The sequence below is a fragment of the Cyrtonyx montezumae genome, unplaced genomic scaffold, assembly GCF_038088225.1.
Source record: "Cyrtonyx montezumae isolate F1298 unplaced genomic scaffold, pur_monq_1.0 scaffold_23, whole genome shotgun sequence".
NCBI lineage: Eukaryota > Metazoa > Chordata > Aves > Galliformes > Odontophoridae > Cyrtonyx > Cyrtonyx montezumae.
In genome coordinates this window covers 10771189-10910167 of record NW_027071970.1, presented here as the reverse complement: position 1 = coordinate 10910167, position 138979 = coordinate 10771189, and the positions used below count along the sequence as shown (strand labels likewise).

The following is a 138979-nucleotide window of genomic DNA, read 5'->3' as shown; positions in this document are numbered from 1 at the left end:
TTCCGACTGAGCAGTACTAAGGAAATATATCTGTTTAATTCTCCTTATTCCTGCTCTCTCTTCCCATGTAAAAAGGAATATTTAGGATGTCTTGCAGAATGCTATTTGAAACTACTTGTTTGGAGTCTATAAAAAGCACTGTGCATGTATATGCTTACTTAGACACAATGCTGTGCTTGTACATGATGAGTGCTGCAGTCAGGTATTGGAACTGGAGGACTAGAATTGATGTGAGGTGTTTTTTGTTCTTTTTTATAGTTTATAGGAAAAAAACACTAATTTTTCTTTCAATATTACACATAGACACGTTGGAATCCTAAAGTATGGGCTCAGTTATACAGCTTATAACACTGGTACTTGCCAAAGAGATACTGGGTTTACATCCATTGTATATGGCAGTTTCTTTTCTTGTGGAGCATTTCCCATGATAAATGCACCAAAAAGGCATCTAAGGAACATCTAGACTAAAAGCAGGAGTGGAGCATGGCTGTAGTAGTGGCTTTCTGAGAGAGCTCTTCTGTATGCCTGTTCTCAGTGGCAGTGGAAGAGATGCCCTCCATCCCATAACGCAGGCTCATGCTTTTGAAGACAGGAGGTTGGCTTTTCCCCCGAGGAACCTAACCTGCTTTGAGATACTGAGGATGAGTAACTACAGATCTAGCAAGTTTCTAAATCCTTTTGGCTGCTGCTAGGAGTAATGCATGAGCTTCTTCATCCTGATGAGCCTTTGGAGATGATTAACCTGAGTCCCAGACGTGTGGGCTCAGCCACTGACTCATGATGCATCTGAGTAGTGATGTGATAAGAGAATGCTGTCATCCTAAGCAGCCAGTGGGAGCTCTGCTCCCCACTCCCACATGTTTTCTTAAATTATTTCAGAATCTTTGAGGCAACCTTTTATTTTCAGAAAGAGTTGTAACTTGAAAAGGAGTCAGCGACATCGGTCAGATCTTTCTGCTATCCTAAATAGCCAGAACTGATAGTCAGAAAGTCCCTGAAGGAAGGGGCCCTCCAGCCCACGAGGTGAATGCAGTCTCACTGTGGCCTCACGTAGTTTCCAGGTGAACTCGCAGAGCAGTCCTGGTGTCTGCATCCTGTCTGCCTGTGGGTCTGTCAGCAGGGATCCTATCTCAGTGCCAGGTCTGTGAAGCACAGAGAGCCAATCACCTTGCAAACTGGGATATTCTCAGTTCCCTTTCACCATGACCTTTTCTGTCCATGAGCAGATGGCTGCCATAACTAACGCTTGGATAGTCTGCTAGAGCTTGAGAAACAGTCTGTTTACCTCCAATCTTACAATGTGGACTTCGGGAATGTGGGAGTGCTGTTGCATTTCTGAAATGTAATGTTTGATCCAGTGAACTGTCTGGCCTCTTAGCAGTCTGGGAGAGGCCTTGGTTGTTCGAGGGAATTCTGCATGGCAAAAGGAACAGATGCAGACTGGTGTCGTGCAGAGTGCATTTTCCATTCCGGTGTTACACAGTGAACTCAGTATTGTTCAGTTCTTACTGATACGTATGTATCTGCCCAGAGCTGTTTTATATCTCTTGGCTCCTTGAATGGGAGATATACATCCTCCTAGAGAGCATTCTGTGTCCACCCAGAGCACATAAAGTACTAACCAGTGCTGCCTGATGGAGACCTGCTGTTACCCTTGGGAATGCAACTTCTTTTCATGTTCCCTTTGGATCTTACCTAACCCTAAACTTAAAGCCAACTTGTTCTGCCTCTCTCAGGTTAATGTAGTCACACGGATTCCCACAGCACTTTTATTCTGAATGAACACAGTCTTTAGGCACCGAGTTACAGCACTGTTGGGACTTCCTTGCTTCATGCTGTCTGTGGGGACTGAAAGAATGCTGCTATGCAGAACTGCTCAGTTGGGTTTAAGAGAATGAGTGCTGATGCTAGGAAAGAAGAGGTCTTAGAGCAGCATTGTTTGTGGAGCTGCATTTCATACAGTAGATGCTGAAAAACTGGACAGTAGGGAGGAAAGCACAAAATGTAGCAGGGCTTCCGTATTAAAATGCAGTAAGAAAGACAGCAGGCATATGTTTTAAGTATTTTGAGCAGTCACTATGGTAACTATAAATTCTAAGTGTGCTGCTAGTCAGTTGGGTTAGTGAATCTGTGGCTGCATGTGACACACTTTGCAAAATTAATGAATACTCTTTCATGAATGATTTATCCTGACATCTAAAGGTTAAAGTGCCTAAAGATGCTGAGGGGTGGTTTTTTATATCGATTCATAAATAATTAGCTGTGTGTAATTAGTTAAAGATTCCTAGTCAGATAGATGCTGAGCTTGGGGAGCTTGTCTGGCTTCGGAGTATTTGCTGTGGCATTTTGGAAGCTTCAGGCTAGCCCAGGCATTTTAATTTCATTGGAAAACTGCAGAAACATCTATCAGCTGAGCTGCACCATCATTTGTTAAAGCTACATGAGAAGTCTGCTCCGAGGCAAGTGAGAGAGCAGACTTAGCATCTTGCTGTCCTTTACTTGTCTCTGTTATCCTCTTCTGCCTTGTTCTACACAAAAATCTCTCATCTCTCCACAGCCAACCAGAAAGATAAAAAGGATGAGGGATGCAAGGTTTGTGCTCCGAGTCTTGGAGCATCTCACAAGTGCTGAAGGCTGTTCTGAGGTGCATGGGCAGTGAGTGAGCAGAAAGGAGAGAAAAGAGGTGGAGTGGTGGGGAAAAAAAAAATTGGCCTTAAAAATACTTAATTCAAACATTCTCAGAAGTTCTCAGTTACTTCAGTGTCTTCTGTGTTGGGGTGTTGTGGTTGTGATGTGGTTGCTACAGTTGGTTGGTGGTCTTTCGTTTATTTGCTTGCTGTGTGTGCTCGTCTGTTCGGACCCCACCCCTGGGACACTGTTTTCAGTGGAAGCTGCTCGTTGTGGGGGCCCTGCAGAGTCACAGGTTTGGGATGCAGTAATAGACACCACCAGCAGCTTTAGGGATGAATAATTCATCTCATTATAGTGGTACAGCAACCAACTCAGATCAGTAGTACAGTTTTCCAGGTTGTTACAGTAGCAGATACGGGGATTCAGTAGTACAGTAGCCAGGTCAAAACAACAGGAAATCCAGTAATTCATGAATACTGGGTGAAACTTGACAGCTGGGAATGCAAATACTCACAGTTCTGTGGTGTGCGTGGGGCCAAGAGGCACTCTGTTGCTGTACTTCACACTTCTTGTGTGCATAGGGCCTCACAACACCTGAAAGCAGTAATAGCCCCATACCAGCTAACATTGGTCACCGAATGATCTGTGCCTGCATTGTCCTAGAAGAAAATCAGTCTCTTCAAGGATGTGTGCACTGTAGCCTCTCCCATGTCTGTTTTATGAATGTGATGTTCTGATACATTGTAAGGAAATAACCCTTTGTGTATTAACTGTGGGCTTTTTGTGTTTGTGTTTTAGCTGGAAGAGGAGAGATCAGTACTCAATAACCAGTTACTAGAGATGAAAAAGAGGTAAGGTGTTTTTTTTCTGACACTTCTAACTATAACAGTCCTACAGAAAAGTTGGCAAAACAATAATACAGAAAGAAAAGCCAAAAAGGAGCAATTTTTTCTACTATATGGTGTTTAAAGGAATTGAGGTTTTTATGCAGTCTGGGCTTACAGAAGGTATCTTCCACATTTCTGTATAAACAGGGAGATGAAAATGTAATTATTAATAGCAGAAAAAATAAGAAAAGAAGTGGTAGAGAGTCCATTTCCTCTTCAGTTTGTTCATTTTCAGTCCTCTTCAGACTGTTCATCAGTCTGATAAATGTCACAGATGCAGATCCTCACCGGTCGGTTTCCTAAGGAGGAAAAAATAGAGAGATGATAAGGATTGATATTAAAATAAATAAATAAAGGCTGTTATTCAGCCTTTGTTGGATCATTTTGAGATACGAATTTCACCGTATCCGTAGTTATTGCAGTTCATTCAGCACTGCCATTAAATACCAGGAGATTTGTCCTGGGTGTCTGGGGCATCCATTTGTAAACTGCAGTTCAGTAAAAGGTCCCAAGTCACAAAACGTGCCGTGCTGCTGCTGTTCTCAGGAATTGGCTGTGCACCACTGTGTGCTCAGACAAGTGTCACCTTTTCAAAAGTAATTATGCAAATTCTTAGAAAAAGGGGCAGATCTCCGTGACACCAAATGTGCCCCAAGAAAAAACAAACAAGACCGTGTTATCATTTCCAGCAGTAACAGCACTCAGTGTCCATGTACATCCTTGGCTACTCAGAATATACAGAGTCTGTTTTTATTCCCCAATATCTGTTATTTGGTGGAAGGTGATGCATGCTCTGTTACGTCTCACCCTTCTCTTGAAGGACAGGATGCACATAGGATATTACACAAGCTAAAGCCTTCTTAGAGAATGCAGCAGTTTTATTAGGCATTATACAGACAGAAAAGTCAGCAGCTGCAGTTCCAGCTTTAATTGGCCTCATGAATTGGATCGCAGGGTCTTTAGCTGTGCATAATAGCATAAGCACTATTTGTACACGTTAGAATACAAATTCTATAGTTAGATATTAAGGGCAAGATGTGTGGCTCTGATTTTCCTTCTCCTGAGTTAGATCTGCCACGTCTGCATCACGCATGCACTTAGCAGTTAATTTTGTACCTGTTTTTACTCTGTGTGAACTGCTCGAAATAGCTGACATGGATATGAAATGGTTAAAGTGAATGTTAACGTTGCTTTCAGGCTGGCAGGTCCATCTGCCTTCACTTCTGGTTACAATGAGATGCCCAAATTTCTGGCTGACTTTAATGACATTTCTTTTTGGTGTTGAATAAACTCCAATACAAAAGATAAAACAAAGCAGGTCAGAGTCATTGAAGCAAACCATGAGGGGTTAAAAATGGAAGCCTATGGTTATTTGCCAACAAAAGCAGGCTGAATGAGGAACTAATTAAACAAAAAGTGTCTGTCTAAATTCCTGAATTCCACTAAAGATGGTGTTGAGTGGTGGTTTCTTCCTTTTGTCTTAAGAATGTGAAATAGTGAAACAGTCATCTGCTTATTTGAGTTAGGTCAGGCCTCCAGCAGTAGCTCTCCCACCTTCCTTCCATTCCACCACAGGAGTGTAGCAACTGTGTGTGAAACAGTTGAGCTAGCAGTGATGGGAGATCAGTAGCTATGGATCTGATGGGGTTCTGTGTTACTTCAGCTCATGAGGTTCGTTGTGGGTTGCTAACTGTCTGACTGTCTTTGAGCTTGCGCTATTTATCGATACTCATTTCATTCCTCTCTCTTCCCTTTCCTACCCTTGCTTCCTTTGCTATATCTGTGTGTCTTTAATGGTAAGACTCAAGAAAGTCTATCCACGTTATAATAAATAACTATTGATTTTTTTAAGTATAGCTGTTGTACATATTTTGGCTGCCTTTGTCCCTTGGTGTCTTGCTTTTGTTTTGTAAAATACTCAGCTATATATATATATACACATATATATAAAGTCTATATTTTTTACAAAAAAAAAAAGCCCATGGGTGTGCAAATTTAGTTCTTCCTTATGGTACTTGGCATTTCTACTCCATGTTTCTAACGTTTGGTTCTTGTTATCTTGCATTCTTAAAGCTTGCCCAGTAACACTTTAAGGTACCTGCTTCGTTCTTAGAATGTCTGGTTTTTGTGGTAAGGGAAGAATCTGGGTGATGGGTTTTTTTCCAGTTACAAAAAAAAAACAACCCCATCCATCTCCACTCAAAATATGGCTTTTCCTCCCCTGGAGAGTGGGATTTTAAATTGGCATGTGAAGTGACAGTTTTTTCAAGATCCCTACTGGCAAGCAGATGTTTGGATGTGAACTTCCAGGGGAGAAGTTTAAGTTCCCTCCCTCTGTTTCCCTTGCACTGGATGTGTTCCTCGCATTCAAATCACAGCACTGCCACTGCTGAAGCTGAGAGCATCAGTGGGGCAGGCTCTGTGCTGATGCTGGAAGTGAACTGTGATCCCCACTTAAGTAATTAGTGAAATATACCTGCTGTATTTGTAGGTTATCCAGTGTGTGCATTTTAGAGGCTCTCTAACTGGAGCTGTGAAGGATTGCTTCTGCAGTCTGCTCTGTAAAAGAAAAAGACAATGCTGTAATACAAGCTCCTTCCCCCCTGCCTGGCAACCCTTCTCGTTTTCTCTCCTCTTTCCCTCTCTTATTTCTTTCCCCTTGTGTTACAATATTCTCAACTCCTATATATAAACATATACTGTATGTTTGCAACCTGTTTACCTTTTTGAACCTTTGAATTCTTGTGCTTCCTTTTTACAAGGCCAACAAATGTCAATCCACTGTATTTGTACAGAAAGCATATGTCTGGCCTTCATCTCTAAGATGAGGATCTGACCAAACAGTGGAAACAGTGGCTTAATAACAACTTCCTGAGCATGAGCTGAGTCACTGGAGTTTCCATCTGCCTTTTAATGCTGTGTGCAGAGCAGAAGGAAAACCTGGGCAAAGTCTCAGGTAGGAGAGAGCTCATGAGGAGCATCCTGCAAAAGTTCTTGCCCATTGCAGCTCTGTGGGTTGCAGAGTGCAGCAGTGTCCTGTACATTTGCAGGGCGTTGTTTTCTCACACTCCTGGCATTTAAAAACATGGGTTGGGCTAGAGAGTGTGAGTAATGCTATTAAGAACGCTGAGATTGTCATGCTTCAGTGTTGTGTTGAATCAGACTTGATAAAGGATCATGAGGAGGTCTGCTAAATGCCACTGCCCTTTTTGTTGACAGGAGTATAACTCATATTCAAGGCGAGATCATGCAGTCTGCAGTTTGTTTCTCCTTAGATCAATTCTGTCATTGCAAAAATCACCCTTTGGGTTCTTTTTTGGTAACGGCATCAGCTTTTCTAAACCCCAGATTCTCCACTTGCTGCTGCTTTTCTGAGTATCATCTGAACAGTGGAAGAGTTTCATTAACTGTGCTCTCCTTGTTGGGTTCCCGTTTATCGAGTCACTGAGGCTCACTGTATTTCATGCTCTGGGTATCATGGCTCTCACTAACTGTAGATACCGTGGATATAAAGGATTGCAGTTTGGACCTGTTAGCTGCCCCTGCCTGTGGCATTCTGTCCCACAGGGATGTGTTCTGCTCTTAGTCCCTTGAGCACAGAGAGTTCTGTATGTTACTGAAACGAAATCTGTGTCGTGTGCTCTCTGTGGATGTGCATTCCACCAGCTTAGTTCTCATCAGCTCTCAGAGCTCGGAGGAAGGAAACTTCTGAGCTGTGAGACCATGGTCGTCTGACCAGAGATGTCTGGAGTCATGTAGAGACCTGGCTTTGTCTTCAGGGGCCTGGAGAGTTGGCAGTCAGCTGCCAGGCACTGGTGGTGCTGTCAGAAGCAGATTTCTCCTTTAAATGAGTAAACACAGATTGTGGAATAGCAGGAAGTGGGTTTTTGTATGTGTGCCCTTTTTTGTTTTGATTTTGTTTTTTTTAAACAAAAGCCTTTTTAGTTTTACAGAATTTCTGTAGCAGAAGTCCTTCCACCAGAGGACAGCTGCTCAGCAGTGTGTCTCCTGTGACCCTCAGGGAGATCTGTGAGCAGTCGTGTGAGGATGTCACTGTGGTGATGCCTTAAGGACGCTAGCAGGGCAGGGAATGTGGGCAGAAGTCATCTCTCCTTTTCATTAGATAACTGAAAAAGCTGGGAAGCCAGGGCATGCATACACAGAAAGGGTTTGTGCCTGCTTGGGAGGATTTCTTTTTGAAACCTTTCATGAATTAAAACAAATCCCACACGGAATTCTGTGAAACGGGAGTTGTTAAAGCCTAGAAACACTTGAAGTATCTGTTTCAGGAAATAATGTTACTGAAATTAGTGAGGACCATCTGATATTTCCAGCATCATCAGTGCTTTGCATGACAACTCGTAGAGTGAGCTTTGCATGTATGTTTTGTTGCTTGTTAATAATTTTCCAGAAGTAACAAAACTCTGATGTTAGGCTTGGTGGAACATTGTGCGACGTGTTTGCTTACCCCGTATCTCCCCTGTCTGATAACTTGTTTCTTTAAATTCAAACGGATACGATGATATGCAGATTCTGGCATGTGCTCCCTAGGTAAACTTCTTGCTTTGTTTCCAAAGTTGTGACATCTGACGTGTTTATACAGATACAAAATCTCAGTTACGTACAGAACCGAGCTTTCTTTTTAAGAACAACTTCTTATGGTGTCCTCATATGTGAAATAAAATTTCTGTAGGCAGCGACATTAACGCATTCTTGAGATGATTCCTGGTTGTGTTTGGTTTTCTTCTAGAGAATCGACATTAAAAAAAGAAATTGATGAAGAGAGAGCGTCTTTACAAAAATCCATCAGTGATACCAGTGCCTTGATCACACAGAAAGATGAAGAACTGGAAAAACTCAGAAATGAGGTAAACGAGGAAAAGCAGGACACGTCTTAATCCCATGGCTAGCAGAGTCTGACTTGGAGCTGAAGGGTTGGCTGATTTATTTTGTCAGTTTAGCATTAAACCTTAGAATTAAATCTTCAGGTGTCTGTGTATGCCCAGTTAGGTGAGTGCTGGTCTGTGTTTGCAGTGGCAGTTCAGTTCATAGCACATTGCCTTTGTGCTTCCATTTCATTCTGGAAGACCTAAACATTCTCAAATAACTGTTACAGATCACGGTGCTCCGTGGAGAAAATGCTTCTGCAAAAACCTTACAGTCAGTGGTTAAGTCACTGGAGTCTGATAAGCTGAAACTTGAGGAAAAGGTGAAGAACTTGGAGCAAAAACTGAAAGAGAACAGTGAACAGCCATTACCTGTAACCAGCCCCTCAGGTAAAAGAGAGAGCTGCTTTATTTCTCTGTGCTTTCAGCTTTAATGGTGCACATTTTGCAGCTGTTAGATGCATAGTTAAAATGAGATAGTCCACTGTTTCCAGTCTGTGACTAATAAGCCATTGGATGTTTCATCCTTTAAATTACCGGTTGTTTATGCCTTGCTTTTTTGTTTCTCTTTAAAGGTGACATTGCTGCTAATTTACTTCAGGATGACAGTACAGAAGATAAGCAGGTATTTGATCTGAAACATCAGCGAGCTAAAACAGCAGTGTGTCTGTAGGCAGAGTGAATTCATACTGTTCCTTAGCAGGTTTTGGAAGTCGGGACTGTAGGAGACAGCTTTTTGTTTTCACCTTCTGCTTCTGAAGGGAATTGTCAATGGCTAGAATGACACGAGGAAGCAAGCAGGAGAACTGGGGGTAAAGCAGCTGCTGTGTTACCATGTGCTTGGTAACAGATCTAGGAAAAATATGTATCAAAGAGTATGATAATGGTAAAAGACAGCAGTGCAACAGGCTGCCTGCGACAAGAAGGCATGGGTAGAATAGAAGTGACCACGACAGAAGTTCTTGTTAAATATCTGGAGCTGATCATACTGATTAAAACAGTCCTTCCTCGTGCCATAGACTGTACAGAGGTCAGAAGCAGTGCAATTAACCACTTCAGTAACCACCAATTTCTTTTTTTTCTCCTCCCTGAATCCACCTGCTGATGGCAATGCTTTCTTCTGATCAGCAAGAGGTTTGTTCCACTTCTTGCCTTACTTTTTATTTTACTCACAGTGATAATTTGCCAGCCATTTCTTGATTGCTGTCAGCAGTACTTGTGTGGTACTGTCTGCTTGGAGTGGCTCAGGAAGTGCTGTGTGGGTGCACTGTGCTGTCCCTCTGCCACCACTGGGGTTGCTCAGGGCGTGACCTGGCAGCCCCTGGTGCACTCACTTGAGCAACAGGTCCAGAGGGACAGAGATGCACTTCATATCAGTATTACACTGTTGGGGCATTAATGCTGAAACAGTAACATTAGAAAAAGAGCTTCATCTGTTGGTGGTGGGCTGAGACCCATTAACTCCTGTGGGAGTTTGAGGGCCACTCCTGTGGTGTTTGCTTTCTGTGGGCACGCAGTTCTCCACCTTCTGACTGTTCTTGTTCTTCATTGTCACAGATTGACTTCCTGAATTCAGTGATAGTAGATCTGCAAAGGAGAAATGAAGAATTAAACTTGAAAATACAAAGAATGTGTGAAGCAGCCCTCAATGGCAATGAAGAGGAGACAGTCAACTACGACAGGTATAAGTCCTAATGGGAAATCTTGGCTTTGTGCTGGGAGGTGCTGGCAGGAGTCAGTTCTGTCAGCTGCACAACACATCAGCCTGCTTTCAGCTGCTTCACAAACACGTCGTTTCCTCCTGAGTTTAGGAAGACTGAGTCTATTGAAGTCTATTACTGCAGTGTACTGGGTGGTGCAGAATGATCTGCTGTACTTAACTGCCACAAGTGCTGGTGTCTGTAATGGATCTGTTGTCAGTCTTGGCTGAGGTCAGCCCTTTCCAAGTTACAAAGAAGAGTATTTGCTCTTAAGATGCCATTATCTACGCTGAGTTGGGGATATCCAGTCAAAGAGACGGAATGCAGACCTAATTTGTAAATTGTGAGTCTTCTGTCAGGAGGATAAACTAGCTTCCCTGTGTTTCTTTTCAGACAGTGCCTGTGTGTGTGTGCATATGTTTACACAGAGCAGTTTGTTTAGTAAATACTGTAGTGTAAGGGCAGGTGGTTTTCAGCAGAGTTTCTCTAACAGTTTTTTTAATGACCACTGTGGTATTCCATAGTTTCAGTAATTGTGAGGTATCTTTGTGGGAGGGCAGGGGGGCAGCACTCCTTTCGGAGAGAGAACTGCTCTGCTTGACATGCTGTGGTCTTGCAGTGAGGACGAAGGCCTGTCCAAGAAGACGCCTCGCCTCTTCTGCGACATCTGCGGCTGCTTTGACCTCCACGACACCGAGGACTGCCCGACCCAGGCGCAGATGCTGGAGGAGCCTCCGCACTCAGCGCACCACGGCAGCCGGCGGGAGGAGCGGCCCTACTGCGACACCTGCGAGATGTTTGGGCACTGGACAGCTGACTGCAACGACGACGAGACCTTCTGACCTTCTGACCTTCTGACACGGCGCGGCCGCGGCCCACGGACACTTCACACAGCCAGCATTTCTGTGTGCTGAATGTCAGGACAAGGGATGGTGTTTCTTGACCCCTCGCTCCCTTTCCCTTTTCCCATCCACTTTAGAGTCAGTAAATGGATAAATATTTTCCTCTTCCACTAATAAGTGCCCGTTTCCCTTTATTAAACTTAAGTGATATATAAATGAATGATTTAATGGATGACTTTATGCTGTTTCTTCCCAGGGTCTGGGTTTGTTTCAGCTCTAACACGTTGTGCCCCCGTGCTGTTGGATCTGTTGATGGGAAAACATGTATAGGAACAAAGCACTATAGTTATATTAAAGCTTATTTAAATACTTTAAAATTATGCTGTTAATTTTCATATTTGCACTAAACCATTTTAAGGCTGCGTTTGTACATTTAGATTTTTAAGCTTTTTTTGACACTGGACTGGGTTGAGAACTATGTTGTGTTCATTTTCATCTACCCGTTTGCTTGCCGTTGGGCCCTGTGCCGCGGCCGTGCAGCACTGCCGGGTGAGGCTGCCGTGGGCTTTTTAGGAGCCCATCAGCTGTGCGCAGCTGGAGCAGTTGGAGGCATGCCTTTTGGTTTTGGGGTTTTGCATTCTTTCACCTTCTATACAGTGAGCGCGCGCGTGTGTGTATATATACATATATATATTAAAGTTATATTTTGAGAAAAAAAAGCGTTAGCTCTGCTCTGTTCCGTGGCGTCGTCCCGCTGCGCCTCCTCCGTCGCCCACCAGGGGGCGCCGCGCGACCGGGCCGCCCGCACCCGCCCCGGCTGTCACGTGACGCGTCAGCTGACCGCCGCCGCCGGGCGGGAGCGATGGCGGCGCACCTGAGCTCGGGGCGCGTGAACCTGACGGCGCTGCGCGAGGCGGGGCGCAGGGAGCTGCGCGAGTTCCTCGATAAGTGCGCGGGCTCCAAGGTGCGCGGGGCGGCAGCGGGGGGCGGCAGCCGGGACGGGAGGGCGCGGCCCAGCGCCTGTCTGCGTCTGTCTGTCCGTCTGTCCCTCGCAGGCCATCGTGTGGGACGAGTACCTGACCGGGCCGTTCGGGCTGATCGCGCAGTACTCGCTGCTCAAGGTGAGCGTCTTTCTTTTGATCGCTGTTGGCTTTGGACGCGGCGGCGGCTTACGCGCCGTCTCCCGGCAGGAGCATGAGGTGGAGAAGATGTTCACGCTGAAGCCGGGCCGCCTGCCCCAGGCTGACGTCAGGAACGTCATCTTCTTCGTGAGGCCCAGGCTGGAGCTGATGGACATCATCACGGACAACGTGCGCAGGTACGGCCGCGCGGTGCGCACCGAGGCCCAGGTAAAACTGCTGGGGAGGTTAGCGATGCGGGCTGCCTCAGCTCGGTGCCCGCAGCCCGCGCCGTGCCGGCTCCTGTGCTGCCCAGTGACCGCTTGCTGTGCCCCTGCCCTGGTTCTTCCAGGGAAGACCGAGCCCGTTCTCCCCAGAGGGACTTCCACATCCTCTTCGTGCCGCGCCGCAGCCTGCTGTGCGAGCAGTGGCTGAAGGAGCAGGGCGTGCTGGGGTCCTTCGTCCACCGGGAGCAGTACAGCCTGGACCTGATTCCCTTCGATGGGGACCTGCTGTCCATGGAGTCCGAGAGCGCCTTCAAGGTATGTGCTCGGCTTAACACAATCAGACATTACAAAGACGCAGCACGGTTCGTGTCCGCGTGCAGCAGAGCTGTGTGCAGTGCTGTGTGGTGCAAATGATGTGTGTTTTCTGCGAATGCTGCACCTTAGGACAGAAACTTTTGAGAGAGTTTCTTTGCTGTCTTGGCCTTGTGAAGCACAGCCTTGCAGCTAGCTCTGCTGAGCTGCTGTTCTCAGCTGGGCCCTGGTGGAGGCTCACTGCAGTTCAGCTCTGGCTGTCTTCCTCCCATCAAACCAGGAGTGGCACATTTTACAGTGATTGGTATCCAATGATTTGTGTGACAGCACAGGTGAGGTCTGTGCTTGCCAATGGCCTTGGATTTTTCCCTAGCCTCCATCTCTTCTGAATTGTTTGCACGGACCGTGTTGTGCAGAAGCGGCCGTGTCGGATGGACAGCTTCCATCGGGAACCCTTCTTGTTTAGGAATGTTACCTGGAGAGTGACCAGACAAGCCTGTACCACGCGGCGAAGGGGCTGATGACTCTGCAGGCTCTGTATGGAACCATCCCCCAGATCTTTGGGAAGGGCGAGTGTGCCCGGGTAAGGAAAACTGCTGCTTAAGAGAATACATCTCATTGTTTGGAGTGTTTGGTTAAATGCCATCCATGGAGTTTGTTTTTGAATCCAAACATGTATTCTTGTTATTGGAATTTCAGGATCACAGCCATCAGGTTGTCACTACCTCTGGTCAGCAGGATAATTACTGCTTTTTGTAAGGCTTCTTGTCAGGAAGCTCGATGTGATTTTAGGTTTTGCTCGTCAGTGCACTGCCTCGTGCTTTCAGCAGTTCCTTCTATGGAGTTCCTTCTATGAACACTTAGGCACCCTGTTATCGGAAGGGGTGTATAAAGCTGGAAATGTACAGCCTACTGCTCGTGCACTGTCTTTTCCCTCTCTCCCTTTGACTGTCGTGCCCTTTTTTTCCCTCTCTGATTAACCTATAGTTTAACTGGTACCTTTTGTAATGAGGGAGTGGCTTGAGAAGAAGCCAGTGCTTTGGTCACCACTTCTGTCCTGCTAAACTAGAGAGAGAAGCAGCAAAGGGCTTTGATTTTCTTGCCTTGTCCTGCCCCATCTGACAGTTTGTACCTCTTGGCCTTTTCCTTTATGAAGGACTGTGCCTCCATATGTGCCTGTACAGCCTGGAAGTATGTCACGGCTTGCAGCACAACCAGACCAATGTGTTTTCCTTTCAGCACGTGGCTAATATGATGATCAGAATGAAGCGTGAGTTCCCTGGCAGCCAGAACTCCATATTCCCAGTCTTTGATACCCTGCTGTTGCTGGACCGCAATGTCGACCTGCTGACGCCGTTAGCCACGCAGCTGACATACGAAGGGCTGATAGATGAAATCTATGGGATTCAGAACAGTGAGTACTGCGGGTCAAGGCGGGGTCCCTGCTGGATGGAAATGGTAGTGCGTGCCCTCACCGTCCAGTCAGGGTGTTCCCCTTCTCTTTGGGCGGTAGGCAGAATAACTCGAAGGCATTTACCGGAGTTATGCTGTCCTGGTGTCTGGCTGGAAGGCTGCCTCCAAACCTCTTTGGAAGCTGGGTACCTGGTGCTTGGGTTTTGACACATGTATAGGTCTCTGGGTCCCTCTGTGAGTACCGAGAGACTCTCTTTTAATTAACACGTGCACATTAAAAATTTGGGTATCTCTAATAGTTTTGCTGACAAGAACTCCTTTCAGCTCAGGATACAGGTTTCACAGCATGCTTTGCTTTGCCTAAGGTGAAGTCCTTATCAGGGTTATTTCTCTGCATTTGATAGCGTATGTGAAACTCCCTCCTGAGAAGTTCGCCCCGAAGAAGCAAGGTGAAGGTGGCAAAGATCTCCCTACAGAGCCCAAGAAGCTCCAGCTGAACTCAGCTGAGGAGCTGTACGCTGAAATCCGAGACAAGAACTTCAATGCTGTGGGGTCAGTGCTGAGCAAGAAGGCCAAGATCATCTCAGCAGCCTTTGAGGTGAGGCCTGTATCTGACGGCGCATCCCTCAGGCATTCCTGACATCACATACAGACAGGTCTGTGCTAAGTGGGGCTGTGGCTAGCAGCTTGAGCTGCTGCCAGGACTAATCCCCAGCCAGAGATCACACACACACACAGTCCTCAGAAGCCCCTCCAGTCTTCTTCCCTCCTCGCAGAACAGGAGTTGGTCAAACTTCTTCACCAGAAACCTGCAGTGACTTAGATTGTCTCTCCTCCATAGACATCTGTGCTGGGGGTGTTCCTGTTCTTACCATTTAAAGCTGCTCTCAGATCTAGCCTACATGACCCCATCATTTCCATAATAGGAATTGATTATTTTATTTCAGTCTGCAGAAGTCCAGTGCTGCATCCCTCTGCAAGCAGCTGAATGTTCATTTTAGCATACTGGTCAATTTCACTTTGTTGCTGTTAATCTTTCAGTTAATAGGCAACAGTCTTAGTCTCTCTGTGTTCCCTGAAATAAAACACCAGAATGCACAGTCATACAATATTATTATGGCAGACATAATGAGAACAAGAACATGGAAAGCTCAGCTGTCTTACCAGAGCCTTGACCTGTAAACTCATGCTCCTGTCACCTGGGACAAAATTGGAGAGTGCTGTGGTGTGTGTTTGTGGTTTTGTTTGAAAATATCTCGTTGATGATTCATAGAGAGGTTGAGATCCCATATCTGTGCTTTCAAACTTCACTGTGATCCTGCAGAGAACTGGTTGTGTTGTTTGTATTTCTGGTATTTTGACCTTGCTTCTTCATTTCTGCCACATTTACCAAGAGGTAGTGGTACCTTAACTGAAATAGCCTGTGCTTAGCCTCATCTACAAGATGTCTGTTACTGCAGTATCAGTGCTGATGGTGCTGAAGATGGATTATTCATACTGCTGCCTTTTAATTTACTTATTTATTTTAATGAGAAAAAAAAATTGTCAGAGGTAATTAATAGGTGATAATGAAACAGCAGTATATTGGCAGGAGCAGGCTTCTTAAATTTCAGGCTTCTCATTATCACTGCCATGCCTGCACTTGCCCACTTACTTAAATTCTTTACACGTGTCAATTTATTTATATTCTAAGTTAAGTTGCAGCAAGAGGTGTGTAGCCCACATGAAGTACAGACCTCTTGGCTGCTCTGAGAGCTGTCTGCATTGTGCTTCATCTGACCACTGCTCCAAACCAGGTGCAGTGAATGGCAGGGGTCTCCGTGAGGGGAAATGTCCCCCATCTCTGACTGCATTTACCTAGAGCTGGCTGTGTGATGGCAGCTGGTAAAATAATTCATCTTAGAATGAAAAAAAAAGGCAGTTCTTGCTGGAAGGGAACCTGAGGAACAAATAGTGACAGCTGGGCAGAGAAAGGCAACTGGCAGCACTGGTATAATGGAGAAAAAGCAGCCTACATTCCTCTTGTAGTATGACTCCTCTTCTATCGAAGTGCTGTTACAGGTGATGCTGTGATTTTAGTATAAATGTGCAACTTTTTCAGCACTACATCTCTAACAGTATCTGCTGTTTCACTGTTCCATAAAAGACTGGTCTAGTTGGTGGGTGGCTAATTGATCTGAACAAGACCTAACCTTAGTGATGGATTTCTTTAGGAAAGACACCACGCAAAAACTGTTGGGGAGATAAAGCAGTTTGTCTCGCAGCTGCCACACATGCAGGCTGCAAGGAGTTCTCTGGCAAACCACACCTCCATTGCAGAGCTCATCAAAGACATCACCAGTGAGTATTCATTCACTGAACAATCTGACCAAGGGGCACGTGGTAAGATGTGAGACACTGATTGACATCGTTCAGCTTGACAAAATTGCCTTTGTTCCATTCAGTGCATCTCTGCTAATGTGAAATTAGAAAATAAGCTGTCAGTTGCTATTGTATTGGTTTTTATTCTTTTCCCACAGCATCCGAAGATTTTTTTGATAATTTAACAGTAGAACAGGAGTTCATGTCTGGAATAGACACAGATAAGGTAAGCAGATAATGACAGCTAGTAGCTGTCCAAAAAAAAAATCTGTCTGTCTATACATGTCTCTTTGTTTTTTCCTTTTTTTTTTTTTTTTCCCCTGAGAAAGAGAGAAAACATTTGGTCTGGATAATGTCTGGCTCCATCCATGTGTTTGCAGCAGACTTTTCCAAGTGACACATATCACTGATGAGTGAGATGCTCCTGCACTGTGCTCTTCCATGCTCTGCCCCCCTTTGCCTGCAGTGCAGCTGACCACAGCTGCAGCACTGTGTGAAGAGGCACCGTGTGCTGGGAGGAAGATGCTCGGCAGAATCAGTGCTGGATCACTGTTTTGTGGGTGGTTTTGAGCTGCCTGGAAGCAGCTGCATCCCCTCCCTTGCTGTTCTGCAGACACTAGTCAAAGCTAGATCTTCCTTTCCGGGGCTGCTAGGCACTTCTCACAGGGCTTTGGCTAACAGCTTATGTTTTGTTTTATTTTAATAGGTTAACAATTATATTGAAGACTGCATTGCTCAAAAACATTCATTAATCAAGATCCTACGTCTTGTTTGCTTGCAATCTGTATGCAATAATGGACTGAAACAGAAGGTTCTGGACCATTATAAAAGAGAGATCCTCCAGGTTGGGCTGTAACTTTTGGATTGATAAATTTCTAAGAAAATCCACCTCAAAGCCTCCACTCTACAGCATGTGTGTTGTATGTGGATGCAGCTTGCAGAGGGGTGGTGTTAGGACTTCAGGTGTGCACAGTCAGGCTGAGTCTTGTTGGGCGGGCAGCTGGGATACAGACAGTGATGTTACACAGGAACACAGTGTAGGTACAGAGAGGGTTATATCGTTATGTTTTGTGATCATGATTTAAATGCTTTGAATGGGATACATGCTAGAGAGATCTTGAACATTTTTTAGGTTAACATTTTTGCCTTTTTTTTTTTTTAATAGTATTGGCATGGCATTAAAAATGACTTCTTCACATTACAGACTTACGGCTACGAGCATATACTGACCTTAAACAACTTAGAAAAGGCTGGGCTCCTGAAGCTGCAGACAGGTGGTAGGAATAACTACCCAACAATCAGAAAAACCCTGCGCTTGTGGATGGATGATGTTAATGAACAGGTAAACAGATTCTTCAGCAGTGACAGCTACAGCTGACAACACAGGACATGAAGGACTTTCCAGCATGAAGTCACACGCTGCTCACACTCTGCTCTCTCTTGCAGAACCCCAACGACATCTCCTACGTGTACAGTGGCTACGCGCCGCTGAGCGTGCGTCTGGCACAGCTGCTGGCAAGGCCTGGGTGGCGGAGCATAGAGGAGGTGTTAAAAATGCTGCCAGGGCCCCACTTTGAGGAGCGGCAGCAGTTACCCACTGGCCTTCAGAAAAAGCGTAAGTTCTGTTTTCACCCTGCTTAAAGTCATACGTATCTCAGTTGGCCTGGAATGAGACAAATGGAAACCTCTTCCTGTCTCACCCCTCTTTATTTATCTGTCCGTTACGGATAGCTCTTTGACCTCTTTAGAACTTCCACTCACATACTCAGCCCGCTATTAATGAACAGCACCACTTGTGTTGAGAATACTACAAGGCTGTACCTTTGTTTAACTTCTCATCAGTGCATTGAACCCTTCTATTGCAATGTGATTTTAATAAGTAAAATTACAAAGGTCAGCGTCACTCTGTTAGTACTAAGCATGGCCAGACAGAGGCACCTTCTGTAAAGAGACTGCAGAGCTGGTGGTGGAGTCTGCATCTCTCCAGTCTGCTGCTGTGCCCAGTAGGTTTCTCTTCTAAATCAGCTCCTAAATTTATTTTAGTTTGAGGACATTCTGAGTTGGACTGACAGTTGATAGATAGGAGATATTAAATAGAAGTGAGACAACCTCTGTCTTTCTCTGTATGTGCAGGTCAGCATGGTGAGAACCGAGTCACGCTGGTGTTCTTCCTGGGAGGTGTGACATATGCAGAAATAGCTGCACTGAGATTTCTATCTCAAATGGAAGATGGAGGCACAGAGTACGTCATTGCCACCACCAAACTCATCAATGGAACAACCTGGATCAAATCCTTGATGGAAAAATTAGAGCCTGCCCCTTTCTAGATTCTATGGCTAGAGAGAATGAAACTGAGCAGCCCTGTGTGATACAGGTCCATCACCCACTGGCGGGGCTCCTTGACTAGGAGGAAACGTGCCCCTGGAAGAATGGCATGCTCCCGAGACCAGTCCATTATGCAATTCCCCTCATCCCTCTCTGCACTTGTATTCCCACGGTTTTTGTGGAACTTGTAGGGGCTGAGCAGTGCTGAAAGGCATTAACTGTGAAATAAACAACAGGAGAAAGAGATGTACCTGCTTGCAGTATGAATCAACAGTGAAGTGCTGTGGAAGGGGAATTTGCCCTGCTCCAACCACTTCCATTTTTCTTTCAGTTCAGTTCTTCCTAACAAGCTCAGAAAGCAGTGTCCCATCTGTTCCCAATTTCACGTCACTAGCTTCTGTGGCTTGCAGGTCAGAGCAGCTGAGTTTTCTCTCATCCTTGAACGCTGATTGTACAAGGGAAAGATAACTGCAGTAGAGAGGAAGCATTCACTTTTTTTGCTGCTTACATTTAGGTACAGTTAGAGGACAAAAAAAGCAATGACGTAATTCACAAAATGAATGAGAAAGCATTAGATAACAGGCTCCTTTTGGACCCAGCTGCTCAAGTTTTTCTGCCATTCAGCTGCTGCGTATCCTCAGTGCCCCTTCAGAACCTACCTGGCTCTCAAGTAGCCAGCGATGCTCCCAAGAGACCCATAAAGGGCTGTCTCTTAGGGTTAGCTACATCTAGGCCAAATTCAAGTCCACTGCCCAGTGCACTGCTTGGCCAAGACACTGACAGGACCTGGCTTCCTCTAGCATAGGCAGCAGCTGAATCTTGAACTGCTCACATGCACATCAGCAGCACTGCCTGCAGCCACATCTGACTGCACCCAGGTGACGAGGGAAATGCAGTCTTCTACTTCAACCATTCTCAAAGGGGCTCAGTGGGAGGCGGGTTGTTTGTCCTAGGTACACCTCACCTGACTGAAAAGCAACTCCTGAGTATGAATTACATCATTGTGCCATGTTTGGAGGTACACATACACAGGCACTCCTCACATGGGATGCAGTCCAAAAATAGCTGTGTCAGTAAACCAGCAAGCAGCAGGCTTACAACAGACACCTTTTTTGTTGTCCTCTGTTCAGTTTATAAATTGTGGTACTTGCTGTTGCAGAGTCCAAAATTAGACAACGGAATTTTCCATGGGGGCTGGGGCACTGGTGCTGGCAGCTGGGAAGGCAGAGCAGGCCCTGTTGTCTGCTCTTTCCTCTGGTCACTGACACTATATTCACACTCTCCACAGCAAACACTGAGGACTCTGTTTCACACAGAATTTCATTTTTAAGCAGTTATAAAAAAACTTAGATCACACTAAATCACTCTTAGCAAACATCTGCTCTGTCATCCTGCATGATGTGTAATATGCTGCAAAGAAACAAACAAACAAAAAGCTTCATTTTTTCCTCATTTCAGTCTTAAAAAATTAATCACAGGGAAATGACTAGCACTGAGGAGGCTGTTGTGTGACCCAACACAAGCAAATTAAGGAACACAAAGCACAAATTCAGCAGTGTGCTTACATTCTCACTTGGGCTCGTAAACACTAGAGGCAAAACTTCCTTACATTAAAAAAAATTATGCCAAATACTTGGTAAACTTTAACTTACCAACAACACTACTGCACATTTTTTGCAGGCTGTTGCCTGCCCCACCAGCAAACAAGAGCCACGTGGCTACACAAACTAGACAAAATCTCCTGCAACTATTCAACAACAACAAGAAACCATCCTGACGTTGATCGATTCTCTGGAGGAGCAATTACTACTTAACAGGCTTCCTGAGCAGCTTGATTATGTTCTGCTTCTGTCCAAGGCCTTGCTGACCACGCGGGTAATAATTTGATAACAAGAGAGCTTAATTAAATTAAGGGGCCATTTTGTACATCATAATATCTTTGTAGGTAAGAGATTTGATTTGCAGTACATACTCTTCCTTCTCTCTGCTGTCTGCATTTGTCTGGTTTACAAGCAAAAGAAGAAAACACTACCCAACCTCCACTCGAAAAGACCTTCACGTTTCATACAGCATTATCAAAAAACAGCTTTGCTAAAAATAAACGCACATCTTACTTCTCTCCTTCCCCCCTTACCACACATGAGTTGTAGCTCTTGCTCTCTCAAAGGCAGGAAGGACTTTTTGGGTGTGCAAGGGTGAGGACAGGGCAGTGAAGCAGTGATCATGTATAGATCAGACTCTTCAGCGCTCACTTTCTTTTGATAAAAGGGTGCAATTCAGTCTGCACAGTTCTGACCTGTGTTGCTACCTTGGGCAATCCCCAGCTACGTGCTAGCACCCTGCTCCTGCTGTGGCCCACAAGCACTGGGCCCCCAGAGAACAGGAGCCCTCCAGATAACCGAGCTGCAGCATAAAAAGCACTAGATGACATAATACTTCATTACAGGAAAAAAAAACAGACAAACAAATGCAGGCTCTGACCAGTAACATGAGGAAAGCCATGGTGCTTCAACTCACAGAATCCTGTCGACAAAAGCTCTCTGGGGAAGGGGGGCAATTCAGAGAGCTCTGTGCTGCTGTGCCGCACAGCGCAAAGGCGCTCTCTCATATCATAATTGGTCCTGACCACACCTAGTGCATTAGTCCTCATGTGGGCTGCAAATACAACCTCATCACTCCCGCCTCCTGGACGAGCAGATCAGAAGGGGATCAAACTACAGCACAAACCAGAAGCCAGAAATTCAAGGGACAGCGGCACGACAAAACCAGAGAGAAACAGGAACTTCACGGAGCAGATCCCATCATCTTCCTGGGTAAGCAGATTACATCTTTGTCAGTATTTCTTTAGACAATTAAAAGTCACGTAGAGCCTATACATAGGAAAGTTTGATACTCTGAACAACTGGGAATCCACAGCTGGTTTTAAAAAGCAATACCTCCTATAACATGCATACACCTGAGCTTAGAATCAAATACCTGATACTCTTCAATAAGACAAAAAGCGTGACTTAATTTTAATCAAAATGTGGATTTTTCATCACAAGTACTTTTTAAAAAGATACACCAAATTGGCAGGACAGGAATTCAATTTGCTTTCGCTGGCTACAGACTGTTAGAAAGAGAAACTTCTTAGGTTAGCTCTATCTGAAATCTGGTTTTACATTCCCTTTATGTGCTTGACTAAGAGAGTGGATCTCTAAGATCAGGCATGGCTCTGATCAAAATAACACGTGACTCAGCGAGAAAGGAGAATTTTTTAGACAGGTTTTCACAGCATTAAGTCTAAGGAGCATTTATATGAAACATTCCGATTTTATATTAAAGTAACAAACAAGCAACTTCCAAATGAGTGCGTACTATGACTTTAAAACACAGAAGATGAATTCTATTATTTCTTACCCTGCGTCTCCCATTTGAAGGTTATTTTTAAGCTGAGATGGATAGAAATATTTGCCTGTTCAAAGTTGCATTTAAACCCTTTTTCTTCACTCTTAAGCAAAAGGCTCTGTTTGTGCCAGTACCTCCATTAAGATGCAATTATATCATTAAATATTAATGGTGGCTTCCTTGAAGGCATTGACCACTTTGATCAGAACACACTGTTGGTAATGCTGTGCATGTGAAGCTTCCTGGATGCACAGCCACTGACACAGGGGAGAGATACTGAGATCTAGCTTGAGCTGGGGCTACTGCTCCGTACCTGCACAACTAATTTGCTTAGTTACCAGCCCCGATTTAGAGACTCTAAACTCTGATCAGAACCCAAACTCCTTTCCAACATTACACAGCTTGGTAACCCTGCAACGACCTGAACAAGCTTGCACAAGTCCACCGTGACACTTAAACTACAGTCATTAACAACTTTCCGAGAAGGATGGGTGGCCAGCAACACTCCTGAGCACAACCACTTCTCCCTACAGCAGAGCTGGGGGGAAAGACTCGTTCTATCCTTTCGCTTCTCCTTCATACAGGGCAGGAAGGAGCAGGGCTGCAGCCATCCCCGGTCACCCTACCTGCATCGCGGTGCTGTGGGGAACGATGCCGGACTCCTTTGCCATCCACGTCCTCAAGGTGCTGCGGGAGCTGCTGGCGTTTGTGCTGTTCAGCTACACCGTGCTGGTGGGAGCACTGCTGCTCGCCGGCTGGACCACGTATTTCTTGGTGCTCAAATGACGACTCCTCCCTTGCTCCTGCAGTCCTGGGCTGGCCAGAAGCACCCAGCTCCAGCGCACAGCTCGTCCCACAGGCCCGCTCAGCATGCAGGATGGCAGCCCCTTCCTCCTGCACCGACTCTGCAAGCGTTCTGTTTCACGACCACCTCGCCAAAATCGTATTTTCTTATGTAAAAAAGAAAGATTAAAGCAAACACTGCCCACGTGCATGCACCGTTCTGCGTGGCTCTCACTCGTCCTGCTGCCTTCCTAGCAGCTTTGCCCAGCGATTCCCACCCCAGGGAGCAGCAGGGAAGGGCAGGAGGGATGCAACCATCCTCCTGTTGGGTGGGAAGGCAGCAGTGCACAGACTACTTGCCATTTTTCTACAAATCTCACAAAAACATTTTGAATCAGCCCAAGGTTTCCCACAATCTTGCGAGGTACACGTGGGGGGTGGGGTGGGGAAGCAAAACCACGTATGCATAGGGCTGTTCTCAGGTGCAGTGATTTTCAAGACACAGTTAAAATTCAGGGAAGCAGAAAGACGTGGCAGAGCTACAGCTCTACAGACACTAAGCTACGTCAGCTGAGCCTCGCAGAGAACAGACGGGAACTTTTGGTGTACGCGGTGCTAACAGAATTAATTAGTCTGAAAAGACGTTTCACATGTGACTGCACAGGAAAGCTCAGCTGGGGATTACCACAGCTTCTGAGCTAGCCAGAACCGAAGCAGCAGCACACGCTCTGGAAAAGTAAAGACGAAGGAGATCAGGGCGGGAAGGTGCAGAGCCCGCGTGAGGCGCGGGGCTGAGGGCGGCGGAACGTTCCCGCGCAGCCCTCACAGCGACCGTTACCCAACGGCCGCGCCTCGCGCCCTCCCCACGTGCCCCCCTTTTTGCGCGTGCGCCGTTCCGGACCACACCCTCGCGTATGACGTCACTTCCGACGCCCGTGCCCACTCCCAAGATGGCGGCAGGCGGCCGGTGGCTGCGGGGTTGGTGGTCTCTGTTCAGGTACCGCGGTCGCGCGGGCCGGGGCGGGGCGGGGCGGCGGTGCACACCTGAGTTAGGAGCGTGCGGTGTAGGAGGAGGAAAACCGAGCGGTTATTTTCATTTAAATTGATGTCCAGCAAGGAAGAGCTCCTGAAGGAGGGGGCGCGCGTTGTTTCGCGCCAGTATTTCAGGGGGAGGCCCCAGCCCCACACGCACCTCCACAGCACCGACTGCTCACGGAGCTGAGCACAGCAGCCCCCGAGTGCCACGGGGTTGCAAGCGGCAGTTACATCGTACCACCTTTGTGTGCTGTTTAGGCACGCTTTAGCCCTTGATTGTCAGTGATACCGAGTATTAACAAAAAAATCAAAATGCATGCCCTCAGTTTGCCAGTTACTGTGCCCAGCTGTTGTTTCTTTATACCTAAACAACATAATGGGAGTTAAAAGCCAATATGCCCGCTCGGTGTTATTACAGAGCGTTGCTGGTCCTAGGTCATGTACCCCAGCTGCAGCAGATTTCTGCGCTGTTATTTCTGTGCTCACTGTGTTTCTCGCTTGCCCAGGCACAGCCTCCCCGCGCTGCCCAGCAGCGGCAGACGCTGCCTTCCCAGCGGGAACGGGCGGTGGCACCACGTGGTGGGTGCAGGGCTGGGAGCGGCCCTGTGTGCAGTCCCGGTCGTAGAGGTAAGGGATCACCAGGGCCGGATGCACAGCCCTGCGTGTTAGAAACCATTCCTTGTACGTTCCAGTACTCAAAAACCCGTGCTTAGCATTTTACAAGCTGATACTTATCCTTGGTACTTACCCTTTCCTTTGCACCGTCTTGATTCTTCCTTAGGGACCACAGTTGTTGAAGCCATGTAGTTGTTTGAAGGAAAACAAATGAGAAAGACAGTGTTTACCTTCAGTAACATCTTGAAAAAAGAAAAGGAAAATGGCCTTCTTTTACAGATAAATTGGAACTAGTATTTTGCTGTAGGCTGTCCAACCTTGTAATTACCAGTGGTGCTTTTTCTTATCATTATTACTTGCCAATAATATATATATATGAAAGTCACTGTCACGATAGTGCAAATTTGTTGTATTTCAGAAACAGAACTCAGCTGCTCTCAGTAATGATGCCTTGATTAAAAGAGCTGTCTCTTTGGTAACAGACAGTACTTCCACTCTCCTCTCTCAAACAACATATGCATTGATTGAAGCACTGACAGAGTATACAAAGGTAAGATGAGACATTATGCACTTTGCTTCAGAACCCTGGGTAGCTGTGGAGTAGTGCTCACCATTCTCTTACTATGCTAAACGTGGAAGTTATTTTTAGGTATATTAGACCTTTCCCCTGATCTTGAACTTAAGTTGTAGGGACTTGTGTTTCAGAACTGAGGCTGAAGAAACTCAGAGCATTTACTCATAGCAGAAACTGAAGGGCAGTTATCAGATTCCTGCACAATGAGTATGTAGGATATGCTGCCCTGTATTTTTATTTACTCCCTGTGCCTATTTCTAAGACCACAAATTTGAGTTTCATCAGAAGAACGGAATAAGCCTTATTTAAACTTGAAACAGCAAGGTGCAATTTTGATTTTACAAAGAAGTGCTAATTTGAATAGAGTATTTGCCTGCCTTCCTTATCTATACAAGTATTATTGCCTCATTGCCATGACAAGTATATGAAGGATACTACTATGGCCCTGTGGTAGGCAGACAGCAAATTCTTTTGGTACCTCCCACGTTGCCATGGACTAATGCAATATTAAATTTTTCTGCCTTTCCTGTGCACTACAAGTATATTTCTGTGATACTGTGAGGAACTGCTGTAGCACAGGTAGGAAAGCAGTGGGCTTTCAGAGTAGGAAGTCAGAGTGGTGGTTGCACGCTCTGAATTCTGAGAAGCCCAGAGTGACGTGCACTCTTGGAGGATCAAAGTTCTGGTGCTCGAGTCAGTATACTCCCTTCCTTTTTTCTACACGTTTCATGGCAAACTTAAAAGCAAAGCACCTTGGGAAGCATTCAACGATTTTGTTACCCACTGCATATTCTGGAGATCAAATACAGGCAGGTTGATTCTTTTCTTGCTTTGTGTGTCTCATTAACACCAGTTAACAATGAGCCAGCATCTATTGAGTTTCATGTAACTGTGTGAAACAATTCCTTTGCAGGCAGTTTATACATTGGTGTCTCTCTACAAGCAATACACAAATCTTCTTGGGAAGATGAACTCGGATGAAGTGGATGCTGTCTGGCAGGTGGTAATAGGAGCCAGAGTTGATGTAAGCCATCGCCTCCCTTTGGTTGTTACCATAAAGCAGTCAATCAAGTATCTCCCTAAGACTCAAGTTGGAGAGTTAGGAAGTAGAAACTTTAATAACAGCGCTGGGTGTGTGGTGGATACTCCCCTCCTATCACACATACCTTGCACAAAAAGGCCTTCTGTTTATATGCACCCAGTGGTCTTCCCAGAGGTACATCTGTATTCTGTGCGGAGTCCTGGAACCTCCCTTATCTATTTGATACAAAGTCTCCTGGAACAAAGTCTCCTTTTCAATACAAAGACACAGACCTTTCCCATTTTCTAAACGATCTGCGAGTTGTCCATTAAGGAACTTAACTAGCTGCAACTTGTATCACAGTCAGCAGTTTGCCTCTTCTGCTTTCCTCAGAAAGCTCAAGTCCCGCTCACCTTTTCACAGGGGTACTGTTTGCACAGCATTCAGATATTCTCATATTAAATCGAATAATACTTCATTTTACTCCTAGATGACAACAAAACAGCAAGAATGTCTAAGGCTAGAATCCAGCTGGATGACAGCATTACGTCTTTCAGAGATGGCAGCAGAAGCTGCATATCAGTCAGGTATGCTCAAGCAGAAATACTGAGTATCTTTCACTTAATATTTAGGCGTTATTTATTCTTCGAGAATGGAATTGAGAGAGATAGGGAGTATAAATTCAGATAATGTACCAATTTAAAATTCCTGTTTTTTTTAGCAGTGCTGAGAACTTATTGGCTGCAGCTGCTAGTGAAGACATCCTGGAAACTTCATACACTGTTTATATCGATAGCAGCCATGCCAGAAAAAGGTTGACAAAGTGTTATTTTCAAATGCATTGTTCAAATATAGTTCTGGGACCCACAAGAATAACGATGCCAAGAGTCCAGCACATGCCCCCAGCTGGACTCATTTTTACTGAAGAGTAAAAATTTTCCTCTTTGCCTTTCACTCAGGGATGGTACAAATTTTGTTTTCTCCTACATTCATGCTTTCACAAAGTGTGTAGAGATTTAATAACTCTAAGGTTATGGGCAGATCAGCAAAAATATTGAGCTGGAGCAAAAGGAGGAAAATGGTAAGTACACAGGAACCTACCTGTGCAGGTGTGGTTTCCTGATGAAACTGTTTGAGACGTGGAATCTGTAGGAATGCATGTCCAGGTTCAGCAGTGCCATAGATGTCCCAGATGACAGTAGGTTCAATCACTGGAGGACCGAATACCTGTGGTGATGAGTGGGCTGGGCTTATTTCTGGAGCCCAGCTGCACAAGCTGATCAGTCTGACTGGATCGTGGCTGGGTGGGAAGAATTAAGAGGTAGGCATACTGTTTAAGGTAGATGAACAGTCAATGCGTTTAGCATTCATATAGCCCAAGAACCATCAAAACACTTAGCATAGCAGGTGATAATGACAGACATTTCCTTCCTTAATTGAAGGTTTGCTGAGTGCTCTTTTAACCCCATATATTTTAATGATTGCTTTTCAGGTGCAGATCAAGCCTCAGTGACAGCTCGCAGCCACATTCAGCTAATCAAATCACAGGTGCAAGAAGTGCGGCAGCTGTCCCAGAAGGCAGAGACCAAGCTAGCTGAAGCTCAAACAGAGGAGCTCCTAAAAGCTCAAGGAGAGGAATCTTCATTACCTCAGGGTATTTCAGGAAGTACAGATGCAGGTGAGGACCCTTATCTTCGAGAAGACTGAAACAAACGTCAGTGTCACACTTTGGAACATGTGAGAATCAATCAAATATTGAAGGTTCCCAAACTTTTAAGTGTTGGATAGCAGGAAACCTCTGAAATAAGCCTGTGATGCCGTTTCTCCTCTCCCTCTAAATAGGCTTGCTTTACAGATCAAGTCAGCTCCAAGAACCTGAAAGGCCTTGACCTTGTTTATAATTATGGATTCAGTTATTTAAATGTTTAACTATGCAAATATGAAAATTGATGTCAGTGATAGCTTGTTGTTAATTGTCTCTGCTGGTAAGAGCCTACCAGTGGTTTGGTATGTCTGTGAGAGCTCTCTGATACAGAGACCAAGTAGGTATCAACCAAAGAAGTGTATTTAAAAGTTGTTACTTTTAACCTGTGGAGTAAATGATGTCTGTTAGTGGATATCTTTATTAAACTGGGTACATTCATTTCATTCCAAGTATGCCCACTTAGATAAAAGATTAAGTGCTGTTTTCTGTTTTGATTTAAAAGCTTGTAACAGAGTTGAGTCTGACAGCTGTATCTAATTGCACTTAATTGCAATCAAGGGAAATGTTTGCTGTAGAGCTGATAACCTGCTATGGAGTTACCTAAGTTCCTCTTAGGGAAGTTTTGCACAGTACACTATGGCAGCCTTTTTCACCCAGGAGTCAGTGCTTGTAATGCATCTGCCTTGCCCAGGAAGCAAAAGATTTGATTTTCAGGATACTGTGGTTACAGAGTAGTTGTGGAAACTGGTGCAGATTTTATAAATCAGTAAACAGAAGTGAGTTTTACATATTCGAATGCTTTCGAGCAAGCTTCATGAAAATAATTTTCATTCTCTCTTTCTGTAATGTTAATGTTTCACTACAGTCTTCAAAACCACAGGTGTCTTCCGTTGTGTTCATTTTCTAACTTAACAGCTTCAAGTGAAATTTGCAGTGTTAACTGTATAAACAGTAAAACTTCAGCTGAGATTGCTCTGTAGAATGGCACTGATGAGAGAGAACTTTACCAGTGCTGATCTGAGTCAGTTCATCCCCATTCATCAGTTTTTGTAAGAAGGCACACCATCATAAGATTTTGCACTACACATTAACATCAGGTGCACTACATCTGTTGCTGTTACTAAACTGAGTTCTGCTTGACAAGGTGCTTTTCCAGCTGTAACATGAGCCTTTGTCTGTCTCACTTTGCCTGCCTTTGAACAGCTGCAGTCTCAGCTGCACACCTTTTTATGTTTTAATCTACAAATGTACAAGAGTTTTTAAAAACAAACAAACAAAACAACCATCCTTTCTTTGTTCCTGCTCCTCAGTGGATGCTGATGGATCTGAGGAGGATGGTAGCCTTTGGAATCAAAGCTCCTAGGAAAGTGCTATCATCTGCTGTGTCAGAGGGTCCCAAACAAGGCTCTGGGCTGGAGCATTTGGAAGATCCCTAATACCCTGAGACTATTAGTTGTAATGTGTGACACAACCACACCCTTAAGAGTTAAATGCAACTTCAGGTCAGCCTTCTTACCACAGCTGCTCTTATTTGCTCCATGCAAATAGTTTAGGAACTTCTGCCAAACCACTAACTGAAATGTGTGTGCAGGTTGTGTGGCTGTCAGGATGCTGCAATAACTCCAGTACTTGCATAGCTGGGGTATGGCTTAAGACAGATGAGCATCGACCCAGGAGCTGGGAATATTCCCACCCATTCCTCCCCTTGCAGGGCCTTCCCCACCCCCTCTTACCACTTCTTGTTATACAGCATGACCCAGACACGACAGGAAGCTGCAAGTCAGCTCAAGTCAAAAAGGGAAACAGATTCATGAGTAGCTCAGCATTACCACCAGAATGGAGTGGAAAGAAGCCCCAAACCTTCACTGAGAAGTGAGAGTTGCCTGTCAGGAATTAACCAGCACACTTAAGCTCAGAAGAGCCACGACATCATTCACTACATGACATTACTGAGTTTGCATTTGGAGTCATCTCAGAGAACAAAAGAGTGCTGCCACAGTGGTTCACATCATACCAAACTGCTCTGTCCCATCCCTTCTCTGGAACAGTGCTGAGGAACCAGGTTTTGCTGCCTGATACTCAACCTTTTTTACAAAGCCAATTAATCTGAAACTACTTGTATTCAATATCTCAGGTGTAGATAATACTGCTAGGGCTGCAGTGAGAAATGTACTGAGAAATGCAGCTCGTACAAGAGCATGAGGATGGACACAGTAGAGCTAAATTAGAACTACACCTGGTGCTTTAAGAAGTGAAGGCAGCAAAGAAAACACAGTGTGAAGCAGAACTGACAGTGCTGCACCCCACGCTGGCAGCCAGCCTCCCCAGGATGCCTGTCACATCTCAGGGCTAGGGATGCCCTCAAGTCCCTGAGGAGCATAAACAAGGAATTCCTCTTTGTAGCACTACCCAGGCACCTCTGAAAACTGAACACTGATGTGAGCTGGAGCAGGAGACAGCAGTGAGCAGCACAACACAAAACACCCCACCCTGATTTCTGTAACTGTACACTTCCTCTTTTCCCTTAGATTTTTCTAAAGCTTCCAGGTCACTGCCAGCACACACACAGCACATCTAGCAGCAAGACACCCTGGAGCTGAGAAGCTTTGTAGAAGTATCAGCAAATCTTAGCTTCACATTTAATTGTTTCTCAGATGAGTTACTCAGAGCATGCAGCTGAATTGCTGATTCCACGTTGGTACATCATGTCTGGACTGGGGAGGGGGGAAGGGGACAGCAGAGGATGTGGCAAGTTTCCATTTCCACATAACCCCATCCTCTTTTAATATCAGTGGCTCCTTCATGCACATCCAGCTCCAGATCTCAGCCTCTTTGCTTGCAGTTCTTTCAGCTTTCAGGAGGAATAGTCCCATGAAAACATTTTCAAAACTGTATTTTATTTATACCCAACATTACAAAAACCAAACAAACCAAATAAATCCCAAACACCTCCCACACAGCCTGAAAACCTGCAGCCACTGTGCTTTACTACTGCTTAGGACATACTTCTCTGAAACCCAATCAGAAAGTGTTCGTGCAAAAGCTTCCAGTGCAAGTCAGCCTGTAATAAACGTGTAAAATCCAAATGGCTCGAGTTGGAGCCCAGTCCCTCACATCACTGGGAGGTCACTGTGCTGTGTTAAGGCAGTACGTTTCCAAGCCTTGCTTTCCTCACTCCCCTTTCTCCTGCTGTCCTGAAGGACGTGCAGGATTGCTGATCTGGGACAGCAGATTTGCATCACAGTGCACCCAGCCGCATACACTGGCTTTTGTTCTACCCTCACCTCGACTTCAAAAGGTTAGAAGTCATTTCAAGTACAGTCCATTAGTCATCACCAGCTTTCCTACAAGACAACAAATGAGACACCAGTCTCAGTGTCTCGAGCCTCCAACGGAGGTGACACTTCATTCACGTCCAGCAGTGACTCTCCCGGGCTCCAGCATGGCCAGGAGGAAGGGAGCCAAGTCCCCGTGCTGCGTCTCCATCCAAGCTACCAGCCCTTCCCGTGACAATTCAACCACCTCAGTAACCCACCGACAGAAAAAGACCGACTGCAAAACAAAACCCCGTGGCTCAACTATAACCTGTTAGTAGAAAACGTTTCTACCACAACCTGATTTTTAGTTTAAGTACCCTGTATCTGTCAACAGCCAGCTGCCACCGTGCTCAGCAGCAGCTTCACTTCCAGCCCCTTTGGGAGGTGTGTGTTACTGACACTGCACACCTAATGCTGTCATCCTTCACCAGCGTCCACATGATCCACATCTCGGTTGGGTTTAGTTTGTGCACAACCATCAGTTCCTTGTACAAGCACGGATCGAAAGGATTGAAAGGTCTCTGGATCCCAAAAGTCTTAAAGCCAGCGTGGTTCTTTGGGGCCACTGCCATCTTTGCCAGACACATTCCCACAAAGACATCATCTATTGGGAAGAGCTCCATCCCCTCTGCAGTGCTCTGGAGGTGTTGCACTGTCGTTCTGGACATCACATAGCCCCCTCCACCCGCATACAGCGGATAGAAGGAAGCTCTGTACATTGACTCAGGAACAAAGTACTTGACTTTTGTGTTCCTAATAGGCCGGGCATTGGCAATCACATCTCCAACAAAGAGATCGTGCTCAGGGTTCAGCTCCTGAAGAAACTCAACAATATTGTAAGTGTTGACAAAAACATCATCGTCGCCCTTCAGCACAAACCTGGCATTCAGACAGTCCTCCGTGAACCAGCGGAGGAAATGCAGCTCCTTGAGGGTCAGATTGAAGAAGTTGTCAATAAAATCCCACTGCACGATGTCATCGAACTCTCGGCTCTCATAAGCCAGCAGCTGGTGCAGGGGCTGCACCTGGTTTTTGGCCTCTGAGCGCCCCAGGAGGAACACCAGCCTGACGTGCCTGCCCCCGATGGACACCTCCTTGCCCCACGTGTTCCTGATTGCCACCCGCCGTTCTACATTGACCGGGGCAGACTTGATGGCCAGCAGGAGGAAGGTCTCCTTGCTACACCGGGAAGGCTTCAGCAGGGTGGAGAAGTTCCTGCAGTGCCTGTAAGTCAGGAAGACGCGGTGAAGCTCTGGGAGGGTGAGAGAAGAATTGGCAATGGCCAAGTCGGGCAAACACTTGTGTTCAGCACTGCCCAGAGCCAGAGGTTTGGGATTTGCAACATCCACCTTCTGGTCCACCAGCGGCACGGGCAGCTTTGCTTCTCTCCTGATGTAAAAAAGACACGCCAGCAGCGTGACCGAAAAGGCATAAAGTGCAAGGCTTTTAATCCTGGGACACATCGCAACCTCCAGTGAGAACGCGGGCCCTGTCCGAGCAAGGAGAGAAAAGCATTCAGCAGTGAGAAAAGCATTCAGCAGTGAGACAGAGCCAACTTGCGCTTTCTGTTCCCCTCCTCGCACGCCCATCCCGCGGCCGCATCCTCCATCCCAGCAGAGGACGGCGAAACGCCGCTGCCGCGCGGACCGCTCCCCTCCGTTCCCATCCCGAATTTTCTGGGTCTCACCACGGATCCGGAGCAGGAACAGCAGCAGCAGCAGCCGGCAACGACAGGAGCTGGGCGCCGGGCTCCGGAGCAGCGGATCGAGGAGAGCACAGCTCAGCTCCGCTCAGCCCCGTCCCGACCGCGGCCGCACCGACACCGAGAACCGCGCGGAGCCGCGTCCCGCTCCGCTGCCCAAAGGAGCAGCCCAGGCACTCCTCCGCCCTTTAGGATCCGCCTCCCCGCCCCGCCCCCACCACTGCACCTCCGGACCCCCCCCCCCGCTCTCCCCCAGTCCCGCACCTCAAGCCTCCTACCACGCAATGCAAGCTGCAGCCCCACGCCGTCCCCCAGCCCCATCGATTGAGCCGAAGCGGCATCACGGCAGCATCTATCCCTGCGGGTTTTATTCCACTGACCTCTGCTGCTCGCTCTTCGGCGGCGGACGCATCACCGAGCCTTCCCCGCAGCCCCGGCCCCGCTGTCCCCGCGTGGGGCTCCGGCCGTGGGACATCGCAGCAGCTCCATCTGGAATTCCACTGTCAGCGGCACCGGCCGCAGCCCACAGCCGTCCTCCCGCTCAGCAGAACGTCTGCTCTTTATTTTTCCTGTGGGAAGCGGTAAATCAATCTCCGTCTTGGCGGAATAAATAGCCCGAAAAGCAGCGGTGTGCACGGGGGCATGCCCAACACGTTGGCACTCAATGCGGGGCCCTAAGGGAGAAGCCGTTTGAACGCAGCTTAGCATAATAGGCATCTTTAAGAAGGCAATCAATCTGGGTGCGGGTTTGCTTTTTGTAGTAAAATCGCTCTGCGATTTCTAAGAAAAAAGAAAGATGGGACCAAATCGTTCCACGGGTTAAAGTGAGACCTACGTGAGGCTACTTCCGAAGACATCCTTCAATGCCTGGGCAAACTGTTTGCTCGAGACAAAGCCTGCTGCCTTCCCTCTTTGAGCTGCCTGGAAGAGATCCCGATGTCTCCAAGAGGATTTATTATTTGTGTGCATGTGCTGCTGGAGGGATGCAAATCAGCCTCAGCTCCAGGCTGGGACACTGCCCAGTGCCCGCTGCTGCTGCTCCAGGGGGATTCATGCACAGCAGTTTGGTGGGGAGAGAGCACCAAAGGAGCACGGCACAGTTTGGTGACACACACACACCGAGCAGCCCCCTGCCCCCACACAGCCTTGTGGTTGGGGTGTGCTTGTGATGCACGAGTCACAGCAAAGCTCACTGCCACTGCTGGTAATTCGGGCAGCGAGCTGTTGGGTGGGTTCACCAGATTTTGAGGCACTCTGAAAGATGCACCCAGTGGCCATCCTCAACCTGCACCAAGGGACCTTGGTGGACATCAAATTAACCCGAAGTCTCTGACCACTCGCTGTTTCCGTTATCAGCAGCTGCTTTCTGTGCACTCAGTGCTGGCCACGCAACCCCCAGCAGGAAGGGTTTGTTCCTCGAGCTAGAAGGCAAAGCTGCTGCATGCACACAGCTCAGGCAATCACGTGGAGCAGGAGAAAGCATGGGTCGCATGACAGCGTCTCACCACTTCAGCTGCAATCTGAGCACTGCGTGATGGGGAACCAGGAGGTTATGATTCAAGGCGTTTCCTCTTTTCAGGTAGCTCTCCCTGACCCACGAGTGACGTCTTAGCATTGCTCCCAGCCATCCCATCCCTCCCCAGATTCTCCTGCTCCTGCACGGGTGTGCTGGTGCTGCTATTTCTGTAGCCAATAAATAAATAAATTGCCTGCAAGACGCAGAGCAAGGCTCTGCATCCAGCAGCTCAAACAGTGCTGCTGGCAGAGCAACCATGAGCTGTGCACCGGGGAGCTGGGGATGGGTTGTCTCTCTGGGGGTGACAGCATAGTGGAGTCTATCCCTGGGCAGGCCAGGGCACTCTCTCAACTAGAAAGAACCATAATCCTCTCTGCAAAGTGCTCTGAGACACACGCTGGACACGGATGAGGACCTTATTGTGCATCCCAGACATCACCCTGCAGCCGCCCGCACCGCTCCAGGCCACTGCCTGCTTTTGGCAGCTGAAATAACAGGCAGCAAGTATCTCACTCCACAAGCAGCCGTGCCCTCTCCCCTGGCTCACGGAGTTGTGAGTGTTCCCTGCTCCCAGGACGCATGCCAGCAGCCCACCCTCGGTGTGTGAGCAGACACAACAAGGTCCCCAGGTGTCTGCCCAACCCTACGGTTCTGCAGCATCAATGGCAGCATTCACAGCCAGGGCTCAGGACGTGAGTTAGTGCCCAGCTCTGCAGAGCTGGCAGCAGGACTGGGCACTGCTGCTGTTTGCTCACACACACTGCTCTTCCCAGCCAGCCCTCGGTCACCTTTGGCAGAAGCTGTGGCTTTTTGGCTTTCTTTCTCTCCTTTTGTTTTTTTGCTCTTGCCTTTGCCTTTTTTCTTGTCCTGTGGAGACAGACATTTCCACAGTCAGTGTCAAAATTCACTGCCCACATTCAGCCTTGTGACAGCCATCGCTGCTTGGGTTCAGTCACCCACATTCAAGGGGCTAAAGGCATGACACGAAGCAGGAGCACATCTGAGATGCTTGGAGGTGAGGAGAGTCTCCAGGAAACAGAAAGTTTCAGGACAGCTAGTGTGTGATGCTGTTTTGAGAGAAAGAGCATCAGAAGAAGCAAGAGCTTTCACTTTGGATGGAAAAATAGTCATCTGTTTTCTTAACATAGGCCCATGAGAAGTAATAGCACTTACTGCTGATATCAACATTAAATAACAATGCCAGCAGGGATAGGTGTTTCTCCAGCAGAGTTATTTCATGGAGAAGGGAACTAAGGGATGGATGTGAGGATGCTGCAGGGCAGGGTGTGCTGAGCCCTCTCCCCAAGCCTCATTGCCCTGCCCCCCAGGACAGCTCCTTACCAACTTCTTCTGACTTGGTGGCTGTGGCAGCTGTTCAGTGATGAGGATCCCAAAGTCACACACGGTTGCCACCAGTGTCTCAGTGGCCAGCAAGTCCTCCAGGGCCACCCTGCCAGAGCCCAGGATCCTCTGAATGGGTGGGTCACTGCGAAATTCACATGGCTTCTCCTTCTTCTTTTTCTGCTTGTCCTTCGGCCCAGGACCCTGCAGGGCACCAGAATGTGCACAAGTGTCAGCTGAGTGTTGGGTCCCCTTATCAGACAGAAAGCAATTTCATCCCAGCCCCTTGCCCACATCTGCATCCAGACCAAGATGTGTGTTAAATAGTTGCTGCCTTCTTCCCACAGTACAAGAAACCTCGGCTAGAGGTTTAGGATGGAGGAAATGTTCCCTGACACCCCCAAAATGGCACAGGAGAAGGTCTGTCCTCCCCCTGTCACTACTGCTACAGCTCAGATGGCGTTTGGACATTGCTCCCTCCCCGCATCCTACCTTGGTGCTGTTCTTCTTTAGCCCTCGTCTTTCCTTCCCACTTTTTACTGCATTTCCCTCCGAGTCAGCACGGACAGGCCACGAGAGCACCTGCAGGAGAGGAGCTGGGAGTGCAGGGACTGAACAGTGCCATCCCAGGCTGCCTCCTAGAGGGAGTGCAATGCCACTGCCGGTCCCCCCAGCAGCAGTTTCCCCTCCCTGTCCCTCTCTTGCAGACCTGCCACATGCCCACCTTCTCCTCCACCACCGAAACCATTGTTCCTGCTCGCAGGTACTCCTTCAGCCCCACTAAATCCTTGGCAACGTGCTCTTTCCTGTAGCTGCAATCAATGGTGTCTGCCCAGGGCTTTCCAGGGGTGACAAACACCTTTGCTGCGCAAAGGCAAAACAAAATTTGAAGAGACAGGAATGGCTCCTGGACAACACCAGTGCCATTATCCATTCATTATCCACCAGCCTCCATAGCAGCCCAGCTGGGGCTGATGCCACAAGGGATGCATCACCACGTTCCTGGAAAAGCCTAACCTACCCTGACCAGGGGATGTAGGATCTGTAATTCCTCGTTACCAGTATGTGCAATGGGGTCCTCCATGGCTGCACACTCCTGCTGGCCCTTCGTTTCCCTCATGTCCCACGCAGAGCTGTCCACGTCCACAGTGCCCACCTCAGGACTGTGATGACTTTTTACCTGGAACAGAGACGTTCCCTCTTGGCAGAGCATGTTTGGTTATGCCTACATCAGGCCCAAGGGCAGCATGCCTCTGAAATCCCATTCCCCAGCCCATTCCAGCCACCAGGAGAAAGGAGAGAGCGAAGCAAGCTGCTCCTTGGCACCAGTGTCAGGGAGTGGTGTGCTGCACCCAGCGGCAGAAGGGCTGCAAATGCTCTTCCACATGCAGAGCAGTGCTCCCCAGGAAGGGCAGGGGACGTGGTCAGCAGAGACTAATGCTGCCAGATGTGAATTCTGCCCCAAGCACTGCTGTTGCTCTTGACAGGTTCATTACAAAAGGCCTTGCTCTGCATTCTGGAGATGACGTCCCCCCATCACTGTGGCCTGCCAGTGCCTATTGCTTTCAGGAGCTCAGTTAAGCACCAACCTCAGTGCCACCACCATCGGTCTCCTCTCCTGCAAACTCGTAGCTCACACAGTAGCTGTAGGTGACCACCGGTGCCTTGGAGCCAACCTCCAGCTCCTGGACTGTGCTGGGATCAGGAACTCCCTTGATCTTCCCAACGCTCACAACCACTTGTGCTTCACTTCTGATCAGCTCTAAAGGGAAATCAACCCTGCTACGTAAGAAGAAAAGCACAGAACAAGGGAAAACCTGCAGAATGCCAAATCCCACTGCCTAGCCTATCTCCCTGCTGTCCTTTGAAAGCGCTGTGACAAGTCACAGCCACATGAGGTCACTCCAAGGCCATGCAAACATCTGCTTCGGTGGCTTCACCTCCTGGTTAACATACTCGACTCAATAAAGCACTTACCAGTGCATAACATCAAGTGGGGGCTACCAAGAAAGCCCTCCCACCCACTGTAGCCCCCTGCCCTCACCCCTTCCTGGGATGTGCCACCCTGCAAAGGTGGCACCGACTCGTGCTGGCAGCACAACACATGCGAGCACGTTCCCAGATGAAGGTGTTCCTCTTCCAGCAGCTCAAGAAGGAAACGCACAGTGTGAAACCAGGCAGGTCTATTAAGCACAGAGGGGCGTGCTGTGACACTGAGCCAGTGCTACAGGGACCAGTCCGGGTTGTTCCCACAGTGCTCCAAACTGGCCTCAGGTGCACACTTCCTCACAGCAGCCTTTCTGCCTCTAGCCTCTTCTCTGCAGGGCCAGGAAAACCAGAGGGAAGCAGCTGGGATAGAGCCATCCCCTTCTTGCTGAGCTTTCCACTATGAAACATACCAAGTCCCTGGATTGAGAGGATGCTGGAGAGCCAGGGCAGATTTTGATCCAATGGAGTAATGGACTGCACAACCCTCACTTATCTTCCTGCCACCAAATTCACCGTGAAAACTTTTTAAATCTTGTACTCTGTCCATTTAAGATAACTGATTCTCACTGTTTCTTGCTACACATGCAGCACTGCTGCCTTCATTGTGCTGCTGGGGCAAAAGGAAGACTCAGAAAGGTCTTTCGAAGACAGGCCAGAAGGAATTCAGACCTGGATGCAGTGAGCCCTGAGGACTCCTAGCTCCACCACGATGAAGCCACCTCCTGAACTGTGGGCTCAGCACCAATAGGTTTGAGATGAAGGCTCACCTGGCTGCTTTGATAAACCACAGAACTGGTGCCTCTCGTTGAGTCCTATGTGGATGTCATCAAGGACAGAAAGCTTGGGCAGGCTGTCCACAACGAAGCCTCTGTAAGCTGCAATGAGAGCCAGTGGGTTCCCTTGGAGCACCAGGATGCGGAGCTTCTTCAGACTGGACAGCTGGGAGAGCAGCCCTAACAGATCCGTGAGGTTGTTAAAGCTCAGGTCAAGCGAGATGAGATTTGGCCTAAAGGAGAGAATCCATTGAGGATAGGCAAGCAGCATCCCTCCGAGGATACAGCACTGCTGCTCTGAGTCAGGAAAAGAAACAGAAATCGCGATTCCCCAGCACAGAACCTGCGACACGCATCTGGCTGTGGCATTACCAGAAGTCTGCAGTCAGGTGCTTGTCCTGCAAGGGGTCATGCAGCCTGTTGTATCCCAGCCCCAAGTGCTGCAGCTCTGGAGGAGGCTGAGCACACAGGCCCTGCAGATCAGCGACAGCATTGCAGCAGAGCTCCAGGACCTGCCCGGGATAGATTGAACATAGATTGATAGACTGAACTCTTTGCAACGATCTGTCTTGAGCTGCTCAACTTGTGCAGCATTCCCAGATGGGACCCTTTTCCCCATCCACCATCACAAGGCACTGCTCACTCACCTTCAGTGTTCGGGGCAGGTTGGCCGAGGTGATCCTGCTGATCTGGTTGGCACAGAGCGTGAGCTCTTCCAGGTGCTGTAACTGCAACAGATCCTCATCGACTTCCTCCACCTGCAAAGAGCTAGGTTTGGTCGCAGCGTCCCCGAGGCATCTCATGGCACATAAGCTTGAGTGACAGATGTGTCAGTGCTGATCCACATGACATATTAGCATGAAACACGCTGAGCAGGGGAGCCAACAGCTCTACTTCAGCTGCAGCACAAGAACCTGGGGAGACCCTGGGTTGAGGAAGATGTGCTTTTCTCAAGATGTTTTCCCTTTCAGTAGGAAGACACGGCTTTCCTGGCCTGGAGACAGGCAGCCCTACACGCACCAGCCTATCCCTCCCTGCCACCCCACTGTGCTTACATCCTTGCCAACAATTCGCAGGGACCTGAAGAGCTGAAGGACACGGGTGCCACGAGTGAGCTGGGGAGCCAGCACGGCCACTTCCCGCAGGTGCTGGTCGTGGGGGCTGCAGCCTGGGGGGGGGGCCCAGGGACTGCGTGGGTCACTCAGCAGCTCCAGCAGAGCTTCAGGGCTCTCCTCACCCAGCGGCCTCTCCTCCTCCTGCTCCGTGGAGCCCGCGTGTGTGACAAAGCGAGACCTGTTCTGCAGAGTTGAGAAGCAGTCAGCACTTTGCAGACCCCTTCTGGACCCTCCCCACCCCACAGTTGTGCCCCCCCCAGCCCCTACCCAGCTCCCCATGCCGCAGGGGAAGTCCTGCAGGCCCAGGTGCCGCAGGTGCTCCTGAAAAACAGCCCAGAGGCTGCGAGGGCTGGGTGCTGCCATGCAGGAATTCTCTGGCTCTTGGCAACGCGTCCTGGTCGCTAGGAAATGACACAGACACAGACGTCCTGGGGACTGCGGATTGGGCTCGATGGGGCTGCAAGCTGGGAACAAATCCCAGGCTTTGAGAGTCTCCCCCAGGCTCTGGGGGCTACAGCCCAGCAAGGAAAGAGGGGGGTGCAGTGGGGTGCAGCATCAGCCTGTCCCCCTGGCTGAGGACCTGAGACATGGAATTTGCCATTTCACTTATCTACATCCTGAGTGTCATTCAAGTTTCAGGGAGGAAGCAGTCGTGTTCTCCATGAGCTGTAAGCTGTAAAAGCACCTCATTTGTTTGTGGGGAGGGCACTGATGCCACTGCAGCACACAGCCATCGGAAAACCAAGTTCACGGCTAAAAGTACCACTTGGAAAAAGCAGCTGCACTCAGGGACAAAAGCCCCAGCTCTGTCTGAGGTCAGATTCGGGTCTCCGCACTCAAGATGTTTCTTTGTTTTTTCCAGTGATAGGTGAGGAGGTGACAGTGACAAATTCCATTCTGGGGAGCACAGAGCAGCCCATGTCAGCAAAATTTCACCGAATGAATTGTAGGTGCTCTGCAGCGCCGGGCAGTTACGTGGCGGAAAGCTGAACTTCCACTCACGTTGGGTTTTACAGGACAGATATCAATCTTCTCCCTTATCAGCTCAGCAGCTTATCACAGCTGCACAGATAGGAAAGGACAAGCGGAGCGTGCACACACCAAGAGACAGTGGCATGGCACAGAGTAGAACAACCAGGCGAATCTCAGCCCAGTATAAAATGAAGTCCAACTTTCTATAGTTCTCTGACAGAGCATTGCCAGTGGCTGAATTTTATCCCGTGGAAAAGCCGAGCTGAAAACTTCCCTTATTTGTATTGCCCTTGTGTCAGGGATCACCTAGAACCAGTTCCCATTGCTGCATCCGAGCTGCTTGCAGCTCAAGGATGAACACCACGGTGGCCTGTGACACTCACCCAGGGACACTGGAAGGGATGGGCAGCGCCTGGTGTCCGGTGGCCTCCTCCTCGTGCAACGCACCACGGGGCTCTCACAAGCTGCATCTCTTCTTTTTGGTGCTTCCACACATCATCCCTCCAGGACGTGGTCCTTCTACCTGAAAGGAGCCACCTATACTCAGCCGTGTCTTTGTTGGGGTGTACCTAAAGGACATCTTCTGCAGAGAAACATGCCTCTCCAAATAAGTCTCTGCTGGAACTGTGCTCTCCTGGCTCTTCTCCAGCACTCTGCTCTACTCCTGCCGCATGCCTCAGGCCATGACAACTTATCCTCTTTGTTCTGTTTAGCACCTGGGAACACGAGTTGTGCAACAACAAACACTATTCCATTCCCAAACAGCAGCTCAGCACCACGGGTTGGCTGCATCCTTCTGCTTCAGTCCCAGACTCACTGGCAGCAGCAATAGAAAGAAACTTGCTGGGTTTGCGAAGCTCCAGGATTGTGGCCTTGGGTCAACCACTTGAGGCTGAAGTTACAAGGACCCTATTACCCTATGGTACAGGGGAAGTGCCTTTCCCCTTCCAAACCTTTGAAATCAGTTCAGGCCTTGAAAGCAGTCCCTGTGACTACAGGAACTTCAGCACATCTGGCCTTTCATTGTCAGATGGAGAATTTCGCACAGAAAATGTTTTGACTCCAAAATGTCACTCCCTGCAAGTTTTCTGGACCCGGCACGTGTTTGCCTTTGAATCTCCCACTACTCTCCAGCCTTTCTCCAGTCACAGAAGTGAAAACATGCCACTGTACCTTTTCATGAAATCGTATTCATAAGAGTTTCCTCTACTTGGATATCAGTGCTAAAATATCAGCAGCTCTGCAAATCCTCTTCTGATCACAGCCTCATGCTCCTAAGTTCTAGGAACAGGCTTTCTGTTGTGCTGCATATGAAGTTCTCCTGCCTTCCGTAACCAGGCACAGAGAAAACATCCTCAGCAGAGTTGGAGAGAAGGTGAGAGCTGAGAGCTGGTTCCTGAGCATCCTCTGCTGGCGTGGCTCGGGGGCTTACACCTGGTGCACGGGTGTTATGGATATCCAGCAAGGCACATGCACACTCATATCCAAAGCCTGCTCTGCCCTGCCGCCCTCGTGGCTCCTTCAGTTCAGCATCTGTCCACTCTCACACCGGCCCCTGCAGGAGTCGGCTGCTGGCTTCAGCAACCCAGCTGTGTGCTTGCACACTCCAGTACGTTTGAGGAAGAACACGACAGAATTCATGTTCTAAGCTGCACCATTTGGAGAACCCAAGGGTTTAGCTGGGATGGCTAAGCCAAGCATCCTGAACTCCTAGTCAGATTGATGATATAGGATACCATCCGTGTCACCTCGAAACTGCCTTCTAGATCACAATCAGCGACGACGCATTTGAACCAACTTTTGATGCAATCTTTCAAAAAAAAAAAAAAGAAAGAAAAAAACCCCACACCAGCATCCGCAAAAAAACCAGGGGAGAACCACTGACGCAAAACTGATGGTACTTAAACACCACCGAGCTGTCCCCATCCACAGCTCTCCAGCCAACAAGCAGCTTGAACACCAGCATCTCACAAGCGTCCTGCTGCTCACTCCGCCATGGAACGCAGAGCAGGTGGGTGCAGCTTCTCCGCACGGCTGCGCTGGGCGATGCCCACGGTTAGCTCTGCTGCTTGAAGAACGTTTGCTCTAGGATAGTTAGTGTGCTGCACAAAACCAGCGAGTTTTGCAAAGATTATGTGGAGGCTTGAGACTGTACTCATTGTATTTTTTTTCCCTCTTCTTCAATTGAACGCAGAAATCACATTTGCGATCTTCCTCTTCTGTGCACTGGCTCCTCTGGTCTCCTTGGCACCAAGAGCGGCCTCAGAACAAAGGAAAACTACTATAGGACAGAGGCAGAAGCAATATACTACCAGCATAAAGCCCCTCCTAGTGCTAGAAAAGCGAGCAACAACCTTGTTCAAAAACTACGTAAGTACCATTTTATGTTTGCTGGGCCTACGAGTGGGGAGGAATCCCTTGAGTTATCCTAAAATACCAGAAAGACCATCAGAAAAGAAGGAAAGCATTTATATTGCATTATTGTACAACTGAGTTGGAGCACTGTCTAGGAAAGTTTGGGCAGCTCTGGTCTTCCAGACTCCTGCATTTTTCCTCATCTCCTAATTCATGCTGAACCTCAAAGCAGGAAGCTCCTTGGATGAAACCAGTCACACCACAGTCAGATCACTGGGAAGACAGAGAGAACTGCCTTCCTCTTCAGTTTGACCGTAGTGCAAGGGCAGCCAGGTGTACTTCTGAGAACAACCCTGCTCAGCCTTCCCTTGGAGATGGCAAAAAACATGGACCGAATCAAAGGATCAATGCTACAGGCAGATTTCAGTTCCTGGGAACGTGTTCCCAGGAATATATTGACAAAAACCAGTGTAAAACATTTCCCTTAAACCCATTCTTGATATCTAAACCATTTCTGCTAAAACAGATAAAAACATGCTCTGGTCAGAGCACGAGGAAATTTTACCTATAATATGGCAACAACAAGACTTAAAAATGCCAAGACTAATTACAAGAAGGTTATTAAGATAGAAAGTGCTGCACAGGCACAGTCTTGCCTGATAAAGGAGAAGTAGGTGTTAATACAGCTATTGAAAAATAACAACAAAACCTCAAGCAGACACAACTGAATACTCCCAGACTAACATGGAAACTACCAGGAAAGATGGAAAGCAAAAGATTAACAGTCTCTCTTCCTCCTCTGCAGAACGCGTGCAGCCCTGTAACGCAAGGAACCAAAGACTGGCTAACTGCTGACACCCAAGTCAATGAAATGGTGAAGAAAATACCCAAGTGCCCAGCTGTGGAAGCAGACTGCTGCATGCACACCTTTTACAATGTTTTAGAAACCCTAAAGAGCGACATAGAAATGATCTGTGGTAAGAATTTCACTAACTTTGTGAACGTAAACACCATCCAGTTAAACATGACGCTGCTCGAGAGAGGTGCACTTCACACCTGCAGGGACAAAGGGCTTCTGCAGAGCGACCACAGGGAGATCCAGAAGATGAGAACAGCAGAGAAGAAGATGTACATTTGGCTGGTTTTAAAGAGATATGAACAATTCATGCAAAACACAACAAAAACCTACTCTTCAGCAGAAGCGTAACATGCCAGCACCATTAAATACTTGCAGGATCCCAGGGCTCTGCCTGTGTGTGACCTTCCATTGCTTACCATCAGCTCGATGCCAGGATGCACTTGCTATTCTGTTCATAGCTATATAATCTAGTTTAATTTAATATTTAAAAGGGGAGCGTCTTAAGTTATTGATTTTATTTATTGCAGAACTATTTATACTGTTTTATTTGCAACATCACTTAAAAGGGTGAACTTAGTAAGTCAGAGTGATTTAACTAACTGGTTATTATATAAATTAGCAAACAGGGAAGCGTGATTTCAGTTAATTTAATGTTATTTATATCTTGTAATTATTTCCAAGAGAAAGGATGATTCTCTGTAGACTTCTGCACTTCTCATTACTAGTGACTGTTTATGAGTGCAAGGAACACATTTCCATATACATTTATTTAAGCATTTTTATAGTTTATATTTATTCAGATTTTTAATGATTATATTTTAATGCTGAAAGAGTTGAATGATATAACTTAGGTGAACAGTTTCACTCATTTTCTGTACATTTGGATAAAACCTGGCATTGAATTAAAATGAGATTAAATAAAACTGGTATTGCTTTTTTTTTTTTGTTTTTAATTATGTCATTCTTATTTATAAATAGCAAACGGAAGTAGCTGCTTCTGGTCATGACATTAAAAACTACAGAAATAGCATCTCCCCTTCTCCATCCACTTCTCATTGATAGATATGAAGAAGGATAACGGCAGCTTTTCTCTGTAAGCTCCCAATTGATTTCCTTAATTTGGTTCCCCCTAATTTGGATCCACTAGTGGGCAAATTCAGCCCCTAACTGAAGGCTGAATTATGGTGCCCTACTGCTTCAGGGGGCCAGGGCAGGTTTGCAGCAGCAGCTGTGCTGGAAAGGCACGAAGCACATGGAAGCACTCTGCAGTCAGCTCAGACACAAACACAGTGCCAAACCATGCCCTGGTACCAGAACAGGGACAGTCCAATGTTCTGGGAGCAGCAAGACTCATCAAAGCCTTGTTTCACATTTAGGGTCCTATCAACTCCTAATTATTGCTAGTAATGGGGAGGTTAATAACGTGGTGATTGAAATTCAAATTACCACACAAATTTCAAGCCAGTCTAAGCATTAGAATCAGTTCAAAACTAACACTATTTTTATATGCATGTACATATTTATTTGATTGGAAACTCATCTATTTAAAACCCAGATAAAGGATCACTTCTCTCACCACCCCCCCACTGACAGTGCCCCAGCCCAGCACTGACTGCTCCAGAGCACTCTGATTTCACCTCTGAGCATCCAGACTTTGTAAGCAGCATGTAAAGGCTGGGCAGCAGGGCTTAGGGATGTGATGGAGTAATCTTTTGGGGGTTTGTTTGTATTTTGTGATGCTCAAGCCTCAGAGTTTGTGATGTACACACCTTGTTCTGATATAGCTGCTGTTCCTAACCTTCCCTGTCACCCAAGTATTCACTGCCTGCACACCTCACCTTTTGGGGCCCATCTTGTTTAATATCTTTATTGATGACCTAGATGAGGGAATTGAGTGTACCCTCAGTAAGTTTGCAGATGACACAAAGCTGGGAGGATGTGTCAAACTGCCTGAGGGTAGGGAGGCCCTCCAGAGGGATTTGGATAGGCTGAACAGCTGGGCTGAGCAAAATGGGATGAGGTTCAATAAGACCAAGTGCCGGGTCCTGCACTTTGGCCACAATAACCCCATGCAATGCTATAGGCTTGGGGCAGAATGGCTTGAAGAATGCAGAGAGGAAAAGGACCTGGGGGTGTTGGTTGATGCTCGGCTCAACATGAGCCGGCAGTGTGCCCAGGTGGCCAAGAAGGCCAACGGCATCCTGGCCTGTATTAGAAATAGTGTAGCCAGCAGGAGCAGGGAGGTGATCATCCCCCTGTACTCAGCTCTGGTGCGGCCCCACCTCGAGTACTGTGTTCAGTTTTGGGCCCCTCACTACAAGAAGGACATTGAGGCCCTGGAGCGTGTTCAGAGAAGGGCAACAAAACTGGTGAGGGGCCTGGAGCACAAGTCTTATGAGGAGCGGCTGAGGGAGCTGGGATTGTTTAGTCTGGAGAAGAGGAGGCTCAGAGGTGACCTTATTGCACTCTACCACTTCCTGAAGGGGGGTTGTGGTGAGGAGGGGGTAGGCCTCTTCTCCCTGATAAGTAATGACAGGACGAGAGGGAATGGCCACAAGTTGCGCCAGGGAAGATTTAGATTAGACCTCAGGAAGCATTTCTTTTCTGAAAGAGTGGTCAGGCACTGGAATGGCCTGCCTAGGGAGGTGGTTGAGGCACCATCCCTAGCGCTGTTCAAGAAGCGTTTAGATGAGGTGCTAAAGGACTTAATTTAGTAGTTGGGTAGAGATAGTGATAGGAGGATGGTTGGACTAGATGATCTTATAGGTCCTTTCCAACCTTATGAACTTATGAACTTATGAACTTATGAACCTCCTGGAGATGAACATACTCTTCAGGAAGAGCAGCTTGTGGATGAGAAGAGCCATAGGAGAACTCCTGAGTGTACATATAGATTAAAAAAAAAAGTTTTTTTTTAATAAAAAGATCATTATTTTTAACTCTAGTGAGCACTGGCTTCTGTTTCCTCTGCCAAGATTCAATCAACCAGTGCTAAGAGAAAGCAAAATCTGCCACAGACGTGTTACACTTCTAGGAAAACATTTGGGACTACAGTACATGCAGAGAGCCCTCAGCTATTTCCCACTGAAGTACCAATTCCCTTACAGCAGTGATTTCTTTTGGCATAATTTGCTCCAAGCAGATATAAAACTACTTTTTCTTGCTGTTTAAGAATCAGCAAAATCAGCCACAGAAATAAGCTATTTCAGTAACCATTACGTTGGGCATATCAGCTCCTGCTAATAGCAGCCTCACTGAAATCACAAAATCAGGAGTAAAGAAACAGTGCTCTGCAGCCACAGCTTCCTCCCAGAGCTGTGATAGCATCGCTGCAGTACCACGGGCATTGCTGTGCTTGGCCAAGAGTGAAGTCAGGCCAAAATGTGGTTTTATCTCTGTTTAAATAGCACTGTTCTTCACAGCCTTCTACTAAAATGCTTTGTGTGAGATCAACCGAGAGATATTGAAAAAAATAAGTGCCAACAGAGTCAAAAAGCTGCAATTTCTTCTCCAGAAGTCACAGGCTTGACTCATCAGATTTCTCAAACTATATTAAGGTCAAAGTCATCAGTCCCGAGAGGGACATTAACCAGAATCAAGCAATGATTTTAAAATAAAATCCCTGCTCTCAATCAATTGAAGCAGAAATCCGTAGCATCCTATCAGGAGAAGAAAAGAGAACAACAAAAAACAATCTTTAGAGGAAAAGGTGAAATATTTCTTTTTTTTTTTAAATGGACTTCAGCAGCTGAATGCCCAACACTGACATCAGTTCTGTGGGAATACCGTGTTGTCCAACCTCAGCACTGCTCAGCAGAGTCCACTGTCCAGGCATTAAGTCAATCAAGAGTCCCAAATCCAATCCTGCAAGAAAATAAGAGCATCAGGGCCCAAGGTATTGGTGCAGTCCCTACAGACTTAAGAGTTTTACCTTTCTAAGAAAAACACCAGGGCTGCTTTTGAATTACTAATCTCCAAGTTAAAAGCAGACACACAATAGATTTCTGCCTGCTTAATTTTGTCCCAAGAGCTCATTCTCACTGCTATGCTTAATATAATCAGCAACTATCAAGGATCAGTGTCTGTTCACTCCAGGAACACTTCAGAACCTCAATAAATTGGAGAGTGGAGAATAATGTCACGTGAAACAGGCTCACTGTTAGGGTGAAGAAACACAGACAGATTTGTGGAAGTGGTAATGAAGCCTTCTTCTTTTGCAGTCTCTAACCTACACAAGCACAGTTTACTACAGAGGACAATTTACAGTTTTTGTCCATCTGGCTGTCACTTTGAGACAAGGAATATGCAGCACAGAGTAAATATGGCCTGGTAACCAATGTGTGAGAAAAGACAAACCACTCATGCTTTGAGAAAGCCCATCAGACGGAGCTGATTTCTACAGCCAAGAAGGGCCCAAGGGGCACCAAGTCTCTTAAAAGGACTCCGAGCTTCAAAAGATCAGCAGCAGACTTAAGCTTTGCAAAGAGAAAAACAAATGCAGGGTCCCAAAGGAGTGACTTCAGCACAAGTGATGTTGGGAATGAGCCTTTCTCACCTTTCAGAGCTGCAAAAGGGATAGTAAGGTGCTAGTCCTGGTCCAGGAAGACTTCCACTTACCATTCCCCCACTTCCAAGTAAAGTTCAGGTAAAAAATAAAAGACATTACAACTAGTTTCTTTCAAAAAATAACCTTTATTGTTTTTGTTGTAAATATAAAAAAATGCATTGCACAATATAACAGACCTACTGAAAAGTGCTACATATCAACAGCACAACAGACGTTGTGTCATGCAACAGAACAGGAAACCTAGGCAAAGCAAGAGTACAACCTGAAGTCCTCAAACCTCCAAGCTCTTTTTTTTTGAACAACAAGAATGAACTCCATTCACTTAAATACATTTAAATACAAGGTTAGAAGAAGAAAATAAGCAATACGTTCATTATGTTAATTAAGAGGATTATTCCTAAATGATATCTTTTGACTCAGAATTCTATTTGTGTTGGAAATGTTCAGATATAAAAGCAGATCAGAGATGGCTAGAAAGTCTGTTATATACCTGGGTGTATTTCCTTGCAATTGAATCAAGTTTTACAGTCTACAAATTTGGTACTACCACTTCTGCTCTAACACAGAAAATAAGCGTAAAATCAATCCAAGAATGAAACCAAAGGAAAGCTGAGGCCTTAGCTGATGTTATGGAAACATTACTGGGGTCCCATGCAAGAAAGCCTTCAAAAGTAAATGATCTCTGAAACGGAAGTATGTAACTTGAAAAATAAACAGGAAAACTCCTGTTATCTTACCTAATCAAAAAAACCTCCAAGCCAGGAAGAGCTGTCCAAACTCCTCTGAGATTGGTATGACTCCCCCTAAAGCACCTGAACCTTTAGATTTCAGGTGTTTTCCTTTGCAATAAAGGTGCAAAGGAACAAGGTAAAAAGGAAATAAGAAAATGAAAAGGTCAAAATAGTTGACCACCAACTCTATTTTTAGCAGTATCTTCTAGATGGAGGCATCTAGCAAAAATTATCCAGTCCAGAAACATGGAACAGCTTCCAAATAATTTGGAATAGAAAGGCAAGTATTACTGAATGTTTCTGCAGTGAGATTCCTTCTCCTGCTCTTAACCACTCTCCAGAAGTCTTAGAGTTCAAAAGCAAACAAAATGCAACCAACCCTCTCACCTCCATCGTGAGAGCACAAGCACACACACACAGAAGGAACATAAACCAAGGACACAAAGGGATGCTATTTTCAGACACAATTTGACAGCCCTTTGGCTGTACAAGCCATTCCAGATTTAGAGGTAAGTGTTTTTCTCTTTACTATGCTTCTGTCAAACTTTTTCAGACTTTTTGGTGGGTGTTTACCTGTGTACATGGGAAGAACAGAGAAGTCAGCAAGAATGAGGCAATTTTTTTCCATACGTACACACACCCACACACAATTTTTCACAACCCCTGAGGCACCACGCAGAAATGTGCCCTCTTAAAACCAAGCAAATCCTCACTCTGCCATTTCACCCAATTTTCCACGTAGCATTGAACTAGGGCTAAGAATGTAAGACTTACATCAGATGAACACAGGACCCCAAGATATAAGGCACAGGTGGTACCATTGTAGTGAGCTTGCCTTGAAGAAAGGCTTCCCTAGTGGTCTAGAAAAGCGTGGAAGAACACAGCAATTGGATCAACTGCTATTAACTGAGGATCCACTGTTTTTGTGCAGAGATTATATTGCCCAGATGAAGCAAGGACTTGTCTCCGTCTCTACTGATTTCTTCGCTGTAGTTTGCTCCTGAACTTTCCCTACTTAATCCTCCTGTTAGCAGGAAGTATATTAAGTTTATCTGATAACAAGTTCCCTAGAACTTGTGAGTAGGGAAGGGGCCCTCTATGATGTGCCAATGAATATTCAAGGTCAGAAGGTACCACTAGACAACCTCAATTTGACCTTGAGTCATAGGCAAGAAATGTTTTATCTAGCCACACCCTTGTTGAGCAAAATATGTTGGATTGGACTGAATGAGTCATATTTGCTCATATAGGTGTTCTTTATAAGTCCAGAACCAACCAACTGAAGACAGATATGCATCATCTGTAATTCTGTGTAGACTACAGGCACAGTGTGTTTTGCTTGCTTAATGAACTTTGGTGATACACAGGAAGTTAGACTGATTAAGTCAGGGAAGAACGTGGTATTGAGTACTTCTGTTTTTTGTTTGTAAAGCTGAAATACAATATTTAGAGTCCTCAGTCAGGAAGGCAGAAAGACTAAGCAGCTTAAATATATAGGCAAGAAAAAAATCTAGGCAAGAATTAATACCTACGTAGTCAATTCCCTTTCATACCAATCCTCAGTACTTTTAATGTGCAAAGATGAGATACATGATAGCTTTATCCTCGTGTTTCTATATGAAGTGAAATCACAGCCCTCACAAAGCTGACGGGTAAGAGAAAAAAATCCTGATTTGCAATAACTGGGAGATGAAAATACACTGAATCACAGCTTCAAAGAGCTGCCACATCATTTCTGGTAACTGCACTACGTGGAAACTATCTTTTCACTACTCCTTCCCTCCCTCCTACACTCTTGCTTAAGTAAGCAATCTCTGACTTGATTTTCTCTGTTTACTGTGTTAAGATTTGTGGTCTTTTCAAAGTGACATGAGCTTTTTTTCTCCACCACTAATTATTAAAATAAGCACTTTCCCCTCCAATTGTAACCAACTCATGGTGCAATGAATGCTTTTTTTCATCCACATCAAAGCCACTAATGGGTAAAAGTAATAGCAGTTCACTCATACTTCCCACCTTTCCTACTCCTTTAAGGTCCCTTTTGACTTCCAGTTCATTCAGTGAGATCCCAAGCAGTAAGCTCTAAGCTTAAAAATCACCATACTTGCCTGGGCTTTGAGACATGGCTGCAGTGCACACTTTGCTGTTGAGACAACACCATTAATACAACTGCCACCAAACTGCAGACGTGGGTAAGAACATGGTAAGAATCAGACAAGCAGGAGAATATTACAAGGGAGTCATTACAGAACATGCTTATCTGAAAAGTATAGCAAAAACACAAGTGGATCTATTCTTGGACCATTTGTCTAATGAAATCTTTCTAGAAAACCGGATACATATTTTTAATATTCAAATATGTTATCTATGCATCTCGGTGAGATAGCCCAGAACTTGAGGGACACTCCCCAGCAAATCACAACGTTCAGTGACTTCTCCAGGATGAAGTTCACAAGCAGTGATAAAAATAGAGAATTAAAGTACTGACTAAAGTATTATTTTACAGTTTATGTCATAGAATCAATGAATGGCTTGTGATGGAAGGGGCCTTAAAAGATCATATAGTTCCAACAGATTTTATCCAGATGCATCCAAAATAACATTACTTATTTGAAAACGTATGGAAGACATGATATGGGCCCTCCCTAGAGAAACTGTTCACTAATTGCTATGACAGCCTTCGTACACTATTTCATTCAATCATCACCCCCAGAAGTCCCTTTCAAGCTCCCTCACACAGTTCCTCTGCTGAAAGGGCCCTGGGGCCAACTTCTCATGCACTCTTTTTGTTACAGTCCTGCTCACACCTAAGAAAACTCAGCAGTAGAAGCCAATAGCTGCAACATCTCAGGACAAGAAGAAACAAGAAAAGAATAATTCTCTGCGCCTAGTCCCAATCCCCAAAACCTACTGTTGCTTTTTAAGGTTCATCCCACAAGGTGGGAAGGATCAGGCTCATCGCCTTCAGACGGGTGGTCTGGAGGTGATAAGCATCTGCTTTTCAAACTGGCAGAAAACTACTTGGAGGAGGTACCCAGGGACTTTATCCACACTTTGTGTAGCTCCAAAATACCAGGAGTGGAACTACACGGGTCACAGGACTATTCCAGGCCAAATCAAAAACAATTGGCCAGAACAAATATCCCAGTGTTGTCTAAGGATGGACATCTCTACTGTAACAGGAACCATCTACAGCAAAGAACAGTACTTGCAGACTGCCACAGGGAAATATTCTGTTTAAAATTAGTATATCCTTATATGTTTTGAGATTTATACTGAACATAGCTGTCCCATACAGATCAAGCTTGGCTAAGTCCTTCAGGTTTTTCTTAAATAGAAGGCAAAAGGAGCAGGTGAAGAAGAAAAAAGAAAGTAAGAATTCACTATAAGCTGGTATGGTTTGCTACAGTTTGAGATAACATAAAAGCCAATTTTTTAACGCTCAGAACTGAAGTTTTGTCTTTGAAGCACTATGACATTTATCAATGGATGTGTTTTATGTGTGCACATGTTATGAAGCAGGCAGATGAACTCTGCAGAGTGCAAGAAAATAGTTTACAGATTAAATGGATATGAAATTCATGTGTCTATCCTGACTGCAGAATCTATGCAAGCTAAAGCTGCTTTCTTGCACTTCCTGCACCATCTGCTACCTTATTGCAATGGCTGTATCAGGAAAAATAATAAAAATCAGCTACTTTATTTGCTAGAAAATAAAGCAAGTCTTGAAACTGATCACATGTAATGGTACACTCATTAAAATCAAAATACACAAAACACAGCCTGAGATTTTGATTCTAGTATTTTCCACAAGTTGACATCACTGTCAGATTTTTCTTCTCCTTTGGTTTTTAATACAATCTCGTTTAATTTTAATTTTTACTATTCAAGTAAAACAAATGGAACTGAACACCAGAAAACAAAATAAAAAGCACATTTTGTTAAACAAAAAGTATTTTTCCCCTCTAAGAGAACATTCCTCGATGTACAAGATTTACACTTCAGAGAACTTAGCACTTGAAGAAGCTGTTTTACAGAAAGATGTTTGTTGCATACAGATGCATACTGCATTGATGGAGATATATTGCTGCCTGCAGGACTGAACCCTGCTGTATTTACCTGAGCTTGGTGTTCTCACTTAACGGAGTAGAGCACAGCACTGAAGAGGAATCAAAACGTTGTGAACAACACTGCATCACACTTCAACAAATCCTGAAGGCAGAGCCAGGTGCTCTGAACAACATCTCGGACGATGGAGACAACTCTTTCTAAAGTGCACCAACTGAAAGGAGACTCACCAGGCTGCTAGACTGGCACGTTCTCCACCCCTTGTACAAGTAACTCATAGTCTTTGGTTGTTAGGTTTCACCAGCTGTTTCATTTGTCTTGCTGACTGCCTCAGTGGCTTGCTCTGGCAGGCGTGATGGATCTGACAGAATTGAGGTGCTTATGCTTAGCTGCCGAAGGCTGCTCAACACCACTATTAAAAAAAAATAAGCCAGGGAAGTATGAAAAAGCCATTAGTCTTGCTGCAAACAGTTCCATGCAGGACAGCATGCAAACATTGTAAGGCTGCTACAATGACAGAGCTACGAAAATACTTCTAAAAAACATGCATGATTGCACATACAGTAACAACAAGAAAGAGTATAAGAACTGTGCCCAGGGAACAAGGAAAAAAGATCGACCCATTTCTTCTACTGAATAGAGTACTATTTGGCAATTCTGACAGTGAATGTAAGCAATTGCTAATTTTTTAAGAGGGGTAAACAGTAAAGATATGATAGCCCAATCAATGGTATTTTAATGGGAAATACAAACTTCAGAAGTCTCTTCCTTCTTGAGACAAATCACCCTGCCAAACTTTACTCCAACTGAAGTGGAATATCCGAACTCTAAATGCAGCTTAAGACTGTTTAAATTCTGGAATCTGTATTCAGCAATACTTATTTTTTCTGTTCAGCATTAAGCAGGCAATTAAATACCTTTACAGTCAACAGAAGATCTTACTTTCCCCCTGTGACAGTCACAAGAGACTGAAAGTCATATTCAGCATTATATGCTTCTGTCATACTCTGACTCTTAAGTTGTTATTCATTTAAAAGTTCATTAAAAAGTTATAAATCATTTACTATGATCCTGAATTACTGCTTTATAGAAATCCACTTACTTGGCCTCAGGACAGGGAGGGAGCAGTGCTGATCCAACCAGGCTATTGCAGTTTGATTCAGATCTTTAAAGCTCGTTGTAGAAACCATTCCATTGAAGGACTCAAACAATGGTTTAATAATAATGCTGAACTGCAAATCAGCAAACGTTAAGGGAGACAGCAAATGAGAAGTTCAAAACGTTCTAAGGGAAAAACTAATATAGCTCAAACTGCAGGGGAAAAACTGAACTTCAGCTGCTAGCCCTACCAATATTAATTTCTGTAAAACTCCTATATCAGAGACTGACCTTATCTCCTGCACACAAGCTCCATGCTAAGAACCATCATGTTCTTCCTTTAGCTTTCTACAGTTACTGCTTGCAAGGATGGGCCACACATTGCCAATAATGTTCCTGGCATTAGAAGGACAGAACTCTCACCTCGTAGTGCATTAACATGCATAGAGTATCACCAAAACCCTGAGCTGGCTGCATCTCTCAGGCTGTCATGCAAGGTTTCCTAGAATGATCACCATGTCTGAACACTATAACATCAACACAGCAACTCACCAAGTAAATATACCTATGGTTTAGAAACTATTGAAGAAGCTATTTGTATGGTAAAACTCATCTGAAGGCTCAAAATCTGTGGCTTCCCCCAGTTATCCCAGGTGGGATTTTCACATTAGACTCAGCAATGTGTGAGAATGTGGCCCAAACCCATCTCCACGTACTCATACACTCCTATCTTTGTCACTGTGTCTAACAATCAAGGTAGATCCAGCAACTGCCTGGAATGCTCTAGGGGATTTACGTGTGGTTATGGACTCATACAGAGTGACTGTGCACTCTGTGTGATATTCTACTATTTGCAAGTATTTTATCCTCAGGCCATCTCCAGTAGCCCAAGAACAGCTAACTCATTTCCCTCTCACATGCAACAGAAACTAAGGTATTCTCATATTTGTAAAGAAACTGCCCTTCTCTCTCTTACAGTCATTTCACAAGGAGAAGATTTTTTCACAAGGAGAAGATTTAAAAAATTTACCACCACTCACCCCTTCATCTTTTTCGTACATGACATTTAGAAATACATCAGCAGTGGTTGAGGTTTCTTATTCATTTGCTGGACAACTGTTTCCTCACAGCTACAAGGAGAAGCTGGGAAAGACTACTTAGCCTGCCAGCCTTCTATTTTACCAACTACATTAACATTTGATACCAAAAGTCTAGTTACCCTTTCTATTGTTACATTAAAAATCTGCTGATTTTTCAGTAACAGGAACTTTTGTAACTCACCTGATACTGTTTCAGAGACAGTGCTACTAGTGATCACAGTGAGACCTTGCTGAGAATTGCTTCCTATAAAAGGATGCTAAAAGGGAGAGTCTGGCTTGCTAAGGCTAGAGTAAATCAAACATCAAAAAAAGAAAGCATTTTCACATACTGAAAGTATTAAAAAGGCTGTTCTTCGTGCATGCACAAAGCGTGGTCTTACACACTGACAGAAAACACCAGGAAGGATAACCATCAGAGTACAAAGACACAAAATACATGTAAAATATGAATGTACAAAGGTTTAGTGAGGAGAAGGAAGGCTAATGTTTCCATTCATTATTAACTATACTTCTGCTCTGATGATTACTAACATTCCTGAACTGACTCAAGCTAACTATATTTGATCCAAACAGTACATTTGGATTATCTAACATGGTTCCCTTCCCTGCTTGTGGAAATCCACTTCTTGCCTTATCATTTATCTGTAAATGAGCTGCTGGCGTTGGAGAAATAAAGAGAAACTGAGTTGATTCACTGTCATAATGAACAACAAAGGAAGCTGGGGGAAAAAAGGGAAAAGCATGCGAGTTTTCAAAACTGCCACAACTGTTTCAGTCTATAATGATTTTTTAAAGAGATCTTTGTAATTCTCAATAATTCTTTGCAAATAGTAAAAAAAAAAAAGCTGCAGTTAGAGAAGCAGCTAATGATGCATTTCTCAGAGTATAATAATCTAATGCCCTTGTACCACATTTCTTCAAGTTACCTCCAATACTCCAAAGTGAACAAATTCTGCCTCACAACAACCTACAGAGCAAGAGTTCATTTCCATATATAGATGTAAATGAAAGCTCTGGACATGCATTGCTTTTAACAACTTGGCTCGAAGTCACAGCACCAGAATCCAAGTTCTTGCTTCAAAACACAATAGTACCAAACCTCAAGTCCAGCAGGTCAATATGAAAGGATACAATCCAGAACTTCCAGTTCTGGAGGGTACTGTTTCTCACGTACTCATCAAACATGCTCCTTACGTGGTCAAATCTTTGCCATGTTACTGGAACACCAGTAGCAGGGAGCCGCTGCTGACAGGAACTGAAAAGAAGATGCTCTGAGGTCAGAATCTCCACCAGGAAGGACAAACTTATTTTATAGTCTAAATTACAGCAAGAGAAACATGTGCAACCCCAGCATCTCAGACTGAGGAGGTTTCCATCTGCACAACCCCTACCCAAAGTTTATTTGTTATGGCCAGAAATAGCTGCTACACACTCCTTTTTACAAGCAACACAACTGAAAACAGAATAATGGAACGAAGTAGTTTTTGGTGTCCACTCTGAAAAAGGCACATTAGGAGTCAAGTTAAGATTTACAGACTAACTCCTGAACAGCGTTACAGAATAAAATGCTACAAAGACTCTTAAGAAACAGATCAATTTAAAATGAAACCAAACAGAAGTTATCATACTATTTCTTATTTTTTTAAAGAACGATTTTGATTTGCTGATAAGTTTAACATAATGCCTAAACCTAACGCTTCTGAACACGGAAGAAAATTCACTGGGGTTCTCAACATGCTTTCCAATAGCACAAAACACTGTAAACCCACAGAGGAAACAGAGGCACCAGGAGGGTGAATTGACTTATCAGAGTTACGTTTGGTCAGTGGCATGCTCCATGATTCCAAGTCCTACGTAATCACATCGCTTCCAGAACAAATTGAGTGCATTAGGAAAGAAAACTGCAGCAAAGCCATCATGAAGAGTAGGAGCATTTCATCCCCCAGTGAGCCTAACTTTAAAATAAAGAGGTGTCACTGGCTTCTCAGAATTCTTCTAACTGATCTAATGCATCTTTTCTGATGCTGCCACTGTCGTGCATTCACACTCAGAGCTTGCTGAAAATCCACAAGATTTGCCACCAATGCCCATCCCATGACAACTTTGCTTTTTGTTTGGAAGTCGGTAGCATTTCTACTTCTGTTCAATACCCATCTGTTGTTTGGCATGACATCTGAGGAAACATCGCCCTGCTGTTAGCCAAAGCAACATTCAAGCTGCTCTGCTTCATGACAGAAATCTCCCAAAATCTCACATGATGGCAGCGTTTAGCTCCTCGATTTCTTCCCGAAGGCGCCTGGTTTCCTCTTGCATCTGTGTTCTTTCCTGCTGTAGTTTAGCGATATATTCTACTGTTTTCTGGAGAGTGATTGCATGGCTGATCTAGACCAAACACAAACATAGAGCTCACTTTCTGGAACAAAGCTAGATGGATGAAGAATTTGCTCCTAACCTGCGGTAACACCCAGAAAAGCACTTCAGCACCTTTTAATTTCCTTTGTCCTGCCAAAGCACACATAGACAGAAACACTAATGCTGAACTCCTCATTAATCTGACTCCCACCTGCACACTATTATAGAGAAAAGAGCTGCAGGGGTTGTTTTCTTTCCCAAGTAACATCTTTTCCATACTGCTGAAAGCCATATATTAAAACTGTTTATTTCAATATTGATCCTCTAAAAATGCTGGCAGTACTACTCCTGCTGAAAAATGCATTGTGCTGTTAGAAGCATTGCTCCTAGCTAATAAGTTCGGGAAGCCTGATGTTATTAAAGCAGAAGGTAACATGGCCTGGCTATCACCAAAGGAGACAAAGTGTCGCAGATCTTTTCAAAATACACTTTCGGTTTTGAGGAAACAATTAAAAATCTGTACTCCAGAAATAAACATCTCATTAAAGTCAAATTACCAAAAATCACTACCTTTCAAATAGGCTATAAATAAGTAGTGAGATTCTGACAATTTGTAGCCTAAACACAGAAAATCAATGTAAACACATCAATGTGATGACAATAAGCTTTCGCACTTCCACATTTCATGAGGCAGTGGTATTTAAAGGACATTTAGAAAGTTGCTGTGCAGAGAAACTTGTGTTTTAATGACTTTAGTTTCAGTTTAGTGAACTATTATCAACATAGTCAGAATAAGTTTTTAAGCTTAACAATGAGGATTTATTTTTCCTCAGTAAATCTATGCACAAAAAAAAGTGACAGGGAAAAACTGAGGACACTTGAAAGGCTATGGGGCACAAGAGCAAATTTTTGAAGGCAGTTGGGTGAGATCGGATGTTAGGAGTCCAAGAGGGGTTTGCGAAGTAATCTAAAACGGTCAGACTCCTAACAGTGATCAGGAAGTAACAGATTAATATGTGTAGCACACTTTAAAAATTTCAGTGGTCATTTTTGGACACGTGTGAACAGTAATTGCAGCTGTACAGCACTGCTCTGCCATGCTGGTACTGAGCAAATGCAGCACAGCTGTGGTTAACACAGCACAAAGCCTCTGCTAACAAACTGCTTGCAGGTGTGTGTATTAGCTCAGGCCTCACATCAAGGTATGTTTTGCCAGGCTCAAATCTTACCACCAGCATCTACACCTGGCTTCTAGCTGACTCACTGTTCAGGCAGAAGAATGAGCTCACAGTACTGACTGGGCACAGCCTTTTGAGTCCAGCTCTGGGGATAAGAACCCTCCAGAACGGGTATAAAAAGGCAGTACATCAGAAATAAAGGTGACCTAACAGTAAATGCTGTTATTCTATGCTGAAAATGTGACAAAATCTTCATTGCTGGGGTTTTAGCAACAATAGTAAAGATCAGTTTCATTTCTTTCCCTGCTGGCTTTAAAGCTGCAGTCTCTGATGACAGAAGAGCTGATCAACATTTGAAGCAGCATCACCACATGCAACATCTAAAAGGCTCTCACGCATCGACTGTAAGCCGTGAATTTATCATCCTTCCCTTTCCAGGCCTCTCATACTAGGCATCTTCACTGCTTAACTGGCACAGTCAGCCAACAGTGGAGGGAGAATATCAACCCTTTTTCATAATGGCTTTCTTAAGCTCCCTATTAAACACGAGTGCTGCCGAGTTACTTACCGACTTGGAGTTTGCTGAAACCAAGCTGTTCAGGGTACTGCAGCCAATCCTGATATTAAACCTTCGTTTTTGTTCTGATGAAATACGCTTCATTCTTTGAGTCTGCGTAAATAAAATTATGATGATTTCCTTTACTGTTCTACTGCTATGATTTCTTCTGTAATTCAAGTCCACAGCACAGTTTTTGCTGAATTGTAGTATTCACTGTCTTCCCAGTCCAAGCCATAGGACTGTAAACTTGCAAATGATTTAAATGAGTAAAAAAAAACCAAAACATGCAGAGTAGTAAATTCAATTCTAAATTTCACAGAATTTCCTTCAAAATAAAAATTCTTGTTTAAGACTCTTAAAAGCTTTTTTTCCTGATGTCAAATTCTATGTTTTAGGCATATAGTCAGTTAAGATCTTGGTGAAGTCTTTAAGTTTGGAACAATCCATATAATTTTTACCTAATACACAGAACTAACATTGATAGGTGGTCTGATTAAAAAAAAAAAAAAAGAAAAATCCTGATAAAGACTTTGCCAGGAATTAACATTTTCCTTCGTAGCATCAGAAATCTCAAAGTTGTTTCCAGCAAAATCTTTGTAAGAAAATAGGAACATGCTCTTTGAGAACGTGTTCTCTGTGCAACTAGGCTTTCCAAGGACAGCCCACCATCACCTCAATTCACAACTGGAAAGTGCTGTAGTGAAGTAGTTAAGTCACTGCCTGAAATCACAGAAAATGCAAGAAAATACAGCACAGACTTCCAGCACCCTGCATGTTTTGCCAAGCTGAAAAGAGAACAAAGTTACCAAGCAATACAGAACCCTTTAGTTTAACTAAGAATGCTAAGGAGCAAGGAGAGTACATCTTGAGACAAGGAAACAACACTCTCTCATCTTTCAGAAGAATTACTGTCAATACACATGCAAAGCAATTCCTGTTCACACAAGTGCCTTCAAATAGTCCTGAAGAGCCCCCACATTGCAGTACCTTTTCTTTTAAGAAAATTGCTCCATCTAGTGGCTGCCTTCCCTACCACTGGCCTGTCCTAATCTGCTCCTCAGAAAAGAAAAAAAAAAAAGGAATTCACTCTATTTTAATCCTCTAGTATTTCACAGCTCTAACGCTAGATTCCTCTCTGTAGAGCAGCAAAGCACCACTGGAGACATGTTAACTCAACAGGTCAAGAGCTCCCTCCAGCAATGGCTAAAGCTCCAACAGACAATGGCTAAAAGTAACAGTTTATAAAACTAAACATAACTCCTTTGACCAAGTAAACTGAATTTCAGTATAAGAATCCTGTGAGCCACGGCAGGAACTGCTAGCACGTCCACAACAACCTGCAGAGGTACAGCTCAGCCTGGCCCCTCTGGCGAGGCATCTCTGAGGAATGGAGCAGACTAAAGTGACATCTTACACTGAACAAAGCAGCACAGATGGAAGGCAAGCTAAGCCCTCAGGCACAAGTATTTCACTATTCCTGATGCACAGATTACTCTGAAGTCCATGCTCAGATACCATGGAGATAAAAATGACTATTAAGGCAAAGAAAAGCACCTGAGAGGAAAGCACACACACCTTAAGTGCAGCCATCTGAGAATCAGTGGTAAGTTTTCCTGAGCAGCTGTTCTGAGGGGACTGTGGACTGGGGCTCTGCTCTGAGGTGCAGGGGGAAGCCTGGCCAGAATTCTGACAGTCTCGACCTTCATGAAAAAAAGAAAGACACATCGTGTTAACAAACAATATTTTGTAGCAAACACTGGGAAGATTCAATTCGGAACACAACTGAAATGTAGCTGACATCTAAGTTATATTCATTGATACAGAAACTACAAGCGACACACGGTAGAGAATGTCAAGATTTCTGGAAAAGCTTAGTACTCCAAAGCACAAGACTAATTTACCCAAATAACAACACATCATACTCCTTTCATATCCATACAAACACTTCATCAAAAGCACACAGGATCTAATTCCACTGTGGTGCTAGACTCTCCCACTTAAAGCCATAATGGCCAGGGACACAACAGTAATACTTAAGCCATTCACCAGCAAAACCAGCATACCTGATACTGAGCCCAGATACTGCTCTATCAACACACATGCAAGAGGAGTCCTTGCACTACCTACCATTAATGATTCCATCTGACAGTCTCCATCAAAATTATAGCTAGGATACTGAACAATAAACCTATTCAGCAATTTTTACACCAGTTTCTTTCAAATTGGTTTAATTAGTCCTTTGAATATGATGGAACATAATTTTAGAAAGGAACCATTTACAGAAAGAACATTACATTTTGTGGGAATGCTGTACAGTAGTTTAAGAAAAAAATGTTGACAGTTGGATGTAATTGAAGCTGGAGGGTAGAAGGGCCCAAAAAGCTTTTCCTTCAAGAAGCACCCTGGAAACTTCAAGGCCCGTTTACACCTTACCTAATCAATGAAAATACATCAGCACGTGTAGGGGAGAGAGAACACTTACAGATTTCCAACTTACTAGGTGTAGGTGAGGGAACTTGTGAACTGCTACTGTGGGAAGGGATTTGCTCTCCTTTCACCAGCACATCCTTAACTACACTCGAAGAGAAGAGGTGAGAGACCGTGGACTGGCTTTGTTGGCTGCTTGATGCTTGCTGTGCTGGACCAACCAGAATGTTACTACGGAACTCCGTCACCCCAGGAGCCTGGGAGCAGCACAGGAAAAAACAAAGGGAGAGAAAGAAGGAAAAAATGAGAAGGAAAAAAATGTTTATTACCTTGTCTTTCACTAAAAGTAACAAATTAATACATCACTAACAATTTGATGACGTGAAACTAATACTTAATGAAATTGTCAGGCACTGAAACCAGCATCCCTTCAGAACTTAATGTAGTATTACAACACAGCACCAGCACGACATGCCAAAATCTAGTTCCCTCTTTCTGTATACAACATACAGGAAAACCCATTCATAAACCATAGAAATACTTTCCAGTTTGTAAAAAGAAAGGTGAATATCCCAGGTTCTTTCTACCTTCTGCAAGATTAACACAAAGCAGAATCCATTCCCATGAGGAGTATAGTGTATGCATTCCTATTTGTAGTCATGTTGTGTGACAGCAGCTGTGAAAATTACACAGCTACTTTGTGGGCCTGGAAGGGCTAGAACAAACACACAATGCAGACTGCACAAACATACATGCTAGGTAACAGTTGAGAACTGGTGGATTTAGTTACCCTACTGAGCACATTATGGCTAACAACTTATAAAAAACAGACCTTAAGAAAATCAAACATTTTCTTAAATTCTCCTTACTCTGGCAATTCCAGCTGGTGCAATTGCAACATCAGACTGAGACATAGCAGGTGTCAAAATCCCCTCTCTTTTTAAAGGTGTGGGAGTTACAATCACAGCTCTGGACTGTCCCTGAAAGGCAGCTGAAGAACACAATTGAGTTAGAATAGTTAGCGAGACAAAAAAAAAAGGTGAAGATTATTATGTACAAAATTATGACAATACTGGGCACTGAACAGGGGGAACAGGCACCTACATTGCACTATTACCTTATGAAGTGCCAATAGTTTGCAGATAATCTCAATTCCATGAGTGCATCTCACTGAACTAACCAATTCTTTCTGAAGCTCCTAGCATCACCACCATTGCTTCAAGGTGATTTTACAGAGGTGGACAGAAAATCAGAGATGCATATTCTACCACAGCTGGCTTCACGTTTGTCCTGAACACACTGACACCTCAGTTATAAGTAATGATGTTTACACCGTTGTCAAAAATAAAGCTTCAGTCTTTACAAAGTAAAGTTTTGAATTCGATCTCTAAGCTTGGTGTCCCAGCAAGACAGGAGCATTATTATCTCTGAACACATGCCGCTGCTAGGAATGAAAAACACCAAAGGTTTTAAGTCTACAAGAGAAACCAAACCATAAGTTGAGATAGTCCAGAAGAAACTGAAATTTATTGGGAAAGCATACAGCAGTGAGGAACCCAGAAGCACTGGGTAGACTAGGAACAAAGGCTTTCTGACAGCTAGAGCTGCTTACAATGCTTTACTAGGTAAGTAATATCTTGGCTGCTGTAAATACACGGCCTTGTGCTTAATAAGCACTACAGACAGAAACATTGCCAGGAACACCTGTTTAGTGACAAGCCCTGGCTGATTACCGACTCCTTATTAAAGCCTATTTAAGGATACACCTCACAGGAAGGTTTTTGTTGGACTGTTGTTGCACATTTCAGGTGGCTGAGGTCACTTGGATCCCAGCCAGCCTGAGTTTGAAAATAGAGCGCAGTAATCCCAAGGCAGTTTTTGCTGCCTGTCCTCCTCTAGTCTTGAATTTTCCCACAAGGAGAACCACAAACAAAACTTTCCCTGCTCACACACACTATTCTTGGCTTTGTGAAACGCTAATGTCTCTAAATCACATCCGATGTGAATTTATTCTCTTCACCCCAAGTCCTGCTAAGCACTGATGATTTGTGGATGAGCACGCATCCATGCTTCCATCTGAACCGATGTCGTGGTCCACTTCAACAACTGCTCCCTAGCCAACACTGTATCCTTCCTCAAACAGTTTCAGGCAGGCTGATATAAGCAGAGTACGTCCAAAGCGTTGCTAAAGTACATATATCAGCACCCTAGTGTTACAGGGCAAGACAGTGCACAACCAGGCACAGCGACTTGTCCAGGGCATCCAGCAACAAGGGCAGACCTGCCATTCCCCATCTCACACAGTCTCCCTGCTACACCACTGTGTGGCTGAATGTTTTGAAGGAGAGCTAATGAGAACAGCATTAAACATAAAAACCTGCAGTACAGCCACGTGCCAGTAGTCGGGAGGATCCCTTGCACACCCTTCAGGAAGTTGTGATGATTAGAAATCATTACACAAATTAGGAAAAAACAAGGAAGTCTCCCCCTCCTGATAGTTCTACTCAAAAAAGAACATCATTCACCATTTTTTTTTTACCTGGGGTGATAAAGGCATTCTTTAACACTAAGGACACTGTTTCAGGCTTCGGAGCAGGCACTATTTTCTGTGACTGTTTGGGCCTTGTCCCAGCACTGGCCAGGGGAACAGCTTTGGGGAGTGCAAATGTCAGTTGGGACTGCAGCTGGGGCCGGGGCTGTCCCTGCAGGACAGTAGTTTGGAAAGCCAGGTTACAAGGCACTCCTGCTCCTGGCTGCTGTGTTGCCAGGACAAGGTTTTGACTCTGGCTGAAGGTGGTGGCAGGGGCATTGTGCGTCAGCGTTGCAGAAGCTGTGTGGGTGATAACTGTAGATTCACAAAGGCCAAACTTCTGGGTTTCTGCTGCTGCAAAAGCAGTTGGTGGAGAGTTTAAGCTAGCATTCAGAGGCACTGCTGGCAACGGGGACTGGTGCTGTTGTGTCGTAGGTTGAAGCAGTGGCAAAGGTGTCTGAAACACCGGCAAAAACGTCTGTGGCCCACTCAGAGACGTGTCAGGAGCAAAATCTGCTGGCTGGATGAAAGATCCCCCACTTCTAATGTTGGAACACTGGTCAGTGCCAACATCAGGAATGACAGGAGAGGGTACAGAAGAAGCAATCAGTCCATCGCTGATGTTCCCAGATGGAAGTGCGCTGGGCAGTGAACCCGATGGCAGGACAGGAGACTGACAGAAAAGAAAAAATGTACAGATTCAGATGTGACCCTCTCCCCCCCTTCCTTCCCCCCAAAGCTAAAAATCTTTTTGAGAAGGACACAGCTCATGTTTAAGCCATACATGTTTGAGATGAGGCTCTTTTAAACACTGGGGCTCTTCCTTACCTGGGAAGAATGACTGCTGCTGTCTGTTGTAGCTGAACTGGCAGCAGACACAGAAGGAAAATAAGTACTGGAACGACTAGGTGTGAATAAATCTGAAACAAAAAGTCACCCATCACTTTTCTACTTCTAATATTTATGGTAGAGCACTGTACCATGAAATACAGGAAATGCCAGGAACTGCAAAATTAGTTAGCAAGGAATTAAATCGTGAGATCTTTACTTTTTACAACTAACTAAGCAATACATTGCTGTCTTCTAGAAGAGCTGATCTCTTCAAGGCAGATCTCGAGGAAAAGAGGATGAGGCAAAAAAAAAACAACGCACTGTTCAAAGTTCACCCATACACAGATACACAAGAGCTGATTCTCAGTGCAATCCCACAAAACCCAGTGATCTGATGGAGCTTGAACAGAGGCCCAGAAAACAGATTTCACTTCTGACTTCCAAGTCTGTTTGGCTTTTTTATTTTTACCTTTCACTTAAATCTCTGCAACACATAATCTTCTATTTAACACTAGTTCTTAAACTAATTAAAAACTAGTTCTTAAATCACTGCCATCTTTTAGAAACTAAATTGACTATATATCGAATTCTTACCCTGAAAAGGCTCAAAAGTGTCCATGAAATCAAAATTTGGCTGGAGAGGAATAAGCCCTGGTTGAATCATGTCAGCATTCCCTAAGTGTGCTGGAAAATTCAAGAAAGAGAGAGATTAGTTTTGTATCACTTGAACAGTAACTCATACAATAGGAACATGGCACTTGGACAGAACACCAAGACACACTCCTCAGCCAGATTTGGTCAGGATTTTTACAGAAAACACGCTGCTGAAATTAATCAAGCATCTGCCTCTTTAAAATTACTGCACAGCTCTGATAACGGACTCTCAGGGAATTAAACTTTCAACTAGTAAAAAGGAGAGGTGAGGAGAGGTACTCAAGACTTTCACAAACAGCTGAGGACTTGCGCCTCACTGGCTTGTTGTTCCCAAACCTCCACCCACATAAACTTGCTGGGAACCACAACCTGAACATCATTATCTTAAAATAAACCATTAACCATTTTGCTTTAAGTACACTTTATGTAAACTACATTGGCTCTGGAGATGCCCGGGCAGCTCAAACACACATGTAGCAAGGATGATGCACTATGGACATCTGCTGTCTTATTAGTGATTCGGAGCCTTCAGTTAGCAAGAGGTCAACAGAAACGCAGTGCTCTCGGGATTATTTTTACAGGAGATGTGACTCTCAGTTTTTCTAAAGGACATACCATACATCACAGAAATTAAATACTGCTCCTTACAGATTTACTCAGAGCAACATTAGAGGGCATTAGGATAGAAATGAAATTGGGTCATTAACTGCGACTGAATAACCTACAAACTATCTAATAGCTTCATTCTCTGACTTCTTTTAATCCATCATCAAAGCAAGATACAATTTCTTAAGCAAGACTAGAAAAGCATCACACATTTCTCCTAGAGATTACCACTGCAAAATCAACACAGCTAACAGCCAACAAATACCTATCTCTCTGGGATTTGGCCAGGAAACCAACTGATGTGAAGACAGTGTGGAGAACAGGGTGTCAGTGAACTCAGACATAAGCATATCTGCATCCAAGAGGCTGCCCTCCTCCATAGGAACAGGGGTTTCTCTGCTATATCTTCTTTTTTGCCAGAGAACCACATCATCATCCTGCCAAAGGAAAAGAAGAAAGTCAGGCTGCCTAGACAATGCTAAAACATTCAGTTGCAAAAACATAAGAACAATTTTCACTTTTCAAATTACTAAGAGCCATTCAAACGGACTTAAACAGATCAGTGGTACTGCTACTAAAACTGCAGCTCACAGATTTGAACAACAAAAAACTTCCACAGGAGTTAGCCCATGTGCTAGCCAGTGTGGGAGAGACTTTTGCCCAAGAAACAGATGCTGACTACTAATACATAAGACAAAATAACTGTAGCAGTGTTTTCTAATTTCACTGACTGTACGTATGTATTTGCACCTCCATCTTGCATAAAAACTTACAAATAACACAGCAAAAGCTCAAAGCAACCAACTCCTACTGAAGCATAACTGAATCTCTGAAATTTACATAATCTAACTTCATACAAAGTACCTTCATAAACCTGTGGGCACTTTTACCCTGTGAAAAATACAATGTAATGTGACTTTGCTTACTCTTCCTTCACTACAGACTACGGCCAACATTTTTCACTGCAGGCTAGAAGCATACAGTCAGCTTCTTGTGGCTGAGTCAGCTTACAGCACTAACAATGCCAAAATACCACAGAGGTACATTGGAACTGATTGCCAAAACACCTGAGAGTTTTGTGAAGCTGGGACAGATCCAGATTTATGTTCAACTCCAAAAAGGAAAAAAAAAAAGCTGAATAACACTTATTTTATATGCCTAAAACAGATTTAAAGGGTTTATAAAAATCTGTATAGTACAGTTGTTTTTCCAAACATCTTGCTCTTTTTAGGATCCTGGCATGCTATTTGCCAGTGTTGTGACAGCAGGAAGATCCACAACACGTACTGCATGCATCCTCACACATCCAGTTACACAAGCAAGGCAGTAGTGCCAGTTATGACTCAGTAACAAGATGAAATAGTGTGCCAGTTCTCCAAGAGATCGACCTCACTGCACATCTAAAACTGCTTCTCATTTGTTCTGTCACAGTACTTTAGGTTCAACCTCTCCTCTATCCAATTTAAACTAGAAATCTTACATTGCTCTTTATGGTGTAGAAGCATTAAGCTGTCTAACCTTAATTAAGACTTCAGCAAGATGCTTGTCTTTAGATTTTAATCAATGAAAGCTACTGCATGTTACAGCTTTGTTACTTAAAGCAGCTTCTACAAGCATCAGTGCAGCCACTTTTCTCCGGTATCACTTACCCTGACCAAACTTGACAGATCTTCATCTTTATGTTTTTGTAACTACAAAAGGAGAACAAAACAGATCTTAATGTCATGATACATCCTACACATTCCACTAGAAAACCCAACTGCAAAGCTTGCAATACCCAGCCACACACAGTCACTATGCAGTCACTTCTTATTTAGCCCAACTACTCAGTAGAGTACACCTCAGTGTTACCTGGAAGTATAAGCTTAAACTTTGTTTTATGTATTGCTGCATGCTGGCAAAAGTGACATCAAAACTCAAAAAGCAACAACTTATTGGTTAACTAAACTACATTAACTGCACAAATGAACAGACCCTCTTCTTGAAGTACGTTCTCCACTTGTGGTATTCCCTGATGACTATTTCAATCCTTCGCTTCCAGTACTTTCCTTCTGTTGCAATGGCCTGATAACACAGATACAAACATGTACCATGAATTACACAGAATCATGTAATGCTTGAATGTTTAGTGAGTTTCCAAGCAAATAATGAGGAAGAAAAAACATCAAAGAAATCATGTTAATTCTGCTGGAGCTCATGTATCAGCAGACCAGTTGCCCCAGAGTAAATCTGATAGTACTAGTTTCATCAGCCTCAAAACAAACAAGAGAAGGGTATGGCATTTGTAAATTATAACAGTTTTGCAGTACAGAAAGCTACACATATTGCCACATCAGCAGCCCCACTGATCTGCAAGGAACCAGAAGGCAGCAGCTCGTTTTCACTTTGCACAAAAGCATGACAACCGAAGTACACAAACTCACACTTACTGTTTTTTTGAAGTTACCTTGGCAGATTAAAACAAATTTTTTCTTGTCTTGAAATCACACTTCATCACTTAAAGATGCAGGAAACTCTCATAGGGTCATATAAATTCAAATCCAAAACCAGCTATGACTGAATAGCCAGAAGAAAGCAGTGGCTGTCAAAATCATAACCATTCAAACTGCACTTCACCAAACAAGAACACAGACATAACAGACTTTTGGTTGCTCCTTGATCACCTCAATATGATAAAATTACAAAACATGGGTTCCACAACACACCTTCTTCCCATTAATGGTGAGCACAGCATTACTAAGCTGCTTTCCTATCTAGTGGACTAGAAAACACAGTATAATCTCTAGAGCTCATTAGTCTTTTCCTCAGGTGATACATACCTCTGGCCGACGATGTTCATCTACATCAACAGAGCCATCCAGAGGAGTCACAAAATGGCACACTGGATTCTTGCGTTTCTCAAGGTCTGAAACAGAAGTGAAAATCTGAGTGCTCAGAAAGCGTGGGCTCTACAGGGAACCCTGTCACCACAATAGAAAAGTGGGGAAAAATAGTATTGATTCCCCCCAGACAACCAACAGGAAATGAAGACATTTCAGGCCGTGCTGACTGCTCAGAATGGCCTCTGCATTGATCCAAATACAAGCCATGACAGCTCTAGCAGATTTCTGACGCATCACAGCTTCTAGTAGATTTCTGAGCTTTTTGTTAAGCAGTAATTTCAGTTCTTTCTTGCTTCTTGCACGTACCTCTCAGAAAATACAGCAAACCGACACAGCCCAGTTCAGTACTTACACTGCATGTACCATGCCCTCCAGATGGCGTTATTGAGACGGATTTTATCTCTCCACTGAAGTTTCAAGCCTTTAAAATTTTTCCATTTTGGAGACACAAGCTTCCCACTAAAACAAAACAGAGAACAAAATCATTCTGATTTCAGTTTTTCTCTTGCAGCTCCTATCAAAACAAAGTGTCCCCCTAAAATTGCCAACAGGAAAACAACACTTTTGCCATACGCTGCCCAATGCTCACTGATCTGGGTGCCAGAGAACAGTTTTCAAGACTTCTTCATATTCTTATCTGCCTGCTAACAACTGTCACAACAGGTTTTGCAAGCATTTCAGGATTGCAACTCTTTTCACCCCTACACAGTTTTCTTCATGCTAATATACAATGTTCTCAAATTTCAGCTTATGAGTTCAATTAACCGAGAACAAGAGTGCCTAAATTAAGCCCAAAATCTTGCACGTTTGGGTGTACTATAGTTTTATCTGGCTTGGATTTTGCCAGGGAGCTGAATGAAGTCAACACAAGTTCATTCCTGCAGTTCCATCTGATTTTCTGGAATGGTAATATTGGAAAGAATGAATGAAATACCAGTTCTGGCCCAAGAGAAACCACCACCCACCACCTCTACAATGCTGATAAACACAGCCAAGCAAGCTGGCACACAGATTCACCACCAGCCTAGAAATAGGAACATTTCTCCAAGGAAAGGGAAGGCTGGAAATTGAAATAGTTGATGTATGAATAGTGTTGGGGTAGGGGGAGAGGAAAAAGAAGCAACACAAACACTACAAACGCCAACTTCCCACAGTCCTTACAACACCTTCATGAATCATTAATCCATGTTACTGACAGATCAGAGGAAGTAGGAAATACTCCTAATGCAGTACACGCCAAAACACAAATTAAAATACACGTGCTGCCCTCTCCCAGGTTCCCCTCTCATTTTTCGTTACTTTTTGGGGCAGATTCATTCAGATTCATTTCAGAACCCCAACTACATCTCATTCTGTTTCCAAGCTTTATGCAAGTCAGTTGCTCCCCCTTTTCTTGAATATTCCCCCCATCTCTGCAAGCTGTCTCACCACCTTCCCAGCACTCCCAGTACAACCAGCTCCATTTCAAAATCTTTGAGTCTCTTGGCTTACCATTCTTTTCAAACCCATGTTAAGATGGCTTCTCCATTTCTCACATGCATATTTACAGTTCAGAAAGAAGTCATTAACACACAGACTCATCACTAACGCTGACAAAATGCCCACATGCCTTTGACTAAGTCTGTCACCTTCACGTTCATCTCCCTTGCTGCACGTGACTGCCCAGTTTGCCAAAGCAACAAAAACAATGTTCATTCAGTGTAATGAGAACAAACACTTTTCTTTAGAATAATAAAAAAATCAAAATCCCTGAAAGGAGCTGCAATGATCTCTTGTATTCTCTCTGCATCTTCAAGGAGCCAATTAAAACTGGAATTAAAACACAAATAGTTTAAAATGTTTTCTATTACATTCTTCCAAAATACTAAACAAAAAGTAGAGCATCAAAAGAAGGAAGTGATTAAGAACCTATTCTCAAAATAATTATTATTTTTAGTTCCCATGGGAGCAAAGTACAAACCCAGCTTGAGGTCATAAGTGAAACGCCTCTGCCCTTAACGAGAGAAAACAGCATGAAGCTGACAACAATATTTAGATACTACTCCAAATTCCAAAGCCAATGCAAAGTCAATTACTTTGAACAACACTGTGACTGAAAGTAGCAGCCAAACTGCAACCCACCTTCAGATTTTAAAGAAGCAAAGCAAAACAAAACAAAGAAAATTCATCTACCCTGAGTGCTCAGACCACAGTTCCTACAAGGAATACAGAACAGCTTGCTGACGAGCTGGACACTCCCAATGTACCTGCAAGCATAAAACATTAGCTTTCTCAATCTTCATTCTTCCTACAACAGCTGCTGCAGCTCCCCAGGAGTGCTGGTTGCAAAGAAGGGAAGCATCCCTGGGAAGGCACACACTGTGACCCAGCCGTTGGCAAGAGCTGGGGGAGGCAGGGCACACAGTTCTTGCTGCAGGCACCTTGCTGCCAGCAGCACTGCCTGCACTGCGCAGGACATGCTGGTGTATGAGATTTTGGTATCTTAATCATTGCCCAACACAGATCAAGTCCAAGAGAGTGAAAACCACTTGATGGATAACACACAATACATTTCATGAGCTCAGCCTCTCACGTAGAGACCTCCACCTCCCGAACATCTTCAACCACAAGCCAACTACAAAAGCTGCAGCTGCACAGCCACTGGAGCTGGGAGCACCGCAGGATGCAGCAGCCCCCGTGAGCTTTGGAGGAGCTGCAGTTCTCAGAAGAGAAACCAAAGAAAAACGAGGCAGCCACTTCCCTGTGCTGCAGCTCAATGCAAGTCCTGTGCGCACCGAGAAAGGTCAGAGTTCGTTCCTAAGGTTTTTTGACAGAGTCTTCCCAGCTCAGGAGCTTTCTCAGGCAACTGGGACCCATGCAGGCACACACACACACCTGATCTGCCAGAGGAACACACAACCCCACACATTTTTGGAATTCCAGGAAGAGCAGCTGTGCTTTAAAAGCAATGGAAAACCCTCCAACGTCACAAGATTTGCAGCAAGATGCAAGAAACAGATGTCTGTTGGGGGAGCGCGACCGGGATTGGACCTAAGTGTGCTTAAACACAGGCACCAGTGATTTTTAACTTTTTGTACAAGAAATTAAAAAGTAACTAGGGAAAAATCATGTACTCTAATGCTGTACAATGAGACTTTTGCCTTAGCAGGACCTATTTTTGGTCAAAGCTCTACCTCTAAGAATCTCAGCATTTTGCTTTTAATTAATGAAATCCAGAATGAAGCATTTCTGGCATATGCAGGCACACAGTACCTGTGGAGGCTTTCTCCCTAACCGTACGTCAAAGGAATGTCTTCTGCTGATGACTAGCAATGAAGGTAATTTTAAATGCATAGCTAACAAATATTACCTAAAGATCAGTTAATAAGTGTTCTTACAGGACACTTCAGTGACGATTTTGACCCAGCAGGGACAATAGAAATGGATAATCTCCTTCCTTAATAGGTATGGGGCACAGGAGATGCCATTCAAAGCTGTCAGGATGACTTCAGAATTAAGCCAGCAGCCCTTTGTAATTTAAATACTGATAAACCATCCAATCCAGCTCCTCTGAAGGCAATGGAAAAACTCCTGGTGACATCACTAGAAACATGATCACGCTCTGACACCATAAAACGACTTACAACAGAAGAATCCCCTGTTCTCCTCCCTGAAACCAGAGAGTTTTAAGATGAACTTTGGACAGCATAAGGCCATGTGACACCACCACCCTCCGCATTTGGACAGAAAAGGACTGTGTGCCAGCAGCATACAGGATGTGCTGGCTCATGCAGGCGATGCTGGAGGAATACGTGACTTCCTCATACAAAACCAGAGGAGATAGAGTTCTCATGGTTTTTCTTCTTCCCAAGATTAACTAGAAAATTATTATTTCAGCAAACATTGGTTTCTACAAAGAGGACTGAAGAGGCAGAGAAGGACTGATTTGCTGGAGCCTGCTCCGGACAGCTTACGTAGCCTCCGATTTACAGATGCCTTACATAAGCATTAATTAAATTAAAACTATATAGGATTGTATAGCAAAAACTCTGGTTGTTTCTGATTCAACCTGCAGTTCCCCGGTTTTGATCTACCTCTGAAACAGTCAGAACAGCAGCATGTCACTATGTACCAAGCATTTTTTCTCCCAGTAGAAGTCAACAGGGAATACTTTGCCTTAAGCACCGGTTTGAAATATCCCTTTTCCCCATTCAGAGAAAAACTAAGCTCATATCCACACCATGACGCATAAATGCTGCTGACCAAGGAGTTCCAGCTGGCATGCTATCTTGCAATTGTAGTGAACTAAATACTGCACAAGAGGTCTTAAAAATACCCGGTGAGAGAAGAATGGCAGCGCGTGATCTCTTGCTTAAAAACAAGAAGACAAACAGCAGGAGTGAACACTCAGATACAAAGTATGTGAACGGCAGAGTTAGAAGTGGGACAGGTTTTCTAACAGACCCTACATTACGCGTGTGAAAGCCTCCTTCCCACCCTCCTTCACTTGCCCTGGTAAGTAAGGACAAGGAAAACCTGTTGCTAGAGTTGACTGTAGCACAGAAGCTATTTCTTAGCTCTGCACTCACATAACAGCACCTGGCCCAGAGCTATCCCGAGCGGAATTCAAACATAAACCTCAGAGCACCAGGCTCAGATTCCAGAGGCCTGACCCTGCTGCCCAAATATATATCCTCAGCAAACACAGCAAAGGTAACGCTGACATGCAGCCGCCACAGGCTTGCTTCTCATACAGACCAGAGGTATCTGATGTAATACAGTTGGAAGCAAATTCATTTTTTCACACCTGAATTTCATACATTCAGCTACAGGAACAAGCTACAGAAGAGCACTTTGTTCTTCTGTTTACTTAACAAATTCCCACAGACTTTGTGCTGCAATATCTTTCTTGCCTTGTTAACCCCTGTCCTAAAACTCCTTTCCTCTCCATTGGTTTTCCAATTTCCTCCTGTACATGGTCATTAAATCTTTTGAGGTAGACTAATTTTTCTTTTTATAGCAGGTGATAGGAGAGAATTTAATCAATAGAAAAAAGATCTGATTAGATATTACAGTAGCTGAATAGATTAGTGTGTTCAGCAACACGGAAAAGGAACTCTTTGGCTTCTCCTAAGCATTTTACTTTTTTTGCAAGAATTGGTTTTAGTTTCTTTTTTAATCTCCAATCTGTTTTGCTGGGGAGTTGGACCTGTCAGCTCAGCTTTCCAAGGGCCAAAACTAACAATATTTCCCCAAACAAAGGATCATTCAGAGAATCAGATTATATGCATTGACAGAGAAGCAGGCAAGTGAAACACAAACTTTCCTACATTGAGCAAGTCTGCAGGACTTGCAAGGAGGCCACACTTTCACATCCTTGAGTTCGTATCTACAAAGTTAATCCCAGTTGCAGCCTGAGGACACTAATCGCAGCCAAGCAAGCATTACAGACACTCATTTCCTAGAGGTCACCAAGTTCACCTTCCCTACCTGGAGTCCTAGTGCAGTAGCAGATTCCAGGCTGTGCAGGGCTTTCACATTGCCCACACTCCACAAATGGGAGCTTTGTGCTCAAGTTGCATCAAACATTCTAAATCAAACACTCCCACAGGTTAATTCCTCTTCATTTAAAAATAATACTTCCATCAAAGGCACTAAAGGGGACAAATACTTTCTAAACGTATCATGTTCATGGCAGAAGCGTTAGAAAAAAAAGTGATTAACTGGAACTGCAACACTTTCACCAAGGGATGCACCTCCTGAAAAGGAACAGATCAGTCACACTATAAGAGCAAACGTTCCTGGCTGAACAGACATACTATAAATCTTCATTTATTTATCTTAAAAACATAACATTTTAAGTTGGGAAGCTAATTTAGCTAAACAAATCTCACAAGGTCAGGGCTCTGATAACGACCATCTCCTCTGGTGATGGAAAAGACAGCTCAGCACTCCTGGGTCCCGAACACTGCCCAGCGGGGTCTGCTCTACATCCACATCCTCAGAGGGCGCAGCACTGAGCCCCATGTTCTGTGAGCATTGCCATATCTACGCTGACAGCTTTTTATACACTGTTAGGTCAGTCAAGGAGAAAGGGCTTGCACTGTAGTTTTAGCCAAACATAATATGGACAAGAGCTGCTACAGGAAGAGGAAGGTTTGCGGGCAGCTGGGAAGGACCGCTCGAGAAACACTGAGTCAGCAAGGGGTGGAGGGGAATGAAGGCCAGCACAGACCTCCAGGAAACCCAGAGGCTGGGGCGCCCTCCAGCCAATGTCTGTTTAGAGACTCAAAATATTTAGATAGTTTCTGTTTTCCAATTTTAAAATAAATAAATAAATAAACAAAGGATATTTCTAAAAACATTCCCACTCCTCAGACATTCACTCAATATGGCCTCACTTCACTACAGAGCTGGGACAGCAAAAAGGAGAAAAAAAATCATAAATAACAGCAGTGATATTTTGGTCAGAATACCAAGAAACTGACCCTGTTGTCACCAACCATGGCTGACAACTCTTAAGCAAACCCTCTCCTTGATCCTTGCTATGCTTCAGTCCACCCACCTACAAAGATCATGTACTCCACAAAAATCAAAGCTTCTCAGTACATCACGTACCTTAACTATTAAATATCAAGACTTTCTTTAAAGAATTATTGCACACTCTCACTGAGGGCTTCTCAGCTTGAGTTTGGACACTGAAGACAAGAGAAGCAAGCAGTCCTGACCTCGCACTCGGCTGGAGAGCTTGGACAAAATAGGATCAGTTCATATCTTCAAGGCAAAAGGTTTTTCTTCACAAATAAACATTTAAATAATGTGGCTTTTCTGAACTATTTCTGGTGTCTGCCAGCAACACCTGTGTTGCTCAGATAACTGCAGTTAAGAGCATCAGACCTTCTCAGACCATCTCTTGGAAGAAAGCATTGAGAACACAGTGAGAAGTAAAAAATCTTACAACTAAGAGAGCCACAAAACTTCTGCAGCAATATAGATTTACATCTTAAAAGAAAAACAAACTCCACAGGAAATAGTTCTGATTTTTGTTCAAATAAACACTGCCACCCGAAGTCCCACTTTTGGTATGAAATGACAATCTGTCATTTATTCTCCTGGCGGAAAAGATGCAGATGTGGACAGCATATAAACTGAAGATTATCAGAATTTGTAAGTACTCTTTTTTAATACAGTGGATTTCAAGCCGAAACTGAACATCAATGCATGTTTATTATGTAGAATTTAATGATAATTCAATTAAATGATATTTATAGTAGCATATTCAAACACTAAAAAAGGAAAGAAGCATCTGAATTAAATATACTGTATGTATACATGTATTTCTTGTGATTAAAAGGTTTAATTATAGGCTGACGTGCACTTCTTTCCATATCCTAAGTCTCTCTGCCTGTGTACAAAAATCAATGGCATGCAGCACATCTCAAATGTTTAGCACTCACATTGCTGGCCCCTAATGCTGTTTACTTCTCAGTGCCCATACTTGAATTTACACTTGAATTTGCTCCCAAAGCTGCATCTGCAGACAGTGAGCTGCCACCCCAGTAGCTATTGTCTACACAGAAGACTCCAGTCTGACCAAGATCAAAAACAGTTTCACAGGTCAAAGCATCCAAGTGGTACATGGGCAACACTCTCACCAAAAAAACATGCAAGGCCCTGCTGCAAACCTTTGGGTAACAGCATTTTTCAAAAATTACTGGAACCCTTTTTTTTTTTTTTTAAAGCATGGGCAATACGTTTTGTTTCAGCTTTATTAATGGAGGAAACTGAACTTCTTTGAGCAATTTAAGCCTATGATTTTTCGGAGGAAAAATATGGGAAAGTTCAGATCAAGCAGTTAAACAACAAGAAGTGTGGTTACGCAGCTGGAATTAGTGGGCAGCGTTAAGAACAGGAGGTGCTACCAGAGCAGCCTACAATAATTGCTGGGTAAGAGGGTGGAAAGTCAATGTTGTTTTGTTTTGGTTCCTTCTTCAGTGCAGCTTAATACTTCATGTTTTAAGTGACTCATCCTTATAACAAAACGAGCATGTTATCTCTGTATTCAAAGCAGTAAGCATGAAGCCTGCTCACAGAGTGCCAGCAGCTGTTCTCTCTGCCTGCAAGCTGCAGGCCAGCAACTGAAGGCAACCAACTAGAGACACACAGCTTCAAACGCAGCCTCTTTTCTTTTGCAGCTGCCTTTCTCACTGGTACTAGGATTGCACACAGTCAGAGCTGTGCCTGGGGCCAGGATGACCTGAAAATGAGCACCTGGCATCATCCACAAAGTTGTCAAAACTATTTTAGTGCAATCAGCTTGAGAACTTCAATTTAGGGAACATTTACTCTATTCTTTGCCTGGAAGGAGAAAAAGACACCATCAGCTTTAATGCGCCTTGTGACTCTAATGTGCAATGGTCCACCAGTGACTTCACCCTGATGTGCAGCAGAGAGGACTGTGATAAAAGCCAGATTGTCTTTACTGCTCTGCCTTGTCCAACAGCTTTCTTTTCAGCTTCCTCCTTGACGCATGCTTCCCTGTCAGAAAACAATCACGGCACTCAGGGCACCTTTTTCTCCCATTATTTCTTTCCTGTTCATCGTCTCTACTGCTCAAGGCAAACTTACAAGTTTGGTGAGGCAAAGGAAACACCCTGTACCTATCTAATAAGGTAACTCTACCATGAACTTTCCTTACAAAATCTCTGCTGGGAGGCAGAGGAGCTCTTGCACGCTGCTGTGATGATCAGCAGCACTGATAAGCATACCAACAAAGGACTTCACACAAAATCAATATAATTGCTTTACACTTTCTTTACACAAAGAGCTGTTGTCAAGAACAATGATCAGGAACCAGTGCTGTGCAGAGCACCTTCCTTCCCGTTTGAAAGGATAGCTGCTGGCACCAACCCCCCTGTACAGAGCTAGGAACCAACGTGTCAGGATCCTTTTGTGATTCAGGTCTTAGCCTGGATTAATAGACTGATCAAGGTGTGATAATCTGGGACCTTGTTTTAAGCACCTAAATTGTGGTTCAAAGACTTTTCACTGAAAAACCTGAAAAACCCAAACAAACCCTATCAGCACAGGGGATCGGCACAGCCTCGTACCTACAGGAACTGAGAACTGTTTACCAGGCAGAGAAACTCGAAACCAGCACTTCTGCCAGAGGATAATGTAACATCCCCTGCACAACATAGCCAGCCTATAAATACACAGCAAGTCTTCGGGGATCTTATTCTGAAAATGACTTAAGTGTTTTAAAAAGAAGAGACTCTCCTCACCTCTCCCCTTGCAAAACAAAGCCTTCAATACCATCTGTCTGCAAGCAGCTCCCTGCAGCACGAGGAACACCAGACTTGTTACCAAATTCAGTTATTACAGACTTGAGCACATGCAGCTTATTGAAAGTTCACATAAAAGCTAGAGCAGCAGCTACACAAAGGATAGAAGCAGATGAAAGGCACAGTTGTGTTACTATTAAGGCTACTGAAAGATGAAAAAAATCCCACAGAAAGATAATGTGAGGAGAAAACTCCTCCCTGAGTTAACATAAAACAGACCAGAATGAGGAAAAAAGAAAAAAAAAAGGCCACTCTAAAAGGCCATGTAGACTTCATAGCTCCAACAAAAGTCTTTTCCTAAGTGTAAACCAGTGCTTCCACAACGACTGCACCGACACCAGAGGCACTCAGTGCTGGGACATGCAAAGCTGCAGCATCTCTCGGCCCTGCTGCAGGACCCTGGGAGCACAGCCTCGGGGGGGGGGGCTGGGCAGGGAACAGCAGACAGCAGGCTGTGGAAACTTCCCCAGCTCCCTGACAAGCCGTGTAAGTGAGCCGGGGCTGAATTAAGTGGGACACGAGGCAGAAGCGTGCTAGTGCTGATGACATGGAATCCAGGTCACTTTTCCCACACGGCTCTCATTGCCAATTTAAGGATGGGACAGGATGAGAGAGAGTCCTGGAGCCTGGTTCCCACACAGGGATGTTGAGATCAGCCCTGGTCAGAAGAAGGTGGAACATTTTCAGAGCGTATCAAAAAGAATACAATTTGTTCAGCAATAAACTACTGAAAACAGGAAGGCTGAGAAGCATGGGAAAGCCAAGAAGCTTTCAGGATGCTCAGTGCACTGAGCCGAAGGAGCAGTGAGAAACTGGAGCTTGATGACTGCTCAAAAAGCAAACTCAAAATCCTCCCCCACCTCTTGTGTCCTCTTTAAGGGGACACAGAAAGGTAAATTCAGAGGCACTGAGAACTGAATGCTGACCTTGTTCAAGAAATAAGTCAGACACCAGGATGAACGCACAGGTCACAGCAATTATGATACAATTATGTTTCCAAGCTTTGCACGCAGCAAACTAAGTCAGTGAGCACAAACACATCACAGAAGCTCCAGACAAACAGGATTCCCTCTGGCCCTGACCTCCTGCACTCACCCCTGGCCAGTGGGACTGCAAAGGATCCCAGGACCACAGAGCTCACCCAGCCCTTCAAATTTCTCTCTTCTTAGTGGTGCATACTAATCAGGAACAGGAAGTTTGAAAGGGGCAGTTTAAGGTTTCTCTGTATTTCCTGTCCCTCCAGACTACATGCAGGCAGCTCTTCATGCAGCACTTCTTACAGGGTCATCCCTTTGCTCACAGGAACCACCATGACCAAATATCCCACAGCAAAATGGTCTGGACGTTCACCCATCATTCACCCGCACACAGCTGGATGATCCCCTGGCCAAGGACACATTTTCAAAGAGATCCACATGGTTCATGTCCCAAAGCAAGCGCTGACTTCCCAAGTAAGACAATTACAATATCAGCACTTTCCTGAATCACACTACAAACAACCTCTGCTACAAAAATCCTCCCTCACCAAATGACCATCCCTCAAGACTCCTCTTCAAATCGTGTTTTTTCCACATGCAAAAAAATCACAATATACCAGCCTCAGCCTTCGCTTTGTAGAGTCTCTTGGAGTGCTCAAGTTAAAGGTTACACATTTATTGCTGTAGGGAAAAGCAGTCTCTCTGACCTTCCCAGGAGCTGTCTCCCTGTATCCAAAAGCTCACTGTACCCACACGAGCTACAACCACCACATGCAGAGGTCAGATCCCAAGCCTAATCATCTGGCCAATAAAAACTGCTAATAAAAATACAGGCTCCTTAAGCTCTGCAAAGATTTTTACTGGAGAGCCAAGCATTCTACTTGTACAACTAGATACTGAAAACAGATGGGATGCACACAGGGCTCCTAAAGAGTTTTCACTGAGCAAAACTATTAGAAACAGTAATTAATTGGCTTCTATCGCAGATTTTCACACATCTACTGACAGAGCCTCTAAGTTGAGCTGTGCTCTTTGATAACATTTGCTGATCTGATAAAGTGAAATCCAATCACACGGTTCCTTAGAAGGGTTAACTATTTCACATTGCAAGACAGAACAGAACACAGGAATGCCTCTTGTTCCAATGCAGTTTGATTACTGCCTTCCTTCCCCTCCTTCACACGAGGAATGACTCAGATCACAGAGGCATTCAAGTCACAAACATACTGGCTGTGCTTTCACAAAGCAATCTAACAGCCAAAACCTTCAGGCAGCCGTGCAGGAGTAGGCTGATATCACCAGGAGCAGCCACACAGCAACACATACTGAACTTATCTGAAGTTTCCAGAGGCCAAGTGCCACTGACACATACTGTCCTGTGCTGCCCTGAAAAAGAACCCACTATGTTTTCACAGCAAGCAAAAGCTACAACAATATGAGAGTGCTCAAAGGCTGCAGTTTCTGTAAGGCAAAAGACAAGCCCCTTATTAACAAAGACGAAAGGTTAGCAAACAGTGAAAGACTGCCTGGGATTTTTTCAGCGCTGATACTAAACAGCTTCTAGCTGACTGCAGTGCTCGGCCCCAGAGCTCTCCTGCCCTACTGTAAGAGCTGTAGGGACAGCCATATGGGTCAGGCCAAAGGTACCAGCACTCCCACAGCAGCCTCAAGTAGGTGTTCAGGGAACAGTGAGAACAGGCCAAGCACGTCCGCGTGACACTCCCTCCAGTCCCCAGCACGCTCCCACTCTCCACCTATTTTCCATTGAAGGAAACTGGTAAAGCCAGCAAAGCCCTACTGCCACATCCCAGGTGGGTTTGTACATCCCAGGCAGCCCTAGGACGAACCAAAGCAGAATCTATGAATAACCAGGTGGGTTAGAAAACCAAGAGTTTAAAGCAGCTCTAACCCAAGCAGTGGGTGAACCGAGTGCTCTGCATACCTTGATTCAATGTACACTGCTGAGAAGTTGGTCTTTTGTAAACAATTCTCAACTGCAAAGGGAAACAATCTACTCTCTAAAAGCACATCGCAAGAACTACGTTTCTTTTCCTTTCCCTATGTCTATAGGCTTTCATTCATACCTGGGTGAGTTGAATGTGTAATGACTTGGCAGCTCGCTGCCTGGAAAAGGGGAGGATAATGGTATTCTTAATAGACCGGAGGCACTGACTGCTGCAACAGATTCACATGTCCCAGTGTTGGACAGACTGCTGCAGGCTCTCTGCTATTTCACAATACCTGCTTTCCATTTCTATAGGTTTTTAGGTGTCAAATATGATTGCTAAGCACCTAAAATAAGTACAGTTTCCTCCATAGGGATATTTTTATCTTTGGTCAAATTTTTTCTCCCACCCCAATGCTACGTTCATTTGAACTAAGGCTATAATAAATAATGACAACACACAAAGTACTTCTCTGTCTCTGTAGCAGATCAGAGTATTTCACAATAATACCAAAATCCCTTGATTTACTTCTTCCTTCCTAAAAGTGCCATATCCTCAAACCCAAAAAAGTCCTTTTTCTGTGTTCCCAGGCCACTGGTCTGTTCCCCCACTACAACCCTCAATTTTCTTTCTCAAGAGCTGTTATAGAAGAGCAAAAGAAAGCAGATCATTTCCTTCCACTGCCTTCCCACATATGCCACACCACTACATATTTTCTGTTCCAGTACGCTCACCCTCCATCCCAGCAGGGACAGATGTTTGCCAAGCAAACAGAAAGCTGGACTAAGGTGAAGTATCCATGCAGACATTAATATGCAGGAGTTCAAAAGTATACAAGGAAACATTTACACCTCTGCTGAACACTCTAGGCAATGAGCTAACATGAATGGAGTGATGTATAACATTCAGGTCCTTCCCTGCTGCTAACACACCAACAATTTCACAGCCCATTCCTGAACTCAGTTCAGCTTAGCTGAACTCCAACTTTGCTGTGCTTCCCTTCTCACAAACACAACAAACCCTCCTGATTCAGACATTTCCCATAGTCACTACCAGCAGCAGACTTTGACTTGCCATGGATAAACCTACTCACATTTAGGCAATCATCATAGTGAGCAGAAACCAAGCATCCTCAAAAATAAATCATACTTTGCTCTGGAAAACGTGACAGGAGATAACAGCCACGGCCATTGTTTGCTACATCAGAAATACAAGAGGATTTTTCCACTGGTCTCTTCCCATTTGGCACTCCTCTAACAGCTGCCAGAGCCAAAGCCCAGGTATTTCCTCTCTCTGACGTGCTATGAAGTCATAGCTCTCAGTAACTAACACAGGGTACACTAAGTACCATACCAGAGCACCAAAAGCAATGGTCTGCATAATGAGAAGATAATAAAGAGCAGTCAAGGACTTCAAAGAAGGATCACAGGGAACTAAGAAGCTCTTCCACAGTTCACATTCCATGAGTCCCGGCCCCTTTGGAAACGATTTCATTTGTAATGATAAATAATGAAAAATTTATCATCAAGCTAAAATCTGCGTTCAAGACACAGCCAGAACACGTTTCACTGAACAGCTTATACTGGCTGCAAGCACATTCACATGAATGTACAGTTGCTAGATGGTAACCAAATGCAGCAGGCCCAAGTTATTTTTAGGTCTATTGTGAAACCCCAATGTCACTTCATTCCAGCTGCTCCGGAGACACAAAAGTACTTCACACAGGCCTGGACTCTGTGCCACCAGTCCTAGTTTGCTCATCTTTTGTCCTGCACTAGCATTTTATGGGGTGAAAACTTCACCAAAGTGATAAAGCCCCTGGCAGGGACAGGGCAATGCAGACAAGAACAGTGTTTTTGACAGCTGGCTCACAATGACTGGGAAACCTGTGGCTGCCAGATTGAGGAGTGCTGCGGGTCTCACAGCCATGCACTTCAGCTGCCATGCCCTTGAACTGACACAGCAAAGCTCCCAATGCTGTGAGACCTTGAGGGAAGAGAGAGTAAACAAAGTGGCAGAGGGTACAGGAGGCCAGGACTTTGAGTAAACATCCCATGCTAGAGAGTTCAGAAAACAATGAACGTGACAGATTCTGGAAGCAGAGCATCCTCCAGGCCTCTGCAGTGTTTGCTTGAATCTTGTTGCACAGAAATATTGCTGAAAGGAAAAAAAATCCCCTGCTCATATACAAGGACTAATGGTCTTCAGTATTGGAAGAATCACAAAAAAGAAAAGCCCTTATCCTGTTTGTGTATGTTCCTGCAGATCTGATCTAAGTATAAGACGCACTGCAAACTCTGCAGGACCGAAGAGTAGCCCAGCACATCTCTCCCACTCAGCCTGCCAGGTCACAGCCTCAGGACCAAGTGCCTGTGTTTAGCACAGCTGCTCAGTGACAGTTCATGTGAGCTTTCAACACAGGTCACCTCCAAAGCAGGACTCCTTTACAAGGACACCACAGGAAGTAAGCACAGCGGAAGACCTCACGAATACAAGCTGTCACCTTCCCCCTAGATGTGCAAGACCGAAATATAAACAACACAGCTGCTGTTTCACTTCCAACACTAATAATGGCAATCCTCTTTCTCAAGAAGGGCTAAGCTATTACACAACAGCAGGGCCACTTGGATCTTCTCCTTACCTCCTCAGTCACCCACATGGCTCGGTTCTGCAACTCTTTCTTGGTCACAAGCCCCCCCTAGTACAAGCAGACTCCACCAAACACCAGCAAAGACAAGACCACCCTTTTACTTTCCAGCTGAGATGGGAAGAAGACTTTTTGTGCTCATGCAGAAACAAAATCATAACAAGTGTCAGATTCCTGTACTTGTACAAGGATAACTCTCTTTGAAACAAAGTGGGTAAGTCTCTCAAGCTTATTTCCTTCCGTTTCTGCTCTGAGCCGTTACCCCAAAATACTGTACTTCATTTCCCGTATCACTGAGGGAAAGCTCAGGAAAATATTGTTTATCTGCAATTAAAGAGAGAAGCACAAACAAAACACACGTGGTTTAATTGTAATGATATCCTCTGCTTGCTCTGGCGTGGTATAAGCAAACAATAAGGATAGCTCTGGAAAGCTAGAAATCTCCAATGATGTTAAAAAACCCCTTATTTCTCTTCGTACATAGCAAAGCATTTCCAAATATAGTAGTAAAACATGTTAAATATAGCATAAAGGACTGCAACCACTGCTTCCATGCAGCTGAACAACAAGTAGAGAGATGAGAAAGCCTGTAACTGTACATCAGTGTTGCAGAGCATTCTGTGAAGACAGAACCATCAAAAAGCTGTCTGGCAAAACTTTAACGAGCCATTAAAATTTGACAAGGCATTAAAATCTTTTCACACATTTCAGGAAAAGCATTCTACTTGTTAAGTAGAAAGCTTAGCTACTTAAACAGCTGAATCCCTTTTCTAATAGCATCATGCTATGTCACAAAACACATCATGTCAAAAGGGTTATCTGTAGGTCAGCAGAGGTCTGGCCTAAAACACACCAACATATCGCTGATTAAACAACACCAGATTCTGACACCCTGCTCTATGTAATCCAGGCAGTGATGTGCAGGTGCTCCCTGTCTGGTCTGTCATCTTCTGCTTTATAGCCCAGAGAGGATGAAGCAGCTGCCAGAACTACTCATGTCACCACGGGCTTCATATCTTCAGCGTATGGTGGGCAGGGGCTGGGAGCTGCAGCACACCCCTACTCTGCAGCCTGCTTGAAGTAGGGATGTTTTGGCTGATTTCTCAGGTTGCCTACCAGGATATCTGGCCAAGGGAACCAGCAGGCTGTGACACAGGTCTGAACAGCTTCCCAAGGTCCCATCTACGTCCAGTCTCATTTTCTATTACACAAAGGAAAGCACAGCTGACAGCCTGAAGTATTTCACAAAGGTAACTAACTGTTGCTAAGTTTGTTCTTAAATAGCAGCCTGGATTTGAACACCTTAAAGGTCAAACATAAACCTACTCAAGAGAGATGTAATCACAATTGCCCTGCAGCCAAACCTTCACACTTCAGCAGATCAGCCTGAGCCCGATTTCACACGCTCCTTTCCCACTTCTTCCTCAGGGGCTTTAAGCCTCTGAGAGACCTGTAAGAAATCATTACACGCATGAGATTGAGAGGGAGAGAAACTATCCCTATGTGAGTTTGAGCAGCCAAACCATCTGCTCAGTCCAACACCCGCTAAGCACAACAACAGCAAGCCCAGCAGCTGCAGTGCTTCAAGCCAAGGGAAGGGAACAGACAAGGAGCCCCAGAATGCAACCAGCAGCCTGACAGCACGGCCCTGCAGCCATCTGGAGTGCCACTTTCACCTTTTGTGCAAACTTCTCTAACAAAAAGGAGTCATGCCTCATATGGCAGTGAAGTGTTTGACAGCTTAAGGAGGCGGATGCCATTTAGACTTCCAAGTACAACAAAAAAGTCCTCCACAGGGGAAAAGGCCAAACTTCTCTATGCTTCACAGGATTTTTCTAGGAAAAAAAAATAGTTTCTCCAGAAGGCCATCGTCAGAAACAGACCTGACAATCCAAAGCTGATGACCCAGATATCCAAGCTTCCTTGGCAATGGCAAGCCACAGCCCCTTCACGGGCAGCTCAATGCTGCTCACAGCCATCATTCCCAAGCAGCAGGTGCTCCTCACCCTCAGCCCGGCGAGGGCCAGAGGCAGTAAGCAGCACACTGCCTTCCAGATGCATTAAGATTACCATTAAAATACCAGCCTGGTTTTATTACCCTGTAATCTGCATCTGTGGCTCCCCATCAGCTACAAGGCAATGCCTTTTCCAACAGGTGTCAGGAAGCTGCAGGTCTTTTGCCTTGTTTCCTCCTAAATCTTCTGTTTGTCTCCTTGCCTTTATTACTTCAGTTTGCAGCTGACCTGTCACCTTTTATATAGATAACTGCTGAACTTCATGCCTCCGTTTCCCCTTCTCAAAAAGGCTGCTGCACACACCTGGCTTTCTGCAGCGTTTTGTCCACTCTCATGGAAGAGAAAGGGAAAAATAAGTAGTTAGCTGATTTATCTAAAATCAACAAGCCAGGAACTAAGGGCCAGAGAAAGGCTCTGTGTTTGTGTCACAAAGTAAATAAGCTTTGCTAATGAAAACGCATGCTAGAACACTTCCAATGGCCCTCACTGCCTGATTTACAAAGAGATCCCTACACGAATTATACTGCAAATGGCACAAAGACTGTACATTTCACATTCAAAACAAATAATCAGAAACAACCCTCCAGCTCCATTCTGAGCCAACAAACATAGCTTGAGAAGCCCACGTTTAGGATTTCTGTTCTAGCAGTAAAGCTACCAGAAGTGATTTCAGGAAAGCCTAGCTTTTCCTAAACCTGTTTTCCCAGCCTTCCTGCTTCAGAAATGGTGACAATAGCGTAACTTCAGTTTGCACTAAAAACAATTTTCCATCACTGTCTGGAACACAAAGAACCGACTCTATTTTCTTTGGAGGTCACTGAAACAAGTACTTTTTCTAAGCATCTATAGAATTGTTTTATAGATCTTTTAAAGGTTTCCTTCCCAGAGTGAAAGGAAAAGTTTGCAGGACAGCTGTAAAATATTTCAATAGCCATCAAAGAGTTCAGAAAGCTCGCCTTTTTCCTCAGAAGTAGCTTAGAAGTTTTGTCTTTAAAGAGTCTCCTCATGTCTGCGACGTTACAATATCAAAGGACAGATGAGGAAAGCTGTAAATGCAATTAATTTCTGCATACAAAGGAAAGGAAGTAGCGAGCATATAGCCTACAGCCTGTTAATTAAAAATGAAATAACAGATTAGATCCAAACTGGTCCAAACTTCTAAGCTGACCAGCTGTGTTGTTGTTTTGTTTTAGAGAGACAAACCTTTCCTTCTTACAGCAAAGGGAAACAAGGCAGCACCAGAACAGCCAGAGCAGGATTCCCGGCCTTCCCAGAGTGGGGAACTTTTTTTTTCCCCCACGTGGAAGAGAAACAAACAAGAACAACTCAGTGAACTACTAAAGGAATACGCAGAAAATCATGACGAAAACTGAGACGTGAAATTGGGATTTTTTGGCTTTAATTCCTCTTGCCATTCAGAGGAATGGATGGAAAATGGGTAACCAAAATGCTGGTTACTGCTGGCAAACTCTACTTCACTCACAGCCCATCATAATCATGCAACACAAAATTCTCACTAAAAGAAATTCCAGACCTAACAGTTCAGCCAAGAACTTGGCAATCTGAGGACGTGCTAACTCCCCATTTCCCTATTTCAGCAACCCATCAAAAATGATGATTATGAAACCCGTGCTGTATTTAAGCCAGAAAATAAGATCTGTTTACTACTTGGAAACACGGGACAAGAAAACTACAACACAACATGCAGATGGATTGGTAAATCACAAGATGATATCAACAGTATGGTTTTTATAAGGAGTGCAATTACTGCGTACCACACCTCTGCAGTGCACCCCACACAGCAGCTCCACAGGGATCACCACAAGCCACCAAAAGCGTCGGGCACAGAGCCTGGTGGGGAAAAAAGGGTAGCTCCTGCATCTAAATCTGTCTTCAGAATTTATCATTTCTTCCCAGGCACGTGTAGCGCTTAAGACACCAAAATCTTAATTTTAATGAAGAGCTTTTCACACAACTGCTATTAAATATTTACTTTGGCAGAACAAACGCATCTTTGAAACGAGCACGGCTCAGCAATCTTTCTGCAAACCTTCCCGAGGCTCAAGGTTGTCATGCTGGAACTTACCAGTTACTTAAATAGAGCTTAAAAGCTTGTGACTATATCAAGCACTTGAATTAAGCAAGGTAATAGGCTCAGTAACACTGTCCTGACTCACATTGTGCTCTGAACATAACACCTTACCCACAAGTGCTCAACACAGCAACTCAATTCAAGTTAGGATTAATTTATGGGGCGAGCACAGGTGTTTTTGTCAGAGTAACTCCTACAAGAAGCATACAAAAATGCACAGATAAATTCTGGAAGCGTTTTATCTCCAACCTGCTAGCACCATTGCCAAGAACTTCCCAAAACACACTGCGTTGTATGTGGAAACGTGCTTTAGAAACAAGTCAGTCCCTAATGTCAGTCCACCACCAGAGGGAATGTTTTTGGCTTACATCTACAACAAGTGATGGGGTCAGATTGCTGGAGAGGAGAGATGAGATCTAGAAATGACCTGGCAAGCTTCTCCAAAGCAAGCTGATGCCACAGCTCCCACACCTCACACTCATGTTCCCTGCAACTTTAACGAGCAGGATCCAGAAGGTTTAAGCAAGTATCTAATGCCAGCACTAACACTCTTACCTTAAATACAACACCTGGCATGCTCCTCAAGCTCTCATTAAAAGGTGAGAGGGTTCTGAGGCTACTTAATAATAAACAAGCCCACAAAGTCATCTTCATTTACCCTATCATGTCGTACCGCTGAGTAAGATTGACATCAGCTGGCATAATTACATGTAACAGAAATGTAAAAAGAAAGCCACCCACATTAAAGAACAGCTCACGCTCACTAATTCCTAAAATAAGGCTCGTGCTGTTTACACCATGTACGTGACCACACACAGCTGGCTGGCCCGCTCTCTCAAGCTGTACAGATCTGATCTTCTGCCTGGCAACGCAGGAGAGGGATCTGTATTCCTACACGCATAATTCAGACTTTGGATCTTACATTAAATGTTCCCAAAGCAGAGCTTTCCACAGGGAATGCTGCCACTCCCATATTCCAGCCCACTGGGGCCACTAACGGCTTGCAGCGTCCCTTCTCACAGCATATTTTTTCACCTCACAGAAACCAAACTCAATGCTATTTTTCTGCTGAAGACAACAGTGCTGTAAGACAAAAATTTGGAAAAATTCTTCTGTCCAGGACTCAAAAAAAGGAAAAAAAAACCCACCCAACCAACCTGCGTTACAATGTACTATAATCAAAACGTCTCAGAATACTGTTCAGTTTGGGAAAGTTATTTTTGGGTCGTGTAAATATTTGGATAAGTTTAAAGTAAGTAAGTAAAGGGTTTTAGTAAATTAAATATCAGGATTAAATTTCATTTGATGCAATTCTGCGTAATAGCCGTTACGGGCCACGTAATTACTGGCATAGTTTCTCACTGTTAGAAGGAACAACGGCAAAGGTCGTTTCCATTTTGGAAAGCACATGTTTTAAATCTTGATGTATAAAGTGGCCTACCTGCCATACACCAGCTGCAGCTACTTGTGCTACTTACACACACAAAGATGTGCACGGTCACGTTGTTTTACAGCACTGAGATGAAAGGGCTGGAAGAGAAAAACCAGGGCTCTTCTACCTCCGGCCACACGGTACAGTTTCCACAATCCATCTCATGAAAAAACCTGGTGACATTTAGATAAAGCACAGCCCACGTGACACCTGCGGTAAACTGCAGTGTTTATAAGTGACTTATTGATTTAGAAGATTGTTTTAATCTCCAAACTGTACAGCTAAGCGTGCTCTGGCCGTGCTTCCCTTGGTGAAATGGCTCTCCTAAAATGAGGCTCTTCTGCCTGTGCAGATGGATGCGTGACTGAGACGCACATGATGAAAATCAAAATCAGGTTAGCTTGTACTGCTCAAAGGCATGAAGGCATCACTTCCCTCACATTCAGAAACAGCTTCTGTAATCGTATATAAAATCATATAGAAGCATAGCAGTTGCTTAATTGAACAAAGCTAGTTAAGAAAAGAAAAATTTCCAGCCCAATTAGAAGAGCCCAGGCTATGCTATGCATCCTCAAGTGAACGTGATTCAGCATAGATCTGGCCATTTCAAACGTAAATCATCCTGACCTGATGATCTAGGTAATCTAAAAAACTTCCTTTGCTAGCTCATCACTAAGGCTGATAGGTAACACAACTTGGTCCATCTTTTTATGACTTTAAACACTGAGAAATCAGCCATGGGTGCCAAGTGTAAATAAATATTACGCACACAGCTCTGTTGCACCAACTTGCTTGTTTCTGTACTTAATGTAGCTATCATCCTCCTCCTGAAACACAACTCGTTGGCTTGGGCCCTTCACTGCTGGGTCTACAACAGCCACAGTACCACTTCACCTTTCTGCTTTGTAGTTTTGTGGGGTTATTCGCTTTTCCTTAGCACAGGTTTCCGTCCAGCGATGGCAGTAGGAAAACCCTGCACATACAACAAATCCTCAACAACAAAACCATCCCCGGGCCAAGCAGCACACCTCAGCCCGACCTGAAGGACAGTGCAAGAGGCACTTGCTGCTCCCGAGTGCCCTGTGCTCCCCAAGGAGAGCACAGACCACTTCTAAGGCAGCCAGGCTCAGCCTACGTGTATAACAAATACCAGCAAGGAGATACATAGAAGTTCTGTCGCTTGTGACACTTCTGGTTCCCCTGTATATTCCAACCACCCTGGCTGAGAGATTTCCAGCATCATGTTTTTGTTTTGTTTCATAAACACAGACTTTACGTGTCTCTTCACATGGCTCTTGCCAGTCACTAATAACTTGCTGGTAAAAATTACCCGAGCGGTTACTTACAGCTCTGTTTTCTCACTAAAGGTACCAAACGGACGGCTCTATTGTTTCCTGTTCACTGAGCCATACTTCAAAATAAATACATTATAAAACCAGAATTAAAAAAAAAAAAAGCCCCTGTAAAAATCAGCAAAGAATAGAGACACCTAGGGTGGGCAAAGTTCAGCTCCAGCTAATATGGCTCCTATAAACGAAGACAAATATCGCTGTTGATAACGCTCAGGGGAGTTTTCCATCATCCCTTCTAATCAACTTCCAGAACACGCCGCACAGAGAACCAGACTGGGTCCCACTCCTGCTCTACCGCACGGAACAAAAGGTTCAGGCAGACACACGTCCTCCCCAACGCTTCTGATCCATCACTGCCTCCATTTTGGAAGACAGACAAAGGCCCCAAACGCGGACGTAACATCCGAATAAATTGATGGAAAGCAAAGCCCAAATCGGAGCGCGAGGCGATCGACCCAGGAAGTGCAGCACCAGCTGCAGCCACCGGAACAAAGGAGACGATGACAGACTCCGCTTTCCCCAGGCAGTTCCAGGACCAAAAGCGGACACAAAAAAGCGCAGCGGGGCAGTCCCCACGGCACGGGCGCTCCCCGCGGGGCTCCGCTCTCGGGCTCCCGGCGCTCACAGCACGGCGGGCGGCCACGCCGCGCCCACGGCCGCGCTCCCACGCCGGGACGGGATCCGCGTGTCGAGGTCACCGGTGTCCCCGCACGCCACGAAGCGCGGCCGGGGCTCAGCCCTCCCTCGGCGCCGTGGCCTAAGCGCAGCAACCGCGAGGAGCCCCAACTCCTCGCGCGACATTCGCGGTCCCGCGTGGCGCCCTCGGGCCCCGCGCCCCTCCCCGCGCCCTCGGGGCTTTCCCCGCGCCGCTGACTCACGGAGCCCGGTACCTGTAGGCCAAGGACATGCACTCGAAGAGCTTCGTGAGGGACGCGTCGATGCTGAGCCGTCCCCCGGCGCCGCCGCTCCCTCGGGCCGCCCCGAACTGGTAGGTCTGGCACGTCTGCTCGTTGACCGTGTCGAAGTCGTAGCCCTTCTTGGGAGGGTGCTCGCTGTGGGGCGACGACACCATGAAGTGACCCGAGTGGATGATCTGGGGGCCCGGGGGCTGCCCCCGCCGCGGCCCGCACCGCCGCCCTCCACCCGGCGAAACGCCGCCGTCGTCGGTGTCCGACGAGTCCTCATCGGGCTCCGCGCGGGGAGACAGCGGCCCCGCCGCGCCCAGCAGCTGCGCCGGCCGCATGAACACGTCGGCGGCCATAGCCCCGCTGCCGCTGCCGCCACCGCCGCCAGCCCCCGGCCGAGCCCGCCGCCCGCTCTGCGCCGCCACCGCCCCGCTCCGCCCCGGCCCGGCCCGGCCCCCGCCGCCAGGAGCCGGACCGCAGCCCCGCCCCGCGCTGCGCCCCGCCCCGTTCCCGCCTCAGCACCGCCTGGCAGCGCCGCCCCGCCGCTGTCGGTCTCCCCCCGCCGGGGTTTCCTTACGCGCGTTCCCGAGGGCAGCGTTCGCAGCCGTGAACCACCACGCGCCTCCCCACGCAGCCACAGCGGCTCTGGGCCGTGACCGCCGCCCGCCGCCTCGTCCTTTCCCCTCCTGCCACAGCGTGCACAAAACGTGGCCGAGGAAGGCGAGGACAGCGCATCCCCGGTGCCACAGTCCCCACTCCCCCCCATTTTAATGCCCGGTGCGGTACTTCCACGGCACAGCGCAGGGTGACGAGCTGGGAGGTGGCACGTGGAGGGGCCTGGAGCAGAAGTGCAGTGCCACCTCCGGCTCCGAGGCTGCGGTCACACAGCACCAGGAATTAACTGCAGGTCCTTGGTAATGCTTTTCCCCAGAATAACCGCCCTAAGCTCAGCTCAGCAGTTCCCCCGCACGAAGGAACAGGAAGGCATCATCGCCATGGGAGGGCTCCAGCTGTGAGAAGTCTCTAAAATCAACATGCTCTTCGTCAACATCACATATGGCAATCCTTAAGAATTGGGCTGCAATCGTAACCTTTACCTCCTTACGGTGAGCACTCAGGGCACCTCCTGCCCCGCTGCTGTCCCTCCTCCCCTTCTCCACAGTGGGGAACCCCAGGAGGCCCAGGGAATGCTCCAGGAACAGCAGCATCTCTCAGCAACGCCTTTCCCGTCTGCTTTTAGCGATCCGTGGTGCGAGGCAAAGCTGCTGCTGCTCCTACAAAACAGCAGGCTTCCAGCACGGGATGAGAGACACCTAATTCAACAGCAACACACTGAGCAGAGACACATCCATGGTGCTTAAAAATACACCTGCAGCATACGCCACGGCTCTCTTTAGGAAGATAAAGAGATTATCTTCCTAAATCTCACAGACAGGGAGGGAAGCCTTCCCATTCTGATGAGGCACAAGAGCCCGAGGAGATTCACTCACAGCCCCAGACCATGAGTTGGCTCCAGGCAAACCACAGCCAAGCTGCAGCCCTGCACCCACAGCTTTCCAGGCTGTGCCATTGCTCGCTCCTTTACCAGCACAAGCCTTACCTGTTCATAGGCTTTTACTCCTAAAACCTGTCTCTGGTGCGGATGTAACCCCTGCTCCTTTCCTCTCTGCTGATTTAATGCCCTACTCTGTAAAATGGGGGAAAAAAAAGCGCAACACTAAACATAGGCCGTTGTTTTTCTCCCAGTAGCAGACTGAAGTGGTTCAATGAGAGGACCCCTGGAGCAGCCAGGAGCAGCACGCCGCTCCCAGCTCACCCCCCCGCAGCTTTCTGGGCTGCAGCACACGCAATGCTGAGAACAAGCAGGACACTTCACATCCACCCTGAATGCAAAGAATCCCTCCAAAACTCCTAGGAATTTTTATCCTTGCCAGCATCACTCGAGCTTTTCAGTGAGCACCTGACGTTACCAAGATCTTCTGCAGGCTGCGGTAAGGACATCACCCGTATTTGTTCACTGCTGTTACATTATCCACGCCCAGTCAGTGTCCTGCGAACACACCGAGGCAACCTTTGGTCACAGCATAGGAATCCTTTTACACACTACCAAATAAGACAACACCATAGACTGCATGCTTCAAAAATCTATAAAAATGGGAATTTATTTTTAATTTAAAAAAACAAGCTGAGATTTTCTCGATAAAAATTAGTCACAAAGCATTCACGTTGTGATTTTTTTTTTAATTTTATTTTTGAAATGAAACCATTGTACATTGTACAAACCATAACTACCGATGGAATAAATAAGTGAAAAATTATACTGCTGTACAACACACACACACACAAATCATAAGATGGAAAACGATTAGGTATTGAAGAAAACAAAAGTCTTTACACCTTCTAACAGGCCCTTAGATATAAAGAACATTCCAAAACGTGACAATGTTTACGTATGAAGATAGCCACCCAAAACCAATATTTTATACTGCCTTGTTGATTTTTTTTGTTGTTTTCTAAGTGCCAGCACTTTTTCTTTTCTTTTTTTTTTTTGGAATGTTTAACAACTACTTTCCCAAGCATAAAAATTCCAAGGAATAGTTCTGCTATAAAATGTTTGGCTGAGTAAATCACTTATTTGGAAGGCCTTCCCACACGTTCCACAAACTCAGCTAATTTACTTGCTTGCTTCTAGTTTCCTTTTTTTTTTTCTTTTTAAATATGTTTTTGCTTTTTGTTTTGTAACTGAAGCTCCAACATTCAGCATTGTAGCAAGGAAGCACTTCTTGAAATTTGCACTATTTCTAAAACGTTAGCTGTATGAGAACTTTCAGTCATCTTGAAGAAAATTACACCTCTCCTTCTGCTCCACATCTCAATGCTTTCAATCAAACCTTTTACAGTGAGTTCATAAAACAAGCTTCTGGTAGAGACAGGTCCAAGCCAAAAAAAAACCAAACAAACGAACAAAAAAGCTGGATTTAGATCTGGTTTCAAACCTCAGAGTGGTTTGAATGTGATGTTCTGGTTTGGTCCCATCTGTACTTTCTGGCATTAAAATGTGTTTAATCACATCCGTTGGCCCATAAATGTTATCAGGCACTTCACTAAGACTAATAACAGTCTTATACACTATTTTGGATTTCTTCATACCAGGTAATGCCAAAGTCTCTTCTCTTAGAGAATGACAATAACTGATCTAAGGAACCCAAATCTATCTGCTTGTTCAGTTGTCCATTGTCACTAGAATCTCTGGTTAAAAATAAAAGTTCTGAATGTATCCTGTATAAGCTGTAAATGAAACATCACTATTTTAGCAATAAAGCCTCTAGGAATAGAATTATGATGCCTTGTCTTGTAAGCCACAGAACAATGAACAGTTCCGAGCAGAAGCCACAGGAGAGAAAAGGAAGCTTATAATTAAACCTGTTGATGTCAATAATGCCAATAAATGCTTCTATCTAGTGAAAAATTTGAGGTATTTTTAGTGCTATTTATATATTTTATTTCTTCCTAAAGTACAGGAATTTGTTTCTAAACGAAAAGTCTATTTATTCCCTTGGAAACTCCTACAAAATTAGAATTAAAAACTTGCTGTGATGCACCTGGAGATAGGGATTAGTAAAAATGACCGCTTGTCAAAGGTGGCATCAGATTTCTTTTGCTTTAGCATCAACAATTAAAAAAAAAAACAGTAAAGCAAAAATATTCTAAAGTTTGAAACTTTCTAAATTTGACCATTTCATATATCAATAGAACTTCTCACAAAATATCACTTAAATCTGAATGTAATATACATACAAATCAATCATCATTGACCAGTTATCCACATTTTAGGCATACACACAATTCAAGAGAGAATTCTACCATTTCATTGCATAATGTTGTGCAAACAATTTTTGGCTCCTCATTTCCTTATTTTCAAAACATTAATGGACTTCATGATCAGGCCAGAAATCCCAAAAACTTATCAGGGAGCACACTTCTTTCACAAATGGTTTTGCAATCAAATTTTATTCAGTTAAAATCCAAAAAGTTTATTTCAGCACAAAGGAAAAGTTGTGAAATTGAGTGTCATACGTTGTTTGGAGTTCAATCCTACAAACTTCCTATGGAATGCCAGCACTGGCTGCCCCACCTCCCCCACCCCACTCCCCATTGTTTTCCATAATAAAGTGGTAATTGCAATCCAGTAGTCTATGTGCAAGCCATTTTCACTATTGGAGAATTGAGAAATAAATAAGCTTGATGAAGAGCTAATTATGAAAATGTATCAACTGGAAGCAATTTTTTTTTCCTTTAAAAAAGTATTTACAGTTCTTAGCTTACAAACTATATGCAACCATTTTCATAGCTGTGAGATCATAGTTTAAATTACAAGCTCCACATTTCACACACAAAGTGAAGACAGACTAAGGGCCTGACCCAGCAATACATGTGTGTGCACATGCACGTGTGTGTAAAGAGAATTAAGTGAGCAGTAAGTGGCTCCCACTGACACCGAGCAGCTCTAACTGCACACCCACCCTGGAAGTACAGAGCCTGCTGTAGGATCAGGCCCCTACAATGAGACCTTTGCAGATGGTTCTGCACTTCTAAATGCCACTGATTTGAAGGGAGTTGCACATGCTTAGTGCTTTTCAATTAAGTTCAGCATAAGCACACTCTGACATAATTGTAAAAGAAGGAAAATTTCTATCAACGATGCAGAGACTACAGAAACAACAAGGCTTATTTACAAGACTTGCTGAAAGGAAAAACAATCCCAAATACACCTGGAACACAGAAGTAAACACCTTATACAGAAACAGTACAATGAAATCCAGTTCAGTGAAAATCTCATATCAAAAAAGCCCAATTGAAAATAAATTCATTGTGCATCAATCCCTTTGATCCTATTTATATACATAGTGGAACTCTTCTGTAAAGCAAGTTGTACCCAGTACAGAGATCTGGACCTAATACCTAAGTATTTTAACTGCTGTGTTACATTATATGTTCAGATCCGGACTACAAATGGTAAACAGATCATGTTAACTTCTGATGAAGTTAAGTATTTAGAAGACCAAATTTACAGTTGCGAATGCCATGCATTCAATAAAAGATCTCCACTATAGCTGCTAAAATAATATATCAAGCTCTTTTCTCTCCTTGGACTCCAAGAGTGAAAATGGCTTCCTGATTGGTATTTGTTAAAATTTAAGCACCAGGGATTTAAAAATTAAAAATAAAACAAAACAACCCCCTCTTAAAATAAAAAAAGGAAAAAAAAACCCAAAAAGCCTTTCTACATGGCATTATACAAACATAGGTCACTTTGCAAAGGAGACAGTTGCAAAACAACTTTTAAAAGTCAAAAGTTAGCACTGTTTTCAGAACACAAGGCACAAAACAAAAGCAGACATCGCGCCAGAACAATGAACTTCACATGAAAGCTAATACCTGACCTGTACCATCCTTAAATATCTTACAATGTTAAATAGAGAAATGAAAAAAAAATACAGCAGCAACATAATCGTAATTTTGACTTTAGAAACAGTGCGTAGACCCCTCCTGAGTTGTTTACTCCAACCATTTCAGAGACAGTAACTTAAAAGTTCTCAATGTTTGTTTCACAGGAAAAAGTTTTCAGTGTCTGAGAAGTTAAACCTTTGTTAGGCTTTCTTGGATTTTTGCTTGGTAACTTGAAAAGTTAGGAGTTCTGTCCTCATCCAAGAGAAGATGCTTAAGTAAGGTTGTTCTAGAATTAAGCCCACTGATGTACCTTACATAAAAACTGACCAGAAAAATCTATAGTCTAAATCTCTTCAACGTTTTGTTGGGAAGCCTCTACTTTCATCTTTTTAGAAGGTGGCACTCCTTCAGAGTCCTTAATGGTGGGGGGAAAGAAAAACAATCATGTTATCACTGCATTGAATTTCACATGTCCTAAACATCAAACAAGAAGCAAGAAAAAATTCCCTGCCGTGTCAGTTATGAAATACAAAGCATCCCTGGATACAAGAATGATGCAACCAAGTCAGTCTGCTTCCAAAAATCACTCCTCTACTTGCATCTTACTTCAGCTTCTTCACACTTGTATCCTCTACTCAAAAGGACAAATTTCTAGTTCCAGGCTAGAAGCCTCAGGGAACATTCCAGGCAACAGCCCTGATGCATGGTTGCACCCAGACTCCCCTCAACTCCACACCTGAGCATAACACACACCAAGTGCACATGAATTTGCTGCTGCTATAGCCAAAGCAAACTGGTTAGGCCCAGACTACTCATTAAGGCTAACTTTTAGTATTTCCTTACAAAACTAACACAGCCTGGTAGAGGAACATGAAAAGTAAACCAGACCAGTTGTAGTACTGCTCTTCAAGTCATCTGAAATGTAAGAAGGCAGTCAAATTAACCACACCAACAGGTATAAGTACATCTAATATTCTACAGCTGCTTTATTGCCATTGCCTTGGGAAACGAGCCTAAATATACACTGGCCTCCTTCCATTTGCTTTTTAGTAAAAATGTTCTTTTTCAAATGCTAAGTAATTGGGATTTTGTGTTTAAGGTTACCTGAGAGTTTTTTGATGCCTCTGTAAGTATATCATTTTCTCCAGAGGACTGAATTTCTGCTTTCTCTGAACTATTCATGGAATTATCCATTGAAGACTGTGAATTCTGTTCATCAGAGGTATCTGAAATTTCAAGAAATCATTACAAACAAAAGCATTCAGCAGGAGCTGATAATTTCACCCACATTAATAATAACAACACTAATATAATGAATTAATTTCAAACTCCATAATCAAAACCACACACTACTGCCACTTTACAAGGCCTTCATTCCACCAGCAGTATACGATTGCAGGAGTCAGTCCCTAGAGGGAGCTAAACTCCCACACGCCCTGTAACGTACAACTAAGACAATGCTATCAGCAAACAAGTTCCAACGTAACTTCGCAAAGGGCTGAATGAATGCAAGGAAAATTGCTCTGAACCAGAAGAAGCAACTACAGAACGAGGCTCAACTGTGATCATTAATGGATCCCAAACTGTGTAGCTACTCTAGCAAGGGGTGGGGTTTCTTTTCTGTCATTACTTCTCCCTTTTGTATTACAGTAATTGACTCAGGAATTAATACGGAGATTTTGGTATGATTTTCCTTGAATCTAAATGTAGTCAGGGAAGCACGTATGCTATGTAACATCTTCACACAAACAAGTTCAGACAATAACAGACGTAGGAGTAAATCCTTATATTTTACTATATCACAAACTTTTTAGCTAAGATTTTCTTTGAAGGATTCAGTTCTACTCTCATTTGGTGATGATTCAGTTGTCAAAATTCAACCCCCATTAATGATGACAACGTCAACATACTCAACCATTCCAGTATTACAAGATAAAAGCTCTAAATTTAAATTGGTTTGTGGATCTACTGAGCTAAGAACTTAATCAGGAAGGCATAATTTAATTGCTTTGCTATGGGAGAATTCTGCAACCAAATAATTAAAATATGTCCTTAACACCATTCTCTCTCTTACAATGGGATAAAGACACTTATCTTCCATAGATTATAAATACAGAACATGTTTCAATTACCCAAATACCATTTAAAGAGGTTCACAACAATCTCTTACTCCACAGAGTTTTCATTTGTGTGCAACTGTAGATTTTAGAAAATCTGGACAGAAACCAGAACTAACTTTGGAATATGTAACTAGCAAGGTTAAGAAAAAAAGGCAGGCTTACATCTTAGTTATTACTTTCACTAGGTAACAAACATTCCTACACCAACAGAAGTAACTTCCTAGGGTTTGTGTGATTAAATGGTGGCAGTCACTTTTTAAATATTATTTTAAATCATTTCTTCTTTCAAGACTGAGGTTATGACAACAACAAACTCAGTATTTGTTTTGTTTCCTCTCTGAAAAGGACTTAATGTCATTCTTTCATACAACAAGGAAGTCCAGATTGACTGGTAAGCAACAGAGATTATGGCTCATTTTTACTCAGATGCTGAGAATTCAGAAGCTATTTATTTCAAGCTGTTATTTGTTATTACTCAGTCCTTAAAACGGACAAGCAAATAAATGATACCACGCTAAAGGGTAACAGTTTTGACTGGCTTTAAGGAGGGCCTTTCAGCTTACCTTCTGAGCCAGGTTGCTCCTTTGCTTCTGACTGAGTTTCATCAGACTTTACTTCAGTGCCATCTGCTTGTGTTGCCAAATTCTGTTCTGGTGCTGGACTTGAATTGCTACTGTTTTCTTGTTTTATTGGAGAAGCATCAGCTATTGAACTCTGGTTGCTATTATCATCTGTTAAAAAAGAGTTTAAAACAAAGTCCAATTTGACAAGATCTGAATAAAAAACTATTGCTTTTTATAATTGCTCCCATTTTGTTTATTTTTCCTGTAATATCCTGATAACCCAGGACATAGTCTAGCTTGTTGGAGACCAAGTCCAGTAGCATTTACACTAACACTAGGCGTACTCCATATCATCACAACTTCTGCTCTTGCAGAATTACATGAGTTTTCTAAATGCTGTAAATAATATGATACAAGAAAACTGAGAATGTTTACTTCAACCTCTTTTAAAGGACCCAGAACTGTATAACGTGAGTTAGAACAGGTTACCTGAAACTGCCTCAATTTATAGAACAGTTAACAAAGGACCAATTAAATATTCATGCTACAAATAACCTTTGTATTACTACAATGCTCTTATGGGCAGGTGGTTCTAGAAGTACATCCCAAATATCAAAAAGCCCACAATGCTATCAAGGTACAATATAGCAGCCAGTCCTAAAACCAACAGCATCTTAAAGATAATTCTTCAGAATGCTCTCTAGACTTGAGAGACCCAAGAAGCTTGATGGTAAAAACCTTCTGCAACACAGATCACGTCTTCAGATCTAGAAGGAAACGTCCTGTTTGTGCCTTCTTTTCGTGAAAACCACTGACAGTGGTTTAAATATCTTACATAATACTTTATGGATAGCAGCAAAGCCTGCTGTAACCTTTAACCAGTAGGTTAGGGGAACTGAGACAGAAGCCCCTGATCCCCAAAGAAAAGTATCCCAGCAAAATATTAATTAAATTACTAGTACATGAGGTGATCCATCTCTCTCTGTATCGGTACAATTATTACATCCAAAGGACTTCAGAAATACATAGCCAGTGATGGGCCACCTCTTGTCAGAATAGCTTGAATATTAAGCTTACAGTGAAGTTGTACAGTATGACTTAAAAACACAACATACAATGATATAAAACAAGTTCTGTATGGGGGTAAAAGGCTTAAGAAAATTAGATTATTAAATTAAAAGTTTGCAACATGGACGAAAAATTAATCCAGTCTGTGAATAACGTACTCAATCCTTTAATCACAAGACCATACTCACTGAAAAAAAGAAAAAAAATCAAGTGGCAATAAAAATGCAAATAAAGCTGAAATGAAAAAATTACATCCTGCCAAAATACAGTCCCCTCTTATCAGCTCAAATAGTGCTGCATTCTCAACCATAATTGCTATTCAAACACCTAGAAAGCAAAAATTAAAACAGAGTTGTGCGTGCTCCTTTGTCATAAATACCACAGTAATACTCAACAGGTTCCCAGTTGGTTTTTCTTTAAGCTACTTTAATACTGCCTGACTGGGAAGCAAAAACATTTTCTTAACCAGTTAATTTCATCAGGTCAAGGTAAGAAGAAGACAGAGAACCTCAGCTTGCTCTCTTGACTCTCACTGAATTCTTCTGCTCTGATTCACTTCTTCCATTAAACAAGTACAGTACAAAACCTATACAAACAACAGTAGGTGCACCTGAGGCTTTGGAGGTCTTCTGGCTCTGCAAGCAGCAAGCTTGGCACTTAAAATAAATAAGAGCATAACATTTTGATAGTAGATATTGACATCTTTATTTTCACATACATCTCCACTAATACTATTTTCCTCCATGTACAGAGACCCAAAAAAAGGCAATTACACAACTGTTGGTACATTCACAGAACAGAAATCCAAGGTACTGAACAAATATCTGATGCCATTCTCACTCTGACCCAAACTGAGCAATGGAGAATCTGACACCGTTAGCTTACACTTCCACAGCATTGTAATAGGGTAATGTGTGCTGACCTTCTCCCACTCACCATGCATGTCCATCATCCCTGGAGAGGAGCTGTTCTCTGGAGTGGTCACTTCAGAGCCACATTTTTCATCTTTGCCTTTTTTCTTATTCTTATTTTTCTGAAAAACCAAAGGTACCACAAACAAATAATACAATCACCATAAAGAAAAAACAAAAAGCACAAGAACAGAATAGTAACAACAAGAGAAGTCCAAAAAAGTTTAAATATGGAGCCCTGTCCACTCATTACATCCGTAAGCATCTAACTTGAAGTGAGAAAGAAAGCAAGGCAATAAGCACTGATGATATCAATAATGCATTAGTCCTAGTAATAGCAGGGCTGGGTTTTTTAACTGTACTCTTCAGGACACAAAATACTAGAGGATACAGGTTTTTATCCAGAAATTCTAGTAGCAGTTAGCACTTAATCTTTTTTTTTTTTTAATCTCTAAACCACTGCACTATTTTGTAAAAAAAAAAAAGTACAACAGTTCTCAGTACTACCCCTCCTCCTGGTAGCAGAGAATCAGAGGCACAATGATTAAAAGGTTTGCTGAAACCCATTCAAAGAACTAGGGAGATGCCGGCAGGTAACTCTGTAACCAGCTGTAAAAGCAAGGTCAAAAAAATCTCTGCCATACTGGGAAGAATGAACAACACTGATGAGGGCTGAAGGTTCATGAGCTACCTGATTTCTGACTGCTTAATTCTGCTTACTGTATGGGTTATGCATATTAACACGCTGCTATCAAACGCAGTGCGTTCTCCCCTTCATATTAGGGAGCTTTGGAACACACCCAGACAACAGAATGTGTTCATAACAGGAATGATAACAGATCTAGAATTTGGACACTGAAGAAAGGCTTTTTACCTTTCTCAATGGCTTACGCTGCATAAACCTCTGCCTTCTCTATACCGAATATTGTTCCTTCATTAAAATTAAAAGCTGGATTAAGAAAAATGAGACTGGCCTAAAACAGAGCATATGCAACATAGTCCTACATGAACAATAGGTCACAACAGGGTTGAGACCAAACAGCAGAATGGACTGCAAGCATTAAAACAAAGGAAGAGACATTGGCTTCCATCACGTGGAAAATCTGCGTCTGCTAAGGGATGCAGCATTTTCAATTAAGAGGTGACGTAATCAGTCTCACAGGAGAAAGAGCCAGCTGCACTGCTTTTGGGGGATACTGCATGCCTGCTGAGAAGACAATTAAAAGCCTGACTCTAGGAAGACCACTGACCAACCTATGCATTTGGTTAGGACAACATTCTCCAACAAGGAAAGAAAATAAAATCAAGTACAATCTAAGACTGAAGAAGAAATTCAGCAAGCGAGATCTGGAAAGATTTTCCCCTTTGCATCACATAGATTATTAGGCTTTCTTAATTGCTTTAATACTTGAGAGGCAGCAAATGAAAGGAGGCAGATCATATTCTCTAAGACATAAAATAGAGGTGAAACCACATGGACTTCTTTACCCTTGCAAAATGAAAGTTCAGAGGGGATAATATCTCTCAGCTTTACTGAAGGTAAGAGAAGCACTGTGCCATTTCAGCTGCAAGGTGGGTTTGTTTGTTTGCTTAAAAAAGCTGAACCATCAGAACAATGAGGATCCACAACAGCCTTCAAAAACTAGTTAAAGGATAGAGCTTAACTTCAAAGAAATGACAAAGTGACTTAGGAACAACATGTGAATGCCTGGGGGCCGGGGGGAAGTAATCTAATCTGTGTTTGCTGAAAGAAAAACTGAAGTTTATGACTCAAAAACTACAATTAACTGCCTATAGGGATTGCTATATAAGCCCATTCATAACAGAGAATCTGACCTTACATACCACCACTCACTTTGAAAATTCATCCATAAACTAAATAGAAATTTCAAAGTTCCACAGCACCCATCATATAAGTATAGCTTAACTGAAGGAAAATAATTTTCAGAAGCCATGAACCTATGTAACCCTCTCTCCCTGTGCTCAGCTTCCTCTCCCACCCTGGAACATATAACAATAAAATAAAGACCAAACATTAAATAACTCAAAAGATAGAACAAATCTCTATAAAGAAACCAGAAAAGCCTCCCAGTTCAAAAAGTTATTTTGCAGAGATGCTCCTCAAGCTTTGAAAGACAACAGAAGGCTTATCACAACTCTGACTATCATGTAAGTTTGGGGTACAACCAAAGGCACCAAAAGAAAAAGCCTCAAGAAGAACAATGCTAATGAACCACAGGTCTTAAATTTGGACTTTGAGTCAATTTTGAGACAAGACTGTAAAACTAAATCATGTGAAAACCTTCACTGTATACATTCATGGTATTCAGTTTTCTCACAGACAGGTTAATTCTCCTTCAGACAAAGTAAAGCTACAGGACATCCCAAGGAAAGAGTACCAAACATAGGATATATGCATCCTGCTGTATATTTAATTTACTGCTGTAGCATGGATTAGTTTTATATCACTACAACAGTACCTCAATTACAAGCTAGAAGTAAAATCAATATTGAAAAACAATTTCTAAGTCCAAACAACTTTGACTTTTACATTTGTTATTTTTATGCCACATGATTATATTATGGCAAACAATCAGTACACACCAGAATATAAGCACAATGCATACACCAAACATTTATCAAAACCAGACATCACATTAGAAGCACTGTGCTGTACTGCTTGGGTTGGCTATCTTAATACAAATTATGGCAGCTCCACTAAGGTTTCCTACTCTTACTTCAGTGTTTTCCACCTATTTTTTTTAGAAAAATAGAAGTAATACACAGAGAGAATACACTCCAAAGCGGTTCCGTTTCTTTCAAGTATCAAGGAGAAAGAGGGACAATGTAACTGATGCCTTGCTACTATCCCAACCCTATTACATTATCTTGAAGAATGTTTCAAAATCAGTTTCAAGTCAACTGTGAAACAGTCATCTGAGAACAGATACAAGTTGACTCCAAAGACTTCCCACCTAAGGAACCATCCCTCCTTGCAGAGATCAATACTATCTGTAGAGCTGTTCCATCCAAAAGCTTGGAGACCCACACCACGCCAAGCCTAAAAGGCTCAAAGAACAGACAGCATCTTTTGTTCATCTCACCCTAAACGTGACTATATGCTGAACAATGCAAGACATCTGCAGGATACTTACATCATCGACCTTAGGCTCCGTTACTGGCACCCACTTGTAAATCCGTAGGGACGTGTCGCCAACCGTCACCCACTTCTTCTCCCTGTAAAATTACAATGCAGGAGAAGTTAAAGTTAAAATCTGTATTCAAAACGAAGCGATCTACTATTGTAAGTTGTCAAGATTTAAATAGGCTAATAAGTAGGATGATCTCTATTACACCATCTTTAGAGCTGCATTTTGCAAATTGTTCTTCGCATTTCAAAGATTTCTTAGAGCACTGCTAACCTCTACATTTCTGAGGGATGTTACTTGACTGGGTGAGTAACCACAGTAGCAGTAATAACATCAGGATTAAGAAGAACAGCTAATGAAAATGCAGATTTAACGCTTACAATTTTCACTTAAGTTTCTAGAGAGCAGAAGAGGTTTTTAGACCGGTGTGTTTTGATTGTCATGAAGCTGTTTAACGGTATCAAAAAACTAAATGCATTTTGATCATTGGAGGTTTCTTTCTGGGTAGAGATTTGCTGCTAGCAATTTAACACTCGCTCAACACTCCTGTCAGACACTCTGAAATCCTGGCCTTAGAACCAATAGCCCTACTGGTACCGGTATGTGCTGTGATGCAGAATTCAGACTTGGGAAAGCCTGCCTCGCTTGGATGGGGAAGGCTGAGAGCACTATCAGGGGGGAAAAGGAATAACCTACAGCACTCTGCAGACCCCTGCCAGCCAGCCGTGAAGTCATAGCATTGACAAATTGCAAAGGAAATGTGGCCGGAGGGTATCACTACATTAGGGGGTCACACAGACACAGAGTGTGGAGATGGAAAGGATGCTGAGTGCTTAGTTACAGGAGGAATTCCTTGAGGTCTCTGCATGAGAACATTAAAGGAAGGTTCAGAATGCCAGAGAAATTCCATCACATTTCTGTGATCAGTTTTCAGGTCACAGATCACCACTGCTGGTTCCTGGGTTTGCAACAGAGCTCTGCAAACAGATCTATGAGAAATTAACAATGAGGACTGATTCTCTTAAATATTCAGGAACATTTGAAATTAATTTGGCATGAGATCAAGCATTTTTTGTTATTTTATTTTTAAGAACACATTTAAATTACAGTTTCAGAATTTTGGAAGGTACAGATTAAAATAATATTATTCTTTGCAGGATGGGAGAAGCTGGATGTGACTCCAAATATGTGGTATCTCCATTTTTAGAAAGGGCTTCCAGCATCTAAAGCAGTCACGCTGTACAAATGCCACAAACATCCTCCTTACTATTTGTTTTAGCTATGAAAGCCAATCTTGTTTGTTTTCCCTATAGAGAAGATACTTCCCTATTTAAGAAAAAGAAGCTATGAATTGGCAGTTTGATACATTTTGGATCTGTTCTCAAGGATATTTTAATTAAACTACAGAACTATTACAGATCCATTTCTTTCCAGGTACGTTTAGATACATCCATTTATGTATGCTAGATGGCTGAAGTATGTCAAGAAATACTGTTACAGTAATTTGGAGCTCTACAGCTAGGGGTGACAAAAAATGACAGTGGAGATGAGAGCATGTCAGTAATGAGAGCATACTTAATTGTGAAGACATGATCATGATATATATATATTTAAGAATATAACCCAAACTAAACTCATTTCTAGTTTGGAAAACCTTTGAAATCATGGAAATAAAACCAGTTGGGCTTTTGGTTTGGGTGTAGGAGAGCTGAATGTTTATCTTTTTTTTAGATCAAGATTTTAGCCTTCTGCTATAGCAAAATATTACTTAGAGATGCTGCACTGGAAAACCAAAAGTTCAAGATACCTGTTAGCATCTCAAAGCAGCCTCACACAGCATCTTCACTGGACAGACTGTAGAACACAGGAGGAAACCTATATTAGTAACTTTTCCTTCTAGTATTTAAGTTAGCCTTGACATTTATTCTTTTGAGCTTCTAAATACCACTTTAAGTTATGATAACCTTCAGCTTCAGGGATTTTTTTTTTCTACTTTCAATACATAGTAATTCAGACAACAATGGGAATAAGGATATTCTGTGATGGAAGTAACATCAACATCCCAATCCTGCAAACACGGTTATAAAGAAAGCCTGACATCCAACTGCTGTCATTCAAATATTTCACATGTGTAAGCATTTGCAGAACTGTCAGCTTAAGACCAGAAAAGTATTAACAGGAAAAAAAGATGGCAGCACAAACAGAAATTTGTTAACAAAGAATTGTTGAACTGAATGACTTTCAGACATTTAAGATCAACAGCATAAACTCCAGAATTTACAACGTGTATTGCAAATACAAAGCTTAAGTTATTATCTGTAGTATTTATGGTATTTCCATTGAGAACCAACACAAAAATCACTAACTCCCTCCCCCCCAACCATTCCTACTCTGAACCTTCAGTTTTTTTATCCTATGTGTAAAGTCACCACCCGAGCATTCTGAACAGGGACAGTTTTTTATTTAATTAGAGCTGACAATTTACTTACACTGCCCACAAAAATTAAAGTTTGCTAAGTGCTGCCCAAACCACTAAATACTGTCAGCAACCAATTGCTGGAGTTGAACTGTGGAATCCGTGAGCTCTTGCCCCCTTTCTGTTGGGAAACCCCACACAGCTTCACCCCATGGCTTCCCGTCCACAAAGCTGACCTAGTGTTGAGTCCACTTATCCTGAGACACTGCCTAGAATTGTGCCACACTGATGCTGCTTCACCGTGGGTGAGCAAACACTGGGTTGGAATTCCTACAGCTCTGTACCCTGGTACAAAGATTGATCCACACGCTGAGCAGTGGACTGGAAAAGGTGAAAGACCATCATCAGCCTGACAGCTAACCAGGCTAAAAACATGGCAATTTTCAATTTCACACATCCACATCTACCTAACAAACTCCGCAGTTTTATTATTATTATATATATATAAAAAAACAAAAACATTTTTTCTGGTTTCAAAACTTGTGTTCACCCATGAATGACCCAAGTATAAAAACAAAGGAAATGGCATAACTTAAAATATATACTGTAATTTTCTTTCCTGTAATTGTCCACGCTGAAAAGTATCTTAAACATTTTGGTTACAGTCAGTGCAGAAACTAGACTATGCAACAGAAACAAAACCCATACGTGTATCCAAAATAGTGTTAAAATACTTCTAATTCTGAACCATATCTACACAGCATTTTAAGAACAGCCAAGGATACGTAGGGTAAGCATTAATATCAAAACTTCTTTAGTGGTTATGCCTCAGGCATCTTAATATCCTAGGAGTTATATAATTATATACTCATTTTCCCATTTCAAATAGCCCAAGACACTTAAATGTATTTATATTTTGTTTATTAACTCTAAAGCCCCAAAATTGAGTGTAAATGCCATGTATAAAAGTAATATACTGGTGAGCAAACACGGCAGTGTATATTACACTCATACATAAAGTGTCAAGGCAGCTTTTGCAGCAGCGACGAGTGCTAGAAACATTTGATGGCACAGAAACAGAAAGCCTTTGCTGCCAATATATCATCATTCAAGAAAAGGCTTTCACACTTGTTTGGCTTTCTACCGTGACTACCATCTATCATAGTGATTTGTATTTACACAAGGATTTGCTCCCACATACCCCATCTTCTGTTGATGATCATGAAGTGACGTCATAATGCTGAATTTATCACATCACACTCACTTGCATTGCAACAGAGTTTGGTGAAAATCACAGAATTATGACCTCCCTGTGGGATCAAGCAAAGGAGAAAGGGGGATGGGAAAGAAAATGCCATTATTATACACACAAAGTGCTGTCAGATGCACAAATAAAGATGTTTCTGAAATGAAGGCTTGCTTTCAGAGCACGCCTATTTCTATGCAGATGTTTGTCTAGTGACTAACATGAAGTAGCCCCAAATACACAGGGTGTTTCTTGACCACGCTACAAATACAATAAAGTATAAAGTAGTGTGAGTGGACAAACACTGATGGTCAAGGGGCCCTTCTCTCTAACTTTAGCCAAGCATGCTGCAGTAGCAGTCTCCAACTCGTACATGCCAGCACGTTTTAACAGAGTTCTGTTGAGTGTTGTAGCACGCAGCTTTTCTTACAGCAACAAGAAACATGGTTTACATATGAAAAACTCTACCTTGTACATACATCCAACTTGCACTGAAGTCAGCGAGCATATTCTGGCTCAGAAAGAAATAACCACAAGCCAGAAAATCCGTATTGTAATTCATCCATGGTAACTGTGCTTGGACTGCTACAGAAATTCACAACAGTTCCCTCGCACACCAGGTATTTTTACTTCAGCTGCCACCACGTGAACTGCAGCCTTTGCAGGCAGCCACACAGCCACTGGAGCCTGGCTAACAGGGGCAACCTGGCAGCTGCAGTCTTCTCCAAAGACATCACATTAAGTTCTGCATCCTAACTGCTTTTTGGAGCAAAAATCTATTGTAAGAAGGAAACAAGGGCAGGAAAACCTGCAGAAGCTCCACTGCAGAGCTTACACACCATATAAAATATTTTAGCAAGCCTGAATGGAGACAACAAATGGACAGACATGTTGTCTAGAAATTCTACTTCAGCTAGCTACAGTGAGAGATCCCAACCAACATTACCAGGTCACATCACCTCATGGTCTACAGTTACTCTGCTCATCATCTTCTACACTTCGTTTTAAAGTCACATCTCTCCTACAACCAGTTCCTTTCTGTAAAAAAAGACATAGCACTTTCTGATACCACTTTCAGCAGTGGTCCAAGTTCATCTCTTCTTCATGACATGCTGCCACTATCCCTATGTTATGTAAAGCTTTGATAAACAAAGCAGAAAACAGCCAAATGACTTATGCAAAGATCCTGCAACTCAATGACAAGTCAATGCAATGAGTTTTCCTCATCCTGCTGCATTCTCGTGACCAGAACACCTACTCCCAGCAGCCAAACCATGGCATAAATGTTTGGGCATCTGTCCCAAAGTTCAACAGTGCTAGTACTCACCTGCTACCCATTACAAATCTTTCTGCAAATAATTTTAATAAATCCAGCATTTGTGAGAGCATTTCCAGTGCTTTCTAATGCTGCCTGAGGCCACAATACTTTTTGCCCCTCTCTTGTTGAGAGCTCATTTAGAATCAACAAATATCTGTCAACCTTCAAAACAAAAATAGCCCTGTACCTTTCACAACTCACAGCATTACCTTTATTCTTAGCTGTTCTTCCAGCTAGACTGAAAGAAAAATAAGCACGGTTAAAAAGAAAGTTCCAAAACCCCCTTAGTTATGAAGATTTAACACAGCTGCCACACAAACACAGCACAGCCATGTATTCTGTAAGACACGTGCTAGATGTTTTCTAAAATAGAGAAGCTCATTCACGGGAGCGGTTTAAACAAAGGAGATAAGGCTACATTAATCTCAAGATAAAATCCTAACAACTTCTCTGTTTACTACTCTCAGCCAAGCTGCAGTAACACCAGAAGCACCAGGCTCTCTACCAATGCATGAAGACAGGCTACCTGCTCTGAAGGGCACAGGGTCTGGGAATACAATACACACTTCCCAAGGAAGGGATTCTGCACTGATGGAAAGCAACTTCCCATGTACCCATATAGAGATGTGGCAACAGGAGCACACAGCAGGGCTGCAAAGCAGGGCTGCCACATGCCTTCCCACATCAATAAAGCAGGGCAGCACGCACTGGAGCCATTCAACATCCACAGTATGCATGATCTGAATCTGCTCCTGTTTGGTACTGAAATGCAGCACTCCAAGTGCACGGTCCAGAAAACTCTTGCATGCAAGGTATTTTAATCTTCAGCGGCTGCATCTCTACAGAAGAGCTGTGGATGGCAACAAATTGCTCCTATTAAGCAAATGAAACTGTACACTCGAAATTGCCTATGTGGCAGCTCCTCTCAGGATGCAGGAATTCCTAACACAAAGTTCAGTTTCACAGCACAAGTCTTTTCAAAACATTTAAACCACGGAACACTGAATTTCTTTTGCTAATTTTCCCACTGTTCTTCACTGCAGGGTGGGGAAGAAATAATGAGATTTGCCATTAAACCGTGATTCCCTTAAAAATAGGGAAAATGGTTTAAGGAAATACTTGTGAGATACACACACAAAAGCCATAAGAACACTTCTGACCATAATCACAAGAAACGCTGCATGATTTTGTACCATAACTCCTGAAAGGGCACACACGTCCAGCCTATTAGTTTCACGTTTGCAGCCTTCTTTGTTTTAATTATATATAGAGAGAGATAGGAAGTTTTGTTACTTATATACATTAACTACATTATATTTTTTATTTGTGGGCAAAGACAATTTCCTCTTCACTCAACATAGCCCGGGCAACCCCAAAGGTTAGATACTCAGGCTTGAAGCGAGCTGGCTTTTGGTGAGGGTTCAAGTGTACAAAATCTATTTATGTCATAAGATCTGTTTTACAGGTGAAGCTGTAGCAACTGACTTGATGGCAGAGCACCCTTGCCATGGGAAAAAGAGCTAGACAATCTGTTGAATGATCAGGGTCCTGCCTCTGCCCCCCTCCAACATCCACAAACCAGGACTCAAAGGAGGTATGCTGCGCTCATGAATGAAATACCCACAGCCAAAATAGTACAGTCCCACACAGCCAGCAACGCGGCCGTGCGATCAGAAGCACTGTCTCATCGCTGTACACCATTCAGACCCTTTGAAGCTGACCACTCAGTAAGCAAACAGCACTTGAAAGCAGCATCAGTGCAGAAGAGAGTTCCTGAGTGCGCTGCCGGACTGCTCAGCCCCACGCACAGCGGGTGGATGCTTTGAAATCCCCATCCCGTGCCCGGCATTATCAGGCGCACGTTGCCTCCTTTGTGCAGCTCTGGCCAACCGGCCCGAAGAGACAAATCCATGCCTCCAGAAAAGCAAACGCACCTACTTCTGTTAGATGCTTTTAACAAAACCAAAGCGTTATCTGCGGATGGGAACAGAAGCACTCCTTATTTCGTCAGGTCCAAAGAGACAAAGCTTTCTGCGGGTTTCAAACATTTAAACACATTCAAAGCTCCGCACACAAAGCCTCCAACTCCGCGGAGAACACGGTTCTCCCCCCACCGCTCCTCACCCCACCTGCGAGCACCAACACCTCGTGCTGATTCCCATAACACGAGCAGAAAAATAAAGACAAAAGGAGAAAATGCCCCAAACGCTTTGAAGGCCTAACAAAAGCGCTCCGCTCCGCCGGGGTACAGCCTTGAGGTACACAACAAAGCCGACCCGGGCGGCACTTGCGCTCCCTCCCCGGCTCCGCTCGGGGTCCGCGGCCGCACGGCGTTCCACGCCTGCGGAGCTCCGCAAACCTCACGAAGTTGGTGGCTTAACGCACGCCTCGGAAAGCGGCGGGCTTAAGGAATACGTGGGAACTAAGAGCAGGCTGCTGGAGTTTCACAGCGGGATTCGGAACGCTGCTGCCCGCGAGGGGAAACCTCACGCAGGGCCCGGCGGAGGGGCTCCGGGGGTTGCGGGCCGGGGGCTCGGCCGCACAATGGAGCCGCCTCTCGCCCTCACACGCCGCCGCCTCCGTGTGACGGGCAGCAGCGAAATGGCTTCTGGGTGCCGCCGCTCCCCGCCCCCCGCCGGGCTCGGGCCCCCGCGGGGCGCTGAGGAGGGGGAGGGGGGGGGAGCGGCGCGGGGTCCCGGCGCGGCGCGGCGCGGCCCGCTCACCATTTGCGCACTTTCTCGATGGCCGCCATCACCCGCTTGATATCATCCTTCGCCCGGCTCCGGGTCTCGGCCCGCACCGACCGGCCCGACATGCTGCTGGGGGTTTGGGGAGGGAGGGGAGGGGCAGGGCGGCGGCCTCAGCGGCGGGAATGCAGCGCTCGGCGCGGCTCGCGGCGTCCGTCCCTCCGTCCTGCCCGCACGCACAATGCTCCCACGGCTCGGCTCGCTTCGGCTCCGCTCGGCTCCGCCCGCCCGCCGGGGCCCGCACGCTGCGCACGCGCAGTTCGCTCCGCCGGCGGCAGCCCGCGCGCGCGCGAGGCGGGAGGGGCGCCGTGAGGAGAGCGCTGCCATGGCGGAGGGTCGTCCTCCCCGGCGCAGCCCCACGCTGTTCCCTCAGCTTCTGCCCTCGGTCACCGCAGAGAGATGTACGGCAGCCCCTCTGCTGCCCTGCGAGCGGCCACGGCCCGCCGTGAGGCCCTTCAGCCCCCTCCAGGCTGGACAAACCCAAACGCTCCTCATACACCCCCTCCTCCTGACCCAGATGGGCGTCACGGCCCCACGGTACACCGAGCTCTGTGCTGCCGGACCTCCCAATAAACCAGCATCGCTAATTGCACGGCTGCAGATATTTCCAGGGCGCGTAGCAGTGATCCCTGTTTAAAAAACATTGCCACCGAGAGGAACGCTTCTGAAGGGCCCGCATTATTATTCAAAGTGATGCTGAGGATGATGGAAAGAAGGAAGCGCGTTTAACAGCACTTCACTGATCTTTCCGCGGCAACTTGTGTCAGCCTCATTATGCTGTTTATACAAACACCGTAAGATGCTGTCCCATCGGCATTACGCTGCTAATTGGAGCTGCTGCTTTCAGAAGGGAAAACAAAGTTTTAAAGGCCAAAATGGAAACCTGGATTTAACGTATATCACAGCGTTCCTTGCCTTGCTGAAGTCTGATAGCTTTGTCTGCGTAATTACAAATCTGTTCTAACCTATCCAAGCATTTTATACAGAACATTTATCAGTGTATGTAATCAATACCTCTATATAGCTCTTTTGCTGATGGGTTGTACGAATAAATACGCCCTTTGCATAATGGAAATAGACTACATCTGGTATAAGCCCAACTGAAAAGAATACTGGGACGTCTCTAGCCAGGGGTAGGGGTGATCCGTGCAATAGGAGTGCACCAATCACTGTGCCATGCTCCACAGACACTGAGCGTTCCCTCCAGACCGATGTTCTCCAGGGGCTTAGTGAACTAAGGTAGATGTCTTTAAAACAGAGCTTTCATGCAGCTTTCTGCAAAGATCCTTCCTTTGAATGCACTGCATTTACCCAGGCCATGTTTCAGTTCTGTGGAAGAGGGCACTGGAGGTGTGGGCCATGCCCTGGCAGCAGAAATGCTTCCAAAGGTATTTCCAAATGAAAACCTGCTGTAGCAGGATAGAGGGTGCAGCATTAGGAGCACATACAATTTGGGAAATAGATTTGATCCTATAGGTTCGTGGTGTATACTAAACAGGAGGTCAGTCTAGTGTCTGAATAACCTCAAACTACAGTTAGTCATAAGCACGTAATATACATTTCACAGGTATTTGAGGAGTTTGGAAAGTAGAAGCGTGTAGAAGAAAACAGTGGTAGCTACAATTCTGAGTCTTCATAGATGAACTATCCATCTCATTTTTCTGATCTGTTTTCTGGCTCAGCAATAGATAGGCCAAGAATGCCGGCAGTGAATCTCTCTGCTGTGATTTCCTCTGGAATTTCTTTTTCCATCAAAGCTGCTGCTGCACTTGGAAAGCAATAATGACAACAACACGAAACACAAAAGAACAGTGTAAAAATGGAGTTCCAGAACAGTAAAATTTATAAGTAGCAGTAAGTGAATTGAAGGCTTTTAACGATGATGGAGTAATCATAAAGTACAGTTTTACTAGCTAAGTACTTCACACATTATCAGGGAAACACTGTCAATTCTGTGAGGCCATCTCACTTTTTAGTGGACACTTACAGCTCAGAAGAGTCAAGGGGACAAAGTCAGCTTCTGCACCCCATTGGTCTGGTATGATCCTACGTCTCCAGGGCACGCAGGGGCTGCAGTGTGGGTGTGCAGTGCAAGGGTTCCTGCCTGAGCCTCCTTTCCCTGCCACAGACCCCTGCCAGCAGCCTGACCTCGTGCTGCTCTGGGCAGGTGGGGACTGGGATATGAGTCTTTCAAAAGCACAGTTCCTATCAAGGGTTCCAGCTATTCGGATTAAAGTAGCACTGTAATTTGCTGTTCTTCTGGCATAGGCCAGGAGATGAAATGTACATGAATGTGGTCACTCTCTTACAACGTGTACTGCTGCCTGGATGAAATCAATGCAGTAATTTGCGTATGGTAGAATTCCTTTTTGCCGTTGGCATGTAAACCTTCTACTGTGTGCCTCCAATTCCAGTTCCAAGCCAGCAGATAAACAGCAATGTAATCCTGTCAGGTTCCAGTTATATTTTGTTGTTCGTTTATTTTTAGGTACACCCATACAACTGTTGCATGGATGACAGACAACCTATGGGCCTATATCAGTTCTTGCAGTCCTGAGTGTTTTTGACAGCTCTTGGCCTAACAGGGTAATGGGCTTGCAATTCAAATCATTTTGTTTGGGCATGGAATCAGTCCTGCCTCTGCAGTACAGAATGCTAATCTCATACCTGAGGGATCCCATAAGTCCAGGTCAGATCTTCCTCCCACTGGATGCCTGCCCAGCAGGGCAGTCAAACACAGTGCCAGCTCATCTTCCATCATATGCTCTCCTGTATGCATTAAAACAAAATCTTGCGTCATTATGCATCACAATGATGTCATTAGCACAAGAAGTGGAGGGCAGTCTGAGCAAGAACTGTGATAAAAAAAATAGGATAGTTTGAAAGCTTTTCTAAGATGTGAATTACATCACCAATTGAAATGGGAGATCCTAGCACCGGAAAATGTTGATCCCAAGGAAAATGGTTCTTGTGTCTTGTGTGGGTTTGGGGCAAAAATATCTATTAAATCGAGCAACTCTGATGTATGCAACTCTGATGTATACAGCTCTGGAGGCTACTTTGTGCTTGCAGAAGCCTGAGCTTCTGTTCCTACTGAAGAACCCCTGACCCAGGACAAAACACACACCATGTAGCCCTGAGCAGCCATTTCTGCACAGAGGAAGATGAAGTCAGAGCAGGAAAATCTTAATCTAATATCCTGGGAGATCTGAACACAGTGTTTGTTCCCAGCTAGTGGCTGGCTCATGTCCTCAAGCTTGAGGTTATAGATCTGTTATGAAACTGTTCTATCCTATCTAATTATCTATTTATGGATGTTCACACCATGCATATAAATAACTAACCTTTCCCACACTGCTTTGGTCCTTGGTTTACATGGATCTTTGTGGCAAGTATTACCAGGTGACGTACTGAGTAGAAGAAGCACTTCCCTTTACCCACTTTAGTGCTCAGCTTCACTAAAATCTCTCCTTTTTGACAGCAGGAACATGCCAATACAAGTACATGATTTACCACTCTGGCACTGACTGTAAGTATGTTCATATGTACTTCTGTGACAATCCTTCTGATTCAGCTGAATGAAACCCACACATCTTTCCAGATTTCAGTCCAAGACTGACCAGTTTCATCCCTCCTTTTTTGTCCCTCCCTTCTCCAGTTTTCTATGACCTTTCTGGAGCCTTTGTGACTGGTGAGGATAATGATAATTTGGATAGGGGTATATTGGAGAAAGATATGATCTGCCGAGACCCACGCTCATCGTTTGACAGACAAGATCCCTCAGGCCAGCAGAGATTCCCAGAGCAGCAAGAGAAGTGCAGCTGAGACAACCGACGTGATCATTCAATTTCAAATCCTATGGCAGGTGGCTCCCCATGCCTGCCCTGGTTACCAAGCTATAGTTTCACATTAATTTTTTGCTGCAGTGAATGCATTCTGAAATTGAAGACAGAACTAGCAAGCATAAAACTAACATTGGAAAAGAAATAACTCACCCCTGCACTGAAGCAGCGACAGCAAGTCTCCTCTGTCAATAACTTTGTCACCATTCTCATTATCATAACCGAGGACCTGAAACGCTCGTCGTATTGTTTTCATTGACAAGCCGAACGCGGGCCGATGATTTATATAAAGTTTGATAAAATCCCCTAAATTGATTTTTGTCGCTTGTTCTCCGGTATCCACATACTCGCTGAATTTCACTTCATTCATCATTTCTTCGATCTGAAGATGAAGGCAAAAAAGACTGTTATACATCTGCTTGCTGAAGGGCATCGGGCCAGTTTCTGTTGGCACAGATGGCAGCGCACCATGGCTGTGTGTGTGCTGGTAGCAGGGGTGTCACAGCCCAGCAGTCAGCTCAGCAGTGCTCAGCAGCTGAGGATGGACGTGGCTAATGGTTATGTGCTTGTTCTTACGGCACTATTAGCTAAAGATGGGGGCGACAGATACGTAATTACTTTGGATTTCCTCTATTTGTGTGTGTGATTGTTCTCAGTGCCGAGTTATTCCAGAGTTAAGCAAGCATCCGTGAGTTCTTTCTGCTCAAAACTGCATTAATGCAACCGCGTAATTCCTGCAGAATTCTGGCCTATCTCTGTCCCTATCAGAAAAACATTTTGCCCTGGATGTTACTAATGTGAGATGGGAAGAAACCTTCCCTGGGGACTGAGTGATGAGAGCACCCCGTGACTTCGCAGCTGTCACCCATACCCTTGCTGCAGCTGTGTCTGCACTCTGGGGACCACAGGCAGCAAACCACAGAGCAGTAAATACACCAGCTCACTAAGGAAGTACATGCACGGAGTCCTGACCCAAGCAGGCTGCACAGGGGATCCACACACCCCAGCAGGTACCAGTGATCGTGCCCCCTTATCCTCCACCCTCCTCTACAGGAACAGCTGAGTCTTTCGCCCTGCTCTTGGGTGAGCAGGCAAGCACCAGCTGTGCTTGGTGCCTTAGGGCTTCTGCTGAGTGGCCTCTGTGTGCCTGCACTCAGTGGAGCAGCCCCGCACACAAATGCAAGTAGTTTCCAGTGCGGTGTGCAGTGAGCATGCTGTCCCAGGAGGGGAAGCTGATACAAGACCTCCCCGGGGAGAACTTTGCATTCAGCCTTGGGCCTTTGTCCTCACGTCACAAGTTTTTCCACTGAATGAAGCCCAGAGAAGAGGGAAATCTTAGCTTTCTGTTTTTCCTGTAGTGAATGCGATATCAGGTGAGAATAGCCAATTTGAGTCAGCTCTAGCTGATCTGGGATTAGGTTTCATATCAGCCCCACTGAACTACAAAGGAAGAACACCAATTCCCCAAAGCCTCGCTACTCAGTCCAAGCTGCTTTTTTCTCCCTTCTGTTTTTCTTTTATTAAAACGCTCCAGAGAGAGACAGACTTTCTGTATTTTAATGCTGTCCTGCCTGCTTTGGGAAGCAGACTGTTGCCTACACTTAGCAGCAGTTTAGCACTCATTTCCATTCCTGAAATACTGTTGCGATTTTGATTTGGGTGGAGGGCTAACAGTTATTCTTCCAGAGACATTTCCCAGAGGAATATGTTTTCTCTGTCCCCAGGAGGCAAAAATGCAATGAGCCGAGAAGAAGTTCTAACAAACTGCAAGGGAATGACACCACACCTGACACAAGGACAAAGCAGTTCCAGCTTGCAAGAACACCCCTGAGGAGTTGGGGGTGGGTGGGACGACAACACAGCGGTGTGCTGCTTCCCCTGGGAACCCCCTGTGCCTTGTAGGTCTCTAGGTGGCACGAGGAGCTTGTTATTTAAATCTCCTTGCATCAGATTCAGTGATTATTTCTTTCTTCATAAGTGTTTTAATTGCCCTTTTGCCAGGTGGTAACATTACCAATTCGTAATCTGTATACAATGCGAACAGCCTTGTAGAAACAGCTACAAAGAGAGAAGCAGCAGAACCCTTATAAAATTGCTTGTCTTTGCCTGCTGTAAAATTTGAGGCTGAATAGCCTTTGAGAAATGTTTGATAGGAATCTCAACTGCTGCAGCCTGAAAGGCAAGCTCAGAGAGAGCGTCTGCAGAGTTTATCAGTTATGAAAGAGCTTTAAGTTCCATGGGAATAAAGGCTGCTAGCTCCAGCTAAAATTATTCTTTCATCAGACCAAGACAGAACAAGAAAAAGATGCTCTGTCAACACCCAAAATCACAGAGCTGAGTGCTCCCACCCGCAGTGGAACTGCATGGAGGATTCAGACCTGACCTGGTGGCACTCCTAATAGCCACGGCCTCAGCACACAGCCCACCAAGAAGTAAAGAAGTTCAAACGTTCCTGGAAGCCACAGAGAGAGCAAAGCACAACAGGTATTCCCTGGAGCCATCCAGTATTACAAAGGTCTGAATCCAGCCCTAGAGCACTCGGTGAGTCACGGAATCATTAAGGTTGGAAAAGATGCTAAGATCACCAAGTCCAACCCAAATGCACCCCCACCACACCCACTAACCATGTCCCTCAGAGCCACGTCCTCATGTTTCCTGAACAGCTCCAGGAACACCAGCCTCACTGCCTCCCGTTTTTTAAATAGCAACAACAAAAACAAAGGACCAACCTCTTCCTCTGATGGATAAAATCCCATTGCTCTCATTACAGAAGGAATTTCCTCCAGGGGAATGTACGCTGACACCTGTCTGGTCTCCAGGCTATCAATGCCATGGCTGCGCAGCTGCACATAGTAGAAATAATCTTCCAGCTCCTGCGAGGGATTCAAACGAGATACTGTGAAGTTCAGTTACCAACAGGCGAGGAAGATAAGGCTTCATTTAGGATTTACTAACAATCATATCAATGAGACCGCTGTTAAAGGCGATCTGGACCAAAAAAAATAAAGAAATGTCAGGCCTGTATAAATGAATCTTAGAACTCCAACCAGATGTTGCAGCACGGAGATGGCGGTGAGTGCAATTACCCTGAAGAATTCACCGTCCTGGCCGCCCTCCAGCAGGCTGTAGAATGGGACCAGGTCCTCCCCTCCCAGGGATGCAGCAGCCTCCAGGGCACTGGCACAGAGAGAAGGTGGTGCAGGAAGGGTTCACGTGAGGAGAGAATTCTCATTTCCCTTTCTAGTCATTGTTTGGGGATGCTTTCAATAAATAAATAAAATCCCCAGGCCTCAGAATGCAGGAAGGGGAGGCACTGCTTTGAACCACGTGCAGTTTTATCATCAGCCTGCACTTCTACTGCATATTTCATACCCAGGTTTTACATACAATAGCACAGTGTGGGAATTAATTATTACTGAATAGTCCTCTTGTTTAGTGGAATGAGCACAGGGCGGGGAGCCAACAGCTTTCCATGGACTTGAGCTGGGTGTCTGGCACTTTGCTTTCCTGCTTCCTTATAGAGACATTGAGGGAGATGAATTAGCTAGATCAGCATTTTGAGCATGCGGAGCACCAGCGCTCAGCATTTGCAAGAACCCACACAAAGCTGAGCTCCCCACTCCTTGATCTGGCACATGCTTCCCCCATAACTCAGTATGGGAGCGAGTGATGGTGCCACAGGTGCTGCCCACATTAAACCAAAGCAGCCTGAGCGCCCATGGCAGGGCTGCAGCTCTGCTGCACTGCTCTGTAGCACTGCTTCAGTTTTGCTAGCTTTGTGCCTTTTTCATAATTAAGTTATTTGGGTATTAAACACAGCGGAGATGCACAAGATGCCAGGAGCAGCAATAAAATGATAATTAGCTCATCAAGACGTCCGCTCCAAAAACAAATTACACAGAAATTCAGTGCTGCCTGGACTCTGGCCAACCATTATAAAGAAGGATCGTTTATACTCTATTGCCTTCCTTAAAACGTCGCTTATTCTGACCCCCGACTGCTTAAGCCACACAAAGGGAAAAAGAAAATAAATAAGCCCATTGCCTTCCCAGCCAGGTCTCATTACTGTGGCACGTAGAGGTGAGTGAGCTCTGCACCCTTCAGCTCTGCAAGCAGCACCTGCAGGAACCATCTTACATGGGACCACCGTGTGTTTAGCTTTATCTTCATAGGAAGATAAAGAGCATTTCACAGGGTCAGCACACCCCAGAATGCAAAAATATGAGACCACAGCTGTTTTTAGGTCATTGACTGCTGCTGCACCCACCAGGCAACTGCTCTCCTTGATGTGCCAAGCAATGGAAGCCCACATCCTGGTGCCATGGGCCAGAGCCCAGGACGCCTCAGCCACCCCATTTACTGCAGTCCTCTTACTCATGTAAGCAAAGCTTTATAGGATTACAGTGGCTTGTGCTAAATCCAGCCTTCAAATGCAGCAGGGATTTCCTCACAAATGCTGGCCTCTCCCATTTGGAGAGCAGACTTGTACTACACTCTCCCTCCTCATCTTCTACCCCAGGTATCCCCATCACAGCAGCCAGGCTCTCACAAGGACCAGAAAACACTCCACGTCTTGGCATGTGGCATTTCCCAGGCTGCAGTATTTTTATAGGTGCTCATTCACTGACCACAGCCACCTGTGGCTTGGTCAGCTCCCCATTGACTGCTGGCTAAATGATGTAGAAATCCAGGTGGGAAAGCCACCCCAAATTTCTCTTCTCCTTTCTGCCGTACTCACTTCACGTTCACCTCCCACTTTAGAACAGTGCAGTCATTCCCCCCTGCTGTAAAGATGTAGCACCCGTCATAGGAGACGGCCAGGTCAGAGGCACCATCTGGGTGGCAAATGAAGGCTGAGGACTTGTGGGGGTTGCCATCAATGGGCAGAATCTGCAGGCCCACCTGTAAGGGAAGAGCAGATGGTAAAGGCCTTCAGTGACCAGCCTTGTCTAAAACAAGGACTTTTCAAGTGCCTCCACCCTGCAGCTGCTCACTTACAAGGGCAGGTTCCCTTCAGCCCCCCAGCCAAGCCCAAAATGCTCCACAAACACACAGAAGGCAGAAAGTTGGTGCCCCACACCTTGTCCTTGGTGATGTATGCCAGGTAGTGCTTCTGGGGCTGCGCAGCACTCATTGGGAGGATTTGTATCTTCTCCAGTGGCGAGCCATAGGTTGGTCCCAGAAGGGTCTTTCTGAAGGCAAACAACATTTTCACTCATTCTCACAAAATATTTTCCAGTGTTTGAGTGGCTGAGGTGCACCAGGATGGGTGGATTGAGGGGGTGGGGGGATTGGTGTGTGCAAAGGCTTTGTAATACCAGGATAGAATCGCTGCCTAGAAGGGACCACAGAGAGAAATGTAGTGCTCAGAGACCATTCTTTGCTGCTCCTGTGGGCTCCTACCATCTAGTGTCCAACTGCTGCATCCCAAAACCAAGTCAGACTGAGGTCACCTGCAGCCATGACCTTCCTAGGAGGAAGGCTCTCTACCTGCACATTTTGGTCGTTGCATTGTAGAGCTTCATTTTGTAGCAACTGTTGGCTGTGAGGATGAAGGACTCGGTGCTGAACTGTGGGTACCAGGCCAAGCAGAGGGGCACGGCAGCCTGCTCTACACGATGCCTGTGCAGGACCACCAGCTGGTCCTTGCTGCTGCTGCCCAGGTCGTATTCAACCTGAGGGAAAGACCAGGAAGCACAGTGAGCTGCCATCGCAGTGGACCTGATGGATTAATCACATGGAGCCGCTGCTGAGGGTGAGCATCCCCAAACCCAGATCATCCAAACTGCAGCTCTGCCCCAACGCCAGGCTGGCAAACAGCCTAGAATCGGAGGGGAACTGCAGGGCCATAGACCGAGTGTCCCTCCGTGCTCTTCTCCAGCCCTACTTCAAGCCCGAAGCCCCGCTGCTGCCCTCCCATGGCTGTACCAGCTGCCGGTCCTCTCCAAGGCTCAGCAGCCGAGGCTCACTGCCGTCCAGCTGGACCCCGAACAGGATGCTCCGGATGGGCTTGTAGTGGGAGTGCAGCCCTGCCAGGTGTTCCCAGCGCCTACACTCGTTCTGCAGAACCCTTTTGTAAACGGTCACTGCATATTTCTCATCCTGGAACGAGAGTGCAGAAGTCAATGCTGCTTGATCCCAGGTCCTAGGGCTCCACCAGGAGCAGCGCATGCACACGTGCACCTTGGGGAGGAGCGAGCGAGCTTACAGCAGTTGCGAGGTACTTGGAGTCATGAGAGAAGTGGATGTGAGTTACAGGGCCCTGCGAGAACCTGAACACCTCACAGCAGGACAGCAGGGAGATGGCATCGAGGACGTGCACGCTCCCGTCAGTAAAACCAGCGGCCAGGAAGGAGCCTGCAAAGCCCAGCAGACAGCAAACTCAACACACTCCCACCTCCATGCTCAGTACTAGGGGACATCACAGCCCCAAGATACCTGCAGGATCGTAGGACAGGCACTGGATGCCAGCCCTGGGGAATATCCTGCTCGTGAGGAGCTGAGGTTGCTGGTAGTCCCACACCTTCAGCAGCCCACAGTGACTGCCCACAGCGAGCCATGCCTGCCCTGGGTGGCATGCGATGGCCATCACTGCTTTCTTGGCCTCTTCCATGACTTTTTCAAAGTCTGTCCCATCTGTTGCAACACGGAGCACTGTTGCATCAGAGGTTGAAAGGATAAAGTTCCTGTTTGGTGTGAGAGAAACAGAATTAGATGAATCAGACTAGCTGGCTCGCATCCCTCTGAGCAATGTCTCTTTTTAGCAACTTAGCTGGACGACCACGATATGTTATGATACACAATATGCAAAGACTTCTTGACCTGGCAGACAGGTGGCACTTTGTTTTCATGACCTGGGAAGTTTCCAGCAGTAGACACTGGAGCCAGTTCCCTTTTCTACTGGGGTACACAAGTCAGAAAAAGAATGACATCTGGGCAGCTTTTGCCATTTGAAGCTTGCTGGTGTGTGAGACAGACAAATGAGGGATTGAGGGTTCCCTGAATAGTCCTTTTACATGATGCCACTGGTAGGGGATCCATGTTGTTCATGCTGCCATGGAGGGGGTCAGGGGACAGCCTGGGAGCTGTGATGTGGACAGTGGCCCCTGATTGTGCATTCAGCCCTCCCAGCTGCAGCGTGATGAGGATGGTCCTGTGTGACTGGTGGTGGGCACAGCAGGCATCTGCATGTGCAGCAGAATGAGTGCATACAGCCATCAGCCCACCCAGGGATGAAGCCTGGAGTGTGAAAGAAGATCAGGAGAGGACCCAGGAACTGAGGCATGGTGGCATGCCTGAGGCCACAGCAATAAATGATGTGGGATAACAAACACCTCCCAGGGCTCCAACTTGGAGAGGAACCTGTCCCATGTGGCTCTCTGGAAAAGATGAGCAGCTACGAATAGACGCTGCCAGCAGAACCTCAGGCAGGACTGTCGGACATGTGGTTTGCAGCCCCACAACACATCATCTGGTTTGCAGACTTCCCAGAGCTCCTCAGGCACCCCGTGGTGCTGCCCCAAGCCCCTGAGCCGTGCAGTCTCTTCACCACCGCCTGGATTATCTCACCCAGTGGTGATGAAATCTGACTGGAAATAGCCACCTGGGAGGGGGTTAAGCAGGGGATTAAGGGGCTCAGTGGGAGCCGTGGGCTCAGCATTAGCCCTGCCTGCTGTACCAGCTGCATGACAAGCTGCTCGGCTCCATGCCCTGCTGCCTGTCCCCATGCCAGCATTAACACTTCTCCGGCACTGAGATGTGGCACCCCGTTCATAGCTGGGGACGTGCTGGGGTCACCCAGTTTGTGACCAATGCTGGAACATGCAGAAGAGCTGGGTTTACACACGGATGCTCACCTAGCAGTGAAGGGCTGCCTGCTGGTAGAAGAGGCACTGGGAGGGTCTGGAGGGGCTTTGGAGAAGGAGATGGACCGAACAGAGCCCATATCACTGTGATCATAGCAGGCCAGGAGCTGCAGGTGCCCGCTGTAGACCTTCACCTGGCCTCTCACATCCCCTGTCACTATGCAGCTGCAAGGAAGAAAGCGCAGCGTTATGGGGCAGGAGAACTCATGCTCCACCACTCAGGTCTATCCTACTCTCTGTTCCACCAGCACAACCCACGGGAAAGACAAAAACTGACCACGAGGAGCACACAGCAGGATGAAGCCTGCAGAACATCCTGGAAAGCATTTACTCAAAATGGGGGACACCCTAAGTAATTACTGGGCAGAGGGAAATCTCTTCCCTTTTGCCCTTTCTTTCCCCATAAGCTCGAGAAGCGCGGGGCACTGCGCTCCGTCCCGAGTCCGTCTGCTCCCTCTGCCGGCAGAGCCCCGGCGGCCGAGCACAGCTCCGAGCCCACGTCCGAGCCCCGAGGTTTCCAAGGACCGTACGCACAGTGCAGTTTCCTTACCTCTCCATCACCATCAGCACCGTCAGGCTTTCTTCCTGCATCGGCACCAGCTTGGTGGCCGTCATGCCACGCAGCCTGCCCTGCTGCCCCTTGGTCGGTCCCCGTTTTCTCTCCACATCCCACACCACTACCTTCCCGGCCGAGGTGCCCGTCAGCGCCTGCGTGGTGTTGGCATGGAAAGCTGACTGGGTGAAGCGTCCCACCGTGCTGCCGAAGGTCTGTGCGGAGAGCAGGGGCAGGTCAGTGCTGGGTGCTGCTCCTCCCACCCGGTCCCTCTGTGTGATGTTCCTTCCCAGCCATGGCCAGCAGAGCCCCAGCAGGCCATGCTGAGTGGCCACTGGCAACCAGATCTAGTGGCTGGCAACGCTGCCCACAGCAGAGGTTGGAGCTGGATGGGCTTGAAGTTCTCCCCTCAGCCCATTCTATTTAGCAGAGAATATGGTGTATGTGGGAGACGGACACTCTTGGCCTTACCTTGGTCAATCCTTCTCGTCCCCTTAGGAGATCCTAGGGGACAGTCTGGGGACATGACCAACCCTTTGAGACAGAGGGACAGGAAGGGACGGGGCTGCAGATCCCCATGGCTCTCCATGTGCTCACCTGTTTGGTCAAAGGCGGAGTGCTGTACTGCAAACCAGCATCACCCTGCAGGGAGAGCAGAGCACGTATCCAGACAAGGACGGCTGCCTCCTGAAATCTCCCAGGGCCCACAGAAATGCATCTCCCCACCCCAGCTCCTCCCCCAGAAGCTGTGACCACCACAAGGCAGTCAAACACCTGTGGCAGCATGAGTGGGAGAATTGGGGAGCAAGTGAACTTTTTGTGGTCCTACTCACCCACTGATAAAATATCACCTGGGTTTTGCTGTTGCTGACAAACTCATAGGGATTTTGGGGGTTAAAAATGACAAAATCCTAAAATCAAAGGGTAAGAGTCTCGTTAATGGCAAGCAGTGATGTTTCCTTCTTATTCTTTCACTGAGCAAAGGGTGGTGCCCAAGTTCCTCACCTGGAATCCAAACTCAGGGCTCAGCTCCACGTCACACACGGGGCTGTCATGGGGACACGTCCATCTCCACACACAGACCCTCTGACACAGGGGGAAATCAGGAGATGTTTGTGGCCTCCTGGGAGTTCCCAGCTCGGCTGGGTGAGCTCCAAACCCTCTGTCTGCAGAGCACGAGGGGCTAAGAAGGCTGGAGCAGGAAAACCCAGCATGGCCAGCCAGCTTAATTTTGGGAAACAGCATGAGGGGCTGCCTTAATGTGAGCACAGCAGAGTCAGAACCCTTTCATCCCAACTCCAGACCTCCTTCCTCAGCTTTGCAGCATTCAGTTTAATTAAATCCCAATCTTTCCCTCAATGGCTTAGCAAGAAAGGAGCCGCCAACACACAGACCCACAAGAAAAATCTTGGAAAAGGAAATACGAAGGTAAAATACCCTCACCTGCAGCGTGCCAGCACTGATGGTTACCAAACACTTTGCATCCTGGGAGATGGCGATGGCGCAGATCCCGCTGCCTGCATGGCTGTCAAAGATGGTGCGCACTGGGATCCTGCGAGGAAAAATCCCCATGGGCACTCTTGGCAGAGTGTGTAGACAGGAGAGTGTCTGTGGGTATGGGGTGCAGAGCAGCCGGTGTTGTCCCCATGAGGGATATGGGAGGTTTGCATGCAGGTGTACCCAGAGAAGGCGTCCCACACAATGACCAATGGGTCCGGACCTCTGTCGGCAGTGGCGACCCAGCGCCTGTCCTCGCTGACACACAGGCATGAGATGGCATTCACATGGCCCTGGGGAGAAGGACAGAAATACCTGGGAGCTCCAGAGCCGCTTGGCTGGTGGGATTTCCCATTGTCTTCCATTTCCCACTGTCTTCCATTTTCCTCTCCCCAGACCCACTCTGAGCAGCCCCAATCCACCCCCATGGCCACCCCACCAGGCCTAGGGGTGGAAGAAAGGCACTCAGGGATGAGAGAGGCCTGCAGACCTGCAAGTGGTACTGTCTGCTGCCAAGGACATCGTGGATGACCACTGTGTGGGAGCAGACATACAGCAGCACCCCATCCTCCATGCTATGCACAGCCAGGCTGCTGTTGTAGCCCAGTGCCCAGGACAGGCTCTGTAGGAAGAAAAGGCTCTTGGTAGTAGGAAAAAGACTCCCCCAAAATCCCCTGGGGTAACAGGGCAGAGCATGGTGTCCCAGGGCTTCTCTCCTGCCCACTGGTACTTACAAGAGGGTGGCAGCTCTGCTTCTCTCTCTGGAAGAGCAGGCCAGGCTGTGCTCCCCACACCTGGCTGGGAGTGCTGCCGCACTCCTCCAGCTCTCCAGGAGCCCTCTGAGGTGCAGTTGCTGCAGCATCTCCCAGAGCTCCATCTTCATGAACAGCAGCCACGGAGTCCTTGGGAAGGGAGAGAGGTTGGAGTCCGTGCTGCTCCCAGGCCTGGGGTTGCCCTTTCTGCTGTTCCCCTTGCCATTTTCTACACACCAGTTACTGATGAATAAATATGTGATGTCAAAATGGAGTGAAAAACAGGATCATACCCTGGGACAGTGCTGAGAGACAAAAATGGCTCTCCTGAAACATGCTGACTGATGAGCAGTAGAAAGATGAAGGCAAAAAAACCCTGCTGCCTCTCATAAACAGATTAAGCATCCCAGGTGGGGTCCAAAGAGGCTTTTCCTTCTCTGAGTCCCTTCTATTGTGGCTCCAGATCAGTTTTTGCCTCTTCCCACAGGGCCCGTTGCTTTCTCTGTGGTGTAAGCTCAGCATGGATGCTGTAGCCATGGTTCCAGGTGAGGTCAGATAACGTTTCATTCAGTCCAGGGTCAGGATCACATCACACATGTAACTCAGGGGCAGCTCAGGTGCTCAGCGCATTCTCATGTCTGGGCTGAGCCTACTCAGGGCAGTAACAAACAGTAATGTCTAATCACAAAAGGGGAAAGGGGGGGAGCTGAATGGAAATTAATATTCCCTTGAGCTCTCCAATTTGCAGCTCCAAATGGTGCCCATAGGGCTCTTTTGGGTCCTGCAGGATGTGGCCCCAGGGGTCCCATCCCTGAGTGAGGGGAGACATTGCAGCGTGGGGTCCCCACTCCGTGTCCCCAGGAGACACTGGTGACAAACTGTCCCAGTGCTGGGACGGATCCAGGCACCCTGCACAGGCACAGCTTGCTCTCACCTGCTGGGCAGGCATTGCTGCCTCCTGATGTCCATCAGGGGACGTCTCCTTCAACATAACGTCACTCGAACCATCCATCCTTAGCTCCAGCCTCGCTCCAAGAAGCCACCAAAATGTTTTTACTTCAGTTTGTCACAGAAGCAGGATAGGGCACGTGGGAACCTGGCTCCCATGGGCCCCAGAGCACCCTTACATTCCCAGGAACACTCCCCCGGGCACAGCAGCCCTGCTGCCCCAGCTCGGATCAGCTTCTCCCTCCGCCTGACTTCTGTTTGCATCCAACTGCTGTTCCCCGGGCAACGGCAGCAACTGCTGCTGCCAGCAACGGACCGGAAAGCACTGTGAGAGAGGGGCTCATCCTCTCCCTGTCTCTTTCTTATCTCCCCCCGCTGCCCCATAGAGGCAGCACTGCCCCCCTGCTCAAAGCACTGTCAGGATGATACCTGCACGGGAACGTGGCTCCGAGCGACCACCCCGAGTCATTGCCACTTCTCATCAGCTCCAGGCTCTCCCAGCTGCTGATTTCAGACACGCTATTAAGCTCAAATAACAATTTCTAAATCTAATTTGCTTTTCCTTCTGCCCAGCACGAGCCCGGTGCCCTGCTGGGAGAGGAAAGCAGTTTTGTTATCAGCACAAACGATCTCAGCGACCCGAGGAGCTGCAGTCCTGCTTCCATGTGCTCCTTCCAACCTGCTGCATCAGCTGAGCTGGGAATTACGGCTTAAGGAGCAAAGATCTGACCCAAGGAAGAGGATGGAAAGCAATCAGTGGTGAAGCAGCAGCAGCAGCCCCTGAAGGCTGTTTGTGCTGGAAGCAAGGCTGCAGGTTCTGTGATGTGTTTTTTCTCTTGCTGGAATTAATCCAACCGTACTGCAAATGGGAACAGTGATCGGAGCACACAGCGAGGACATGCACCTCCACAAAGCCTCGCACAGCTGAGAGCTTTCCAAGTGTGCACACACCCTCCACAGCAATGGGGAAATGAGTTCCCTGAGGGCAGGAGTTAACTCACTCTGTCTGTCAGAATGACCCACTGACCTCACTGCACGACCGAAGACAAAGCCAGGCCTTTTTAGGGCATTTCATCCCAGGAGGCACATACACAAAGGCCTGGAAAAATGTCCCCGTGAGCAGTTCTCCCAGACTGGCATGCAGAACCATCCACCCACAGCTCAGGCAACACCTGCACACCTGGGGGTGCACAGACACCCATCCCAAGCACACAGAGCCAAGGCCAGGCTCCAGCTGGTCTGACACCATTCTTCTACATGCTCGCAGCTACTGTTCTACTTCATTGGACCAAACCAACTTTCGGCTGCAGAAGGCAAGGGAAGCATGCTTTCAATCTATCTGACACAGCCCACAGTTACTGCCCCCAAATAGAACCTTCCACAAGAACAGAGAGAGACATTGCTCAGCTTTATTGTTATTTCAGAGTTCAACTGGAAACAACCTTACCAGCAAGATCACTCCAAACCCCTCTGAAGTGTTTACAGACCCTAAGATCAACTGCAGTAAATAAATAACAAAAAGTTAGAGGAGTATTCCAATACATTAGAAGACAAGAGTTATAACCCCTAATGCTTATTTCATTAATTTAAAATAATTAGGTGTTCCAAAAATGCTATCTTATTTAGTGACTTCCAACAGCTACAGTCACGTGGGAAAGATAAAATACCAGATCTGCACATTACTCAAGTGAGATCTATTAAGTTAAGAAAAGAAAGAACTGTTCCAGGACTTTTTAGCATATTTTACAAGATGTTCAGTGAGGAAATAAAAGGAAAAAAAAGAAAAGGAATGCTATGTTATCACCAAATAAAAGCATTTGATGCTCTTTCAAATCTATATGAAGTGAAAAGCTATACTCCAGCCTCACTCCAAACTGATGCAACGTGCAAGAGATGGGAAGCCACGTCCAGCAACTTTGTGAGTTGCTCCTCATGAACCACTGCAATTCCAACTGCATTAAGGACCTGCTCCATCAGCACATCTTCAGACTCTGTAAGTCCAGACACACAGAGGTCAAAGCCTCTGAAACATTTCAGCAAAAACAAAGATCATAAGGCAAGCTTTCAAATCAAATCAGAGTCCAGAAAGCAGGCACAAGCTTCATCTTTATTGTCTTCTGAGCAATGGTCATCTTTGCAAGGGAATGATGTTGCAGCTGAAAAAGAATGGAGAAGTAAACATTCAAGTCTCAGTTGTGAAAGAAGCTCAGAAGATCTGACACTGTAAATCAGATCCACCACAACCCTCCTCCACAGGTTTCCTCTGCTACAGGAACTAGTCACTGAGATCTTCAGTCCCGTGCTCATATCTGACAACTCAGCACCCCATACGACTACGAAACTGACAGCCCCAGCTCTCAGCTGGAATCTGCCAGAGACACATCAGAGCAGCAGCAGCACAGAGCAGAGCACAGAGCTCACTCTGAGCTGGTAAAAGCCCCCTCCCCCTGGTTACATGAAATGGCAGCCTACCCCAAGAGGCCCTTCCCAGCCCAGCGCTTCGGAGTCAGCCCCAGGTGCACTTTCTTGCCATTGCGGATCACAGTCACACTCAGAGGTCTCTGTGAGAAGGGAAAAAATAAAGACAAGCTCCATCATTTCTGTTATAAAGTACCTGATGGCCGTGGTAGCTCCTCTGGCCATTCCACACTGAAAGCTGTAGCTCACCGGGAGAGGCAAGAGAATGCAGAACCAAACTTACCCCTTCACTGTGCTGCACCACTGTGGCAATGTTCTGCAGGTTCTTGAAGTTGTGCACATTGACAGAACCAAACTCCACAATTTCATCATCAACTTGAAGGCCCTGGACAGACAGAAAGAAGCTGAGCATCTGTGTTCTCTGACGACAGGTAATCCTGCGTGCTCACAGGAGCTTTCCTCCTGCCACGCGGGCTGTGCTGGGACACTGCCTGTCTCACCATTCAGACAGCTGAACACCACACCCTCTCCATTTCCATGTAAAGTGACTGAATATTTGACAAACAATGACAATGAAGAAAGTGTGTGTGGGGGGGGTAATAATAATTCTCAGATTCTCACAGCTTATTGCTGCTTGTTAGCAGAGACACAGAGCAATGCTGTTTCCCCTCCCTAGGTCCAAACGAAGCCATCCCACCCGCTGTCAGCCCCAGCAATGTACCGAGGTGCTGGCAGGAGACTCCGGTGTCACTGCATTGACTTTGGCGAAGGCAGGGGGCAGGCTCTGGCTCATGGCCTCAGCCCGAGCCTCCTCCTCGTCCCTGGCGTGCTTCTCCTTCTCCCGGGCGTGCAGTTGGTGAAGAGCCTCCTCCACCTGCTTCATCAGAGCCTTGTGGTCGTTCTGCAGACCTGCGGGGGGCAGCAAGCTCAGTGAGCAGCAGAACCGTACAACCACTACGGTTCAAAAGGACCATCAGAGATCAGCACACCCCGCCCCAGCCCGTTCCCCGCGCCCCTCAGCGCCACATCCCCACTCACAGGCGATGCTGTGCCGCGCGGTGCGCACTCGGTACAGATCGATGTCGGCCCGGGGAAAGCCCTCAGCGTCCACCAGCGGCCCGTCCATGCCGACGCCCTTTTGCTGAGGGGAGAAAGGCCGCGGTGAGGCCGCCGGCAGCGCCCCGAGCCCCGCGCCCGGCCCCGCGCCCCGCTCACGTCCTCCAGGAGCTGATAGCACGCCCGGATCTGCGCCTCCAGCTCATCCTTCCGCCGCACCAACTGCTGCACCTCACTCAGCGTCACGGGGCGGCCCGGGGCGGCCATGGCGGCACCGCGCGGCCCGGCCGGAACTGCGTCACGGCGCGGCGGGACAGGAAGTGCCGCGTCAGGGAAGGAAACGATTGGGGCGGGGCTATAGTATAAAGGGGCGTGGTCAGCGTGCGGTGGGCGTGGTCGCGTGGAGAGAGGGGCGGGGCCAGGGCAGGGGGCGGGGCCGTTGTGTCCCGCGGGGTCACTGCCGTGCGGGGTGGCAGCCGCGGTGGCGGTGCCGTAGGTGACCGCGTTATGGCCGTGCCACTGCTTTGGGGTCACAGAACTGTGCCGTTCCGTGGGGTGACACTGCAGCACAGCGTGGCAGCGCTGCGGTGACGCCATGGAGTGACGCTGCAGTGTCGTTGTTTGGGGTGGCGGTGCCATGGGGGCGCACATCTGTGCCATCCCATGAGGGACACGGCAGTGTCATTGCCATGGGATGACATGAGCTGTGCAGCACCAGCAGCAGTGGTGACGCAGTGCCACCACCCACCTGCCCCGCTGTCCCCAGCGCCGGGGCAGTGCCCTCGGGATGGGGTGGGGTGGAGGAGGAGCGTCTTTGCCCCATATCAGCCCCGCACTCAGGGTCGCGCTCTCTTTGCTGCTGTCACATTGCAGGGTCACAGCATGGTGAGGGCCGGGGAGCGGGCACAGAACTGCGCGGTTGTGGGGGGAATTCCCTGCGTTTCCCCTCGGCCTCGTGCCCCGCTCACCGCCTCTCCCACTTCTCTTGCAGACGACGTACACGGACAAAGGGGAAAAGGTGAGTGCCCCCCTGCGTGGGGCAACGTTCCGTCCTGTGCTCAGTGCTGGGAGCCCCACGGCTGCCCCACGGCGCTCCCTGTGCAGTGGTGGAGCAGTGCTGGGTGCTGTGCTGCCGGGTGAATCGTCGGGGTTGATGAGGGTTGGGATGCAGGGTTGGGATGCAGCTGCCATCCCCTTTTCCACTGCCTAAATCCCAAACCCCACACCCAAACCTCCCACTGTGCATTTCTATAGGACCAGGTGCCCCTGGGCTCGCTTCCGGGCTGACAGCCAGGTGCTTTGCAGCCACCAGAGCAGCACAGTCTGCATGCAAAGCACTCCAAAAAATCCTCAGGGCACGGGGCCGGGGCGTCATCCGTGTCACCGGGGTGCACTTGCAGGAATTGCATTGGGAAGAATCCCATTTGGAGGAACCGTACCCGTGGGAATCTCACCCACAGGAACTGCAGCACATACAACTTCTTTTCCTTTAGCACCAGCGAGGCCGCTTCATCCACTTCCACTCCATCACCTTCTGGGTGGGCAATGCCAAGCAGGTAGGAGGCCACAGAGGTGGTGGTGGTGGTGGTGGCCATTGGCTGCCGGGGGACGGTGGGGCCGTGTGTGTGTGTGTGTGTGTGTGTGTGTGTGTGTGTGTGTGTGTGCTGACAGCAGCCCTGGCCTGGGGCCGTGGCCTTGGGCCCTTGCGCAAGCTGTGGGGGTGGATTCCAGGTGAGTGCATGGGGCAAAAATACAGAGGAAAAGCAAAAACGTGCCATGCTCCCCTGCACGCAGTGGGGTGAAAGGCTGTGCTGGGAGCACCCAGTGCCCCCGCGCTCACGGCACAGCCATGCTCACCCTGTGCTGTGCTGCAGGCCGCCTCGTACTACTGCAACAAGATGGGCTTCGAGGAGCTGGCGTACCGCGGGCTGGAGACCGGCAGCAGGGAGGTGGTGTCACACGTCATCAAGCAGGACAAGGTGTGCAGGGCAGCGGGGTGCGATGAGCGCCGGTGGTGGGATCCCTCCTCCCATCACCAACCCTTCCTCCCATCCTTTTCTGCCCCAGATCATTTTCGTCCTCTCGTCGGCGCTCAATCCGGGCAATGAGGGTAGGTCTGGGGCCGGGGGAGTGGGCGCCGTGCGGTGTCCCCGCTGACATTGCGTGTTGGCAGAGATGGGTGAGCACATGGTGAAGCACGGGGATGGAGTGAAGGACGTGGCCTTCGAGGTGGAGGACTGTGACTTCATCGTGCAGGTAGGCAGAGCACACGAGGTACAGCGGGCACCCTGAAACCGTGAGTGTGGGGAAAAGGGAGCGTTTCTGGGGCCGGGGGGTGACACAGCCACGCGTTCCCACGTTGGCATGGGAAGGGCCCTGGGGGCACGTGGCAGGACAGGAGCTCTCCTCTGCACAGAAAGCCAAGGAGCGCGGAGCTGTGGTGGTGAAGGAGCCCTGGGTGGAGGAGGACAAGTTTGGGAAGGTGAAGTTTGCTGTCATCCAGACGGTGAGTGATGAGGACACTGAGCTCCCCCCCCCATGCAGTGGAGTCTGTACAGTGATGGGCACAGAGCCTCTTCCTTCTGCAGTACGGCGATACAACACACACCTTGGTGGAGAAGCTCAACTACAAAGGGCTCTTCCTGCCCGGGTACCACGCGCCCCTCTTCAGGGATCCGCTGCTGCCCAGGCTGTGAGTAACACAGGGTCCCAATGTGGGGATGGATCCCACCACCCAACTGCCATCGGGGCTGAGCACTGCCCTGTGTCCCTGCAGGCCAAGTGCCAAGCTGAGCTTCGTGGACCACGTGGTGGGGAACCAGCCCGACCTCCAGATGGTGCCGGTGGCAGACTGGTGAGAGCGGGGCGGTCCGGGAGGAGGCCAAGGGCAATTAGCACAGAGTGGAGGTTCATTAGTGAGCGGGGCTCTGATGTGGTCATTGTGGGTGGGCAGGTACCAGAAGAACCTCCTCTTCCATCGCTTCTGGTCGGTGGATGACAAGCAGCTGCACACGGAGTTCAGCGCCCTGCGCTCCATCGTGGTCACCAACTACGAGGAGACCATCAAGATGCCCATCAACGAACCAGCACAGGGCAAGAGGAAATCACAGATTCAGGTGAGCACAGCATCACTGCCACCACCGCGGGGCTGGGGAGGAGGAGATGGGACAGGGCCAGCACTGCAGCCATACTGCTGCTGCAGCGAGACGCTTCCCTGCAGGAATACATCGATTACTATGGAGGGGCCGGAGTGCAGCACATCGCACTCAACACCTCCGACATCATCTCGGCGGTGAGTGCCACCAGGGCAGCCCCACTCGGGGCCACGTCACGGGGGGGTGATGCCTCGTGGTTAGGGTCCTTGTGTGGTGGCCAACCCTGCGCTGGGCCCAAAGGGACAGAGTGGGACAGGTCCCCATGCACTGCTTGGGACAACGCGGTGGGGAAGCGTCGCGTTGCGTCCCAGTGCTTCCTGTCCTCGTGTGCCCAAAGCTCCCTCTGTTTGCAGATCACCAACCTGAAGCAGCGTGGCATGCAGTTCATGGAAGTGCCATCCAGCTACTACCAGCTGCTGCGGGAGAGGCTGAAAACCGCCAAGATCAAAGTGAAGGAGAGCATTGACAAGCTGGAGGTGGGCTGGGCACGGCAGGGTCGGCTGAGGGCGTTGCGGGGCTGTCCCCTTGTTCCCTGATGGATCTTGGAGCTGTCTCCCTATTGCTCGGCTCCAGGAACTGAAGATCCTGGTGGATTTTGATGAGAAGGGATACTTGCTCCAGATCTTCACCAAACCAGTTCAAGACAGACCCACGGTCTTCCTGGAGGTCATCCAGCGGCACAACCACCAGGTTGGGGGAGGGTTTCATCACTAGAAGTAATAGAGGTGCCCCTAGCACTGAGTGGCAGTCTGAGGACCTCACGGCACAAAGTTCCAGCAGTGCCACAGTGCTGTGATGAACCCATTGGATGTAACACGGGTACCACCATCCTCCCACAGGGCTTCGGTGCCGGGAACTTCAAGTCCTTGTTTGAAGCCATCGAAATTGACCAGGATGCACGAGGCAACCTGACCGTGCTGAGCCCCAACGGAGAGACCGAGCGCATGTAGGGGCTGTGTGCAGCCAGCCCCCAGTGCTGGGCCATGAGCTGAGCCAAAAACGACGTGGGAACTGGCTGGGGCTTTGTCAGCAGCCCACAATTAGGGTGACAAACAGGATGTTGCTGCCAAGCTGTGACAGGCAAGGACCCAGCCCAGGCTTTGCACAGGAGAGGGAATGCAGCCAATGCCTTTAGCCCAGCACAGCCCCGTCAGGGCCACCAAATCCCAAACACAGCACTGACTCATGCGTAGGTTCAATCTGGAGTCGTGATTTTGGGGTAGCTGCAGCTTTCTAGATGGGGTCTGGCCTTCCCACCCGTGTAATGCGGCATGGCTTTAGGACCTGGAAATTCCTGCATGAATGAAGGGTGGGGTATCTCCGTGTTTCTGGAGGCTGTTGCTGGGTTTGTGCCTATTGTCTGCCCCCTGGGTGCTGTCACAGTCCCTGCATGGGGACTCTCCCCACTGCCATAATAAACCTGTCTGTCACAGCTGAGTTCTGCTGAGTCGGTCCTGCGACCACTGGGCGTCGGGGAGGAGCTGAAGCTCCAGGTTCACTGCCAGGAACCCGCGTCCCTGCGTCGGCCATACCCAGCACACCCTGCTCATAAATACCTGCTGTGGGTGTCTGAGCCCTGGAGCTGCCCAAGGCCACGTGCATGAAGCTCTGGGCAACCTGCTGTGGTGGGGGGATCAGTCCTTGGCAGGGGTTGGAACTGGGTGGGTTTTCAGGTCCTTTCCAACGCAACCATTCAATGATTCTATGAACCTCAAATGTTTCCTGAGGACCTGCAGCCCTCCGAATCCCCACTGCACCCACTGCAGCTCCCTTTGCTTCTCAGTGCGGAAGTAAAGCCCCGAGCAGAGCCCATGGCTCAGGCTCCTGGGGCACAGTGTGAGCCCACCCAGCTCAAATCCCATCAGCATCATCCCCACGGGGTCCCAACCCTGCTGTGGTCAGCAAGAGCCCATCTGGGAGAAGACACAGCAGCATGAGTTTCTTTTCCTCGCCCATGCACGGGGCCCTCACTTGGGCACAGAGCTGTGTCAGAGCCCCAATGCTAACACAGCTTGACACCTACAAACTCAGCAGCTCGCACGCTCCTCCCACGCTCCTCCCACACAATAGCTGTGCAGTGATGCCTCACACCAGCTCCTGCCTGCTGCAAAGATGATTCTCAGCTCTCCTGGTCCCCAGCACACGTCCAGCAGCACACAGCTCTGACTACACACCAAGCACAACGGGATTTTTCTGTAAGAAAAGTCAGTATATTTATGGTTTGCTTTATAAAAGTTACTATAATACAATGGTACATAGTATTCAATTCACAAAAATATGAACAAATATATACAGCATGACACATCCACAACAAAAACACTTTCTTCAAAACAAGGTACATACTGGTGACAGATTCTATATGCACAAAACATCCCTAAATTTATAAATTTGCTTAAAAAAAAAAAAAAAAGAAAAAGCAGAAACCCTAAATCTTCAGAGCAGAGATTTTTTTTTTTTAAGGAACTTAAAAAAATAATAATTCATTTATTGCAAACCATTTTACCTGCCCCCTTTTAAAGGAAGCCCTTTATTCTCACACTGTGAATTAAAACAGCCCGTCCCGGACCCCCCGCCCCCTGCTCCAGCACCACGTGTTTCTTCTCACTCAAACAAATACTACAGTGGCAGTTAAGGAGGAAACTCATAAAAACAAATATTAAACTGAAAAAAAAAATCCAGTTGCAAACTCACTTAAATACACTGTAGGATGTCTATAGACTGTACACATTTCCTTGCTTGAAATAAATAGATTTTGCACATTAAGTTTCAGAGTGGGGGAGGGGGCAAGGAAGAAGCCTCGACTTGGCAAATTTTTGTCTTCAGTTTCTTAATGCTGCTAATTCCATCTATTTATTTGACAAAAAAGAAAACAAAAACAAAACCCCCATTATTTGTACAGAATTTACATGATACAAAGCTTGACACAAGCTGTAAATGCCACCAGCTCCTTTGCTATCCTCAGTCCTTCCTCCTCCCCATCTTCTTGCCATGAAGTAGAGCTGGGATCTGTTTAAAAAGAACTCCAAATTACAATAGTCACTTTTAATAAATTATTTACATGCTCTTGAAGTACAAAGAAATCAGCAAAAAAATTTCAACATGTTTCTACAAGAAACAGTGTTTGAAGAGAAGATTCTTGAGTTTGCCTATGTACAGAAGATGCTTTTTTTTTATAGACTTCAAAATCCTTTTTTTTTCCTTATATTTTTGTTTTATACAGAAATGCACTGAAATGATCCCTGAAAAAGGTCACAAAAACCGGAACTGAAACGACTGCATACTTGGTTGGAGTCTAAAAATGTTTGTCTTGTAGAAATAAGCTGCTCTATACAATACAAATATCTGCACCATCAGCCCCGTGTCCTCCTGCCCCCACAGCCACAGCTCGGGGTGCACAGCCATGGTGGCACAGCAGGACCCCGTGCACACACCAGCCCTGTGAGATGCACTTCTGCAGGGAGCACAGCCAACACATCCCTCTCTGCTTTGTTCTGGGGTTTGATTTAAGTGGGGAAAAAAAAAACACGAAATGGGAGAACAGAATGAGTTCAGTCAATGGTAAGAGGAGTCCTGGGCAGGGCTCTGCTCAGCCCTCAGCACTGCTTCCATCAATGTGATGATGGTGAGTGCTGGGTCTGACCCAGGAGCACTGTGCCCCTTCAGCATCCTCCTCTCGCACAGCTCTGTGGGAGCACCTGGGGGTCAGAATGCATCTCCACGGGCGGCCTTCTCCACCTGCACCTGCAGCTCCTCATCCCTGCTGGGAACCATCACTGGAACCCATCAGGGATGGGGCAGCTCTGAGAGGAGCTGTGGGGGGGGGAAGGAATGACAAGACTCAGGGCTGGCTCCTCCAGCCACGATCCTACAG

General features: G+C 45.8%; 11 protein-coding genes across 16 annotated transcripts in view; 5 read left to right on the top strand and 6 right to left on the bottom strand.

Moving 5' to 3' along the window:
* The window catches only part of CLIP1 (CAP-Gly domain containing linker protein 1), a 51216-nt gene extending 40270 nt beyond the window's left edge, over positions 1-10946 (top strand). For all 4 annotated transcript variants that reach the window (XM_065739216.1, XM_065739214.1, XM_065739215.1 and 1 more), the window contains 6 exons: positions 3430-3482; positions 8269-8386; positions 8635-8794; positions 8980-9029; positions 9962-10086; positions 10724-10946. In XM_065739216.1, coding sequence (XP_065595288.1) covers positions 3430-3482; positions 8269-8386; positions 8635-8794; positions 8980-9029; positions 9962-10086; positions 10724-10946 — 729 coding nt within the window. The remainder of the gene's footprint in view (positions 1-3429; positions 3483-8268; positions 8387-8634; positions 8795-8979; positions 9030-9961; positions 10087-10723) is intronic.
* An 830-nt stretch (positions 10947-11776) lies between these two features.
* On the top strand, positions 11777-18923 carry VPS33A (VPS33A core subunit of CORVET and HOPS complexes). The gene is made up of 13 exons (XM_065739212.1): positions 11777-11910; positions 12002-12067; positions 12137-12264; positions 12417-12606; positions 13070-13186; positions 13843-14017; positions 14421-14614; positions 16230-16356; positions 16536-16603; positions 17084-17221; positions 17582-17719; positions 17824-17992; positions 18511-18923. The coding sequence occupies exons 1-13, from the start codon at positions 11809-11811 to the stop codon at positions 18702-18704; spliced, it is 1806 nt and encodes a 601-aa protein (XP_065595284.1). The 5' UTR covers positions 11777-11808; the 3' UTR covers positions 18705-18923.
* A 3757-nt stretch (positions 18924-22680) lies between these two features.
* LOC136050064 (uncharacterized) lies at positions 22681-23069 on the top strand. The gene has a single exon (XM_065738683.1). The coding sequence runs from the start codon at positions 22741-22743 to the stop codon at positions 22873-22875; it is 135 nt and encodes a 44-aa protein (XP_065594755.1). The 5' UTR covers positions 22681-22740; the 3' UTR covers positions 22876-23069.
* Positions 23070-23771: 702 nt separating this feature from the next.
* Positions 23772-28995, top strand: DIABLO (diablo IAP-binding mitochondrial protein). The gene is made up of 6 exons (XM_065739211.1): positions 23772-23869; positions 24414-24534; positions 24941-25072; positions 26010-26120; positions 26608-26704; positions 27610-28995. Exons 1-6 carry the CDS (start codon positions 23787-23789, stop codon positions 27822-27824), a joined length of 759 nt encoding a protein of 252 aa, XP_065595283.1. The 5' UTR covers positions 23772-23786; the 3' UTR covers positions 27825-28995.
* A 1703-nt stretch (positions 28996-30698) lies between these two features.
* Positions 30699-32610, bottom strand: B3GNT4 (UDP-GlcNAc:betaGal beta-1,3-N-acetylglucosaminyltransferase 4). Its single transcript, XM_065739218.1, has one exon. The coding sequence runs from the start codon at positions 32600-32602 to the stop codon at positions 31502-31504; it is 1101 nt and encodes a 366-aa protein (XP_065595290.1). The 5' UTR covers positions 32603-32610; the 3' UTR covers positions 30699-31501.
* Positions 32611-33252: 642 nt separating this feature from the next.
* Positions 33253-39938, bottom strand: LRRC43 (leucine rich repeat containing 43). The gene is made up of 11 exons (XM_065738727.1): positions 39516-39938; positions 39108-39218; positions 38833-38972; positions 38455-38693; positions 37288-37460; positions 36758-36878; positions 36423-36562; positions 36191-36280; positions 35699-35902; positions 35113-35224; positions 33253-33515 (listed from the first exon to the last, which is right to left on the bottom strand). The coding sequence occupies exons 1-11, from the start codon at positions 39936-39938 to the stop codon at positions 33253-33255; spliced, it is 2016 nt and encodes a 671-aa protein (XP_065594799.1).
* An 11287-nt stretch (positions 39939-51225) lies between these two features.
* MLXIP (MLX interacting protein) lies at positions 51226-92423 on the bottom strand. 2 transcript variants are annotated; one of them, XM_065739217.1, is made up of 17 exons: positions 92019-92423; positions 69697-69803; positions 69282-69367; positions 68437-68526; positions 68112-68153; positions 66728-66899; positions 65797-65886; positions 65200-65291; positions 64381-65044; positions 62711-62832; positions 61912-62098; positions 60990-61114; positions 59424-59525; positions 57580-57707; positions 56457-56580; positions 54230-54359; positions 51226-53539 (listed from the first exon to the last, which is right to left on the bottom strand). In XM_065739217.1, exons 1-17 carry the CDS (start codon positions 92387-92389, stop codon positions 53418-53420), a joined length of 2754 nt encoding a protein of 917 aa, XP_065595289.1. In that variant the 5' UTR covers positions 92390-92423; the 3' UTR covers positions 51226-53417. The 2 variants fall into 2 exon arrangements, 1 of the variants encoding a protein (XP_065595289.1); XR_010622383.1 differs by lacking the exons at positions 51226-53539; positions 57580-57707 and having other exon boundaries at positions 54270-54359.
* Positions 92424-96809: 4386 nt separating this feature from the next.
* Positions 96810-113240, bottom strand: BCL7A (BAF chromatin remodeling complex subunit BCL7A). Of its 2 annotated transcripts, XM_065739221.1 has the most exons (7): positions 112999-113079; positions 108913-109021; positions 105302-105383; positions 102172-102268; positions 100168-100335; positions 98589-98710; positions 96810-97899 (listed from the first exon to the last, which is right to left on the bottom strand). In XM_065739221.1, exons 2-7 carry the CDS (start codon positions 108945-108947, stop codon positions 97828-97830), a joined length of 576 nt encoding a protein of 191 aa, XP_065595293.1. In that variant the 5' UTR covers positions 108948-109021; positions 112999-113079; the 3' UTR covers positions 96810-97827. The 2 variants fall into 2 exon arrangements, with proteins under 2 accessions (XP_065595293.1, XP_065595291.1); XM_065739219.1 differs by lacking the exon at positions 108913-109021 and having other exon boundaries at positions 112999-113240.
* A 1333-nt stretch (positions 113241-114573) lies between these two features.
* CFAP251 (cilia and flagella associated protein 251) lies at positions 114574-128522 on the bottom strand. The gene is made up of 21 exons (XM_065738726.1): positions 128466-128522; positions 127514-127681; positions 127270-127401; positions 126963-127072; positions 126726-126834; positions 126288-126368; positions 126116-126193; positions 125880-125924; positions 125280-125497; positions 124721-124894; positions 123303-123550; positions 123073-123221; positions 122793-122966; positions 122355-122539; positions 121945-122056; positions 121603-121766; positions 119951-120041; positions 119594-119737; positions 117018-117246; positions 115690-115791; positions 114574-114782 (listed from the first exon to the last, which is right to left on the bottom strand). The coding sequence occupies exons 1-21, from the start codon at positions 128520-128522 to the stop codon at positions 114676-114678; spliced, it is 2877 nt and encodes a 958-aa protein (XP_065594798.1). The 3' UTR covers positions 114574-114675.
* Positions 128523-130567: 2045 nt separating this feature from the next.
* PSMD9 (proteasome 26S subunit, non-ATPase 9) lies at positions 130568-132230 on the bottom strand. The gene is made up of 6 exons (XM_065739210.1): positions 132113-132230; positions 131936-132038; positions 131619-131806; positions 131181-131282; positions 130952-131040; positions 130568-130635 (listed from the first exon to the last, which is right to left on the bottom strand). The coding sequence occupies exons 1-6, from the start codon at positions 132218-132220 to the stop codon at positions 130608-130610; spliced, it is 618 nt and encodes a 205-aa protein (XP_065595282.1). The 5' UTR covers positions 132221-132230; the 3' UTR covers positions 130568-130607.
* A 587-nt stretch (positions 132231-132817) lies between these two features.
* Positions 132818-136288, top strand: HPD (4-hydroxyphenylpyruvate dioxygenase). The gene is made up of 14 exons (XM_065739200.1): positions 132818-132838; positions 132945-132971; positions 133447-133509; positions 133828-133932; positions 134021-134063; positions 134127-134209; positions 134370-134459; positions 134542-134645; positions 134730-134807; positions 134907-135069; positions 135174-135245; positions 135462-135584; positions 135682-135798; positions 135948-136288. The coding sequence occupies exons 1-14, from the start codon at positions 132836-132838 to the stop codon at positions 136056-136058; spliced, it is 1182 nt and encodes a 393-aa protein (XP_065595272.1). The 5' UTR covers positions 132818-132835; the 3' UTR covers positions 136059-136288.
* The last annotated feature ends 2691 nt before the right edge of the window (positions 136289-138979 follow it).

Coding starts and splice junctions, on each gene's coding strand:
- VPS33A (XM_065739212.1), top strand. CDS start 11,809: ATGGCGGCGCACCTGAGCTCGGGGCGCGTGAACCTGACGGCGCTGCGC. Junction 12,068..12,136: donor CGCAGTACTCGCTGCTCAAG/GTGAGCGTCTTT, acceptor GTCTCCCGGCAG/GAGCATGAGGTGGAGAAGAT. Junction 16,604..17,083: donor CTGGAATAGACACAGATAAG/GTAAGCAGATAA, acceptor TTATTTTAATAG/GTTAACAATTATATTGAAGA.
- LOC136050064 (XM_065738683.1), top strand. CDS start 22,741: ATGCCGGACTCCTTTGCCATCCACGTCCTCAAGGTGCTGCGGGAGCTG.
- DIABLO (XM_065739211.1), top strand. CDS start 23,787: ATGACGTCACTTCCGACGCCCGTGCCCACTCCCAAGATGGCGGCAGGC. Junction 24,535..24,940: donor GTGCAGTCCCGGTCGTAGAG/GTAAGGGATCAC, acceptor GTTGTATTTCAG/AAACAGAACTCAGCTGCTCT. Junction 26,121..26,607: donor TAATAGGAGCCAGAGTTGAT/GTAAGCCATCGC, acceptor TTTTACTCCTAG/ATGACAACAAAACAGCAAGA.
- B3GNT4 (XM_065739218.1), bottom strand. CDS start 32,602: ATGTGTCCCAGGATTAAAAGCCTTGCACTTTATGCCTTTTCGGTCACG.
- LRRC43 (XM_065738727.1), bottom strand. CDS start 39,938: ATGGCAGCACCCAGCCCTCGCAGCCTCTGGGCTGTTTTTCAGGAGCAC. Junction 38,694..38,832: donor CACCTGACTGCAGACTTCTG/GTAATGCCACAG, acceptor TCTCTCCTTTAG/GCCAAATCTCATCTCGCTTG. Junction 35,225..35,698: donor CACCAAGTCAGAAGAAGTTG/GTAAGGAGCTGT, acceptor CTGTCTCCACAG/GACAAGAAAAAAGGCAAAGG.
- MLXIP (XM_065739217.1), bottom strand. CDS start 92,389: ATGGCCGCCGACGTGTTCATGCGGCCGGCGCAGCTGCTGGGCGCGGCG. Junction 61,115..61,911: donor AGTTCCCTCACCTACACCTA/GTAAGTTGGAAA, acceptor TTTTTCATGAAG/GTCGAGACTGTCAGAATTCT. Junction 56,581..57,579: donor GAGCTAAACGCTGCCATCAT/GTGAGATTTTGG, acceptor TCTTCTTTTCAG/TTCCTGTCAGCAGCGGCTCC.
- BCL7A (XM_065739219.1), bottom strand. CDS start 113,090: ATGTCGGGCCGGTCGGTGCGGGCCGAGACCCGGAGCCGGGCGAAGGAT. Junction 105,384..112,998: donor ATCGAGAAAGTGCGCAAATG/GTGAGCGGGCCG, acceptor GTAATTTTACAG/GGAGAAGAAGTGGGTGACGG. Junction 102,269..105,301: donor CGGAGCCTAAGGTCGATGAT/GTAAGTATCCTG, acceptor TTGGTTTTTCAG/AAAAATAAGAATAAGAAAAA.
- CFAP251 (XM_065738726.1), bottom strand. CDS start 128,522: ATGTTGAAGGAGACGTCCCCTGATGGACATCAGGAGGCAGCAATGCCT. Junction 126,194..126,287: donor GCCCTGAGTTTGGATTCCAG/GTGAGGAACTTG, acceptor CTTTGATTTTAG/GATTTTGTCATTTTTAACCC. Junction 123,551..124,720: donor AGGCAGCCCTTCACTGCTAG/GTGAGCATCCGT, acceptor CACACCAAACAG/GAACTTTATCCTTTCAACCT.
- PSMD9 (XM_065739210.1), bottom strand. CDS start 132,220: ATGGCCGCCCCGGGCCGCCCCGTGACGCTGAGTGAGGTGCAGCAGTTG. Junction 131,041..131,180: donor TGGTGCAGCACAGTGAAGGG/GTAAGTTTGGTT, acceptor CCCTTCTCACAG/AGACCTCTGAGTGTGACTGT. Junction 130,636..130,951: donor GCTGGGAAGGGCCTCTTGGG/GTAGGCTGCCAT, acceptor ATTCTTTTTCAG/CTGCAACATCATTCCCTTGC.
- HPD (XM_065739200.1), top strand. Junction 132,972..133,446: donor ACACGGACAAAGGGGAAAAG/GTGAGTGCCCCC, acceptor CTTTTCCTTTAG/CACCAGCGAGGCCGCTTCAT. Junction 134,808..134,906: donor ATGGTGCCGGTGGCAGACTG/GTGAGAGCGGGG, acceptor GTGGGTGGGCAG/GTACCAGAAGAACCTCCTCT.